Here is a 130857-nt window from a genome sequence, read left to right as displayed (position 1 = left end):
GCATTATTTAATTTTTCACGGGCAACATCGTGCAGGATCAGCTATAATTAATGGATTGTACTACTATATAAAATCAAATGTCTACAATTGATGGTCCTTATGCAAGTCTCCAGTTTTCAACCGATTTTCATATAGACTAACAATATAATTCGTAGCGCCATGTAGGCTACTATTTACTTTTCAAAACATTCATGTTGAATATTATTTAGAAAAACCATAATTTTTTTATTGTATACATGTGTAATATTGACTATTGTCGTTATGGTTGCAGACAATTAAATAGTTATTATAATTAAATATAATTTTAGACCTGTGCTTAATATTTAGTCAAAATAACCCATAATATAATATAACTATAGTGTGTTAAAAATCTGTACAATTTACATTTAACGGAGTTTAAACAGGGATAAATAAAATAATTATAATATATTATACAATGAAGAACATAGTAAATGGATTTACTGATTACTGATTAGTATAATTATTATTATACTAATTAAATTATTTATCAATAATATATTTAATAATATGCACATTATTTTTTATTGGATAATTTAATTCAATAGATAGGAGACAATAAACCGAAGTTCTAACGTTTCTATTTGTATTTAAATGAAAGGACAAATTTTAATTGTGTCAATTCAATTGAAAAAATAATTTTAGAAGTCTATAGTGAATATTGTATACAGAGTAGCTACCTCAAATTGTTTTCGACGGACTTAGATGGATATGAACACGTGTTTTGTATTTATATTTGAATTTCTAATTCGTACTTTTGAGTATTAGTTCACAAATTAAACTTGATTTTAAAAAAAGAAGGGGGACTCTGAGCTGCGTTGTAATGTACTTTTTTGGTGTAAATTACGTCCAGGATATTTTTCTTATATTAAAATTTAAAATATATGTTACAACTTTTCACGTTATGGATATGACTGATATGAGTAAAAATATAATTTTTAAATTTTTTATACATTTTATATTAATTATTTATATTATTACTTAAATTCCATGTTTCTATTAATTAAGTATTGATTTATTTATTATAACTTATAAGTACTATGAACCAGGTAAAAATTTAAACGTCAATTATTGTCTCACAAATTCATTTTGAATAATTATTTTAGTTTCTAATTTTTTGAGAATAACTTTAAATCCGATAACTCTAACACCAGCCGGAAATTACATTTTTACCTGAAATTGGTTGCAACTTTCGTATGTTGTTATCAGGACCTTTTTACCCGAATACAATTAACAATTACTAAAAAAGAAAAATGTGCATATTACCGATTAGTATAAATATTTGGTGCATTTTACTAGTTTTAACGGTTATTTGTTTCTGCATTACAAAAAAAAAAACAACAAAATATCAATTTAGTCGTCAAACCAAAACTGGTGTTACACGAATATTCCTAATTCCTGCTGTTTGTTATTGATTTGAATGTTTTCTGTAATTATTTTTAAGGAAATGACCGGTCCTTACCTTTTTCAATTTTCAAGATTCAATCATATGCTGATTAATTCCAAAAAGAATCTTTAGACACGAAAAAAAAAAATGAATTATCCTTCAATGTAATACCAACATGGGTAATATATTCATCGCTCTGTTATTAAGTCTTAAAATGTCAGTCACCGCTTTGAAATGTGATCAAATATTTGACTATTTACGAATAATAATCGTTTATATATATATATATAATATATACAATTATGTTTAATCTGTATGCAATAATTAATATAATATAAATAAATAAAACATGTAAAAGTAATAAAACACGAATGTATGATGTAACGCCTAGATGTGGGTTAGACGGCAGATTTAGTTAGTCATCTCAGTATCTAATCCATTGACACTTGAAAGATTTTTTAAGATCTCACTGGGCCATTTACACATAAGCCAACGAGTTGAATTCTCAGAGATAGAAATAGATAAAATAGTTTAATATGTAAGTGAGTTAAGATATTTATAACTTATTAGCATAGGCGTGCGTAGACCTAAATTTCGGGAGTGCTTACAATTTTTCGGACCATTTTCTTAATTTGGCCCCCTTTTAACAAAACATGTACATATTTTAATAAATTGTAATGCACGAATAAACATTACTTACATTATATCACATATTAATCAGTGGTATTAGTGGTATTACTATTACCAAATTATATAATATATTTTCAAGATAATTGCAATATTTATTTATTATTTTTTACTTTTGTAGTCAATAACATAATCTAGCTTTTATAATCATAGTAAGTTTTACCACGCAAATTTAAAATATTTTGCCTTGTATTATTATTTTTATCCCGAAACATAATTTTTTTTTACCAAATATTTTAGAAAAAATACCATTTTTATTCTAGTAGCATTAGTTAAAATACGGATCCATATATATGCTATGGGACTTAAATTTTAGTGCCCAAATTACATGTTGGGGGGGGGGGTGCCCAGGCACACCCGGAACCCCCCCGTGCGCACGCCTATGCTTATTAGTTTTTATTACATAATATATTATGAAATTGCCTGTAAAGCGCAGAAATTAATGGACTTTTTAGGTCTGTAGATAAAATGAAGTTGCTAAAGCGCCAAGAAGCATTAATAACAAGGCGAAGGCATATTGATTGGAAAAATTAAAATTTATTGACGTTTGATTCTTTACCTGCACCCCATAGCTAAATACTTGAATAATGTAGGGCATAAGGTCATCATTGTATGGATGATTATTCTATTGATATGGAAGAAGTTTGGTATTAAGTGGAATATTCGAATTCAGAGGCCATCGAAGTTTGTGAAGACATAGTCGTATACAAATAATTAAACATTTGGCCTGCCATCATGCTATTAATTATTGGCAGCATTCTATCTGTGCATTCATTTTAAATGTTCCTATTATAACTTAATACAATTATCGCACGGAGTTCGTAAGAAATTAGACAATATTATGTTTAATTGCGTAATTTGTATATGATTCAAAGAAAAATTGTTCGTTTATAGTTTTTTTTCTAATATTATATTCTATCTGTCTATCAAAATAAATATAGTCTACCATAAACAGTTAAAATATTATATAATTTATATAGAGTTATCCAACTTGTACAATTTTATTTCTATTTGTCTACTGAAAACTACATTGATGGATAAACTTAATAATAGATGAATCAATATATATATATAATCAGACGTGCTGTATAATATTGTATAATGTTAAGGTCAATTTTAAATAATTAGTATTATATTTATACGTTATCGGCTAAAATTATGTGATGAAATAATATGATTTTTTTGTTCTTAATATTTAATTAAAGTCTAATATTTATTTTTTATGCAGTTATTGGAATAGATAACCCTCAATGTTAACGAATTACTTAATATTATTTGTATTAAGATTTAATAATTTTAAACAATAGTTAGTGCATTTATAGAAACACTAATATAAAATTAATTTTTCATAAAACACTTTCAAACACTCTATACGTCATAAATATACACTAATAAGTTCTCATCTTCTGTGAATTTATTAAATTCTGTACAAAAATCAGACGAATTTGTTGAATAATTTTATTTAGACACCTAAATACAAATTTGAACGAGTATTTTCTAAGATGTTAAAAAAATATATAATAATTCTTAAAAATGCTGGTTATACACACAATATATTTAATATTTAATGAAGTGCTATTGTTATAACTGAAATTTTTTTACAAATTATAAAATCTTAATAAAATAATATTAATTACTAATTAGTAATTATTATAATTTTAAAATCGTTATGGTCCCCAGTTGTCCCAATCCTATTATCATGGACCTATATTTTTTAATACATATAAAGTTAAATACTCAAATCTAATCTTATCGTTATCGTTTTAATTGCGACTTAGATACTAAAAATCTAATAAATTTTAATAAATTAAAGGTATTATTATTTACCTATGTGATAAAAATATAAAATGGAGGTAGGCCATTGGTAAATCACCCTGAATATACATGTCTGTCATAATTTTATTTAAAATATTTATTGTAAAACACGCATAAGTACTTATTACTATTTGTTTATAATAATAAACACCCTTTGGGCGATAGTGCGAGTAATTAGATAAAAAAAAAAAGGCAATTATTATAATCGATCGATATATTATACCTATTAAATTAACTTGAGTACACTGTGTTTATGTAGGACGACATAGATAGTAGCAACCCTAGTCCCACCGGGACAATTCTAAAAAATAACTTTAAATTATAGGAAAAATAATAAGTTATAAAAGTAAATATCCACTCCATTGTCCTTCCTTTAATCATTGTCTTTCTTAAGTGTGTTATCAGTAGGACTGGGATTAATATGTAATAAAAAACCAAAAATATGTACATATATAAATTATGTAGTTAAGACTTAGAATGGCCAAAATATGTAGTATAAAATAAAAAATTTAAAATTATATTAACGTGTAAAATTAAAATAAAATTCTAAATAATTTTTGACAATTAATTGTTTTTAATTTCTAATCAATTTAATCTAAAAAATATAAAATATAAAGATATTTTCACGACCAAGTGAACGCAAGTACTGACACTATCAAAATGCGTAAATATATTTTGTCTAAGAACTGTTGAATACAAAGTATACAATAATGAATAAAAGATCATTAATGTATAGTTATCGAACAGAAACAAATAAGATAAACTATATTCAAGTTATTAATATTTAACTAATGCTTTCATAGTTTCATATAAGTAATTATTTCCCATATGCATTATACACTTACAATTTTTACGAGTACTATTATCGAAGTATAAATGTATAATACTACTAAACCACCGAAATTGTCAAAATTTACAAAATATGTAAAAAAAAAAAAAAAATGAAGACATTTTACAAATAATGTTAAAATATGTATTTATGACGAATTATGTAAAAACATGTAAAATAAAATACGTTTTATTTTATTGCAAATCAGGTGAAATGAATTTATCATTTGCAATACTTAATTTATCATGTTTTAGTAAAAATATGTATTTACTATTTACATATAAGCCCTAGTTATCAATATTTTCATACATACACATAACTACATAACACTAACATATTACATATAATAATGTTCTCTCAGGAGTCAACAGAGATATTTGTATGGTACATTATAACTCAAATCATTGCTCAATATTGGGAAATATTAAATTATGATTGCATGAAAATTAAGAATCTATGGCTGTTTTAGAAAATTAAATGGGTATTTGATTTTAATTTTATCTGTCATTATTATAATAATATTTATAATCAATAGATCAATAGATGGTAGTTCGCTTTATTGCTTTAATATTTTAAAAATATACCATTTTGTTTATAGACGTGTTATTAGTTAATAATAATAATAATTTACCATCATCTACAATGGTAGCAAAGTTTTAAGTCTTTACAGATAATATTTTTTGAATCACAACAAAATAATTAAAATTATTATTTTTCGTTCACATATTCAATTTCAAATTTCTGTAAAAATAGAATTGTACATAACATGTTTTTAATTATTTTTTTAATGGTAGTACGAAGTAGAAGTTGAAGTTTGAAAGACTTGTACTGCTTTGAAAAGTGTAGATAGACTGATGCAATAATTTAAATTAAATTAAAAAACAAAACACTGCATGCACAAAAATGTAACATTAAGTATCTATATACATTTTTATCGGTGCGCTAAGAATTTAAAATGTAGAAAGAGTAGTACCTATGACACTATAAGGAATAATCAAAAATGATTTATAAATTATTATAAAGTGTTATACAATTCACCATTTATTGATAAGTGCATGCAAATCAATAAAAGTAACTACATAATATTATTCGGGATTACAAACTAAAGGTCAGGGAGGGGTTGGGTGGGGATATACTACCCCACCAAAGATATGTGCATATCCCTCGCGAAGTGAGAGCACTCGTGATAGAGTGATATCGTAGTAGAGCCGTAGCACCTGTAGAGGCAAGTGATGCATAATACTCGTTGCATATTATTTTAATCAGCGGTAGAGGCAATACAATTGCCTGCTGGCGATACCAGTTGTTGAAAAACGTAAAAGCTTCGCGGAAAAGTCATTACGACAAGACTCGCTTTACTCGTTAGTGTACACGGCGTAATTAAAATGTAAAACCTGTACTTATACTATGTCTGATACGAGCTTATACCTATAGGTATACTACAGAGACGTCATTCAAAGTTTACCAAAGAAAACGACTGCCATCGTCGCACGTCGATACGTCGCGCGGTGTACTATATATAATATATTATATACTATTATACATTTTATACCTACATACAAGCCTGTACCCACGAGGGGCAAGGGGGCATTGCCTCTTCTAAAAATGTTTTTTTTTTTGATATAGTTTTTATATACAATGCCCCCTCCCAAAAAAAATTTGCTTTGCCCCACCTGAACATTTGGTCTGGCTACGGGCCTGTCTACATATTACAGTATAGTGGCGTGTAGGAATTAAATTCTAAATCGTGCGAGTTTACCTATACGCAGTGCATGACATCGTCGAATAGTAATAAATAATAATAGACGCGGGCGAACCGAAAAATTGTTTCCTTCCGCGTTGTTGAAGCTTTCGATTAAATGCTGCTGTTTTTTTTCTTTCAATTTTCTTTCGCTAATGCCGGTCGCTCGGTGGAAACGTACTCGTGCAGATGATACCTACATCACCGCGAATGTGTACCTATATATTATATATATATATGTATTTTTGGTGTATTGTACTGTAACAACGAGCCACTAAAATAAACGATGTAAAAAATTAAAACATCGTAACGAGCTGATGCGTTTAACCTAACGGCTAACACTGAAACAACAGATTTTTAATTATTTATTATCTTGAATTCTTGAAAAGGGCTATAACTGATCTCTACTAATCTCTATGTATAACTATATAACTTTTTTATATATATTATTATAATTCATTTTTTAAATCTGTGCATTTAATCATCAAATAAACTGAAAATAAAATTATATATTTTCTTGGCAAGCTTAAATTTTTAATGAGAAGAAAAATAGACCGATATAATGGTCAATAAATAACATCATAAGTTTAGTAATAATAATTATTTATTACAAATTATAATATTATAGTACAAAATAATATATAAATATTATAATTTTTAATTCGTATATTATGAATATATTTCACAATATTTTCTTCGTTAATGTATGTCTTTTGACTTGTCATATTCCCCAATTCAAAAGTAATTATATAAAATACGAGTATAATCTAAGGTCCCATTTATCAGAAATTCAGACCCCATATTTTAAATTTAATTTTTTGCCAAAAATGTGTTTAAATTTAGATAGGTACGCTTGTTTAACATTTGTTAATTATTAAATAATTTAAAAACAATTATCTCTGCCATTGTATTATAATTTATTTTTCTACCTTCAGCTTATAAATCACAATTAATTATAATTAAATATAACTACAAAAAATAAACAGCAAATAATTATGCTTATATAGGATATCTAAATTTAAGTGAATATATTAATCAATTGGCAGCTGCTAAAGTGTAGATTTAATATTCTTTGTCCTAGTAAATGACAATTACTCGGATTCACGATTTTAGGCTCTGTGCCACCATCTCATTGATTTCAAATTTAACACTTACACTCAGAATACTCGAATCCCACAGTACAGTAAAGTGGTTACCAATACAGTGCTTCTTTTTTTTTTTTTTTTTTTTTGTTAATAATTGGCTCATTTTTTACAGAAAAATTGTAGCTTTCCCTCCTTAAAATTTAATAAAATGTGTGTCAATGGGGATTAAAGGCAGATAGCACATTTGTGACAGTATTCTGTAACGTATTATATTTGGTATTTTTTTTTTTTTTACTATTATAAAATTATTATATTGGTTTTCACACGCTATTTTACATGATTATATATAACTAGATAAAAACAAAAGATAAACTTATAACTATTTGTATTGTATTAAATATTTTTATTTATTTCGATATTCCAGAGAATTGATATGAAATTTACTGATTGGAAATTGGGTTCAATAATTGCGTAGAGATTCTTTACCATATCTATTGATTTTTAATATCTGTTTACCATGTTGCAATATTATGTATAAACATTCAAAATCAGTTCATATTCTTTGTGAAAAATTCTAATGCGTTTGCAATAAACATTTGTTATAAAATAATGTATACATAAATATTACCATCGTGCAGAGCCGTAGAGGTCCAGAAGTACTCTCATGAATTCGGAAATACTTTGCGTGTGCGTGTGTAATGCAAAACAATTATACGGTCAGCTTAACCGTTTTCGGGCTAAGCCATAGGGAAATATTTGCTAAATAACTTATAATAATATATTATACTCGGGGCGGCGGCGGAAGACCATATACGGTACCCATTGTATTTAGTATTTACTCACATAATATTATGTATAATATGCACACACGCATGATGTAAAATATAAAAATCGGCCGCGTACGAGTTAATATGATGTACATTATAAAAATATTAATAACGGAAAAACGGTTATGTGTGTGTGTGTGTGTGCATAAACATTTATGTACACATATTTTTATGTTCATAAATATGTGTATTTAATAATACGAATAGTAATAATAATAATGATTATTATTATTATATTATACTCGGCAAAGAAACCGAAGAAGAAGTATGCGAATTATTCTGGAAAATCATCAGGAATGCGTCGCGGGTTTCCTGGCCGCCGGCTAAAATCTGGCCTTTTTCCTTTCGTCGGCTATAATAATAATATGTATATTATATCGTATCTTTCGTTCGCCACCGCTGGTGAAGAACATAATAAATAATAATAATATGAGAACAACAACAACAACAACAATAACAGCGCAACGGATACAACTATGTACTATATTACAATATAATAATAATAATAGTAATGTACACTATATATAGTATATACACTATAGCTAGATAAGATGAGGATTTAAAAACAACAAAATAAATTACTTCTAATCAAATATTTCTCCACCACTTGCTCTTTCCCTCCTCCCTCTCACCACTGACACTCGCTGTTTCTCGCCGTCGCTCCGTATTTTTCTTCACATCATTCGCCCTTGCCTTTTAAATTTCAAAATATGAGTTACGCTCATGGCCCATCGAAATTAAACTTTTGAATTATATAAAAACATCTGTTTGGCAACACAACTGCAGATACCATTGAGTTAACTGTAACATTGTTACATCTCTATATTCACTGTCATTTAAACGTTAATTTATTTATCGATCAGAAGTTTTGGCGTGTGCGAGTGAGAACCATCATCCCCCTCTTTGTCTCTGTCTCTCTCTTTCGGTGATATTGGCCTTAAAGTGTAATACTTTTAGTGAAAAAGGGAATTCCTTATCCGCATGCCGTTTATTATATCAAAAATAATTAATAAAGGTATCTTAGGTTAGGTGCAATTATAGGTTGTGGCTAGAGGATGAAGATGCTTACTGCTTACAACCTTCAGATAATTCATTAGCACCCCCAAATAACTTTATTAATTATATGCACTTGTGTCTTATATACTAATGTAGTGAGTTGTATAAATACGACGAGTACAAAATTGGCTATGGGCAGCATGACACGAGAACAATTTTCAAACCTATCGCTGTTAAATGTAGAAAAAAGTTTAACAAATCAATTAAATCTGAAAATATTATACCGATAAATTACCACTAAAGACGGCAGACGAATTACTTTGTTATAAAATAATTACTTATGATTATTTATTGATATTTATTTAAGTAATTGATAATTATTATTATTGTTAATATTCAATAAAGTAATGTATCGTAAGTCTACAATAATCTTAGTGCCCCAAAAACTTAAGATATCTATTACATATATAAGTTACTCCTACGGACACCAATTATATTTAACAAGCCTGGGCATTAACGTGTTATGAGTTAATTTTAACTTATTAGCTTAAATTAATAATTAACTGAAAATAAGAAGATATTGAAGATAGTTTTTCGTGAAGTTTGCTGCAGATTTGATTCCTTGTTACCAGCGCGCGTGGTAAGTATTAGGTGAATATGTATATAATATTCCGTGGTACAGTGTAAAGCGGTGACAAATTTCCTAATTTCCCGGTCCCCATTAAACACGATATTATATAAGTTATAATTCGCTGCGCACACCTTTACACGTACCTACTATACCTTTATATTATACACGTAGATATACTATGTTCCTCCACTACGACCCGCTCGGCTTTTACGGTGCAGTCGTTGGCCGGGTATCCAGACGAAGGCAGCGTGCGTGAACGGCGGCGGAGGGTCCGTTTTAATAATAATAATAATAATAAAGGGCGATACCCTGAATTCCTGGCGTGCTTTTACATTTACCTACCTTATATATACACATACACACACACACACACACACACACACTTCGTTATCGAGAATTGCGGCTTTTAATAAACACGACTAAAATATTCGCATTCTTTGTTGTACGCGCCTATATATTATGTACATATAATATCATACTGTAAATATATTTTATATTTTATACATTTATATATTATAATATTATGTAGTTAGTGTACATACAAATCCACGAAGGTAGATAGGTCGTAGGTGTATAATGTAATAACTTGACATTGTTTTATTTTTGATGTTTCAATAATATTAAAATTATAATTTATAGGGGATCAGCGACGGTTAGTGGTTATACGGCGAAACTCACGTGTTATTTTAAAAATAGGTAAGTAAATAATAACTAATTTAACTATAAAATAAAATATTTAAAAATGTCCGATGATAACCGACATTTTGTAAATTATATATTAATTATGTAATTTTTAGATTTAACGTGTACTTACATTTTTAGTTTTTACATAGGTATATAATGCTCAACTCTATTTACCACTGCTATCGTATTCTTATAATATTTTCCACGTTAATATTACTTCTATTTAAGTATACTTTAAAAGATCAATCAAGTAAGTAGATAATAAATACTTATATTTTAGATTCTGCAGATTCTATAGAGAGTATAGTTAAATGTAATATAATATTCTTCATACTGGAATATATTCATACTGGAACTAAAAAATCTAAAAAATATACGTATTTATACTGTTATCTTTTATAGACATTTGAAAGAGTTCAAACTTGTACAAAATTACATATTTTAATATTATGTAAATTGTATTATCTTGTTATAAATTGCCATTATGATAAAATTAAAATCAAGGACTTTAATAGCTATTAAATCAAAAAAACATATTATGAAATATACTTAGTGTTGTAGGATAACAGGCTGTCTCCACTTAGAATAATTTCTTTTCGTATGCGATGATATTTATTAATGAATTCAAATTTAAGATACTTATTAACAATGACCCATTTGACACTAATTCATAGCAAAGCGGTACCCATTTGCCTACCTTTTTATTACATTTAAATTTTAAATTAAATGTTGTATAATTTAAATTTAATTTCACTTTAAGCTTATAGTTTAACGTTGTTAAATATTGTCAAACTATTTCAGATAAGATAATTTTTGACTTTTCAAATATTTAGCAACAAAATAAGAAGTGAACTTTATTTCGCAGATTACAACATATATATTAGTATATAACTATATAAGTGTATAATTTATATCATTTAAATAAATGAAAAGTAAATAATATGATATTAATATATCAATACCTGATAATGCAGGCTCAAGTAAATAAAGCAAAATAAAATAATAACATACACAGTGTTCACGGGCCATTGCCACATATTATTTTATAGATCTAGGTACCTAGCTACTTATACTTAATATAGTTATATACTATATATAGACTATAGATACAAGGTACTTAACAAATATTTTGATACGAGTTTTCAACTAGGCATTTTATGTACATCATTCAAGTAATTATTATACATACTTAGAAAAATAATTTTTGTGAAAATTACAATTTTATATATTTCATGGAATACATGATACATTTTTCTCGTTCTCAAATATTTGATTGTACTTTTTGTAATACATACATTCGACCATTCATTGTGTATAAAATGTATTATAAAATCAATACTCCCATAAAGGTTACTCTTTGTATACACAAATGAATGTTATTTTATGAACACATTTGTTCTTTAACGTATCACCTGCAATGTTATATGGTAGACATTAATAAGACGTATGAATAGGCAGGTAGTTGAATGAGTATAAGTTTTAAAACCTTGTGTACAATACAAATAGTTTTATGAGAAACATCGCATATCTCTTCATAATTATACTTATCTCTCAACAAGTTTTAAATTTTGTTTTGTGTGTGTCTAAAATTAAATGGATGAATAAAGTTTCCTCTAGATTCGCGTTTGAATTTTAATGTCACAACATCGTCCTGCGAAGCAATCGCCTCTGTTAAAACAAAAATTGTCTTAAAGCTTTTTTAAACTTTTCATCGAATGCAGTTGTGGTTAACAGAATGAGATTGACATTTTAAATAAAATTTTCATTTATACTTTTTGAACATCATTTCAGTATATTTGCCGTTTCACTACTAAAACTACAATACAAGACTACTAAAAATAAAAACAATTATCGTTCAATAAATAATAAACATGTCAAATAATAAAAGAATAGTATGAAGAATTTTATAGGTATTTCATATTGGATAATCTCTAGTTGGGTTCTAAATTTCTAAAACAAAAAAATTAAAACATTAAGTACAAAAAAATAAATAAATTGGGTACCGATTATGTATTATAGGTGGTATTCGTGTAGTCGTATTTTATCGAGTACCTACGTGATTTGTGACTGCGCGTATATTTTATTGAGTAATATGATTTTGGTTGGTTCCCGGACTCCCAGTATGTTTATTCATTTTAGGAAAATTCAAGTTGAGTTAATCTCACCCATTAGCGTTACCACGTAACCTCTACGTTCGCTAGAAAGTTTCCCAAAAATTTGATTTTTTTGTTTGTTTATGTATAAAGTTATTAAAATAGTCAACTTATTATGACATTTTTTTTCATAAAATGTTCATTAATACTCATTGTCATTGCTTATTAATTTGTTCTTTCTGTTCATGGGCAGTTAAGATCTTTTAAATTGTTAATATAATATAGCTTAAATTAGTAAAAGAAATATAAAAGATCTTTTACAAAACTTAACTACCACGACAGTTATATTTTCCAGCGGAATGCGGTCGCGGTATCGAAAAATCGTCCGATTTCTTTGTTAAAATCGTAAAATATTATTATGAATCCAACTCCGGTTTTTCCTTCATATTGTATACTCAATATTTGTAAATAAAAAAAAAAACAATCTTCTAAGATATGTGTATATATAACAAAGCTAGATTAGGTTACCCGGTACCATTGATTATAAATATAATCAATGCCGGTACGTATTAATGCTCTGTATAGGTACCTAATGTATATTATTAACTATATTTATAATATATAAAAATTCATTTTCATGTATCTATTATTTTCAGACTTTTGTGGTCTGTAGTGTCGAATTCAATATATTTTATTGATCGTCACTCATCTGTATTACAATTTACAACTATAATATAGAATAAGAGTTAAGATTATTGCGAAATTCATTACTTTCATGTGTGTGAATATTATTATTTATGCGCAGAGATATGTACAATTTACGAAAAAAGTAATCGAAACATATTTAGTTTAACAACACATATTACTTTGCATAATTTTAACTCGCGAGTCTACAATTATTATTATTTATTATTTTTTTTTTGCCATCAAAGTCAGTCGTATATAAGACTTTTACAAAACATTCTCATATTAAATTATTACGTTCATATTGTGTATATTTGAACTGCTACCTTTATTAGAATATATTGATGTTTCAATTCGTTTTGACTGTATGATGTTAAACTAATTGCATGCGCGTATATATACTAGTAGACAGTAGTTATCATAACCACGCTTGACTTGTTTATTATAACACTATATATATATTATATACATTATATATGTCTTCATACGTACAGTGTATATACATTGTATACGCGTATTGTATAATGTTGATATTATTATATTCGTATTGTGTTCGAATACAATTGAATATATTCCGTAGGAGAATATAGATATTGGCTTATTGCTTATAATTATTGGTTAATTGTTTATTATAGGATTGGGATATAAATTAAATTGAGTGGACTATTATTATAATTTATAATGGTCTCGTATGCCAATATCCACTTATATAATATATTAAATACATTATATATATTATAACGTTAGACAAATGCATTATAGTTATACAATGCTGTACAATAAATGTAGTGTACTAGTGTATATAATATATATTTTTATGTTGCAGGTATTATCTGTGTTTACCATCATACTATATAATAGGTATCACAAACTGTTATATTCGTGTTAAGAGGACGCCGCCACACTAGCACGTATGTTGTATACCTCTTACAAACGTATAACATGGACAATTTTCACTTAAAAATTAAAATGTAGTCAAAAACCGACGAGAGAACTGAGATTATGTTCTCACCTTAAGGTTTGATTATAGGTCAATTCACACTAATATTTAAGGTAAACGCACACAAAATTGATCTTACTGAATGAAAATCTTCCATATTATATCGTTATATGTTTGTAAAACGGAGACAACACAATATGCGGGTGTGGCGTCCTCTAAGGAAAAAAAACCGTTTTGATATAATTGTATAATAATATTATAATTTATAGGTAGTAGTGGTGGTCACTGGTCGTCACTGCAGTCTGCAGGTGATAGGAAAATTTGATTTAGTTTCTATTTTTCAAAACCACCACAAAAACTTTAATAAAGTGTTAAAAAGTAATATACACGTGAAATTTAATTTTACCTATTTCTTTTAAAAGCACGCCAAATAAAACGAACAAATAAACCCAATTAATGAAATCGATGTTTTATAAGTATAAATTTAAATTGTATAAAATCGTTAAGTTTTATCATCCCCAGCAAATAAGTAATCTAATGATTTTTAACGGCTGTTGAACACTAATAAATTGTACTATAATAATAGTGTACTATAATTTTGATGTATACTATAGGTACGACCATTTTTCGTACATTTAGGATTTAATTTAAATTATTTAAAAAATGTTTTTCTTTTTATAGTAGATGGTAAAAAGTTATTATTAAACGAATTATGAAGAAAAAAATTATTAAATACCTTCCATTAAACGCTATAATAATCTGCAAACAAAATATGCATGATATCCAAATATAATTCTATTGAATTAGATTTAATTTTATTTCGTGCTAACAGTATAAATATTAAATAATATATATATACTTTATAGATATCGCATTCGTCCATTATTAGTTGTTATGCAAATCATATAAATATTTAAAAATATAAAATAATTTAATTAAATGCAAAATACTTGATTTTATGAAAATTAGTTATATCCATAATGTCTGCATGTATTTCAGTACTTAGTAGACAAATGCCGGGTCGTACAAAAAAATGAATTAGTCTAATGGTTAAATAAAATTTAATGAACTAAATTTCATAGGCCATTAAATTATGTTTAAAAGATCATTAGCTATTATTGATTCATTAAATGTTCAGTGATTGTTCAAGCAACCTGGCAGAAGTATTTTGATATATTTCTCGTTAGGATATGTTTTTTTAACAACATTTTTTTTTTTTATAGTTTAAAAGCAATTGGTAAATGCTTATAATTATTTAAACTTAATTATCATACCCAATTTTAAATTATCTAATACTACAATATAGGTACTTAACCAGTGGTTCCCAACCTTTTTCATTCTACGCCCCCCATGTAAATTTACTAAAATCTCATCCCCCTCTTTAAATTAGAGTTTAGGCGAATTTTTTTTTTTGTAAGTGGTACAAATAAATCATACAAAATAACTATAATATATTATATAGCTATAATACAATATACAACTATTTACTTTTATTATTTTCATCATTTTAAAAATGTGTTATAAATCAACTTGTGAAGTAATAATATTAAGTAAAAAAACCTATACTTTGAATTATGCAAAAAGTGCTTACTTAAAATACTACTTTTAAAAAGTTTCTGAGTAAATATTCAATAATTAATATAAAAGATTATTCCAAATACTATTTACATACCATATATTATTAAAGTGCACTTTGATAAAAGTATTTCATATTCTTTCAAACACTTAAAAAGTTATCGCTTAACTTGCAAATTTTATTTCAGTTTATTTGTTTGTTTATTTATTGTTTACATGTTATAAACATTTAATATAAATTTATAATAAATGCTTAATAAACAATATACACAGAAGGTAATAATTAGGTATCAATTACTCGGAAAGTCAATAGCCCTAATTAAAAATCTAGTACGAATATTTTAGTTGCAATTGTTTTAATATAAGTTATTATTAATGGCAACTCTTTTCCAATAATTAAGATTAAATTTAAAAAAAAGTTATTTTAAAAATTCGAAAATAGCCATTTTCTAGAACACTTATTATTGATAGTATTGTATAAAAAAAATAGAAATAATTTAGAAATCGTATTTATTGATTTGTGGATGAATGATAATAAGTAGTTCATAGTTTTAAAAATACAAAATAATTAAAATAATGACAAATGTTGTGGTTTTCACACTTTTTAGTAGATAACAACGGTATAGATAATAAAAATTCAATAACAAACACACTACTTATTGACATTTTTTTGTAATGTTGAATGTAAATGTGTGAAACAAATGTTTAATGTCATAATCATAGTAATCACTCTTAAATAATTATAGTAATTAAATTTTATATGTGGCTGTATAAATAATTTGTTAATAAATAATAAGTTACTTAAACCTATGTAAATGATCATTTCTGGATAGCGTTAACCAATAAAGTATAAACCAACATATTTCCAAGTTCTTAAGCAATCATTTAATTTACATAATTTGTTAAAAAAAAATTATTCAAAATATTCCAGATGACAATTTTATATTTATTAATATTTTTGATGTACGAGTATATATTACAATGAAACAATGAAAGAAATTATTTTTTATCAGTCTCTTGCAATATACAACTCGATGTTGCTAAAGACAGTCCTAACTGAATTAAACTGAAAGGTATGATTATGTATTTACATCTGACGCAATTAGCATAGTTATTTAAATTAATTTTGGAAACAATCGGTATAGTTAAGTATTAAATATTATCGGGATGCATTCGTATGGAAAAGGGATCTTAGGACACGAATTGCTATGATAAGTTCATATCTTCGGGGGACAATTTTAGCAATTAAAAAAACAAACACGAAATATAGCATAAAGTATCAAACATAGTTTGTTGATATTTTATTCAATTCGTTTGTCATTCGATTTTTATAAGCTATCTATTAAAAAGTGCAGTGAAAAACTGAAAACCATAACATTTTACAACCTTTATACTGTATTTTTAAAATTATAAATACTTTTCAGTCGTTTAAAATTGTCTTTCAATATTATCTATTATAGTAACTCAATAAAATGGGAACTTAAGAATTTTAATAAAGAGTTGTTTTTTTTATAAATCGTAGTGAAATGTTGGTCATTGATAATTTATTACATTAGAATATTTGCATACCTTTTGAATTATAACTAACAAAATTTCTAAAATAAACAAAGGTAATAGCCAATATACGAGTATAAGTATAATGTATAAACTATAGGTGTATTTATTTAATTATTATTACATTTAAGAAATCATTTTTTTTTTCAAAATATAGCAAATCCATAAATTGAGTTCTTTTTTTTGTCATATAATTAAGTATTTTCTTCCTCCTATCCACGACCTTAACTCTATCGTTCATTTTAATTTTTCTAGACGGATTGATAATATTATTATCAACACTTATACACAATTCATGTATATATTTTAAATATATATAAGACTTTACCTTTTAGGTATTATAAATAAAAAAAATTGATAGAAATTAAAGTATTTAAAAATTTAAAATACTTTATTAAATACTTGAACATAAAAATATTCATTTTCAATATCAACAGAATTATTTAAATACTAATATACTCAATAATACTTTACTAGAACGCCTGTTTTTTTCATCAATTATAGTTACTTGGTGTACAATATTATTACTTAAAATGTATGTACAAGTTTTACATAATGAATTAGACTATATATATATGTGTGTATTTTATAAAAAGCTTGTATTCCTATATGAATTTACGGATGAAATTAAAATCAAATCAAGTTCAACATGTATATTATTATTTATAATAATTTAATCGCGTAGCTACTGTGTACTGTTTAGTATTACACTTTATACACTTATAAGTTATAAATCATAATATGCTCTGTATACTATACATAATATATATATATATATATATAATACATGAAATTGAGTTTGTTACGGTGTATATGCATAAATTAATAAAAAAACAGGTAAAATACTAAAATGCGTTTATGCAGATAAATAAAAAATTTATATACATCTAAATCGGCATTCCTAATTATATATATAGTAGAGGTTAGACCTTTCAAATATTCAATATAACTTACATTTATGTATTATTATATATGTGTGTATATTGCACGTATAGAATGTTTTCTTTAAATAAATTTATGGAGATTTCATTACACGGAAAACAATGCACCTTGAGAATAATATGTTTTTCTCGGTGAAAAATAATTCTCGGAAATAATATCTTATAATATAATAAAGCATTCAATTCCAACTACTTTCGGTGTTCAAATTAAATATTCCAAACATCCGAGGGAAATATTTACTTTTATACAATTTAATAAAGTAGGTTTACGGTTTAAAAATCTACTTTTAAAATTTAATTAGGTACCTACTGTGATATTTCTTGTTAGTTGTGTATAACTACAACGTTTTGTTAATAGTTAAGCACAAAATAAATTTAAATACTTATAGCTATGGGTGGTATATTATGTTATATAATATACCTATATTGTTATACATAGATACTATATAGGTATAATTGAAGTTGTTAAACAAGTAAATAATGAATAATTTTAATAATGAATGTTAGAAATTAGAACTTTGTAAACGACTTACGAATTGTACGTTACACGTGTAATTTATACATAATATTATAACACTATAATATGTATTATACGATTTATATATAGATATACATATAAAAAATCCCGTTGGGAATTTAGTTTGGGAGTTGATGAATTTTATGCATGTAGGTACAATTCAAATTTTAGTCCATAATTTTAATAACAAAAATATATTATGTAAATAAAGAGGCTCTAAATCTAACGATAAAAAAATATATTTATAATATTCATCATAATACAGTATACAAATATATAGTTGTTCTACATTATTACATAACCGAAATTCCTTATAAGTAATATGCCTACAAGATAGATAACATGATAGAATAAAATAATAAAAGTACCTTACTATAAAATACATTACTTCATAATATTATAATGATCGTTGTTAATCGATAAATACATATTGTACAACCAGATAGCGCCATACTATTAAAACTAATACGAATCATTATTTGTTATTTTCATATTTTCAATATGTCCATACCTAATATTATATTATTATAATTTATAGTCATAATATGTATATTAGAGTTGTATAAACTGTAAATTAAAAATACCTATTATACATGGAAAAAATGGCAATATTTTTGTTCGAGCGATTTCACTGGCGGAACTAGTTTTGTTCGAATTTTGTTATTATACGATATATGATTCTCGTTTCACCTAGAAATTAGAATATATATTAAATCAATTTCAAATTAAGTTGGCAATGGTCGTTTCAATAAATGTATTCATTTTCACGTTTTTGGTGCAGTAGATATATATAGAACTATAGAAGTTATGGCTTATAAATTATATATAATATAATATATTTAAAGTTAAGGATCGCATTTAGTGTTCTCAGAGAACATCACAAGGAGGCGATACTCTTAGTTTTCCAACATTTTTTTGTTTAAGTTTAAATTGAGTTCACGTTAATGTACACTTAACAATATCCTCAACGAGGTTTTTCTCAATAATTTCACGTGATAACCCCATACCCATCACGTGATAATGACAATTATAATAATTTGACCCAGTAAACGGATTAAAATTTGGTTCCTCGTCTTCAGTGCTTGCTTTAAAAAAATTAAAATAAAACAATAAAGGTATAAGGACCAGTGCTACTGTTAAATTATTATTATGATTATAATATTATAACTTGTAATCCAATCAAGAATAATCTCGCATAGAAAAATCACTCAAAGATTCAATAAAATTGAATTATATGCAATGTCATATTCTCCCAGTTAGATACTTATACAAAAAAAAAATGCTTTACTGTTCATATTTTCATAGTAAAAAAATTCATTAATCTCAGTCAAAATGGAGTAGATTTTTCTCGAGTAAGATCATAATGTAGGGCGATAAACCAATACCAATGAAGTATAATAAAAAATCCTTTGGGAAGTTTATTATTAGCTTTTTTCAGAATTAACTATTTCCTAGTTTCCTACTAAGCTCTGCATTCTTAATGTGGTTAGTATTTAATTTATTTTATTTTGTTCATTGATAGTTTTAAATACTATTAAGTATTAATTAAAATAATTAAAAATATTAAAACTATGAATATAACTTAATCATCAGTCGATATTGTTATTTTGTAAGGATATATTATATATTCCGAATATGCTTATTGTTCTCTGTACCGTTAATCTAACTTATTGTAATGTAAATATATGTAACATTAGTTTTTAATAAGTTCTTTTTTTCTTTTATTTCTGTACAATAAATCAATATACAATACCAAGTATGAATATTAGCTCTCTACTCCATCACAAGCTTAGGCTTAAAGGAGTAGATATATTCTTTATCTATATGACGTAATGTATTTATAAATAAATATATGAATAAATAAATAATAATAATTAATTATAATACCGTGTACACAAACGATCGTCTGCGGGCGTTGTACGATGACAAATATCGAAAATAGTTTTTTTCCACCGTGTGTCTACAGCTATATACCTACCCATATTATGTCGAACAAGCTGCAAACTGAGGAATCTGCCGCGAAAATCGCAATATACATTTTAATCATAGGGGTGTAAACTATAATATGACGTGCGTATATACGCATGGTGGGTTTATATATATATATATATACATAAAACTATTAACTAGGGAGCAGATGTTTGAGTTTTTTTTATATACACAATGAATAAATATATATATATATATAAATAATATTATAATACCTACTCTAGCAATATACGTGCGCATCCAATTGGAGCATAATATTTCAATGGGTGAAAAACTATATGCATACCTATTATACACAGTACTTACTAAATAAATGATATATGTGCAATATGCGTAAAGTAAAGTGCGGTCATCGCGCGCGTATATAATTATTTAATATTTTGTTGAATTATGTTTTATGCGCTTGCCGCTTGCATCATATTATTTATAATAACTGAATGCCGAATGGCTATATATAGTTTTAGTACGACATAATAATACTGCAATATAACAATATATAATAATAAATTATATATCAATACATGTACATCGCCATATCGGTAATACCAATATATACTTATAGTCTATACTTAATATTAAACACAAATTCTAATAGGATTCAAACTCGATTCGTGTATGGATTATTTCGACTTCAAATCGTAACATTATTCAATATAAATATAAATAATTTAATATCATGAAGTAACAGTTATTTTTTAAACATTCGCTGTACTATAGATAATTTGGTAAACCAAGAAAACAATTTTTTAACATAAATTCTGATACTTAGTAGAGGGTGGCAGTCGTTAAACAGTTATTGAAATTAATACTTTTTAAAAAACAGATTAAAAAAAATAGATCCTTCAATTGTATTCGTTGCGAGGTCCGAGGATATAATAAAAATGTATTATAAGTTATATTTTTAATGTCGGTATCGACGGTATCAGTACTTCAATAATATCGGTTAAATATATTTTTGTATATTACTCGTATATTTTGTTAATTATTATATACAATAGAACCTCGATTATCCGTCTTTCTCGATTAACCGTCAGGCCACACTTGCACGGACTACTTACGCGTTGTAGTAAATAATAATATATTTAATCCGAAACTTTCCGGCAATATCTACTAGATATACGATAGGTACATATGTATATATATATATATTTTTATGGGTATAAGATAAAAACAGTTAATTGCGATAGTGATCGCATTTTGTTTTTGAAAAGTCAGTTATAGTTATATATATTACACGTGTGTTCGTTCGCTTGACCGTTCGCGTTTTTAGTCTCTTTGTGTGCAAATATTTTAAGTATATCATAATTACTAAAAAATAATAATAAATAATATGTATTTGTTTAAAAAAAATTTTGTTGCTCGCTTAACCGTCTTTTCGATTATCCGTCAAAGCTCTGGTCCCGAGACTGACGGTTAATCGAGGTTCTATTGTATATATATATGTTAATTAGTAATTTCCCAGTGATTTAATAAGATTGTTGTTTAAAATTAAAAGAAAGTAACAAATTCTCAAGATAGGGTAATGAAGGAAGGTAATCAAAAGAAGTTATGTCAGAAACTTATAGAACTAATTAATATTATTAAAATTTTTAAATAAATAATTATTAAAACATTTATATCACAGTCTCATTATAAAATAATAATTATTTTATTATATTTTAGTATGAAGGAAAGAAATAAAAAAATATCCAGGTGAATTATTAGTTCTTTAAAAAAATATAATTTTGTAATTTTTTTTAAATGTTGACAAATTATTGGTAGAATTTTTAACGTTTAGAGAAATCAGTAAGAAGATTTTAATTGAAAAATAAAGCACCTAACTTGCTTACGTCTTGGAGCACTGTCTTTACTAAAAAAAAAAAATAAAAAAAAATGATGAGAGCTAAATCTCATTATCATAAAACTAATATACATTTATCGCTTATAGTAGTAGTTAGCTCATAGGCTAACCAAGAAACACTGAGATTGACTTAAAAATACAAATTATCACGCATTACGGTTACGGGTCAAATATAATTTGTGTCAAATGTCGCTATGGACAAAATTAATTGGATAGTTTATTTGATTAAACACTAACGTTTTCATTTCGAGCGTGTTACGTTTGTCACCGCGAACGCAAATCGTGCGTACGATTTGCGTCTGTACGATTATACGTGTATGCTGAGTATAATATACGGACCGGATAAGGATTGGGTGCCAAAGTGGGCCTAAGCCCTAAAGTAATGAAAACAAGAACCGATTTGAATAAATAAAAACTTTTCATTTGAATACTTATAAAAAAATAAAATAATTTAATAAACATTTTTACTTTTTTACTAGAGTTTTTATTTTGTATGCGTAGGGAATTATAATTATAACAGATTAACAAACTAATAAAGTATTATACATAATATGAAAGCATAAAATAAAATCCCATGGAATTCGTTTTCTTCACTAATTAATTGCAGTTAAAGTTGAGAAGCTTTTATTATTTTACTTTTTTTGTGGTATATTAATAAGACAACTCTGTAGACGTTCTCGACTTTCAAAACTATGTAGCAACGATTAGCTTTTTTTAACATATTAAAATAAATTAATGAATTACTAAATTAGTGATTTTATGTAGGCATATTAATTTTTAATTGTAGGTATAGATTTAAGCATAATATCAAAATAAAACGTAAACATATTTTTTATTTAATAAAAATCTACGTGTTTACAAATATAATAATACAAATTTATAAATGTGGACCCAAAGATTTATATAAATATAGATTAAAACAATATATTATGGTTTAGTGCGCACCACGCTCTGAGCATATAGTTCACCAGTATAATATAACTACATTAACGCGCTTAATCCATCATGTTCTCGATTCGACCGGCAATAATAATAATTTACTAAGCAATACATAATATTATGATTATCTGTATATTATTTATATTTTGTCAGATTAAAATAACTTGTTATATGAACACTTACTAATGTACGTTATGTATGACTATAAATTAATATTGTCTTGAGGACGGATAGCGATTAAATAATAATAAATCATCTTTATTCCTGTAAATAAATTCCAATAAATAATTTGACTATGTGTTAGTATAGTTTAGTACAGCCTATTATGTAATAACTAAACTAGGTACATTTTTTCAAAATTAGTAATTGTACAATCTGTAGGCTAATTTTACAATAAGAATATGTGCTTTAATAAATAATAATACTTGACATGAGTTACTTGATAAAGGAGTAACCCAACGGCTACACTTAAATACTTAATATTAATTTAAATTTGTTATATGTAGTTTTTTATTTAAGATTAAGAGTTTAGATCACGACACCGACATCATCTTTTCTTAAGCCTCCTTTGGAGATTTCTATACTTTGATTAATAATCAAGTTCTGAGATTAGTGGTTTTGGGTGATTTTGTATAGACGTAAGCGATAATGTTTATATATGTATAATTGAGGACATATTTTCTGAAACAGTTTTGATGTGTAGGTGGTAGGTCTGTGTGAAGTGTGTGCTAAACTAGATATATATAACTACATAAGTATACAATAAATATATATAAGACAAAATTTATAAACACTATACATTTATGCATACAAATACAAAAATATAAAATATTATTTAGTGCATACTACTGAAATTAGTAAATTAGGTTAAGAGTAAAATGAAATAAAATAAATAAGTTGAAATAAAAATTATAGTAATAATATTAACTAGATTGTGTTAAATAAATCTATAATATTATTTGAATTTCCTGTAGACATAGAAGGATTTGCTGGAATGTACAGCATAAATTCAGTTTTAACAGACAGGATACAAATTAATTGGGCTATATTTAGATTTATCTTGAAATTAATGCGCCTGAAAAGTTCAGAAATATTATGTAATAGTAAAAATAACATATAACATTTTTTTTAACGACATTATTTTAAAGAAACTTCAAGTACGTATTATCCATACCCAGTATTTTAAATTATGTTGTTAGACTTAGATTTTTTATCTGTGTACTAAATTAAAAAAACACAATTAAGAGATTGAACTGTAATGCGAGAAATATAAGATGTAACATTTTAATAGATAACTCATCGTTAAATATTTACACGTTATATACGTTTTAATAATTATTATCTTTATTTAAATAAATTTTGAATCTAAAATAATTTCCAAGTCTTTGATAAATTGATTGCCGTGAGATATTTTTAAATCTCATCGGACTCCCTTTTAACAGTTTTTTTTAAACTTTCATAAAACAATAATAGGGAAGTTTTTTATTTTTGACTTTTAACTTGATATTTGCAATATTAACACTTATATGTACATATATCATTAGTTTTTGGATTTTTAAAACGTGTTAGGTCCCGTTTAGAGTTACATAGCACTGAAAATTAATTTTTTCATCGTTATATCAAAATATACCTTAAAAAGAGATACCATATGAAATCTCAAAAATATTCTTTATTTCAAATATTACTATTAATATATACATTAATACATTTATAAATTTAACATGGTACTACCATATTGGTATAGTCGTATATAATTTAAAAAAAGTATTAAAAGTTTCAAAATGATTTTAATGACTTTTATGATTTCGTTGGGAAGGCTAATTATAATTTATATATATATATATAAATGCGTATAAAGTAAGTAATACGCGTTATTGTAGATATAGGCGTCGTCGCGTCGAGTTGGTGCAGGGTTGAGGTGTACGATAAAGACTGTCCAGGAGGCGAAAACAAAAAATATGATGATTGTGATGTCGACTTTGGCCCTGAGCCATCGTCAACACGACCGAATCTCCCTGGCCGTGATACTGCAGGCATTCATCGATCGACTTCTACTCGTCATGGTAAATTACAAATTCGATGAACCAAAAATATTCACATAAAAAAGTTATGCAAAAAAATTGGTTTTTTAAGAACAGAATCTGAAAAAACGTTTATACAGTCCCTTACATTATTTTGCGAATTCCTTTGGAAATAAATTCGTAGAAATTTCATACGGAATTAATTTTTTTTTAAAAATCCATGTAATGGGAGCTTGGAAAACATGACAGAAGTAATACAATTGTTTGCACTTTGCACGTCTATCCCATCAATGGCAAGCCAAAGAAGATTTTTGAAGCAATTACCTATATAATTGAAAATAGGTATATGCCATATCGAAGATGTTTGATAAATATTAAAAATATGAAAAAATTAAAAATTATTTATTACAAATTAAATTACATCAATGTTGGTTTTTGCTCTAAAAAAAATGATGAACATGAAAATCTATATCTTGTGGTAGGTGCTGTACGTCACTATAATATTTTGTTTTGCCCCAACTCTGAAGTTTAAAAATTGTTCAGATTGCTAATTTTTATACCAATGGGAATGTCATCCTCTCGCAATCTCGCTTACTAACATTTTATCGAATATTTAAATTGATGGTTATAGTCTTATAGATAACATTTTCATGTGATAATACACTAATAGGTACGTCTAATGTCGATCGATGCGTTACGCGTACCATATTACTACGAGAATATTACCTATATTATACATTATAAAAATTCAGCCGTGTTTTTATCTTTTGAACCATATATTTTACACGGATTTATACATATTATACGATTGTGGGGAGAGAGAACGACGTTTCCGCTAACCATGGCGAATTTCACGCGTTATTATTCGTACAAATATTTGTACGCCGCGACGAAACGCAATACACTCTGTTTATATATTTGTGTTTCGAGCCCGACAATAACGTTTGCGACAATCTTAAATATTTTACTGCATATTCCGTTCGGATTATGTATATCACGAAAATAACTGTCAAACACGAATTTATTATTCACTGTAGGTATATACCGTCACTGTTGCAGTTGCAGTCTTTTGTTATTATTTTAATATAATTGTATTATTTATATTGGACATATTTTTACACCAATATGGCAATATGCCTATATATTATTATGTTGTGCGAGGTGTGACGTACATCGTTCCCGGCACTGAACTCGTTGTTGAGGCAGTAGAGCTAAGGCCGTTATTTATTAGTTTTTTTACCATTTAGTGCACGTAATTTGGATTAGGAAATTGTTTACGAAAATGCGCTTTGAGATATACAATTTCTATGGATGACTATTGTTCTCGGAATTCTAAATCCCGGACGCCACGACACGTATATATATAGTAAATATATGCGTTTGCTCTAGACTGATGCAAGGTATTTAAAAATTAAATCGCGACGTAGATACCAGAAGAGCTGTTGCAGCGATAAATGATGCAACAATAGTGTAACTGTTTTACAACAATATTGTGATATTATTATACTTAATTATCGTAAAACTTAGTTTTAACCTTTATAAGTACACAGGTATACAAATTAAAATTAGTGGAAAGATGATGGCAAATTTAAAAAAGTGGGCAAGTAGGCAACCGCAGTGCTATGTATAGTAATAACGTAGGCGTCATGAATACCTTGTCATTGATTGGTTAATGTTATTATTAGCCCTAGGAAAAAACTTCCTTCTGTTTAGAAACACTGATGTAATAGATGTGTTAAATTTTAAATTCAAGGACTCGCCTATCATTGTATACGTAAAACGAGTTTCAGCATAGACTATAATATCTCACTTTTTTGGTAACCATAATGGTTAGGTTAGATTATTTTTCTTTTTGCATAACCCAATTATTTTAAAACGTACTGAAAATTTCCTCTGACTCTTCTCAGTACAGACTAGCTCCAAATTATTACCAAAAACCTCCCCTCTGAGTATTTTTTCTATTAGAAAAAATACACATAATTGTAAGATCAATACATTTATCGCGGCTAGGAAGACAAACAAAATTTAACTGTTGATAGTTACGATTCAAATGCTTCACGTGATTTTTTAACAATGTTAAGTTTAAATAGTGTATTATTTGATTTATTTAATTAAATGCAGATAATATTATGTATATTTGAAGTTAAATTTGTATTATTTTATCATTGCACATATTAGATACATTTATTATGTACCTAATTTATGTACGTAATTAAAGTATAAACAGAATAATATGATAATCATCTTATAAATTCGAATTGCAAACACAATTTTGTAGGTACACAATCTATATTTTTGTAATAATTAAGATTTAAGACTAGTCTGTTCGTCCAGTTACAGTGTGTATATGAAATTGCCTAGACGTTTACTCCTTGTAATTATCTTACTGACGATGTAATCCAATGAAGGGTATAACAAAAACAATTATTTATGTTTATTATTAATTATTTTTTTGTTTCCGAGTATTTTTTGGTGAATAAAAATAATTTGAACTCAAAGATACAGAGCAAAATATTCTTTCGTGTTCTGTAAACGCTGTAAACGAAGATTCGCCGTCATAAACTAACTATTATTAGATAGATGTTTACACAATATGAGTGAAAAACCTTCGTTGTGGAGATAACTAGGAAAAATTCGTGAAATTGCCGTCGGCTAGCAGACTGTTTGAAAATGTGCATTCGGATGACGAGATGTGCACCAATAGGCAATAACATTACAGGTATTTTGGCGTTTCGCACCAGAGTTTGCGGCTCCGCCGCGTTTGTGGCGGGATAAGAACGACGGCGCGACGGCGGGAACGCCGCAGTGTTGCCAGTAGTTGGCCGCCGAAATACCGGCGGGCGGCCGTCCGCACTGGCCGATTCCAGGGGCAGGCACACAGTGTCGTCAGCGTGCGGTGGGGGTATATAACACTATAAGCTGCGGTGACCGTTGGACCCGCACTCCCACTGCTACCACCCCCACCACGGGCTTGATGCGTCACGCGATGCGCGCGCCGCTCCGGTACGTTGTCCGGATTCTTTTCGCCATTCTTGGCATTCCACAAACAGAGCGCGGCTTCGTGTTTACTAGTTGAATACTGTGCGTAAAAATTGGACGTCCGCACACACCAGGTCGGGGCCAACGACACACGCACGCACGCACCAACTTACGCACGCACGCACGCCATACGATCACACTCACGTACGGTTTTTTTTTTTTTTTTTGACGCGATTTAACGACGTATTTATTAATATTATTGTTAAAATCGTACAATAATTATTTATTTACAATTATAATATTATATTATAATTTAATACACGAGACGACAACCATCACGACTACTAGTACCATCATCACCACCATCACCGGTACGGGGTAAGTGTGTTGTTTTTTTTTTTTAAATCAATTTTTTTTTTTTAAATTTGCCGCCTTTTGGGATTTGTCATGTTGTTTTTAATGAAACACAGCCCCGGGATCGCGGAGCACCGCTATAACGGTGATTCGAGTGTAACCAGCGGTGGGCTTCACCCTGAACTAAAGCAGATAGGGATTGCGCTGAAACAGACCGACGACCGTGCCGAGAAATAATTGTTTTGATTGAGTACTTATCTTTTAAACGATTAAAGAAGTGCGTGCGCTATTGGTCGGAGTCTCTCAATTTTCGTATTTTTCATAACGGTCGCTCGGAGGACGTGTGCTATATTACAGTATTCATCGCGGCGCGTGTCGTAATAACAATAATAATAATTCTGCCGCCGCCGCCGGCACCCGTCGCCGCCTCCGTAACCGCCACCGCCGCCGCCGTCTCGGGAACAGCCGCGCGGCAGTCTCCGTCCGTTCGCCACCGTCTTATCATCATCGCTGTGCCCGCCTTTTCCGTAGTCGCCGCCGCCGCCGCCTCTTCCGTCTCGTCGACGACAAGTGTGTGTGTGTAGTACGCGTTTTTACGTTGCTTGCCGTGTGCGATTTTTTTCGCTGTCTCGTCGTCCGTCCCGACAAACAATATTTTCGCTATCCGTGTGTGATAAACCGTTGTCGAGGATATCCGTCTGTGGTGGCCTATCGGGAGAGCCGGAAAAAGAAGAAAGAATTCTAATTTTCCTGTGGTAAAGACTCACTTGCCCGCAAAGGACACGCATTGCCGTCGTCCAGGTAAGAGCTGGAAAGCGCCCTGTGATTTCATAAAATAACGGTCATTGCGCGCCAAAACAACGCCGCTACCACCCACCCACCCATCCGTTCGCCGACCCGCTAATTTGGTGTCGTGTGTATTCGCGTCGTCGTCAACGGTTTATTATTAATATTATTTTTATTGCTGTTGCAAGCCATGTGATAAGACATTTGAGTTTATTCGTCTTTCAAAGAGTCTTCGGAGGCCTTTGACGGGTCCGTCAATTGCCGACGAGTAGTTTTTTTATATATTTTTTTCGTAGGAAGAAATAGAGGAACGAAAAACGATTCGCTTTTATTATAACCGTCTCCTGTATGTTCGGTTATTAGACCGCCAGCATTTACCCGGAAAAAGCACGATCCTTAGCGATAGCGTTTACGCGCCTGAAAAAAAAATCTTATGGTTTTATACGTGTAAAACACGTCTCCTGCCTGTAGTATTTCGGTTGTGTAGTTGTGTTTTTGTTGTAGATAATAGCGAGGGATGTTTCAGAGTAGCATCGCGACCAGTGTCGTTGAATTTCAATAATGTCCTTCCCATTGACTATACGTCAAACGCATAGTGATATTATGAATGTAAATATATTATATATATTATATTATGGCATGGTAATCGCGCGTTCAAACAGTTCGATAAATAGTTTTAATCGTCAGCAAATTTCGTCGTGTTAGGAATTTATTCCAGTTTTTTATTCCTTTTTTAAGTAGAAAAAAAACTACCTATCAATAATATTGGACAACCATCGTCGAATACACTTTTTAATTTTTATACATCTCATAACTATTAATCAAACAGAATTTTTTATTTGCTTTTCCCTTTTAAATTTTCTGCATTTTACACTGTAGGATAGTAGGTTGCTGGTACCACCTATTGGTATTAAATACACATGCTCCATAAAATATATATTATAATAATATAATAGCGAGGATAATATAGTAATTATTGTGCGTTGCGGCGTTGGTAGTAGTTGCTGTTTGTCACGACAACCGTTCGCCGTTATTTTGTTTATTAACTTTTGACAATTTTTTTGTACACCTAGATAACTTAAATATAGATTTTATATTTACCTAATTATCATGTAATTCAATTATATACGATCCAGTACTTATGTTTTTAATTGATACTATGACGTTCTTATATATAGAGCTATAGTAAATGAATTATTATTATTTAAGTTTTAAATACATCGTTATATAAGTTTGATCAATTTTATACATTGTTAAGAAATCCATAATTTGTTAAGAATTACTTTTTAAATTTTTTGTTGAATTACCTACTGTTGAATAGTTTTATGCCTTATTCTATTCACTTTTAATTATTGTTGTTCTTTGCTTCTCGTTGCAACGTTAATTTTCAAATGCTGTTAAATTAGATATAAAATATCACTGCAAAACTATTTGAAAATTTTATTAATTTAGTATAATATTTATGATATATTTATAATACCTCTAATTTATTATTATTATACAATGAATGTTTTAATTTCAATAAATGTCCATAACCTAAACCATAATATATTGACTTAGCAGTTATAACGCTAGTATCTTTATTTTTTCATCATAAACTTACCAAAGACAGTTTTATATTTCTATTATACAAATATACTATAAATTAATACTTTTGTAAAAAATAAGTAAACAACGATAATTACAATAATTGTTGATAGTTTCGAAAACGATTTGTGAAAAGTAAACCAGAATTAAGTAGCAATCAATTGAACATTTTTTTTTTATTGATTATTTTACTCTAAGAATTTTATTTTATTTGATAAATAATTTCTATTTTTCGAATTATTTTATAATTATAATTATTTTTAAAAATGTACTTTCCGTGATATGGCACTAGTATATTTACTCTGAAGAAGTTTCATTGTGAACAGAAATTTAGTTAATGACTAATAAATCCAACTGTATACTAAACGACTGTTTTGACAGGCATAGTCATTAGTTGTGTTTGCTACACGCGTGTAAAAAGATTAAATTAAGTAAAGTTGATTAATTTCGCCCGTTTGTTAATTTCGGATTTGTTGAAAAACATCTGACAGTCACACCGAGTATAGGGATGACTGACTACTAGTTAAGCAACTACAATCTATTTGTTCATTTATTTATATGTTTTAACTATCCGACAAATTTAGACGAATTCAAAGTACGATATTTAATATTATTAATTTCGGAAAGATTAATTTCTTTACTTTTCATCGCCGAATCATCAATATATCAAAGATAATATCAATATTCGTTTGATTATTCTAATTCTAACTATTGGTTTTATGTTTTTGTTCTTAATTCTTATAACATATTATTGTTATTTAGAGATATGACTAAATAATTACCTCACTAATTACTGCAGTGCACTAGCTATCAGGCATAATGAAGTTGACAATTTTCAAAATAAAGTTTATTAAAAAATAATTATTGCAGGTAGGTTGTCTTAAATATTTGACTATTTATCAAATGATTATTATTCAGTGATACGGTTTTAATTATGAAAATTTTAATATTGAACTTTCGTTGATAATTGAATTAACATTTTTAACTTGATTACAGCCTTAAAATATGATGGATGAATAAAAAAAATGTTTACTCGATTGTTGGATTTATTTGTAATTATTTTCTTCCAACTTTTCAAGATATTTTAAAATCTGTAGTTTTAGTTACAAAATACACTTAAAATATCCGTATATTTTCTTCGGTTTTTAGGCTGATTAATAAAATAATTGTCTTCGAGCGTATCTCTTTTAAATTTTAATCATATGATTATAATAAAGATACCATATTATTTTACTATAATTATATTATTAATTTTCTTTTTCCAATAATAAAAATTAAAAGTATATCGACACTTGTATAAGAAACCTACAAATTCTATATCATATATCCTGTAAGAGATATTGTACAATGGGTTTAACAGGAAGTAGCTTTAAGTATATTGTATTCATGCAATCTCGAGTTATGGACGCGTAGTATTTCATTTTATCTTCACGTGATTAATTGTCTTTTTTTAATGTGTTTCGACCGAACCTTACTTTCGCATGACTACCATACGTACTAGACTTTTAAAATGGTTTATTAAGGGTGTGTTTTTATTCTCTTGATTATAACTCAGAAAACCTTGAGTTAAGTTAACTTTGAGTCAAATCGTTGTGGTTTAAAGTGAATTTTGTCATGTTTTTTTATATTTAAAGAAATTATACAGGTATACTTACCGGCTTATATTTATCAGAATGGTATAACAGTTAGATAAACACGTACTTATTATAGCATATATTTTCGACTGAATAATTATAAAATGTTGGGGGTTTTAATTGCAAATTTTTTTGTTACTATTTCCATTATTATTCTTATTTTTATTATTTTTCTCGTGGCGTATTGTTGTAATATTTTTTTAGATTGTATATTTTATCGCCACCAACGCATTATGGTTTATGATTATAAAATTGCAAAAAAGCTTTGTACAAATTAATTACATAATATTTGTTAGTTGTTGTTACTTTATAAAAGTGTGTAGGAAATCAGTTTTTGACATTGATTTTAAATTAAATATTTATATTATATAGTAGGTAAATGTCAAAAATCATTATAATATACATTTTTGTATAGTGTTTAGGGATTTTAGGTTTAAGAAAATTAATATTCCTGTAATATTGTACTTGAAATTGTATACAATGTAGTATATTTTAACTTAAGAGTTATAAATGTTTTGACCCAGGGTTTTTTTTTTTGTCGAACAATAGACAATCAACGAATTTAAATATATATATATATTTTTTTTTGAAATTGTGGTAACTTTTGACGAAAATTGTAGTCGACATTCAAACTTAATCATTTAAATTTTTTATTGTAGTGAACAATAATTGAAAGATTTAAAAGGAAGATTCAATTTGAAGTTAAATTATTATCTTATTTTATAAGTTTTTCGTTTTATCTTCAGGTTTTATCTCCCCTGTCGATTATATAATATATTCTAAATTTTTGACGAATCATTTTACTGAGAATATTTTTCACAACTTAAATCGCCTCGTTCTGCCTGCACACTAAAATCGCGAATCAATTATCACGCGTACCCTGTAGCCGCCGGTAACGTGTCGACCGAATCGTGCGGTGTTCGACGGCTGCTAGTTCTACTTTTTTTTTTAAACTTTTTGTTAGGTTTATTATTTCATATTTCGTATAATATATTGTATGCATAACTGTAAGTACAAATAAAACAGAATTGCTTACTAGTAGTATATTATAATATAATGTGTATAAAATAATATATTCCGAACACACACATAGGTGTAAATATATTATGGTTATGTCACAATAATTTACGAAAATTCGTTTGTACTCTTAAACGTGCCTATATACATAATAATATTATATTTTATATTGTATAATAATGAAGCTAAAACCCTACGGTGTTCCCATGCGTACAGTTTTCGACCGTATAGGTACGATGAGAACGCGCTTCGATGTGACGACTGACGAAGGTGCATGTCGGCGTCATCAGGTTTTTTTACTGTTATTATTATTATATTATTTTAATTAAAAACCCTATGGATATTTGCAAATGCGTCGAAATGTACGACAGTGGCATGCAATCTGGGTTGTTGTCGCGTTCGTCCTCCGCAAACTTGAGAGTATTTTTCCATATATATAGTTATTTTTTTAGTTAAGAAAATTTATTAACGTACGACATTGCAAATTTGATTTCTGCCGAATCTATTTTATGTTGTTAGTTTTAGAAAATTTACATATGTTATCAGATTTAAAGGTAAGAATACAATCTTAGTCATCATCTTGCATAGTTTTATTGATATTATAATCTTAATGTGAGATTATAATTTTAAAGTTATATTATTTTACTTAGTCATAGCTTAAAAATAATAATATCAATAAAAGTCTATGAGATATTCCAGATCGTGTATTTTTATCTTTAAATTTGATAATTGGTTAGATAATAATTCTCTTTTTAATATAAAAGTTTTTTTAATGAAGCAAAATTGATATATTGTACATTTTTAATACAGATAACACATGTGAGTATAGCATCCTTATTCTCTTAAAAAAACGAATCTTTATTTGTACCAAATAACTTTACAAGATACACAAATTGTACATTACGATGATACAGATTACAACGCGGGAATAAATTTATTAATGGATTCCTATATACGGATGTGTACGGAGGTAGGTTAGGTAGTCTTGAAAATATTTGGGTAGCCGAGATAACTCAGAAGTACCAAAAAAAATACCTAGGTACAATTAACGAATTTCAAAAGTTGCAAAATACAAATTACCTACATATTATGGATCTTAGATACAGTTCTTCCCTGTAATCTGTATGTACCTATATTTGCAGGCGTACAATATCCTTTTCTTGCTTTTTTACAGTTTTGTTATGCGTGCGCCAAATCTCTCTCAAGTCCGCCTGTTTTTATTTTACATAACCTAATTTATTACTGACATTCGGTCTAATTAACATAACACCTAGGACACCCAGTATGAAGTTGGCACTCTATTGATATCTATTTAGTTAGTGTTTGGTAAACGTAGTTTTTATGATTTAGTGTTTCCAATTCAATTACTCACATCGTAATTATCTATAACTATTGTATATAGTATTGTAATTAGATAACTATTATTTTAAATCGACGCCAAATTAATTTGGTAAAAAAATTTATCGATTATAATATTATAGTATTATTGGATATGACTAATAAGCAAACATAAAATTAAAACTCAATATCATGAATTTCTCAGAATACTATGTAAACACCAACCAAGTGTTCTAGACTAACGATGCGTGTTGATAAAATTAGTTTTACAAAGTACGGTCAATATAATACTATGTAATACGATTGTACGTGTGGTGTGCAAAAATAGCTGTTATTATTATTGTACATAGATACTTACTACCTCTATTCATCTATTATTTTCACCGCAATTTTATTCTTTTATTTACTGCTAAGTTCAAGATTCCTAACTGTGGAACATTATAATATATAATATGCATTATCAGCACAATATGCTCATACCCAAGATTTAGATAATAATAATTAAACGTGTTTGTTCAATATGTGTTATTACTTAATCACAAATATTACGATATCATTCAGTCGAAGCCTAATACATAGTAATATATAGATAAACAGTCACAATTTGGTTATCGTGCTTAAAAAAAAGTTATTTTTCGATAACCACCTATTATTGGTTATTTTACCTTTTTATTAATTTAATTTGGGCATCATATCAACAATAATATTTAATATGTATATATTATCTGTATCTATTTGTAAAAAAAATATTAATTTGATGATTTACTAAAACTTAATCGACCAATCATGGATAATTAAATCATGAGTCATGACCATATTTTGCTATTTTTAAATATTTCATTATTGATTCATTAAAATATGTTTATTGATTGTTTATTATTACCGTACATGTAATTTATTTTATTCAGTTCAAAAATGTGTATTCTTCAAGCTCACCTATTTAAATACGTAAATAAATACATAGGTTTATCCGTCGGTTTTTTCACTTGTAGATAATTTGAATCGCGACAATCGATACATACTTATTATTATACATTTATACTATCCAGTGCGCACTTTTTAAGTTTAACTGTGGTTTATAGAATATATTATTATGCGTAAAGTTCAGAGAGGAGAAAGAAAATATTTCCCTTTATACACGGAACATGGATTGTTTTTTCTATTTATTTACATTATTTAATTTAAAAATCGTTTAAAAAAAAGCCAAAGAAAAGCCATTCGGTGGGTATTTTTAATGCAACAGTATGGGCGCCTGGCAGGAAAACGAGGAAAAAACTCAAGTCTGTCGTTGTTGTTAAAAGGTTACAAAATACTCTCCGATAAACTTCGGAATTGTGTATAATAATATTGTGTGAATTGTGTATCGGAGTGTGTGCGCACACACTATATATGGGTATACTATTCCTCTGGTTTCAAATAACTTCCAATGACCCCGATAACCCAATTATTGCTCAATACGTAGTATTTTACTCGGATTCTATGTGCATTTGAATGTACCGAGTGGTGCTTCTAAACAGAACAATAAAACCTCGCCATTTTTCGTTCGATAGGCATTTCTTTTTTTCGGATCAATTAATCCGTACCATTTTATCTGCTGGCTGCGGATTCATATTTTTCTTCTATAGGCACGTATTTTTTTTATAATATAAAGCCGCAACATTTTTTGTACCGGAACACGATATTATTATTTTCGACAGCCGGATGTATGCACTCTAAAGTTGTTGCATATGCTTATTATTTATACGCATTTTTATCTTTTAAATACCTTACTTACCTACTTGTTACTTGTATAATTGAATCGTTCTTATTGCACTCGTTTTATTGACAGAAAAAAAACAAAACTCCACAAACGTAAAACAATATTCTATAATTATATTATTTCATACGCTATATACAGTGTTTATTATTTTTTTAATCTATACTCTGTCAAGCGATCTTGTGCATCCCCATGTTTCACCCTGCTATCGTGATCAATTTTACTTTATGGGAGGATGCGCAAAAAAACCATTTTATGTCGATCATGATGTTTTCTCTTGCTGGACAGACTCAAAATTTAAGATTATTAAATTTTTAATATTATTTTAACTATTCGTTTTTTTATAACTACGCTATTTATAAACGTAATATAATAATAGACTCAATATCATCTCAATGGACCCACAACTCACAAGTTGTTTTAAATTTCTCTTCTAGACCTGTTGTTATTAATATATATATTATAAAGTTTTTCGAATATACTAAATTCTTAATTTGATCTTAATGTAATTAGGTTTCAGTTGTATTTTTTATATACTTAAACTTGATTATTTGTAACGACGTTTTCTTTTTATTTATATATTATATAGTTGTAATTTGAGCCGTATTAATTTAGATATTGGAAGCTAATAAAATAATAATAATAATATTAGACATTAAAAACGCTAACCACAGACGAATATTTTCTTTTCTTATATATTTTTATGTAATTTTACTCTTGAATACGATAGTTTTACCGAACGGTTAAAAATATAATATTTTAAAAATCATGTAAAATAAAATATACTTTATAATGCCAATATTTAAATATTATTCATTACGTAAACTGGTTTTTCATCTAAATATAACCAATGATTGTTGGTAACACAGTTGTGTGTACTGTGTTAAAACTTCAAGTGTGTTGCAAAAGAAAGTCGCTCGTCGTACTGTGGAAGTCGTACAAAGTATAGGTTTTCTTACTCATTACTGTCTATACTTTATAGCATAGATTGGGGGTTGTGTAATTTCGCTATTTAAGAATAACTGCTGTAGGCTTGTGCCAGACGTGGTATATATCGTATCGATTACAATTAAGTATTAACTTATTTCTCATAAAAAAATTACATATTATAAACCTCGTACAATTAATATATTTTTTTTTCAAAAAATTATACATAAATTATTGGCGCTTTGACTTTGAACACTGCAGTATATTAGAACAATAGAACAATGTTTTTATGTCGGGAAAAAAAACAACATGACATGTCTTCGTTGTCGCAGATGACAAAACGAAAATATTCTTTTTATATATTTTTATACATTATACAATACGCGAGTATATCGACGCGAATAATTTGTTCTCACACTAGTATCTTGACTATGTTGGCAAAGTCTCACGGCGATGATAAAATAAAATGCACCGTGAGTTGTACACGTTGCATGCGTGGCGCATCGTCGTCGTGATCCATTGCGACGTCGGATTTAAAATTAACAACCTCTGCCGGGCGGTGATCATAATATTATAGTTCTGGTCGTATGTGATCATTTTAACTTATAGGGGGGGGAGGGAACCGCATAATATTAAGTAGGTATATACAATTATAGTATAATTGTTATTATATTATTGTGCATATGACGAATACTGCGAACAGGTGTCGGACGTACCACACATTCGTATTGTAATAATGAACATAATATAATTATGTTCTGCGATCCGTGATTAAAAAATCCATTTCCTCCGCAACCAAATATTATACATATAATAGCAAATGTATCGTAAACAGCGAACTTTAAGTATGCAATAACGACGATCAGTTTTACTAATTTGTGTATAACTGTAATACTATTCTTTTCAGTATTCGTCGTACCTTTATTATGTATTATTTTAATGTGAGATAATGTTGTTTTTTGTCCTTTTTCCGCATCGCCAAAAACCCTGACACATCTGTTTGATATTTTTTAATTTTTCTTTTATAATAATTTTGAATCGAATCGCTAATACATTACAATAATAATAAAAATAAAATATTAGCTAAGACAGCGAGAAATATTTATCACTTTAATTATATTGTATAGTATTTTATATCATAAAAAAATATATACAAATACATGTGTTCCGTACGTATTACTGCCACGTCGAAAATATTAATTATTTTGCGCCAAACGGAATAATAATTAATATCGTGTATATGCGAAATACAGATCGTCGATTAACATTTCCATTGCGTAGTGCGTGCGTTCCCTATGGTCGATTAATTTATTTTAAGTACGTTAACAATATAAAAAAATAGTCAGATTCCTTAAAATTCAAAACCACAATTTACAGTTTATATTTTTAATAAGTCTTAGTTAAGTATCAGTTAATCTAACACTTATTATTAGTCACCAGTCATCACTCATGATAATATATGTATTGTAATTTGTAATAATACTACAGCAGATGTTTAAATAAATACGTATCATGCTTTAAAACGCTTTACAGTTATAATAAAAGTATACAAGGTAGGTATAATATGGTAATAATAACTGTGCAAATATTATACGTGTAATCTACATCATAATATGGAAATACAACGAAGTAAAAGATGCCTATATTTCAATTTATTTTTTATTATCACTTAATAATAATAATAATAATAATATAGTTGCTAGCATAGATATACAATATTTTCTGATATATTTTTTTTTTCTAAAGAAGTATGATAGTATATAGTATCTAGTATCTACCTTATTGACAATGGGATGTTTCACGAAAGTGTTGGTTTTTCATCATATAAAATTTAACAATTTAATTTTCATAGTTGACACGCACCTATTTTTTGAATAATAAAAACGTCGTTATACTTGTGATCCTTTATATTTATTATGCAGCTCTATTTTAATATTATAATATTATTTAATAATGTGAGAACTTTAAAAATTATCCATGTATTACGTTTATATATTTTTGAAAACGTTAATTTATTTTGTATTTATGGTTTGTGTTGGAAGGTATACGGTGTAGTCTATACGGTATATAGTGGAAGCTTTTATACATACAATTTAATTAAATTCGTTCGGTAGTACTATAGGTACGCTAATACTTCTGGATTTCGGATGTTGGTAAAGTTTGGTTACGTTATATAGTTGAACATTCGGAAATGAATATAAAAATCAATTTTATATCAGGTTATTTTAATAATATACTTTTTGTATGCTATTTTTGGTTATTAAAAGTAATAATAACCTTCCATTTGTATTATTGCATATTAATAAATGTAAATTTTAATTTATTATCCTGTATTATAATAACCTACTTTAAGTCGGCATAAGTATAGTATTGTTGCCTTGATGGGTATGAACAATATTTTAATTGTTTTATTTTAATTTTATTTTGTGTTAAAAGTCCTATAGTAACAGTTAAAAATGTATTTAATAATAATACTGATTAGTGTTTTTATTCTCGCCGTCGTCTTAAACGTGTAAAGAAACTATAAAACCTATATATATAATACATGTGTATGTATAAATCAGTTGAAAACGTGTGTGCGACTGAGACAGATCCAAAAAGCCCTCTGATCATTAGCATTGCGTCTGCTAAAATGCGATTCGCTTACTAATAATATCTTTATGGTCGGTTGCCAACAATCGAGGCAACGATGATCTCCTTGCGGTCTAGCAGAACGACAGTTGAAAACGTTTCGTAAACATTTAATTTCGCGGGGTTTTTTCGTAAAATAATATAATAGGTGTCATAAAACTTCATTATTTAGAACTGACATTAAAATCTTAAAATCGAAGTGATTCACTCATTGTCCACCCATTATAACTGTATTATAAATTATTTTCAGTTATACGCCGTGTATAATAATATATTATATTTTATTGTATGTATTTTATACTTACCTAATATTGTGATTAATACGGTTGTAATTAATTTTACCATTTTTTATTTTGTTACTAGGTCTGATATTCAACTGTCGAAATTGCTCCTTACCATATGATGGGAGTAACTGAAGGTGAGTCTTTTTTTGAATATCCATTATTAGTTATTTACGATTACTACCAAGTACCAGTTAAAGTTGAAACAAAAAAACGAGCGAAACCCGTTACGATAAATAATAGTATAATATGATTTGTTTCATGTGATTAGAAAATAAAAAACTTAAACGTATATTAACAGTATTCAGAATGATATTAAAAATTATTACCTATAACGGCTATAAAACATTATAAATACATATATTATCATATTATGATGGTAATAGCTATATGTCTATATATTATTTATATACTGTAAACACAAGATTAATAATTAATAAGTTATATATTATAATTGTATTAAGAACTTTCATCTTGTGATAACTTGAACCTGATTGTTATTATTGCTTTGGTATAAAAAAATGTTTGAACGTCATAAAATATATGCGCGATAATTTTTTTTTGTATTAAAGTTCGTCGGTAAACGGTCAGTTGTTTGGTATAATAAATTAATAATTATTGTAGCATGGTTTCGATATACGCTTATTAGGTGTGTATATAAACGTACTGTATAGAGAGATTCGAAATAAAAATTAATAAAACGAAGGGCCTAATTCACTTTAAAACATTTAGCTCTTCGTCACATGCATTGTTTCCACCCCGTTTGTCGAACAATACATAAAAAAACGTTAAACTTTCCCCACGTCATGCTTATATATATATTTGATTGTTTTTTACCACCCTCTCAATGCCGAGTATATATTTCTCGCCCGAAATCTCATATCCTACGATCGATTGAGCAAAATATGTGTAGTGTGTGTGATTCGGGCGCCCACTACTACAAATAACTCTCTATATCCGTCGACCGTCCCTTCGTTTATGATAAATCGTTAATATATTTTAACAGCAATAGATTGTCTCGTCCCCTTTTCACAATAATGAGATTGGCAATTTGTCGTGGCTAAAAATTTGTTTTTCCACCCGACCTAACCAGAAATAGAAATCGTCCTACGTTCTTCAGTATACACTATATATATAATGCTATTATTATGTGTGTATGCATTAAACGTGACGTGTGACGTCATTAACCAAATCAATAACATCGTGAGCACTGCAATCGTAATGACAGCTATTAGCAATGTGTTATGATAATAATTACTATGAGAGTATTGAAAATTTGAAGTGTACGAGAAAATAATAAGGTGAAGGGCAAACAACAAATTGTGTTTAAATATTTATTTAGTCTTTTTATAGGATCAAAATTAAACAAAACGATAGTTCTGAGACTAAAATTATTTTTAATCATTCAATACTAGTATTTTTATGATAACTTATATTTTTCGATGTTTGATACAAAATAATTGGTACACGTTTTTAGGTATATTGGAACTATCCAGTAATGGTAGTTGGTATAGATGGTAAAAAAAAAATGATCGCGGTTTTAAAAAGTTTTTTTTTTATCTGTTAGTATGATTTTTAAATTGAATTCTAAGCTATCCGTTAAATACAATGATATGATTTTATTTTGTTAAATGATTCGCGTATACTAATTTCTTTTTCATGTAATAATTGTCTTCAATAATATATCTTTGCAGCAAGTTGTTGCTATATGGAAACGATTTTATTTTCTATGATGCAAAAACGAAAATGCGTTATAGTTTTGACCCTCTGCAAAAATCGCTGACTAGTGTTCGCGCTGTATGCGGCGGGTTTCGTTTATAGCCATCTGCCGCTTGGTACTTTGTTATTTTTATTACTGGTAAATTGCAAAACAAAAATCAGATTTATCATCTTATTAATGGATTGAAATTCTACAAACGTATAAAATGAAAGCTCTCTTTTTTATAGTCTCCCGGTGTATATGACTATATGAGTATGGTTTTTCATTTTTACAACCGGGTTTTTTTAGTTCTATGCTCGTATATATGTAGTATAATATTATGTACAAATATATACACATAAAATACTGAAAACAATTATATTCCAAATACCTATAACGACATTGCGTGGCTATATATATTATCATTAAGCATATTTTTATAAATATTTTCAATTTTAATTGCAATCTATAATATCGTTTCCAATCGCGGAATTCGCCATTAAAACGGACAGATTCGAGAACATGCCGAATGCCTTATGATATTATAAAACGCTTCTGAACTCTAGTTCTCACCTAATTATTCGGTTGTATGTACGGCCTAGAGATTTCTATGTACCTACATGAATAAATGTCAATTAATAATTAAATTATGAAATGGAATAATAATTGTAGTATTGTGCATTTTTGTATAATAAGTATTATATAGTGATTAGTACCTAATTATTATAGTAAATAATTAATATTCGAGTTGTATGGATAACATTTCCAACCGGAATCGTCTATATAATTGACAAAAAATAATTTCGAATTTTATGCTTTAGTACGCTAATCGTTGTTATTATCCACACATAATAACGGGTTATTCATTGTCGTTAATTAGGGCTTGGTGCTGTCAATTTTTTTTTTAATAGATTATAAATAATGGTTGTTTATATTGATTTTAATTGTTTTCACTACTCCTCCGCCACCGTCTCATATCTTCGTTGTCATGTGACCACATTAAATTAACTTGAGTTTAAAAAGTAAAAATGATAATTTTTTTACAAACGCACATAATCAGTTGAACATAAAAAGAATAAGTTGTTAGTATTACTTAAATAAAATATATATTAAATGCGTTGTGGAAAAGACGAGTTTTGCCCCCGACATTTGATTGTTACTAATTATTACACATACATATTGTGTAAAGTCGATTGATTATTTCTTGTACTAATATGGTAATCTTAAGTATTGTAATTTTTTATCTTTGTCTCCATACAATAAAATCGCGTTAAACGTCACTGTATAATATGCGTGGATTGAAACTCAATTACAATTTATAATTATTATAAATATATGATCAATAATCAGATGGTTGTATTTTTTGACCAGTTCGAATTTTATAACGAATAATAATATGATACATCTGACCACGCTGAGCAAAGCACATGCACTATACAATTACTGTGAATATAGTAGATTCGTTTATGATAGGTATTATATGTTATTTACGATTTTAAAAAACTCCTTATATTCACATTTTTGTGACTTGTTCGGGAACATACTTTTGTACTTATTTCATTACAAATTTTAATTATACGAATATTTTTTCCCACGTTTCGTTGTTGTTTTTCATTCATCGATGGTCCTTTAAAGAATTAGTCAAATATGTCGCCGTTGATGCTACTGTGTATCAATAAAAAAAACGACTTACTCTACTGACTAAAATACAGGTTAATGATCACAGGGGGATTTTTTTCAACTTGAAGGCGGGGCATTAATGAAGAAGTAACAAAAAATTAAAATAAAATTACAACAAAGACAATAGGAAACGTGAAGACAATGAACTTGGTGATTTGTTTAACAACTTCCGAACAACATCACATGATGTGAGGAGTGTACATAAATCCCATCGGCTTACGCACACGCGCACGATAAATATTGTGTATATTGTATAATATATATATATATATTATATTGTGCTGTCAATAATAATAGTAATAATAATAATAAACAAAACGTACTGGCTGTATACAGCAATAATAGTCGTCATAACGTATGATTATACGGAATTTGTCGCGTGGACATGTCGGGAATTAACAAATAATAACAAAGAACGGGTGGGGGACGTCGTGTTGGAGTCCATATTTCTAGTTCTACACATACGCACACGCGCGCGCTATTGTAATTTCAAATTATATCTCGTACCATCCGATCGGACGGGAATTTTAAATTTCATATTTCGGTTTGAACACATAGACAAACACACACGCGCACACGCATAGACTCGCGCGCACTCGTCGCATTATATAATAGTAATAAATAATAATATGAACGTATACCTACGTACATCATCGCCATCGAGTGAGAAGTACATACTTGTAGCTTTTACGGGGTTCGATAGTCGTATATATTCGGACCCTTCTCATCTAAATACCGTTCGAGTGCTACCCTGAATTTCCAAACTAAAACGTATTTATACCGCCTAAAACACTACGACGAGCGCGAGGGGCTCTTGAGTGTGTTCGAGTAGTACGCATGTATTGTATAATATATACTCGGTCTCTCCCGCATGAACAATCTGCAGTCCTTGTTTCCACCAATGTCCGTCGCTACGTTCTAGCAAATAACAATAAAAATAATCGTGTTATTATATAATACGATTTAAAAAAAAAAATGTATTCAATAAGATGTGATTGTATGTCAAAGAAACATAATCAGATTATATTTTCACTAAATTATTGAAATCTTATTATGATAATAATTTCCGTTATCTATTATTAATAATGTGATAATACGTGCGATATACAGGATGATTCTTTATAAAGTAAACACTTATGTTCTCGAAAAGCTTTAATGTTTTTGAAAATATTTTTATTTGATAACTTGAAACAATTGAAGCTATAATAAAATAAAATTTTAGGAAATAAATTATATTTTTAATAATTATAATTGTTATCATTTTTTAAGTATTACTTTGATGAATGACATCATAAATGTTTATTAAAAATTTTCAAAGAAGACTATTTTGTTGAGAATTTATATTCATTAATCGTATTGACTTTCGAGTACCTAAGACATGTAGTTAATCAATTATTGTAGGTATATAAGTTTAGGTTATCGGTGTTGAGTACTGGAGTAACACAGAGATACCCCACGAAATATTGATCCACCAGTTTATATCTGTATTTACACCTTATATTTTAAAAGGTAATATTTATAAATATTTACAACAGTTAAAAGTTATAATTATTAACCATTCGTTTGAAATTTTAAATTAAAATTCTCAGTTTATTTTAAAATTTTTGCCGTTATTCATCATTCATAATAGTTGAAACTTACAAATTTGTAACGATTTAAAATTTTTAAAAAAAATTGTTTGAAATAACTTCTAAGTTAAAATTATCAAAGACGTTTACATTTTTTGACGTAATGAGTGTTTACATTTACCAAAATCACATTATGATATACATATACACGCAAAAACAGTGATTTGTCGGCATCTAAATAAAATTATTTATCGATATAATAATATAGATCATGGGTCACCAAATGGCGGCCTGCGGGCCGCACACGGCCCCCGAATACATTTTATTCGGCCCGCAGATAAATAATAAATATCACATTATTACGACAACATTATATGTGTTATTATTGTAAATTATTATTTTTGTTAAATATTATTGGTTTTTAAAGAATGTAATTATGTACTTAGAATTTTGATGGCCCGTGAAAAATTTTCATATCCCTAATGTGGCTCTTCAAAAATATTAATTGGGGACCCCTGATATAGATTATATGTCTGTATTGTATAGCTACTACCGTGATAATGTGTTAAAAATTAATTTTATTCCTAACGATTCACTTGACACCAGTGTAGATATCAACAAGCGACGAGGGTTTTTATCGTTCTTATTTTCCGTTTAATCGTGTATCATAATAAAATTCTTTATTACTTTGATAAATTACCGATTAGTTTTTTTTTCTAATTTTGTTCAACAGTTTGGACAACCGTTTGTGTAACGTATAGTATGCGTAATCAGGTTATTATGAAATCTTTTTTTTTTAATGGGTTTATTAAGTAGCTGCTATTAATTATTATTTAAGTCTAATCCTGATTACTGATTAGAGAACATTATTACTTATTATTTAGAATTCGTATTATAATCTTTAATCAATAAAAGTATAACAATCATAATATGCCGGGATAAAAATCGACTGAACTGCTAATAATATTATAGTACGGTTTGTGTGCACTATAATAATCATTTTTTTTTTATTCATTAATAAAAGATTACAAGCACCTACATTATAGTTTTCGGCTTAACCCGTGACCATCGCATATATATATAAGATAATGAAAAAAAAACCGAATATAACGCGCCCGTATAAAGGAAATTTCTACCGTCTCCACTGAGTCCACCGCGGGTAAAGAGTGGCGAGGAACACGTAAAAAGTTTCCGAACTCAATCTTAAGTTTTCACGTATATATAATTCAATGAAAGTTTTAAGCGCAGGGTAGTTCGGCTGTTTAAAATATCGTTTTTTAATGGGCAAAAGTTTTTCCACGCGCGGATGATATCTGTTAGTTGTTTTTCGGATTTCGTATATAACCCATTAAGCGTCCCAGGGTCAACCCGGATGATTGATGCAGCCTACAATCGTAGTCGGTGACTGTCACTAATGTTTAGATACGGCGTGTAAAATAATAATAATAAAAAAAATATACATCCAATTTAAATCCGTTAAACTCTCGCCAGTTTGGTGTCGAATGACAGAAGCAGTTTTGATCGCTCTCAATTAGCTTAGGTATACATTCGATTATTATTATTATTATCATCATTATTATCATCTTTAATTCGATACTTTTTTTCGCGACCGCGTGTGACTGCTGTTTCGTTTCGCGTTTCCATAAAAACGGGTTTCCACGCGGATCAGTGCGAATAACCCGCGACATTTAGTTTTTGTCATTTTTTCCTCCCTTTTATTTATTTTTTATTTACGATCACTCGGGCTTAACGATCTGTAAACTCCGGTTTGTCGGGTACGATAATCTCTTCTCGTTTTTTCTCTCTCTCTTTACACACACACACAATCTAGTTCTCCTACCCGTTCGCCTCTTCCACTCGCTTTATTTTTTTCCCGGGAAATCGATGAACTTACGCGCCTTTATACGTATATAAAAAATAAATAAAATGGGAATTCATCCGACCGCGTTTTCCGGACGACAAAATTGCTTGTAATTGTTTACTATTGTAAACTTATTAGCAATGAATATATATATATATATATATTTATTTTATCCTTCTACGCGCGTTGTGTTTAGGCACTCCTGTTGTTAGGACTTCTAGTCACGATTTATTTTAATTGCATTATAAATCCGAGGACTTCTCGGCTCATGATTATTTATGTATAAATATATATATTTTTTCTTTTTTAAGATTTTGTGGTCTACCGGCTTTCCCGGTTCCTCGTTACCCGGCGTTTCGATATTACGGTACCTATTAATAAAAAGTTATCCAAGATGGTTTATCCGGATTTAGAGGCGTATATTCATACGTATACTAATATATACACTAATACATACTAATATGTTATATTATATAGACATCGAGTAAAAACGTTTACCTAGTATACGTGTAAAATGTTATATTTATATATAAGTAACAAAAATACAATCATTGAATTTTAAATCTTTAGGCGTTATGTAATGCGATTTTTCTGCCACCGGTCACGAATCTATTTTACGCAAATAATTCGTTAAAACTGAAACTTATTTATTATAGTGATGATGATGTCGGCATTTATTTTTATATTATCATTGCATTGTTTATTTCGTTATTCGGCGCGATTTTTAATGGTGGTTTAGCCACCCGATTATGATTTAAAAGTTAAATCTTTTTTGTGTATAAAAGAATCACTATATATAATATAATACGCTATATAGATTTATAGCGTAACAAGTTATTATTTTTATAGTGTGTTTGTGTGTGTATGTGTGTGTACAACAGGTGTAATTGACAAGGTGATACAAAGAATCACCAACCGTTATTAATCATTTCGATGAAGTCGTTGCTAAAAATGGTTATTTGTTATTTCTTCAACATCATTATGAAAGTGAATATTATTTTTTATGCCTGGCGATGACTTTATTTCTTTTTCTGTGGAAACATTTTCATTTTTCACTATCAGATTTCGTGAAATAATAACATTGTTTCAAACGAATAAGCGTAGGAAGAATTATTCGTGTAACAAACATTTACATACATTAATTACAGAGACTTTTGCTGTGTATACAATATATTGTAGTAGTGTAGTACCTATTCATGACAATATTAATATTATGATACCGTAACATAATATCTTGTATAAGTTGTATAATACAATATATTTTGCCTATGCTATAATAATATAATATTTACTAAAAACAACTCACTCGCAATTGAGTCATGCACGTAGAAAGGATTATACCGTCAATTACATATTTACATCTTAAAACTAAATGTTAAAAATTCGAAGACTCAAGAAATAAACAACATATTCGTACATCTAAACAATTAGAAGAGTATTAAAACCATGATATTCGATCAAATATTAATAGCATTAACTTCCTAAAGGAAACTGAATTATTTAACGTAACTTAATCTAAGCTAAATTTATTCTGTAAACATTATTTACATATAATTTAAATTAATAGCCTTAAAATCTTAGATTCAGATGTTATAAAAAAATCAATAATATATAAATTGATGCGTCTAGCCCGAATACACGTCGGTGGAGAACTTACTGCTATAAACATTATTGAATCATTAGGTAATTACGGAGCACGTTAAAAAAATGTTATTGTTATTTTCTTTCAATAACAATTAGAAAAACTAACTTGGCCGTCAGCCGGTATAATATTATAATCGTATGTGTGATACGCATGTGCTTTTTTTTTTCTTTTTTACTCGGTCCATCCGACCCGACCGGTTTGTCGTGAAGACTCGTTCCGGACTGGAACCGGCAATTAAATCCAAAGAGAGCACTGTTTGATTTTTTTTCTTCTCTTCGAGATGTAGATGGATGTTTTTCTACGCGTGCATTTATAGTGTGCGTTAGATCGCGTGACCCGCAGTCTACCAAAGAAATTGCCGTTTGACTCGAACTATGACTCATGTGGGTTACCATCAAGAGGCTACTATAAGGTCTGGCCCGAATTAACCTCAATTCTCGTTGATTGAATCCCATTATAAAAACGTACAGTAGAAATCGAAATATGCGCGCGGGACCGGCTATATCGTTTGTAAATTATTATAATATAATCTCCGAACGCGAGCAGCTGTTAATTTTTGGATGCTCGATCGATGTAATTTTAGCGCGCATTCATCGTAAACCGTACGTGATTTTAGAAAACAAAATCGTTTTGTCGCAAATATCAAATATAGTACAGCTCTGAAGAACAATATATGATTGCAATCTAAGAATTAAGCACGTTTTTCCGTTGCACTGGAAATAATTATTACAACACTGAAAGGAGATTGTTGTTTTATTATAGGTACGAAAAATGCATGCACAAATATTTTACAAGCGACTTTATAAGAAGCTTAACAATTCTTCGCAAAGTAAAGAACGTCTTTTTGTATTGGTGTATAAAGATGATATAGGTACTTGCGCAGTCTTCTGGCTCTCAATTACAACACCCACATACCTAATCATACTATCGTATTCTGTTTAGAATTTCTCAAATATACCATTGTCTGCAACGTTCAAAATATTCTAATATAATGACACGCAAGTGGTGTTAAAAATTCCAAAATTTTCTAAACGACTTGTCACTGTTGTCGCGTTAATTATATTTTCGGGGAAATGGAAATTGACGAAGTCAGATTAATTCCATCGCCCGACGATGACGAAACGACACTGCAGCTAGTGCAGGTAGTGAAATGATAAATGTATAATACACGCGTATATAAAACGACATATACAAAAACTGAGTTTATGTATTTAACATCATAGTATAATAATCATAATCAATGTATCACAAAAATAATGGACATTTACGGTCGTATCTTTGCTAGTCAGTAGTCACGAAAGACCAAATCGTCGTGGTCTGAAATTGTATATCATTCATAATCCGTATAATATGCTATAAAGAGGAAACGATTATTAATTCGACTACCATAATGACATGTGCACTCGTATAATAATAATTATAATAATAATTAATGTTAATATTATTTACGCACCCTCACCGACGCCCCGTGCGACAACGAAGATTACGGAGATAATCCTGCGATTCCTGCGCGCAAAGACGCAGCGACAGCGACGACAAGAAAGAGGAGCCACACCATTAATACCGCCGCCGCGTGTGTATTCATATAGAAGCCGTTTAAAGCCCCGTGCGGATCGATAGCGTTTTACAACAAAAGACCTCTTCCGCTCGCCGTCGTCGTCGTCCCGTCTCGCCCCGCCGTCGTCCGCGCTCTGCTGTGCGCGCCGCACCGCTTCTCGTGTGGTGGTCGGTGAGTGAGTCCCACGTACGGCGATCGGGGGGCGCGAGGGAGAGTGGTGTGAGGCGAACGGAATCCCGAGTAAACGGCGGACCCGGTGCCCGCCCGGGGGTAGTTGTTGATGGGCGGTAAGGTGGTCGCCTAAAGGGATTGCCCGTCCGTCCGACGATGCGGAAAAACGGGAACGCATCGGGTACGCAGGGAACTCTCTCGTTCTATCTCTCTCTTTTTCTCTGCGTGTGCGTACCCGCCTCTGTATTTCTCCGCCCGAAATCCCGTTTTCTCTTTTGCCGCTCTCTCGTCGTCTCTCTCTTATTCTCTTTCTCTCCGCCGTCTCGTCTCAAAGGGTATTTGCACGTAGTGCGTGTGTGTGTGTACAGTTTAAGAGTGTAAAGTTGGCTCGTCCCACCACCTGCGCCTCTTCCTCGTCGGCGTGGAAAGACTGTGCAATGTAGAAGGACTGTACGGCGGCGACACTTTTCCGACAGTAAAACCATCGGACCGTGTTTATCAAAGGCCATATAAGCGCTTTAATACCACCGTGCCTCCCGAGTTAAAGCGGACGGTCAGTGACAGCAGACAAAGCATATACGACGGCGGCGCGTTACCATGACGATAAAAGGACCCCGGAAATGTCCAGCGATTATTATTATTATTATTATTATAGTGAGAGAGAAATTGAGAGAGACAATTGGTGAGAGGGTGTTCTGACAGACGAGGAGGAAAGAGACCGTCGTCGTCGTCGTGTCCGAAATAGGACGAAAAAATATATAAATAACGTAAATACACCGTTTATGTGTGTGGGAAGTCGAATGTTTACAGCGGGGAATAACGCCAGCGCTCGCGTCCCTCCCAGGGCCATCGTCATACGGTGTGCGGAGAGTCGCGCATCGTCCGTTCCATTCTTCCTTGGGGGTTACATGCAGTCGACTGTTTGTTCTTATCCGACGAACGATATTATCAATAGTAGTACGACGACATCATTGGTGTCGTCCGTCTCGGTTCACATTTCTGTACGATTAATTATTATCGCGTCGTTGTATTAATTTTCGCCGCGGCTAACCGGCAGTTTTTCAATGATTATCGTCAATGTTTTTACACGAGAAATAATCATATAATGTCTACCGAGTGGGTGCTCCTTTATATTATACACATTGTACAAACATAATATTATATACAATAATAACGGATTCAACCGGGACTAGTTTCGATTTACAGAATCCTTTTACGGATTTATAAGTATGTTTAGTTGTAGTAATGTGGTGTATATATATATATATAGTATACACTTATCTTCAACGACTGAACATACGCTCGTGCCGTCGTAATATAATATTATCATGATTTTCGTTCATCAAAGATCGGCGAGAGTCACTCTTTATTGTTACCATTCAAAAGTCATTGTATGACAAACAAATTATAACTGTAATAACAGTGGTCGTCGAAAAGTTAATATTTTATTCGCGCGAGTGCTTTCTGTCCGATCGTCAATAATCACCCTTTTGAGATCAAAAAGATCCGTGTCGTTGTTTTTTTTATAATTTTTATTGCATTGTCGATCAAATAAAAAACACCTGTAAGGTAGATAGAGAAGTAATAATCATGTAATACACGTGGTGTCATGCCGTTTTTCTTCAGACCGTGGTGTGATCGTTATCATAATATTGTACACTTATAGCGTTGATTTTCCAAGTTGGCCACGAGTTATAATGGCGTGTGAAAATTGACCCTATAACGAAAAAACGGAAGACTTATTTATTATATTGGAACTTAAAAATTCGCAAAATGTATTTTTTAAATTATATTAATCTGGATATGATATGGATAATATTAATATCCTTGTAATATTGATATATATATATAGAAATATAGGTATTTCATCGGTATAGTATTTTACTAGGAAACGTATTTCGTTTGAAAAGTATTTAGTCAATTATGTATGCATTTGGAAATTAAATCGTTGGCAAATATTATTTTGGAATCGTATTTAATTGAAATGTATTTTGTCGAGATAGTATCTATAAACACATGCGAAATATTTTCCATGAATATAAGTTTCTGAGAAAATACAATTCTGGCAAAATATATTTCAGTATATTACAGTTCCAATAGGTAACATAATATATTTACAAACGAACTCATATTTTCAAAGTAAAGAATGATTCAATAAAAATATGGGTATGAACGAGTAATTCTCAAAATGTATGCGCACCCATCGATAATAGATTAAAATATTCAAACGCAACATAATTAGTAGTATACTTTAATAATATCGTGTTCACCATATTGTCTACTGTTTAATATGATTATAATACGTTAGAAAGTTTGATATAGTCGATATACACACATACGTACGCGCGTGCGCATAACATCAAGAGTAATTTCTGATCGGATCCATTAGCTGGTATAAATATCCTTATGACTTCGACATAATTTAATAATTTTTTTACTGGTGGTGTTTCCTCGAATACGATAATTTGGTCAGTAGTATGCACCATGTGCACAGTATTATCATAATAGATATACAAAATAATGTCACGCGGAAGCGGTGTTAAATGCAGGGTTAAAGCGTTAATAATGTAAATATCTGGAATATTTCCATGTAATATGGGCTATTGGTGGACCATAAAGAAAATAAATATGAAAAAAAAACAGCATCATAAATATAACTGCTTCTTTGGACCAAGGTCCTGGCGTGAAGCTCTCCTCTATACGGCGTGCAGTCTTCATCAAAACGCCTTCAAGTACATATATACACAATATATGTATTATACTACAGAAACTTAACTGCGGTTTTATATAGAACGTCCTTGAGTATTTTTTCTAATATATTTTTTATTGGCAAAGCGGTCAATTATTGTGCGTCGGACCGTGTAATTCTTTTCACTGTATGCGAAGGAATCGTGACTTGGCCACTTTGGGTGACTGTTTTTGTTTTACTGTTGGTAATTTAACGTGGTGTATATAATATGTATAAAACTATAAATACATAAGGAAACCAACGAGCAGATATTGTTTTAATATACACTACCGTTAATGTGATACTATAGTATATATATACACTAAATATATAGGTACCTCCTATTATCTAAAAAAAATTCATTAAAGTTGTAGATGTTAAAATAAATGTTGTCTTCTTCTCTCGCAATGTAACAACTTTGTATTTTATACACCATTGTATATCTATTAAAATTTCATTATGATATCCAACGCACTGAATAAAAACGAAAAGTCAAACGCTTAGTGTAGCCGAATGTCGACGGGCACGTATCTTCTCTGGCTCTCGGTATAGTACAATATAATTTATTATATATATATATAATCATTTTGTTCACAGCGTCGAGGGAGCGTTGTTTTAGAACTAATGGGACTTAAAATTTCGCACTCGACTATACGGTTTTCGTAATTATATAACATAATGCGTATGTTTATATATACCAGTAAAAACCCGTACATCCCTCGTATTATATATAATATTGCGTCTTCGCAGTCGAAAAGAATGATGACGTGCCGAATTTATGAATGGGCGTCGCCCGCACCCCAACAACCGTTTTGCTCTTTAAAACCACTCCTCACGTTTCGAGGTGTAAAACCACGATTTCTACCCTCCTTCTTTCTTTTTTTCTTTTCTTTGAAAGACCCGTATAATTTTTTAATATTTATGAAGTAAAGAGGAGCTCCTTGTGCATTGGTCTTTTTTTTCATATATTTTCGAGGAGGATAAACATAATTTTTATGCTGGAGCACAATGTAATAAAGTAATTATTATTACGTTGAAAATAACGTTCTGTTAAATGCGGTCCCTAATCAAATTATTTCATTTTTTATTTTTACCACACGAAACTTTAATAATATACATCAACATCAGTATTACTTGAAATTCCATTTATTTATTTCTCATTCTTATTATTTATAGGGTTGTCATAACGTCGTATTAAAAATATAAATGTTTATCAAGGACAAATAAAAAAATAACTTTTAACACGATAGCTACATAATATTATATAATTTAAAAAAAATGTAAAGTAATACAAACAATTTCAAATTGTACCTACACACGTTTTTATATTTTCACATAAAAATGTCCTTCGCTCAAATACGCGCGATAAAATCTATTAACTGCATTATTATTATTATTATTAATATTTGTGTGTGTTAGAAATGTTTGTTGCCGGTCGTTATTTGTATAATAAACATTGTTTTAACCTTACATTGATTAAAAGTCAACGCCCAACGCTATACGCTACCCGCAGCAGTTGCAATACTACCCGCGTGCTTGTGCGGCGGTCGTCGGTAATCGTACACATTATACACTATTATTATGTTCACACGTTATATTAATCCCATGAGATCTAATTGTATTATTTTCTACGGCTTTTATTTAGTTTTTGGTTGATTTTCGGTCCTCTTGCGATTTTCCAGCAACATAATATGATAAATATATACATATACAAAATTACGAACACAGTCATCGATATTAGACACTATATATAGCTATGTACTGCGTGTACATTGTACAACTCTGCACGAATCGTGTTTTAAAATTTAAAATACCTCAAATATATTATGTACGTGTAGTAATAAAAACTCGTACGATATAGTTTAATATTAATACCTATATATGCATATATACGTACGTATGTTATTAGTCTCGTATTATAATATAATGTGTTAGCAACGAATAACGAACGAAAATAAAATGCATTAAATATCACGTCGCTGCGTGTGTCGTATAATCGCAGTAGTAATACCGAAGACGTCATAATTCCTGCGTATAACCTATATATTATATTATTATTATGTGCAGATCGTGTGGGCTCCGCGCTCGGTATCCAATGACTGTTGTTCAGGTATTTGCCTCTTATCGGTGACATGTATTTTCGCGTTGTTTTATTACGTTATATATATATATATATATATACAATATATAATATAAAATATCATAGGCCTCTGTGTACCATAGCCGAGTGCTGTTATAACGATCGACACCATTCGTTTTCGTATCGCACTCGCCGCCGCAAGCAAAACTTCGTGTCGTGTTCCGTCGTGCGGCAGCGGGGATTTTTGGGAAGTCCATCGTCTGTCGTAGTTTTTCACGTGAAAGCTCGTTAAAATATAAATTATTATTTCTATAATTATGGTTATATTATTGTTGTGGTCCGAACAGTTTTTGTATACCTATAATATTATTTATTATTTATTTTTGTAAATCGACGTCAGCTCATACATAATAAGTGTTAAACACATTTTAAACGTCGATATTATATAGATATTTCATATCATACATGTTCATATAAAATGCGTCGTGTTCCAACGCTACCACAGAAATAATATTATCTTTATAACGACGTTTTCGTTCCGCTACAGTATTCGACTGTTTCTTATTCTATATACTTACTATTATACGTTGCTATCAAGTGCGGTAAATCGTTTATTGTTAAAAATTATAATGACTTTTTGCATTGGAATATGTTGTAAGAACGTTCGTTTTGAAATTAAATTTTAATTTGATCGTCGCCGTCGCCACTGATTTCATAATTTCCTTATACACTTGTCAAGAACTGTGTACAATATTGTAGTATTTACCGTTGTGATATGTGCGAGATCAAAACGACTCCATTGTTTAATCGTTTCAAAGAGTCGACTTATTATTCGAGGCCGGCCGTTCATTATTGGTGGATAAAATAGTGAAAATTTTTTTTTTTAATCATGTGCCCGCAAAACCGATTGAAGAGAAATCAATACAGAGGCGGCGACGGTTCATATATGCACTTATAATGGAGACAAGGAGAGACCATTATTACATTTTGTAAATCCCGTTCAAGGTCAAACCGATCCAGTTTTTTTTCGGCGCCACCATAGTATTATATAGTATTATGGACGTCGATGACGATGACATAGGATACGAATTACTGAGAACATTACAAGTAAAACACGCATTATTATTATTATTACTATTGCTTAACTGTTAAAACCAAAAGTACTCAAAACCTCAAAATAATATACTTATTTTAGTAGTAAATAATAATAGGTATTATATGGGTAATGATGATATTTCACTTAAAATACTGAATATTATATTATTAATATCGTCCTTTTTGATGAGAAAACGACTATCTTATTATTATTAATCGTAAGTCTGCAGTCGGCTGTGCGTACAAATATTTATTTTCCCACCGTGTAATATTACACTTGCGCATAGCAAGTAGAGCCGCAGCTAATATGTATTATAATAATATCACGCGTTCACCCATAATAAATATATAGCCATATAGGTGCGTAATGTACAGTGCATAATATAAGGTATACCCTATTATAATATGAAATATATATTATATTATGGTAATAATAAAATATGTACAATAGTATAATATTACGTTTGGCGCCTACATAATCGCGTTTTCCACAATCAATCTATGTTATAAATAATAATATTGTATATGATTTTGTTCTGTTTTTCAATTTCTTTTTTGCGTGTACATAATATAATATAAAACAATATCATTATAATAATATTATTATTATATAGACGGCTTGAACAGATAACGCGGTGTTATTCTTCGTTTTTTTATTTGGTCGAATTACAGCGCTATGAGAAGAGTTTGGTTAAACGGGATACGTCTATAAAGTTAATTTATATATTATACACTCGTCTACTTCTATAAAATGTACATTGAGTGTATTAGTTTGATTTTAAAAAGCTCTATGATAATCATAGGTATTATCTACATTATATTTGTGCAGCCGTACCGCGATTTTTTCTGCATCCTTTCCCACACCAGTGTTTGGAATTTCGTCGTCAGAAAGCAGAAATTATGAGGAGTCATTCATTGATTAATTGATTAATTAATCATTCGAACAAGATAAAACTCCAAAGGTAAATCGAACGTATTACATTTCTGTACCTTCATATATTATATTATATAGATAATACATTTACCCCTATAGGATACTTTTATTCTTTCCGATACGTCGAAACTTCTATGATTCTTTACAGCTACAGGTGACAGGTCGTCTAGTCTCTGTAGAGAAACATTTTCACTGAAGTGTACAATTTCGCAATCGTAAACGCTGATGCGGTATTGCAATTTGTTTCCTAAACAAATCGATTATCGTCAAATTACATACAGGTATATACTCAGATGCGTATGCCGTATATAATTACATTTTTATACGATAAAGTATATCATTATTTTGTATAGGTTTGCGATTTAAACCATTAAACTACATAATAATATTGTACAATCGACGCTACGGAGCTTCAGTAATATTATATATATACCTATATAAATATAATAATATAACTAAAGACTTGTGGTAAAGCCGTTATTTTTTTTCTTTAGTTGTTTAATGAAATCGTATTATTTAAGTCGAAGAAAAAAATGGATGTCACGTATAATCCTAATTGTTTTAACGAGCTGTATTAATGATCTTTTTTTCTCGACTAACCTAGGTCTTGATCACAGTTCGATTACATCGAACGGTAAATCGATGACAGTATTATACACTATTATCCGTGATATTGCTGCAGGGTCCAATACATGTAATATATATACATAGCGATATGCTGATATGACAATATGCCTATAATACTGATTATGGATAATCGACAATATGATATTAAGTGCTAATAAAAATAATATAAGCTTATATATTGCGAAAATGTTATTACCTCTATAGTAATATTATTATTTACCTATAAGCTATATGTTCACAATATGATATAGCCGCGATTGTGCTCTTTGTCGTATGAGGCAACGATGATTGCATATCAATTAAACTTCAATAGACTCGTTTGTGCTGTACAGTGTGTGTATAATTCACCATATATATGGGCTTACATATCAGTCATAATAATATCGCGATAATGTTAATAAATATTTTTTTTTTATAGTAAATATCTTCTCCGCTTACATATTATAATGTATGTGTAAAAAAAAAGTTAGTATAAGAAAAAAAATGATGACGTTGACTGTTGAATAAAGAAAATTATGTTAAAAATATTGTATCATAAATTCGTTTAAAAAATGAAATCCGATCAAATTCAAATGAAGACTATTAGCTCTTAAAATTTTAAACCATTCATACAGGTAATATAAAATATAAATAGATTAGTCAATTTAAGCAAAAAGTTCTAATAAAAAAACATTGTAAAAAGTAATATAGTTGGTATAATATACTTTATTAATTTATAGATAAACTCAATAGTATATGAAATTAAAATTAAATCAATTTAATCAATTATTTTTCTTCTATTATGATTAATGGATATTAAAAATCTAATACACCAAATTTGTCCTAGACTTTTTTTTTTGCTACTCGATTCTCTTACGACTTTCATAAAGCCAATTTTGCTTCATCCACAAGAATATTAATTTTTTAAATAAATTTTTAAATATTTGGATACTTATATGGACGAAATTCATAATAAATAATGTTAGTTGGGTATGACAGATTTACTTCATAAAAGTACGGGCTACCGGCATTTTACATTATATACTTACTTAACTAGTTTTATCGAATTACAAAAATAGTAAAATACAAAGTACAACTTAACCAAAATAAATATTTTGGTACCTTTTTTTTCCGTAAATCATATTAGGTCTATGACGTGTACATCATATATGTATCATTTATAAATACTATATATAATAAAACAATGGATCAAAATATTTATTTTTTAATTTCAAACCATGATTAAAGTTTAAAAAAATCCAGCGATAGTTATGTATGATATATATATATATATATATAATTATAGCCTTTGGCTTTTCGCTTTTCCCCCTTTATAATCACAGTAACTTTTAATAACGCGCGTGGTTGTTTATGATATATTTTTTTTATTTTGGCAAGTTTTTAATATTATTTAATAAAGTCATGTTTTTCTCGATGCTACAGCAACAACGATGAGATTTATTTTTTCTAATTAAAATTTATAATGCTTTTACGGGTATATTATAAATTATAATATTATTTATCGATTAATAAAAGGTAAAAGGGGATAAACGATAATTAAGGGCTAAATGGCAAGGGTAGTAAACAGGATGACCGACAGCTTAAGCTTTTGTACCCCTACACACATCAAGTGTCCCTCTGACCATTGTCCATTATTAAGAATGAAGTATTTAATTTTTTATTTTGGGGACAAGCAACGTATTTACCTACACACATTTTGATTTTATTTTTCTAAAAAGTAAAGAGAACTACCTCTTGGCACCTTTTGCCTTTTACCAGTCGATATATTATATGGTGGTGATAGCGTCATACAAATTTGTAATCTATTTAGTAAGACAGACAATATATTATATAAATGTGTGTTTATAATATATACCGAATAAACGGCTATAAATTTATAACGATAATTTAATAAAATGTGAAACCGGTTTTATACGAATAATGCGGTAAATACTTGCAGTGTAAGTATATAGTATACAGCTAAAAGTATTCGTAGTATTTTTGCCGTCGCCTCAATGGCGATCGGCAGAATGCAGTTTTTGTTTCATCCGATGACAATAATCTTGTTGTCGTTCCAGGGGAAAAGACTCAGAATGGAGGTTTTTTTCGTTTCATTATTATTATTTTTTTTTCTTCATTCGAGTAGATCGAGAAATGAAAATTATTGCGTCCTTATTATTTAACACACATCTAAGAATAGTTGTGCGTTTGAGCAATAGCAGCGGCAGAGTATAAAAAATATTTAAAAAAATGCCGTCTCGTCTGGAAGCTAATCGCCAGCTCGTTTCTATACGAGAACCGTGTGAACCCATAAATTTCACGTTGGCCGACAAATGTAATCCCATTGTTGTTTTGACCAGTTGAATATGTGAATTTGATTAAAAAAAAAATTCAGTGCTATATTATTATAATATCAACGATGTCGTTTATAGAGCCGCCAACAGTGTTTATTTTACGTGAATCGTTGAGTTCTTCAATAATTGTACATATCACAAGTGATTTTGTAATAACCCGTGACGACAGTGATAATAAATAAAATTATATTTTACCAAATAAAAATGTTGAATAGTAATACCTGACCTTTCTACATTTGAGTAGGTAGTTGCTTTGTTAGAAAACCAGAGAAAACATTGTTATTATTATTAAATATTAATTGTTAAGTAAATAATTTTTGAAGAAGAAAAAATTACGGTTTAATAAATACAAAATAAACCCTTTGTGTTCAAAGACACAAGAATAACGCGCAACAAAAAAAAAACGTTATAGAATAATGTTCTTTGTACAATTATTTTAATTTCTTTATAATTTTCGTGTCAGTCAAATCTTTTCTTTTTTTTCATTCTACTACTTAAAATATAATAAAGTAGTTTTCGTCTAAAAGCCGATTACTTTTTTAGTATAATATTATATTTTTAAGGTATTAGGTTTTCTTTTAAAGAGTATAGCGGGGCGCTTATTTTACGCAACACAAATACAACATAGCAATAATAATAATGCGATTTTCATTTTTCTATAATTCAATTTTGATATTTCGAGAATCGAGAGCAACATTTTGTTTTTATTAAGTTGCTGCGCACAGAGCCTCGGCAAAGATATTTCCACGGTTAAACTGTAGTCAAAAAAAAAAAACTATTATATAACACACAGGGTCTATTTTTTTTTATAGCCAATTTATCGTGTTACCTGCACATTTTTTTAGTAAATCTATTTTACAAATTATTCATTAAACATCTTTAATTTAATAATCGCCGTACCTGCACTCATAATAATTTTGTATTACACATAGCAATAGGCGTACGTAATCATTATTTTCTGAAACACTACATTACTTTACTTATTTATACCTGTTTAACTTAAATACCAAGACATTTAATTATGAAAGGTGGAATTCACAAATATTAATACAACAAACAGACCTTTTTGTGAAGTGCTTGTTGGACTTCATGATGTATACAATATACATATGTACCTATTTTAGTTTTTTTTTAGATAAAACTCGTGCGTTTTAGTTTTTCGATTATTTTTCTCTTCTCTTTGTTTTTATTTGTCATAAAACTTTCCTGTTCTACTTTTATTCACATTTTTGTTTTTGTTTTATTTTTCATTTTTTTTTTATTTTTTTTTTATGTTTTCGTTTGGCCTCATCTCAGCCCGTTCGTAGCATCCAGCTAAATCGTCACGCGTTTGCCAACGGCGTAATACAAGTACAAAAAGGGTTATATGTACATGAGCCAGCTTCTCAGATGTACCCGTTGTCGGAGGAAGATAGCATGACGTCCCCAGGTATGTTTTGAAACAGAAAAAAAAAAGAATATAGTCTTAGGAGATATAATATTTAGGAACTTGGTTTATACACGCGCTCTCATAACATGTATAATAATAATACATATTTATATATAATATTTTGTGCAGACAGCACATGATTGGACACGATGTAAGGTCAACACATTCGACTTCTTACGTCCAATGACCTCGTCCGCATCATCATCATCATCATTGACATTATTGTTACGAATATGACACAGGCTCGTTTTGCCGTGTAAAATATCGCATACGCGTATTATACGTTATGCAGTCAAATATTATGTCGTGCGTGTGACAATTCTCGTTATTTTCGGTTCGACGACGCAACAATATATAATATATATTATATTATTTTTATATATCTAATCCAACATATTATCTTAGAGGTATACATTTTGTGATTAGTTATATGTCTACTATCTGCGCGGTGTCTTATTGCAATTTTTGTATGTTACATAATAATATATTATAATAAGCGCCGTGGAATAATTGTGTTGGTGTTTGTATTTTTAACGCGATATGCATCATATTTTAACTTTGTCATTGTATTATGAGGTACCGCCCTATGTGTAAAGGTATATTGATTGCACTTACATCCATTCTTTTAGTTTGCATACAACCGCGAAATAGTCAAGTTTAAAATATATAATGATGTACATACTTTGGATCGTGGACCAGACTGCATTCTGCTGCGAACATAAAAACAGCTAGTATATACACGTATTATATCATACAATATTATAATATTGTGTATTTTAATGTTTACGTAAAACGCCAAATAAAAAAGATTTAATACGGTTTAAGATTTATCGAATCCCGCGATGATTCATTGCCCAACCTCCGTATTTGCATATTACACATATAATACAATTGTAAATTGCAAAATATAATATATTGTACTTATTGTTGGGTACGAACATTATATGTGTAGATACACTATTCATATGCCGGCACGGTGTTTGAATTTTTATTTGCTCTTAAAATTAAAAGTTATTTTTCAAATTTCAAACAATTTCGGATACATACGCATAACAACAACACAAATTTATTTTTTTTTTTAGAAAATAATGTTTAACGAAAAAAAACTACTGTTATGTTATAAATATTATCGCGATATAATATTATATTCGTCGTAGGTACAACAAACGAATTCAACTTTTGAATATTCGTTTTTTTATTTAGTCTCTGAGCGGAGCAATGAATGTATTTTATTTTGAAGTATGTATGCACATAGCACATACCTTTCTGTAATAAACATTTTCGTACAGTACAAGTACCTATATATTAATAATAAAAATAAAAAATTATTATTATAATATTCATCATTGATTCTTTCCACTTTTTGCCGAGAACGCGTTGTTTTCATCAAATAATAATTATTTTGTAGCGTTTACTGCAGTGCACATCAACGTGTCGTTACTATATTATGATGAGTATTTAAAATATTAATATTACTATATTAATGTACATTATGCCTATACAGAATATTTTTTCCGTCGGAATGCGGTCGAATATAATTTTTAAAGACATCGCATTTAATATGTTATACACCAACGGGGTGCAGGATTACATGCGTTTGTCCATGATGCTGTGTGAAGATGAAAACGTGTTATTAATTTTAAATCGAAAAAAACGATTATCGCATCACGGCGGGATAAAATTTTGTGACTACAAATAATTTTCTTTTTTTCCCGCACAAAAATGGAACTCCACCGTATAGTTGTAGCCGATCTGCTGTGCCTTTTAGATTACAACTATATGGTATTATTTTTATTATTGTATATAGTAGCAGTGTGCATCAGTTAACAATGATCGCCCATGTATTTCTGAAATACACGTACCTCCTATAGTGGCTATGTACAATATAATGTTATATTATTTATATTATTTTCGCTCTTTTAACAAACGGCGACCGTCTATAAACACGTACGTGTCTAGGTTCGGAGGAGCCCCGTCGAACCCGTCATCGTAAGGTTATGAGTTTATAATATATTACACGTTATAATATGATGACGATGGGTCCGTGGCACGGCCGGTAGAGGTGCAGGTGCGCACGATGAATCACACCGTATAGAGTCGCCCAGAACTGTATAGGTATATGATCGCGCTTGCAGCACGCACACTCATTTATACACAGAAAGACGTATTTCTCGGAACGGGCCGGGCGTGTTCAATGGGGGACCTTATAATATACTATAACGATACGATAAATGTATAATGCACACATATATAGACAAACACACATCTCGACGCGTTGTTGTCCATTGATATCGGCTTAGCGCCGTCCCTATTTTTATATTAAAAAGGTCTTCGGCACATGGGTAAACGAAAATTGTCTCGAAATCCGAAATCACGCTTTATGCAATAAAATAATATCTGCAGTATTGTATTCTGCCCATAATCGTTTTCCGTTTCGGCGTGCTCGACAATGCACTGCCACGGGCAACGCTGTGCAGGTCACTATATTATTATTATTATTCTATTCCGCTATTCGCGAGAGCGAAATAAGCAGACCCATAAATAATATTTAAGAAACACCTATACTAGATACAGGTGAGTGGGTAGATGGTGATGGTGTGTCTGGTATAGATTAGGTTAGTAAATTGTAACAAAAAAATGAGTTCAACATGACCAATATCGTTGTTGTCGAGAGGATTTCAGATGTGGTGAAACGACGACTCGTTTTAATCACGACATAATAGGTATTATTGGTCAGACGAAAAAAAAAATAATATACTAGAACGTATACATTTTTATGCACTGGATAATAAAATATAATGTACAGTGATATAAAAATATTACTTATTCGTGGTTGTGCAGTTCGAAATCTGTACAAAGAATGGTAACTAACCACTCTGAACCATATTGTTTTGGGCAATCGTCGAGTTTTCTGACTATATGTGTAATCGACAATCGTTACGAGCTCATTTCTTGTTAGAAATTTGTACTTACCAAATTGTCCAAACATATATAGTGAAACATGTAATATTTTCGTACAATACGAACTGCAGCGCTGCAATTATTATGCATACTGTCGATGCGTTCATATTTTTCGAATAGATAATAATAATATTTGATGTGAACAAACGTATTCAAATCATTGTGGATTGAATAATACGGTCACTGCAGTAGAAGTCTGATTATTGTTTCGCGGAACGCGTCCTTCCTCCGTGTTATGGGATTTGAAAGGTAACGTAATATAATACAACGTGAAACGCGATCGAATCTGGTAAATACATTATATAATATATATATTAAACGATGAGAGACATGCGCCACACGCTTCATTATCCGTATTCGTCATTTCCTGGAAAACGGTAACAAACAACCACCACCCCCGCACCAACAAGTCGATTTCGGTCCAATTTCGGGCATTTTAAAATATACATTATCATCGGAACGTCCTGTACTGCGTATCGCGGTTGTAGCGGAGTATATAGTGATGTAAATAATAGTATATTACACATATATAGGTCCGTGTACGACGTGTGTAGTGTGGTTAACATTTTCGGTGATACGCCGCCGCCACGCCTCGGCGTCCGTCCGATGAATGGATGGAGACGTTTTTACGACCGTGTAAACAAGAGACCGTTTTTCATGCAGTCCATTTGTCGCGCAGTTCTCGGGCAGGTAGGCATATGAAATGACGTGTCGAAGCGGATCTCGTATACGACGTGTACTATAACCATCACGATGATGACAATAATAATAATAATAATTATTATAATAATAAAAATAGTTATTATTACCATTTCACTATTATGGTTCGTCTGACCAAGGGACGAACCGACGTGGCTGTGGCAGCGACTGCGACCGGTACATGTGGCAACGTCGCGAGTTACAAGTTACCTGAAAAAAAAACACCGCCGATCCATTGTGGACGCCAAACCGGTTTTCGTTCCGGACGACACCTGTACACCGCCTACATTTCGTATTTTACACACACACACTCGAACTCGTACACACACTCACGCGCGCGACAACAAAACGTAAATTAAAATATTATATACGTATAGTATCCTTTTGCTTTCTCACGATCCCGGGACAACACACACGACGGTGAAGAGTTGACGACAGTCCGTACGAATACAGTCTCTACGAGTTCGGTACCCGCGGGGTTGTTAACATGTAGTATAATGTCGAGTGCGTCGTCGTGTGATTTTTATTACTCGTCGACGTCGATCGACCGAAAAATCATGTCGAGGAAATCTTAACTAATGTGATAGACCGTCGCGATTAGAATTATAGTGAGTGAGTTCGGCTATGCCGATGTCGTCATGAAAGCTCGCGGATTTGTTTAAATTATTTTCCAGTAACATTTCCGCCATTCTCGATTTCTGAACGTTTTTCCGTGCCCACCTCGCGAAGACGTAGGCGACACGTGCCTCGTACAGTCGTCGACTATATATGCGTGTACAATGTATCGAGACTATATAGGAAGAGAATATATTATTAATATTGTTATATTGTTGTTATTATTATTATAATCACTTTAGTCCGTCTCATCGTTGGCGGTTGTCTCTAGCTAGGGCACTACGGGGAAAGAATAATAAGCATACAATATTATTATCATCCCGAGAGAATAGTGGACAAACTGGTTTGACGAACAGCATCGTCAGCGGGACTGTAGCTTGTTTATCATTGTTGCCCGACGCATATATCGCGCACGCGTGGTGTGTGTGTGTGTGTGTGTGTGTGTGCAGACAGAGGGACGTTATCGAGAGGAAGCAATATTATTATTATTATTGTTATCATTTTGTTTTTTTAGCATTTCTAGGATTGAATATCTTGTTTAAGCGTCTTTGCAGCAGGTCGGCTAAAAGTACTGCAGGTTTCGCCGCCGTTCTGCATATGACCGTATTCAAATCTATGACCACCTCCCGTCGCCCCGCGCTTATTATGTATATATATATACAATAATAATAATATGAACGAAAGAAAGAATAGACGTACCGCATACAGAATGAATGGCTATTGTGTGTGTGTGTGTGTGTGTGTGTGTGTATACAAATCATGTAAATGTGCTATTGCCAGCGAAGTTAGGTTAATGTATGAGGCGTGGTTGTATTTAAACGTTGTATATACAGAGTGATTCATGACTGCTATTACGTTTAAGATAATATATGTGATGTACTTGTAATAAAAAAAATCTTTGTAAGATAAATACGAAAATATTGTCGACAACATTAAATAGATCCATAGTTATAATATGATGTAATGAGTTACATATTTATAAGTATTAATATTTATTTATTATACAGATCAAAAGTCAATACCAATTAAATTTAGATAAAAAATAGGTAAATTGGTGGATCTTACTATCACCCCGTTAATTATACGATATTAATAATTGATATCGTATTATTTTACTTTATTGCATTTTAATAATTAAAATGCAATAAATGAATAAAATAAAATAAATATAATATATGTGGGTTAATAAGTAGCAATTTATCACGTATAGTGTATTAAACTACATTGCATCGTAAAGTTTTCCTTTCTATTGCGCACGACGTGCTACTTGGACGTATTTCAGTAAACCGCTTTATTGCAGATAAAATAGCATAAAATATATATTATATAATAATTATTAGAATAAATAATTTTGATTTTATTGTAAACTGTAGGAATTATAGCCTGAGTATAAATTCGTCTCAAAACGCGTTCGCTCGTGAGTGTTTTGTATTTATATCAATTATCATATTATATACCTATGATCACACATGATATATAGGTACCTGTAGATACTACGGTGTTTTCTACTTTGGCAGGGGCTTTATTTCTCAATCTAATAATATGATACGATTAACGTGTGTCGTATTACAACAGTATATATAATAAATAATAATAGACGCGCTAGTAAAAAGATTATGAAATTAAGAATTTAATTCTCGACAATACGATAAACAGTCATTTCACTTCCGAATGCGATGGCAAAACATTATTTGTATATTGTTCCGGAAATTAAACTCGATAATACATACATTACACACAAACATATATATATATTATGTATCTCGATAGTATTTGCCCCTCGAGTACACATATACATAATATTATAATATAGTATATAATATTATGTTGAACTTGTTGCGAACGTCGTTTTATGTGTTTGTTTATTAAAACTGTGCCAGCGGTGGTCGGATTGCGGCGACACCGTACGTATAACGGTCTGCGAAGAGGAAGGCGGCCCGCACGAATTCAAGAGACCGTGTAGCTTTGGCTGGTTCTCCGCGGGGCGTAACCGTATATATGTATATTATATTGTAATATACATGTATACAACACACATTATGTAAATTTTACGCATTATATTCCGAAGCAGTGTCTTCGGCGTACGCACTGGTTTTGATAAATTCGAATTGAGGCAGAGCGGAGCGGTAGTAAAAGCTATAGGCATATATTATAATACAGTGGTGTTGTAATCGTATGCAAATCGGAATGCCAATTTAGGTATTAATAGCGATTATTATGTAGGTCGCGTTAATCGAGAGGGACTTGAGACCCATGAGTGATTATAATATGTAGACATTTCTTATTCTTATATAGGTACCTGCAGCTCACACTTTCAGCATCTTCCGCACGTGGTGAGATATTTACTACGGTTAAAAGCTTCCGTCGGCCGCCATCTTATTCTTCGTCGTATACATAATACACTATCATTATTATCATATTGTTACTGCGTTGTGGTCGTTATTTTAGGTCCTTGTTTGAAATGTATATACGTATACGTACTCTGATGGCGAAAGGTAGTGGTGATCCAGGCATTACACATAATTTTAAGATGCATAATAATATAATAATAATAATAATATTAATTTCAACTCGCGTACAATTATGTATATAATATTATATACTTTATTGGTAGTATTACATTTCTAACCAGTTCCCATTTCCTCTTCGACCCAAACCCTGGTTTCGACAATTTATTTTGATTATTATCGAGGGAACAACCAGTTCACGTATACGGTATTTACCCTTTATAATTTCAGATGTTTATCGCCTATACTATCCTTAACGACGATTTTCTGTTGGAAGGAGAATGCTTCGACCCTAAAACAGTATTATAATATTAATTTGAACCACGTTTGTTATATTTTTAATATTCTTATTTATCAAATTTGAAATAATGTGTCGATCTGTCGAAATTCGATTTTTATTTTTTATTATTAACGCGTCACTTAACTAATATAATATATACAAGTGTATATTTTTAGTTAATAAAAATTCTGATATTCGCATAATAAATGCGTATCACAATAATATTGTAATGTTAATGATAATAATGATATAATGATTGTGTCACTGAAATATACAACAGCTCACATATATATATATATATATATATATAAATATATAGTATTCAGTTTGATCACTTTGGTATATTGTAAATTTAATATTTGCATTTATTTTTTTACCCAAAACGTTAATCTTGCCGGACGCGTTGCGTTTCATATACGTATAAAACATTTTTTCAGCTCGGAAATAGGTTTTTCTTGTTGCGTTAACGTAAGCTTTTTTTTCTCGAGTGCCAAAAACAATGATTGTAATATTTTTGGTCTTCCCCGAGACTCTTGATACGTTTTAATGTTTTAATGTGTGCGTGTGTAATACATTGTGGGCCTGCTGCTTCGTCTTCCCGCTGGTCAAGTTAATTATACGATTTGGCACACGTTCTCCTCGTTGTTGGCTCCGATCCTCCCGGAGTGACGACTTTTTGCCGAAACTATTTTCATTCGCCGCCCTCGCCGTTCATTCATGGCGTCATCACGTATAGTCTCATCGTTTTTTCCTCGGTCATTTTTGGCTGAAACATTATAATATGTGTAATTTTTAAATTTTTATTATCATTTCGTTCGTGATTTTTATATTTTTCATTCAAGGCAAAGTACGCACGACACGCCTACTCTTGTATCCGAACGACTTTTATTTACACTTATTTTTATACTATTATAGTATCAGGCGTCAACATAAGATTTTGTATTCCGTATAATAGTTATTAATTTATTACTTATTATATATCTATTTTAAGTACAGAGCTTTACGAATTGTATTATTATTATATAAGTACTGTAACGTACGCTCAAAATATGATAACAATTTAAAAAATTAAAACAAATATTTACGCGCATGCGGCAATCATCTAACATTATTATTTATTATATTGAACATACATTTATCATTTATCAATATCCGTTCACGATATATTGTTCGTTTATATAGCCCTCGATTATATAGAGCGTCAATTATAAATCATAATGTTTTTTGTGTGCGTGTATATAATATAGATGTACGAAATCCAGCTATACCCTTTTTATTATTCTATGAAACGTAATTGTAATTTTCCAGTAATAATATCTATCTGTATGTACCTGTAATATAATATTATTAATCAATAAAATTTGTTCTGGTGTGCCTTGAAATAATTATTACAATGCACGTACGTGCACATTTTAGTTATAAACACGATTTAGAAGTATTACAATTTCAAAGTTTTATAATAGGTAGTAAAAGTTTAAAATTTACATCCAAGCTATCTTCAATAAATTTAAAATTATATTTAAACTTTATTGAATAACTTTTGTAAACATTATCGCGTTTATCTACCTTGATATTTTGTTTAAGGTTTCAAATATATTTCGCTCTATTATGTGCTTTCAATATTTTATTTTCAACAAATAGGTATACCTATACTATACCTATACTAATTATTAGGTCTTCAAATTTCTAATGAAAAACAATATGGAAAAATAGCTGATTAATTTTTTAAAGCATAATTCTATTATCGATCGTTGATCTGTTCATTTTAATATTATGCATACACAGTATTACAGTATATACAGTATACACATTTATTAATAATAAATGGTATAATAAATAATATGTACATATTTGTTGTAGGAGGTGAGTCGTCCTAGTACCCCCGTAAATCTTTTTAGATGACTCGCTCGTTTAATAATTTGTTATTGTGTTCTATGTTCATATTTCTTTGTAATATCAACCCCATATACGACACGACCTTATCAATACTAAATTTTTTTTATTATGTACTTAAGTAATATGTTTAATATAAGTATTTCGTACATTATATATGTATTTACCTAATATATTTTATAATTTTAATTTATTTATTATATGTGGTATATCGTGATTTTGGGTTAACAATTTAAGTGTTCTATTGGAAAAAGTTGCCTGGGTATGCACATATAATAATGAGTAGGTCGACATAATATTATATGTTATTATTTATTTATGTTTTTAATAACGTTAGAACAGTGGGCATAAAGATAATCATTATCTTCATAATCATCGTCATCCATTTAATATTGCTCATACGAGTACGACGGTTGACGCTCGCCGCTCGTCACGAATTTGTTTTGAATTAATTTAATTAAATTTAGCGCGTTTAATAAATTATATAATACTATCATCGTTTCAGACCGACCTCAAAACACGATTTCCTCGCTGGTTTTCGAAACTCGTGTCTAAACACGATATAATAATTAAATAATATTATATATATATACTATATACAGAGTGATTATTATCTGCAAGCATACTTAAAATTTAATGTTTACAATGGTTATATACAAATATAAAATAGATGTAATATTGAATATACAACTTCCAATTTTTATAAATTATAAAATACCTATTGATAGATAATTAATTTGAATACTCTATATAGACCCTGTTATCATGGTACTATTAGTACACAAAAATTACTTAATTAACGCATAAATCTTTCATTTGGATTTCAATTTGGATGCATTACTTTTTTTATACTTTGCTAAAGGTGTTAGAGAGAATTTAGAAAAAATTTAGTTGGTGCCATACTGACATAAATGGTATAAAAATATATAAGTATTTAAAAACCTAGTTTTTATAAGTATACCTATTTAAAATTTTTACAAATTATAATTTCAATGATTTCAATGTTAGAGAAAACAACGGTGGCGAGCATGCATGATGAATCGTCCTGTATAACATATTTTATTACTATACTCGTTCCTTAACATCGACACTCGTTTTAAAACTCATTGTTATAATTTCCTTAGGACATTTACGCATTTCTGTTTATTCGGATTAGTAATAACATGTGCAGGTCGTTAAGGCACGCCATATATAGCCGCCTGTTTTATATATTAAAGCGTGTTCAATTAAATGGAAATTATCATTAGCACAATTGGTCAGTATAAGTACATAATGTACTAGAGTCTAGAGTACCTAAATGTCCTGAATATAATATATACAGCCATTTATGCATAGGTAGGTCGCGTACGTGTCGTGCAGTGTGTTTGTCGAAAATCTCTTTTCTTCTCATCGTCTATAGTTTTCTAGACGCGCGGACAATGGGTGGATAGGTGCGCCCACAAAAAAAAAGGGTTCGCCTCCCTTAGAGAATATAATAATAATAATAATATAAATATAATGATAATAGTGGTTTTTTTGTGCTTGTTTGTTTGCCCCGATGTCGTCGTCGTTGTAGGCGTTGGACCTCGCGTGGGCCGCGACTACGGTGACGGACAAAAGAAAACAAAGTTAAATCGTTTGCTATGTATATAAATATAAAATATAATATAGTAAGTGTGTATATAATATTTTAACCCGTCTCCTCCGGTGCGCGCGCTGTACACTATATTCAAAGTTGCCGCTTTTATATAACCGCAGCACGTGCAAATGGGACGCCAGCCAAGTTTTGATCGAGTATTATTTTTAAACCGTCCGCGCGCGCGTCGGTTGGTTTCTCGTTGGGAGGCTGTGTAAGATCCACATGAAATTTCCAACGTACATCGTATATAATATCATACTATTTAGTATTTAATAATATATAGACATTATAGTATAATGCAAAATGACTGTGCACCAAGTCGTCATTTTATGTACGATTATTTTATTATTATTATCAATGAGGAATAATTCATGGTCTAATTTGTTCGTTGCGAAGTATATAATATACTTGGGTATATTTGTTTCGATTCAAAGTGTTCTTAGAATCCTATACGATCGCACTTAACGTCTTCAAGTTTTAAAACAGTGTAATCAGTAATCACCATAATAAAATGTGTATCAATATTGAGCAGTTTTATTTACTTTGTTGGTTCCATATTATATTTTATCTTTTCTTAAATATTTTGATACATTTTTTTGGTTATAATAAGAAGTTTATACAGTTAAACCTAAGTTTTATACATAGGTTACAATAAGTAACGAAAAAAATATAATTGTTTATATATATTATAAATTATACATACGTAATATAAAATTTATTGGCTATCTTATAGTATTTTAATTTTTTTTTATTTTCATAAGTTACTCTGTATAATTTTTATTGCAATTAAAATCATTATATATTTTTTGTTTTATGGTTTTATTTTTAAGCCCCGTTCAATAAAAATATAATTTTTTTCAAAATGATAAAACTGCGCTCATAAAAATCGTTATACTTTTTTGAATAAAAGTAGTGTGTAGATACTTGTACTTTTTTATTAAATAAAGTATTACTTTATTTATTTTTTATATCTTGTCGGAAAAAATATAGTAAAATATATTTATCAATTTCAAATTTTTAATTTTATTATTTCTGAGGTTGTGTGTATAAAATCAAATCAAAATGATGATATCTTAAAAGTACAGATCTTGTAATTTAACTTAATAACGGTAAATAATTTAAATGAATGAAAATAATTTTAAATTTACAGACTGCTGTATTCTTATAAGATAATGATAATTCATTTTAATATAATATACATTGTTAACAATATTGCATAGTTATAACTTAAAGTTTCTGAAATACAACACGATGCCATTCCACGAATTAACTTTTAGTTATAAAATAATTAAATTTGATATTGGTGTTTTCATTATTTGAAAACATATTTCTACGAATTGAACTCGATTTTAGTCTGGAGTTTATCGAAACTCGCGTTTATGTTTTGTATTTAATTTTACACCGTGCATAATTCTCTAAAAATAAAAATAAAATATAGTATATCTGTTCCTCTTCCGGGAATTATCTTCTGTTATTATTTTATGATCTAATGGATTTATTTTATGCTTTAAAAATACATTTTACCATTTTTTTAGCGGTAAAATAAAATGTATTATTCCTGTATTTTTTCAATAACGTTTTATATTTAAACTGTAAAAATCTTTTTAGGTATATTTAATATAATATTATTAATATGAGGAAGTCAGCTCTGTTTTATTCAATTCACTTCTATTGGACAGCGACTTTTTGCAAATTAATTTTAATACAACAACTATATTTGTGTATCATATTATTATGTTAATAATAATTATGCAATAATTGTTATAAATAATAGGTATGTAGTCAGATAGTCAGCGGTATTCTTTGTGACAAATAATAAATGGTATATACAACATAAGTGTTAGTATTATGTTATAGAATGCGTAATTTAATATTTTAAAATATTTAGTTTAATACATAAATATCATTATCCGAGTGTTTTATTGGGTACGGCATAAATTATTGAAAAAAAATTAAAATGCCAAGTAGTGCAAATATTGATAAACAAAGTGTATTCCGATTTATTATTTAACGTCAGTGAAATTTTTTTTTACACAAATAAATACCAGCTAAGTTGTAGTTTAAATTTGAAGGTTATACGTCATTGAATAATAATTTAATGTAATAGGTAAAAAAGCAAAAATTATAATAAAATAGCATCACCTTAAAGGAAAGAACGCGTGTACATTTTTAATAATACCAATAATAATATATTCCATTACACAAAACCACAACAAATTTATCCACGGCCGCTGCGGCTCGGCTCATTAAAATATTTTGTATACGACATATTCATATGTGAATATAATAATACGATTTGCTGTTGTAAATTTCTTCTATGTGTACGTAATTTGAGTATATATATAATCAAGTTAACTCACCAAGCATGTTCATTCTCTTCTATCCTTTAACAATGCATTAACTTAATTTTGATTTTGGAATTTGTATACCTAAGCATCATATTTTCTATTATTTAATTAATATAAAAATATTCGTGCATTTAAATTAAAATTTAACGATTAGTTTTAGCGTTATCTTTTTCTACTAAAAATAATAGGACCATGATAATATACGGGAAGGTACCTAATAATAATAATAATTACTAATTAATATAAATTATAATCTATTAACATTTTATAATTTACAATAATTGTCTGAGTATTTTCGAAATATATTTGATATTTTTGTTGACTCATTTTTAAGATATACTATTCTTAATATTATAATACAAATCTTAATCAAAAACTATTCGTTCAAAATTTGATTTCGATACATAAAAAATATTAGTATATGCTGGCATTCGTGCAATATGTGATTTACTGCACTAATAAACATTAAGTATAATTAACTTATGATTTACCATATAATATTATATTTTACTAACTATATATTTATTTTTTTATTTTATAAAGTGTTCCTGACAGAGTCATCTAACTTATTGATAATATTAATTAACATTTTAGCAGTTTAACAATTGATAATGCATAATTATTCAAAATCTAGACTTATAAAAATAACTTTATTATACGTTACAGACACGACGTATTTTAAATAATATATGAATTAACCAAGTCGTTAATGTAAAATGTTTACGCAGGTAAATTTGGCGCAACGGGCTGTCAAAATAAAGATACCTTTTTTATTTTGGAGCAAATGGGCTGTATCGGATACGATATATATTTTCGAAACAAATAATATACCTACTCACTATATGACTATACGTTCGGCATTGCAGCCTGAGGTAGGTTAGGAGGCGCAACCCCCGCCGACCCGGTATGCCCGCCGATGACGACGAGACAGAATTATGAACGGCGGGGATGGCGTGCTTTACGAAAGTCGTGTCGGAAAATGCGTGTGACGACAGCGTCGGATTGGGGGTGGTAAATCCGTCAGAATAAACCACTCACGCACACGCCGATGCGCGCGTATATTAAACGTAGGTATAATATTATTATATAAAAACTGTATTGCGTTAATTAACAGGAGTTTTTGTACACCGGCGGCGGTCCCTGCGCCCGGAAACAATAACCCGTGTAAATTATGGATTATTTGTATACCTACCCTTCGTCCTCACCCCTCGGCTGTGTATATACCTTTGGCGCGCCCGCGTGTGTGTGTTCGCTCGCGTGTCATTAAACCCCTTTGGAAACTGGTGAATTCCGCGAACCCAAATGCCCATAAATTCCACGGACCGGCGTCGACGGCGGTGGTGCGGTGGCGGCCGTTATGTACACGAGCGTTGCGATATTCAATTCATAACACACCCGTACCCGCACACGATATCCTTCTCCACCACACCACCACCGCTCATCACTATCGTGTACTTAACCGTTGTTGGGCTGTGTGTGTAGTTTATAACGTGATAATAATAATAATAATAATAATTATTATTATTATTAGTTATTACCATAGCCGCCGCCGTTCACATTGTTGCTAATAACACGGACGTGCTCGTGTGTGTGTGCGTACGGTATAGGGTAGGCGATCGGCGTCGGGTGTATACTGTATAATAGTGCCGTCACCGAAAAGTCTCCTCCTATCGCGCCGTGGCTTTAACTGCTTTGCAGCCTCCGCGCTGCGTCGTCGTCGTGTTTTTGTCTCTTCTCTTATTATTATATATATGTATATACGGGGGTCTCGACAACCCACCAATTCGGCCCGCTTATGTTATCGTTATTATAAACACATTGTGTTAAATTTGTGGGGATAGGTCCGTGCTGCCGATGCTTGTCTTCTCGTATAATATAATATATAATCATATAATATATTGTGTTAAGCGTATACGAACGACGAAATATTAATTATTATCATATTACATAATTGCGTGCCATTTCGATAATTCCAACGTCGGACCGTCCCTCCTGATGTGTTATATTAAATTGTATAGTGCTATTTGTGATATCTCGTCCCTGATTGCTTTGTTGATGGACTGAGGGCAAAAAGTTCGATCGGAGGTGGTTATCGTCGAAAATTAGGGTTTGATCGATCGCCATCGTCATCATCGAGTTTAGGCGACGTGCGTGCGAAAAAAAAACAAATCTCCGTAAAACTATATAATATTGCGTTTAATGGTTTTCTGGCTACCAGTGACGTGTGCAATATAGTAGCAATGAGAAATTTCATTTATAATATTATATACTTAATGTTGTGTATGCACTAGAATTGCGGTACACTAAAGAAGTGGTAGGGTGAATGGCGTCAGCAGTGCAGTACTGCAGTCTACGTTATATTATTATAATGGTTGTAATAATAATAATAATAACGAGTACTTACTACTTATGTATACGTATATAAATTTATAAAATATTATAACCGACGTGGTGGTCGCGGTAATGTACGTTGTACGGTTGCAGTGCTCTCTACGAGGACCTTGAAAACGCGTAGCGTGTAAGTGAAAGCAAAATGGGGCCGACGCCGACCTTGGATCTTTCTAGTCTACTTACGAAACTATCCCCGGCGTGTAATAATAATAATATAATACATTTGCGGCAGTGTATACATAACGAAAACCGATAGCCGTAATTTTAGTGTAAATTATTTTTTTCGTATTAATATTGTAATATTTTCGAGTTTGCCGTTTGGCGTGAACTAATAAAAAGCTAACTGATCGCGCCCTCGCGATTATAATAGTAGTATGTCGCTCCGCTGATTTCTCCCACGATAGGTATTATAATAATTTATTATTATATACTTAACGCATAATATCATAGTCGTAGTACGGGGACAGCATGCATGCGTATATAGATCGGTGGCAAGACGTTACAACATTATTTTTCCTATATTATGTTTTATTCAAGCGACAGCAGTATGCTGATGAAGAAAATAATAATAATATAATAGCAACATATGAGTAATAATACATTGTAATTTGATGGTGGCGCCTGGGCGTGGACTATGACAACGACAAAAAATTTAATAATAATAATAATAAGTGCGATAATAATTATATGTAGGTTAGAGGAACTTGAAACTCTTAAAATACACTAATATTGTGCACTAAAAATATTTATGTTGGTCTGAATTTTGTTACAGTAAATTTTGTTTTAAATTCTTTATCTTTAAATTTTATAATATTCCAAATGGGCTATCCCAAAAAAAACCTTAAATACTAAAATTGTCTCAAGCATTTAGGCGTGATTATGGAAGTAGCTGGGGTGTTCTTAGCAATTCTATAGTTTTGAAATTAACACCTTCAAAATATATTCAATTTGTATGTAAATAAAATTGCAAATATATGATATTAATATTATAATTTATAATATGACGTCACAAATACAGTACAAACTACAATACTATTAAGTAGTGGTCATGGGGTGGATGAATTTGTTTATTGTTTAGTCCACAATCCTTAGGACTATACAACTGAAAAATGGGCGGCTTTAGCAACTTCCAGTTATTTCATTAGAATTACGTGCACCCTGTCCAAAAGTCTGTGTATATTCGTGATTTCTGCAAGCGAAATATTTTTTTCCACGTCTACTCGTTGGTTGCTTATCAGGGCCTCATTTGCGTTTAGCGTATGTATGGCATACCTAAGCATCACGTCTTGCAGTTCATTACTATTTATTATTATCTCTTGGCGCACCGCACGAAAATAATATAATGATATCGTAACGTACCTGAATATTATTATTATTAGCGTTGATGTAACCACTGACTTAACCTATTCACCAATACCATGCGTATCCGACCGTACGTGGCGAGATATAACGCGGGCGTATGCGTGTTTTTTGAGGGTTTCCCTCTGATTCAGTCTACGTTCTTATGTCCCCCAGTCTTTTCTCTAATCTCTACGGTGTATTTCCCAAAGTACGTTATGTGACTCAACAATAATTCCCAGCCACTATCAATATTTGATAACGTTGCATATAAAGCACGCGCTCGCGCCTAATCCGTTATATATTTACATTTCATCGCCGCCGACGACGCATTCTCTGAAGTTTAAACGCTATATTTGTTTACTAAGTTTTATTTTTGGGGTGTAAATGACTTTTGACTACGACTTGCGCACAATTTACCTATTTTATGACAGTATCAGAAAGAAAAGAAACTATCATAATTTATGTTATTTCATACACATATCGCACATTACAATTGAATATGCATACTATATTATCGTATGATTTTGCGAATTGTTGTTATGTGAAATATTAGAATTTAGAAGTCCACCAACGTAGTAGGTATATATGCTTAAATTAGTTAAATTATATATATTAGGCATTTTAAAAGTAATTTATTTATCTTGATGATGTCGGAGCTGTAGTTAAATAAACTGACGAATCAAATTGTTTATATTATTATTATGAATAACGATTTTTGTTTATTAATTTACTGTCTTATTTCATCGGCGTTTAAAAATAATATTGTATATGGCATAGTATATTGTTTTGTTGTATACGTCGTTTAGGCTTGATTTGGTAGACGAATATAGCAATGTAAAGCGATCGTTGCTCGTATTTTAGAAAAAAAAATACAACTGTGAACAAAGAATTTTGTTCACAAACATTTAAACAGTCATTATTATTGAAACCACAGAAAAAGTTACTCTGCAGGAATTATATTATCCGTTTGAAGTGTAATATAATATATTATGTTATTTTCATTTTCATAAATTGTCAGGGCTGCACAACAACTATAATACTGTAGTAAGCGAATCCGTCATCAATAATTAGCCTGTTCTTCCTATTTTATGATGATCATTAAACAAAATCGTGTAAACGTTTTACGATTAGTACCTATACCTATATATGTATATTAGTAAACATTAAACAATTATTATTAGCTCCTTGAAGCCGTTAAGCGTACAATCGAACTTTCTTTTAATTACTGCTACGGTCGTATGAACAATTAATAATAATTAATGTAAGTTTCTACTGATAAAATTGTATTAAATTAATATTGATTTATGCTTAATTCTCCCTCTCTAATCAATGTTAAATTCGTATTGTTCACGAAAATATTGTTTTTTTTTTTTTAATCGTTTTACATCACGTTCGAGCCATAAAGTTATATGTATTAGCTATATCTTCGTTATTAACTGTATGCCGATTTATTTTTACTTATTTTAAATTTCTTCATCATACACAATATGTTACAAATTATTACATTTTTGTTTACGTCACACATGAATAGAACAAATAATATTAACGCTGTAATATCATTTACACGGTGATTCATCAATTAACCCTCATTTTCCCCTTCAATCATATATTTATTCAAATTTTAAATTTATACTAGAAAGCAATATTATTTTCATATGAAAATAATTTTTTTTTCTCTAAAATTGTTAAGCAAATGGTTTTTTTTTTTTTAATGCTAACTAATCTAAATCTTAATTTGAACGACTATAGTAATTAAACTTAATTTATCAAAAATAATATAATAGCATAATCTACGATAATATTATTTAATAAGCTTATAATATATGTACCTTTCTATGATTAGTTCTGTTAATTGTAATTAATTATTGTTATGAACAAATTAACATTTTATAGTGTAGAAATAAATATTACAAATCTATTTTATATATTTAATGTAAAATTCATCTGTATTTTGCGTTATAAATACAGTAGAAAAAAGGGTGGTTCTCACTAAAAAAAAAAAAGTTTGTATACTTAGAAACTACTAAAACCAGAATTTCTAAAAATGCATTATTTAAGGATAAATAAATAGCGATAAACACTGAGCACACTAGTGGCGGAAACCACTGTATAGTTTCAGAATAGTACGTTATATTGTAATTAAATCATAGATTCATAGCATATTATTGCATATTAATTATAAGAATTTACTTGAGAAACTGAAACTCAGTGGCGTATTTAGGGAGGAAGTTTATGGAGATATAACTCCACCTGACCCCCCCCCCCCCCGCACTTAGATATTTGTATATGGTTATAGTTTTGTTTTTTTCATTTATCAGTTAATCAATAGTTTATAAAATACTGAGACGTTTGGCATCGACAATTTTAGTTATATCTCTTCCCTTGAATAAATCCTAAATGCGTCACTGATGAAACTATATGAGGTCGTGTAACAAAATAATTACTTGCCAGTTGTGTAGTATTACAGCAAAACTCGCAGACTGCGTATATTTTTGCAAATTGCAAGTATTTAATAGAAATCATTGTTTTGACACGGATCATTAATTAGTCGTCTGTACGGTGTATTCAAACGTTTAGACAAGATAAAGTATACAGATACATCGCTTCGCTAATGACGATTTTTAACCGGTAATAAATGAATTAACAAATAACAATATGGTATTGCATGAACTGCAGCGGTTTATGACTGTACATTGAATCGAATCGCTGCCGCTGTCCGTTTTTAAGGGATTTTCAGATTCGTTTCAAGTTTGCAGTACGCGACGATTGTAGAGGACAGAGATGGACAATTATAGCGGCCCGCAGGCCGCATCCGGCCTGCATAGTATTTTTAAGCTTTAACTGGCCCAGTGGCCCCTGCTACATTTCAAATTACTTTATACAAATATAAAATATTAGGATTTTTTTTGTATTTTATTTTTTTATAATATTTATAAAGCCGACATGCTTATTACAAAACTTAGGTATGAATTCTTATCTAGTATTGAATTATAAATTATAATTTTTGCTTTCTGTGTTTTCTGTCCCGCTAGATTTTCAACTTCAAAAAATTGGCCCGCGAGATCTAGTAGCATTGATGAATTTCCCATCCCTGGTATAGGACAACAAACTAAGTGAATTTTTGCGAAGGCACCAATTAATACATATCGTCCACCTATGATATGGTATGGGTGATTATATAAACGTTTGAATCACTAAAACCAAAATATATTAAAAATATACCAGAAACACTTAAGTATGGAAAAAGCTGTTTAGTGTAAACATTTTAGTAAATCGTTTGCTGTATACCTCCGCAAAAATTCTCTTTTTTTTTTTTTTTTACTTCGGAGCTTTTCCCCCGGCTCGCTTTATGCATCAATCCCCTAAATCTCAAGGGTTGCACCTTTGCATCATGAAATTTAAAATATTTAAAAATTAAATATGTGAAAGATAAAATACAGACAATTTTTTTAATGATAGTTTTAAATACTAAACTAATAATAATTATTATTTATTTATATTTTGCTCGCGATGGCAATTACTTATATTATGGTTAAAGGTAAATAAACATTTTTTTTTATGTAATAAATATAAAGTGTGATTTGAATAAAAAAACAGTAACTTAATATAATTTATATTGTTAGAGTCTTCAATAAATACGTGGTAGGTTCATACTTTTACGTGTAATTATATTTCAGTAATTATTGTACACCATCGGACGTTTGGTGACTTGCTCTTATTTTTGTCACGACGACAATGATAATAATGTGTTTGTGCTTCATAAATTACATCGCTATTATAATGACGCGTTAATAAACTTTAACGAATCATTTCAAAACATTAAATATATTATATAATATATATACATACGTACGTGTCTGTGTAGTAAGTACCTACCTATACTCTGTCCAGCGTGAGAACGTGCCGCAAACCGACCAAAATCAGTTTTTCTGCACATTCCCCAATGATACCCAGCCATAAGCGAACTATAGTTTTGATATAGCATAGTAACGCGGGGGATGCGCAGAATCAGTTCGTTCTCTCGCTGGACACTGGACAGACTACGTATAGTATGCATAATATTGTGTTAATATATCGTCGACCAATATGATTTTAATTGATTAAGTTTGTCGTGTGTTGCATTAAGATGCGGTCTTTTATATTTAACGTAAAAACGTTTCATTATTATAATATTTTTATGACGTTTCAGACTAAATCCAAAATTAGTACATACATTATTTTAATATCTTTGCATAGTAAAATGTATGCAGAGTTTGTACAAGGTGAATCACCAATCATGTGTACACCGTTATTGTTTTATTGCAACTATTCAGATTTTGATTTCAAGAATCATATATTGAAATACTTGGTTACTACTACCGTGATAGTACTCATACTTTTTTCTTTCAGTTATGAAATAGCTAGGTGATTTTTCGATCAAAGGTTTTTAAATCATATAACTTTATGCACTAAGGGTAATATAGGATTATATGATATGTATAGTCTATGATGATTCGAAAATTATAGTTATATATTTATAAATTTATAAATTTATAATAACTATATATTTTAATTTTGTATAAATTGTTCAAGTGTTATAACGTATAATTAAGTAGTTACTACATAGAATTAAACAGTAAACACATAATGTATCTATTTTATATTGTTTATTTTGTATTTATAGTTTTATAATTAACTTACTTATTATAAATACATGAAGATTTTCAACAAAAATAATCTGTTTAATAATAATAAAAGAAAAAAATTATTCTCAATTTGTAACAAATACGTTTGTACTAATACAGGATATACACTCCTGGGGATTGTGAAGAATACAGGTGATAATGATTGGTAATTCACAACATATAAAATATATTGTTCGAGTTCATGTACTCGTACAGATTGTAAACGAAAATTACGATAGAAAACGTAGTTTTCGGTGTCCAATGTCTATACAAAGGATTTACTCTTTATTTAGCGCGCTGCAGTTAAGTAAGCTGCAATATATGTAATTATATGTACCTATATTATTATCATTTATCATTTATAATGTGCATCGATGTTGACACGCGTAATCGCTTATAAAGTTTGGGCATTATAATATCGTTGTATAACAATTAATAACAATATGTGTCCTAAAATGATATCATTTTCGATTATGAAACTTCGCACAAACGCGTATTAATCGGATTTGCGTTAATTTCACACACGCCGCATTCACGATCACGACACGGTAAATCGCTTGTAAGACATATTATTATATAGGGACAATACCGTTCTGTTACCGTTAGTGGGTATAAGTACCTACGTGATGTGTTTTACTTTGAAAACGTTATAATATACCTACGCTGGAGTAGATATAGTGTAAGCAGCCATCATCGCATGTGGGTCAAGTTGTTATTATTGTCATTACTGCGCCACTACCTATATAGTATACAGCAACCATATATTATATACCATTATAGTTATCATCGTGTAAGCCGGAATAGCGCTAACCGCGCGGCGGTGGCACATAACAATTAAAAACAATTGCTAATAACGAGCGAATGTGCGAAAACAAAAAACATTTCGTGCGTTCAATCAACACCATAATATAACTGCTATAGTCCATGAGTACACTCGAAATACTGCTGAAGAGTGAGTGGGTTTTTGTATCGTGTACGTAGTAATGTTATTACGATAGTTTTCAATCCATTATACACCAAATCGGGCAATGGGTTTCAATAAACACAGCCGTTAAATTTACGCTTATGGTTGCCCTGAAAAAAATTAATATTAAACATAAATCGTCACCTGTTTATAATATAATAAGTATACATATATAGTTCTGCGATGAGTGTATGTCTATTATCTTTATGTATAAAACAAACTTTTTAAAACAACGAAGTCGTGGTTCGCATCTCGTTTTGGACCGATAATAGTCGTAGTTCAGCAGCTCCATCCAAAATTCTTCCAATTAAACTCCTGTTATAAATATTATAATACAAAATATTATGTATAATATTACAGATTAAGTATTATACTATATTAGTATATTATATTATACAGTGTATCCACCTAACTCCCCTTCTCATCAGTATTCAAAATACTGTTTTTTTTTTAATTTTTGAGTGCATTTTTTTATAATTTAAATTGTTAAGAAAGTTATTGTTTTTGAAAATTTTATATTTTATATATTATTAATATTTATAAGATAATAAATAATAATTAATAGTCCTATATATATAGCATATACTATTTATTATAAAATGTTTATATTATTCATAGATAAAAACTAATTGTTTGAATATTCAATTAGATATATCAACATTATTTAAAGTTGTTTGATTAATAATTTACTAGAAAAAAGAACGATTTTTATTTGAAATAAATAAGTTGATGTCGCCATATAACACTTATTCTTTAGAGTTTAGTCCATTAAATGGTACATAAATTCTAAGTAATTGAGCATATGATGTCAAAGAATATATTAAAAATTTTAAAAATTTTAAATTTTTAACAAGCTTATTATTAATAGAAAAAATATGGATGAGCTTGATTGGCGAATCACTCTGTATATATGCTTAACGGTATTTTTAATTTCATTTTTTTTCCAAACGTTTCATCAATTATTATTTTAATAATTTACTCGCGTACATATCATGTACCAGTTATGCCTATATAATATAAAATACACTACGTCAATCGTTCGTTTCAACGCTATATAGCGTTTGTATAATATGTATATATTTAGTTACACCATTGCTGCGATCGTTAAAACAAGATCTCGTCGTAGTTTTTATAGTGTATTAAAATACAGAAATCCGGATTCAGGCGATTGTAAACGCTTAAAATCGATACACACCGTTTTTCTATCAGCCGTTACGTCGTCGGCTCGTATTATAATATCGCGTATAATAACACATGCTACGGGGACTAAACAAGCTATTCCAAGTAGTTATAATACATAGAATAATTTTATGAAAACATTTTAAATTTACACTTTGACGTGTCACGATAGCTCGGCTACTGAATGCACCTTTATAAAATTTAGATTCACAATATAAATAATATCCATGTATTCCGTTTCTACATAAACAGTGGCACAAATGGTCAAAATTCTCGTGGTGAGTGGATATTTTAGTTTAGTTTCGATTTTAAAAATATAATGCTGCAGGTGATTTTATTTAAAGACGATTTGATAGTTTCCCTAGTTATTAATGCGATTTCACAGTCATTATAAAGTGTTAGGATTGTTATAGGTATACATCATACAACTATAGTAAGTTTTATATAAGTATAAAGTAATATAGTAAAATATTACCTCCTAGGAGGAGACCTATAATATAACTCGTCGATTGTCTATTGTTAGTTTATTAAGATGTTTTTTTTTGTAGATTTTTCGACTTTCGTATCTCTCCTCCTCACATGTATAGGCATTACATCATTAGATACATTATTATACTATAAATATTAAGATAATATTAAAATAATAAGATAATAAACTTTATATTTTACCGGTTTCCTTTCAATTTTTTCCAGGTTTTGCGGTGGTGTCGAGTTGTAGTACGGTGTCGTCTCCTTGGACGCCGGGCGGGGGCACGGCCGGTGGTAACCCGGACGGACCGGACGGTGGCGGCAACGGTATGCGCAGCGCGGCAGGCGTGAACGCGGGCAGCAACCTTAGCCTAGACGTAGACGACTGTGATGACGACAAGGAACTGTCAGCGGCTGACGCAGAGGGCGTGTGGAGTCCGGACATTGAACAGAGCTTCCAAGAAGCACTGGCCATATACCCGCCGTGTGGACGCCGGAAGATCATTTTGTCCGACGAGGGTAAAATGTATGGTGAGTGAACGCAATAAGTCTATATTGATTCATTATTATTCATTTTCATCGTCATCGCTATAAGAGCATAAAGATACATTATATTATCACAGCAGTCATTTAGATAAAAAAAAAATATTTTACTTAAGTTTCATTTTGAAAACTGGAAGGGACTCAGAGGTTAAAATTGTTTAACTTTACTCCTAGCGGCCAAACACAGTAATATAAAAAAAATCATTGCAATAGGTATATCACATAAACAATAAAAATAATCTTTGATATATTATTTAAAAATTTTAGTTTTTCACAACTTTTATCAACTTTTTTCAAATTTAAAATATAAAAAAGACCTTCCAATAAATCACAGATAATGTTATTCTTAGTAATTTTTATTATATTTTGATTTCAACAATGTTATCATGGCAAGTGAAATATTTTAAACAATAAATGTATTGAAAACGGAGAAAAAATGATAAAATGTTTACCCTTAAAATCGTGTATACCTGCACCTAAAAAAAAGTTCATAGAATCGTTATAATAACGAAACCTACTCTGCTAGCGAAGCTACTAAAGCGAACGCTTCATCGTATGCATATATTTATGTAAAGATATTATCCATTCTATATTTATAATAGTTTTATAGTTTTTGGAAAATTAATTTTTCACCCCACGTCTTCCCTATTATTTACATAATCATAATATATATCATCAAATATAGGTAATATTGTAATAACATATTCCATACAAAGTTACAAAGTTGAATGTTGTTTATAAATTATAAGTATACAAAATATTATGTGATACTGCTTTTAGAATTTCTATCTAACGTTTTTATCGAAAAATATACGATAGTATAATAGTATAGTCATGAAATAAAATCAAAAGTAGTTGAAAAGTATATCCTGTTTCCGATTATGATGCAATATTATGCGTTGTGCAAAAATCACCATTATGATAAAAAAGATTACGGATTTAATTGTTAATATTTGGGTGTGAGTATTTTAGTATTTATGAAATGCGTTTAAAAAACATACTTTAAAAAAATACAATAACTCTCTTATAAAATTAGTTTACTTAGATATATTGCTAGTTAAATAGATCAGCATGTGTAATGTCAGTTTTGTCGATTTAGCACAATATAGCTAATTTATATGCATGTACATACCTTTATATATTATTATGTGTTATGTATCGGCGTGTTGGTCAAGAATATTGTAATTTAACGATTTCGCTCAGAGTTTTTCTCGGTCGGTTTACCACTAAACTTTACGCAGATCCACTACAGAAATGTCGCGAAACTTGGAAACACTGCGCTATTATGAAAAATCATGTTTTTTTATAGCAACAACAGCGTTTAATATATTATTTAATATATAATATAAACTCTGCCTTATAGTGTTTGTTATTTATATACAAATTACGTATTCAATATAGATTTTTATCACGACTTGACATAAATTTATTTTGTAGCGCTATAAAATAAAACTTATATATTATTGTATATACATATATATAGACGATATTTTTTTATTTTCCACCAAAATATCTATACAGGTAAAATAAGAAAACGTATATCTATGTTTTACATACAATAATAAGAATGAACACTTTTTTAGCGTACAATATATATATATATGTAATAAAATTTTAAATGTTTAAAAGACAAAGTTGCCAAACATTTTTATAGCCCATGCCATTGTGCAGCAGCACACCTGTTATTATTAATTCCTCTCTCTTCTTATAACTTTTCCTTGTGTCGGACCCTTATGAATTTATTGCCGTTTCGCGCGCTCTCGCACACGCATTATATATGTTAGTGTGCAGTGTATGTGTTTGTGCGATGTATATATTATTTGTCCGCTCTAAACCGACTTTTGAAAGCTTTTGTCTTCCGTCGTCTCGCCACTGAAAGTGACCCTTTTTGTCTTCCGACCGCATTTTACTCAAAAACTTATCTCGCCGAAAACTTGGGGTCGTAAATACTTTTGCGATTCAAGGCAACTATAAAAGGCGAAGTTTTTATTGTTTTCCATCCTATCCGCTGCTGTTGCTGTTGACTGCAGCACCCTCATTCTCGTCTACAACAATCTTTACGTGAGTGATATTAGACTGCAGTGTTAGTAGCGTTCGATGAGAGCGATTCGCCACCAGGGGTTGAACGTGGAATCTTACCTATGGCTTTATAGTATAGGTTTATAATGTATGATTATATTGGATAAAAAACGAATTATAAAAATTATATTAATATAAGTAATGTAATAGGTAATGGCATAACACAGTTATAGAAGGGACGAGCAGATGTTTGTATAGAAAATAAAAGGGTCGCATGTACGATGGGGAGTGAATAAAAGTTTAGCTTAGATATTTATTAAAAATGAATTGTCTCTTACAACAGTGGAAAAGGGGTGGCTTTATAATAGTTTTATCCTTTTCCAGTGGTGGTAAAATTGTCGTAGAAAGAAATTGCTAAACATTGAATGCGTTGATAGAAAAATAGTTAAAGTAGTAAGGTTGTATATGGTACATTATACATATATAATATATACATACAAGTATATAATTATTAAATACATAAAAAAAATTGCAATGCATTAAAATTTCGCAAATTGTTGTAAACATTAAAAAGATCGTCGATTATTTTTATTCGATGGTTATGTAACTACGAATATAATTGATACATTATTTGCCTTTTATATACATTTATTTATTGCAGTATTCTTAATTTAAAATTAGATCAGGTTATTTATGAACGTGTTATAGTTGATTAACAACTCATTAAATGCAATGGAGATATATATATCAAAAAGTGCATACATTTACGTTATTTATATTAAAAAAATTGTTTTCGTTAATTAAAATTGCATAAAAAATGTTTCTAGCACAATTATTAAAATATAAGTAAAAACATTTAAATCTAGACGCGAATTTATGCACATTTAATTTAAACGTATTATATTTTTATATTTAAGACTGTATAGTGTATTAATGTATATTATATTATTATATGGGTAATACCTAAGGTAGATAATTCTCAAAACCGGTCGCATGCGTGATTCATTTCGTAAAAACCAGCAAACGCTGACAGTGAAAGCTTAAAACTACTGTAAAATGCGCTTGGTAAAAAAAAAAATTGAACAATTTGATAGCGACACGGCGGTTTAGTGTGTAATAAACACGTATTTCTATAAATTTAATTTTATGATATTATGCCGGTGGCGGCATGAGGTTTCGCAGCGAAAATATAGTATAATATATACATAAAGGTCAAACCCGGTTTTCAGTGCAGCGCGTTTAAGTAGTGGCGGGTAGGTGCAGTATATAGTTTTCATCATCCCCCGTGCTGCAATAGAGTGGGAGGGTTCCGATTTGTGTGGGCAAATGACCGTAGGGGTGGTAGTGGGGTAGTTTGGATGCGGGTCAAAGGGGTTGTTTTGCGGCAGTCGGAGTGGCGACGAACGGATGAGGTGGTATACGCGTTTCGGCCTCGGAGCTGGGGGTGGTGGTAGTGGCTATGGTTCCATGATAGAGGGTTGTGAAAGGGTGGCGAGAGGATAGTGGACGGATCTATGTATATATATATATATATGTGAACTTGCAAACGCGTGTGTGTAGAGAAAGAGAAAAGGGTACGTAGCAGAGAGTAAGGGATAGTGGGACAGGGAGACGGCGGACGAACTATTCCAAGAATGTGCAATTAGTGTATATACACACTCGTCGGGGGTGCTGCTATAATTCACCCTTGACTCTGGCGGCGCGCGCTGCGCTGCTTGTAGAGTGTAATAAGGGAGGAAAGAAAGACATAAGAGGCCATCTCGGTTGAGACCACCCCACTCTCTTCACCACCACTCCGCCACCGTGCCATTAACACGTAATCTTCCTCCGCCTCTTTTTCCGGCTACCTATATATATGACGTGCCGAGAGAGCACAGCCAGCACAGTTCCAGCGATTTTCTGCTCTCTTTACCGCCGCCACACCCATGCATCTTTAACCCTAAGCACTATATATCGCCTTCAACCACCACCGCCTCTTCACTTCTTTCTCATCCTCTTGACCTTTTATATGTACCTCCAAATAAAAGCCTATAATAGGTATATCGACTTTATGTGTGTGTGTGTGTGTGACCTGATTGGCGATTGCTGCTATTGCTCTTCTTCCCCACCGTGTTTGTCCGTTGTGTGTGTGTGTGAATAACGAGGGGTTTTCACTATCGATTTGGTCAAACGGCCATAGAGGATCACTTGGTCTACAAAGCTCTTTTATTTTTTTTTCTAAAGGAATTCGTCATCGTCGCCATTGTTGACTGTATGTCCAGTGTATCCCTTATTATTTTTGTAATTTTAAAAAATTAATTTCTACTTATGACTTCACTCAAACTTTTAGTGTATACGCGCTATACATTTTACGTATTATATGTAATGCGTGCTTATATATAGATACCACAGAGAATTACTGTATTTTTGTATTGGTAAATATTATTGAATTTTATCTGACATGTTTAGAGAGAAAGAAAATAGGTAGATAGAGTAAACATATCGGCTGTTCATTTTCAATCGAACTCGTAAGTGCGTTGCAAACAATTTTATTATCCTAACTTAGTGGTGAAGCGGTAGGTTACGCGACAAGACTAACGCAATTTATGTAGAACATATATTGTATTCAACACAAATGTCTCTGGGTGCCCGTTTCTAATCGATGACGTTCGCACAATCTCGTTACGACAACAATAATGTTATTACATATTATATATCTCTGACGATGCAAAACTTAGTAATACAATTAGAGGAATATATTATTAAATAAATATATGTATACTATAATATAGGTTCGAGTAAATAATGTTTCTATCGGAATTTTCGGGTGAATTTATAATATAATTTTTGGAATTACTATGAACTGCAGGTACATTAATTTTAATTTTTTAGTAATCGCGTCGTTCTTTACAGAAAATAAGAATATGAATTTCTTTTGTCGATATTGTCAAAAACACACGTCGGTTATTGCTATACAACCTATACCTATATAGATATGATCGAGCTGAATAAATGCGCGTTGAATGCGGTTTAACTGTTGTGTTATTTATTAGACATTAGTGAACATTAATCATTGTTAAAACGTTTTCGTATTTACGGTTAGTGATTAATAACAATATGTTTATTGAGTTTATTCATTATATTATTCCGTACGATTTCATGTATCTTTATTGCATTAATAAACTAATAAATGCGCGTAGTCATGTTACTTTTGTTTTATAAAGACAATCGATTATTTAATATTTTACGTAATTAAATTGTTTCGCTGAGTCAATTTCAAAAATTAACCCAAACTATTTTTATATTGTGTATTTCAGAATGTAATCCAATAATTTACCCTTTTTAATCGCGTTATAATATATAATTTTTAATAGATCGTGGTCCTATATAGTCGATAAATCCTCATCGCCTCCGGTGCACTTTGCTTACCGACTTTTAAATTATTTAAACTTTTTCTATTATTGATGACAAGCTTACAGGACACATTTGCGAAAAATAATTTAAAGGCAAAATATAAAACATCAGCTAAGAATTAAAAATATACAAACCATTTTATTTTTCAAAGGATTAATAATTGTGACACATTTATCGTGATAACATTTCTTTTTATAAAATATTATACCTTCTGTTAATCAAAACATCTCTACCGATTTAGTTGAACAAACGTGATTTCTTATGTACCATATTATTTATATATATATATATTAAATAAGATCTTCATATAGCCCCTTCGGCCTTAAGTTTTTCATTTTAAGTTTCTTCGTATTCTACAAATATTTTGCAATATAAACGCTCCGGATGTATTTTAATTTTAATTTTATATATTATTATATACAGTGCCATTACTTTAATAAATAATATTTTGGCGTCTCCAATATACAAACTGTGCCGTGTACAACTCGAATGTAAACAAAAATAACAACCCCCAACGGTGAAGATTTACGTAGATTACACCCTTCGGCGATTGCATTGCCGTTCTGACATCACCGCCGTTATTCGTATTTTCCGGCATGTAAACACGGTACGCGAGTTTTTAATTTATTGAAACGCTTTTAATGAAGTGTCTTTCAAATTCTATTTTTTTCTCGTTCTTTTATTCGGTTCAAGTGCGTTTCGAGAACTTTTGATGTTATAAGTACTCTCAGGGAAAAAAAAACTTTAAACTTCCATTCCGCACGTACTGTACACAAGGCACATAAAAAAAAATATCGGTTAAATTATCATATTATTTTATTATGTTATCATGGTTACGCGACTAACCGACCCAATATACAAATCATCGCCTTCGGGGTTAGTATTAATAACAAACAATAGCAGTATAGGATTTTCGTTAACCCGAAAACGCGTACGAGTGCGCTAAATGTATATTTTATAGTATTTAGATCTAAACTGCAGTATTAATATTATACTGCGCGCGGCGGTTGTTGTAATGAATGTATTCGTTCCGTTGTTTGAAATCCTTTAATTAAAAACGTGAATAAAAGTCGACGTTTCAAATAGTTACATGGGTTTCGTCCCAGCCCCCCCCCCCATCTCCTAGGTATCTCTCTCTCTTTTCCATGTATATATTATGCATAGCGAGTGCGCGCACAATCAGCCTTTGAAGTGTATTAAACAATTTCGGCTGAATTATAAAAGTAAAAAATCGAATCGTCTAAAGACGAAAGTACGGGTTAGTAACCCTCTGATATAAAATATCGTGATTATGATATGAACAGCACCAGGCGGTACACATATTTTGCAGCAATATTTTTTTATTTATATTTTTTTTTATTTTAATGTTTTATTTTTTGATTAACTGATTATCAACGTTTATTAAGATTATAACTATTATTTAAAAGTTTATAAATTAAATTTAATATAACCATCGAATTTTTACTACATATGTATGTATATATAGTATATACATATGGTAAATATAATAATAATTATAAATATACCTATTTATATAAATGTTCTTTTACTAATAAAAATAAAGCTAAACAAAATTAATCATGGAGTTTTATTAATTTCACTAATTAGTTTTGTCATGATAAAATTATATTTAATTATTGATGAATATCAATTTTTAATTATAAACATCATCATCATTATAAACTTAAATAATCGCTGTTAATAATTTTTTTTATTCAATGTTGGTACCATAACCTTCAGTAATCATTTGAATCCCGGAAACTAATGATTGTTTCAATACGTGTAGAGCCCAAAGTAGACAGTTTATTTAAAGATATTTCTTTTAGATTAGGTTTTAAAATATTATCACAGTTTTTTGTACTTAATAGGTTTGTTCTCTTTTGGTTTTTGGTTATTTGTTTTGTTATGTGGTTTATTGTGCCTTATGCACTGATAATATTACATTATATAATCTTTTGGCTGCGCATAATATATAAGAAATAGTTCTTGGACGCTTCTTCGTCATTGTCGTCGAGACGAGAAGAAGACTTCTACAATAAGACGTGATGATTCGGTTCGGTCATCGGCTCGTCTTCGCTATCTATATATATATATATGGAAGTAACGATGCACGCACACACGCTCGGTTTTAACATATAATAATAGGCTTGGTGTTTTATGTAGTATATATACAACACATATACGTTATAGCATTATATACTATATACTTTGTATATTATAAACATTTTGGTGCAGTGCGGTGGCGGGCATGAGTACGGGTGCGAGATGAAGCGTTAAAAAAAGGGACCAGGTGCGGCTCAGCTAGTCGCGGTCCGTCGAAGGGGGAAAATATTATCGTTATTATTGTCGTGTGTACTGTGTAGTAGTAACAACGCGCTTGTATTATATCAGCTGAAGTGACGGGGGAGAGCCTGCAGTGTACTGTATATTATATATATAGGTATCTACCTATTAGGTTTATGCACAAAGCGAGTGTAGTGAAAACGAGCGCGCGCGCAGAGAACGTTCACCTCGTCCGAACGACGATTATTATTATTATTATTATTATTATTATTATTACTATTATTATTATTATTATTATTATATATGACTAAGACTACTACTATACGGTGATGCTGTTGATGACGATGATGACGATCGTGTACCACGCGGCCACTCGAATGCGGAGCGCTCTCCTCGCATAATATACGCACTCGCTCTCACGACCGCGTTTTTTCCATCTAAACTGCCGTCGACGACGTTACACAATAATGCTTATATATACAATGTATCGTATGCGTGTGGTGTACAGGTATAGGTAGGTACCTACACAGCGTATCAACTTTTCTATATTACGATATTATGTAGAAGATGGCGACCGTGACTGCATGGTGTGTATAATATAATATGCGTATCTATAATAGATACCCGGATAAATACGCTTAGATGACGTTTGTATGTGTGTGTCCCACGCACACGAGATTATAAGATGATGTATATATTATATATTATTAACACTTTCGATATCACGAAACGTTTTGTCGCTTGAAGGTACAATATCGCATAAGCTCCTGAGCGATAACTTTATTACAATATCACGTATACATAGAGGTGTTACGAGTAAACGAATTTTTGACCCAATTCGTAATTTTTTACACTAGTATCCCTCCCTTCACGTGCACGCATTATATTATTCTCTTTATATACATTTCTTTCATATACATGCACCGACTGTCTATTTAATAAGCGAACGTTCCTATATCGAGTGTAATCGCCAATTGACCGCAGTGTCTTGAGTGTTGCACCCATGCACACGCGGCATATACGTGATTTTGTTTTTTTCGTAACCCATCGACTGACATTTGATATTATATTGAAATCTTGCGCAGTTTTTAATAAAAAACAAAAACTCTTCGTTTGCTCGACTATAATTGGGTTATAACCGCGTCGTCGCCATATGTGTGTGTGAGCGTTCAATTTTTATTAGCGCTGCACAGATGAAGATGACACGTGGTCGATCTTAAAAATGCCGGAATAGAAGATCTTCATCACGTTCATCTCCTGCGAGACAATGTTCTTTCGATACATCTATTATTGTTTCGGACACACCAACTTAACATTTTTGCGCTCGTACCCATACGCATTATTATATTATTAAATAAGCGATTTAAAACAGTTTTTTTTCCGCTAATGTTCCAGATGAGTATGGGTAAAATTAATTTGAAATAAAATATCAAAATATATCAATGTTCGTGTACCTCTAAATATGAGAACGAGATTTTTTAAATGATTAGTATTTATTTATTTATTTATTTAACTTAGTGTAATTACTAGTTATTATGTATATATAGGTATACCTTCTTAAAATCGTATGCCATTTTCTAACTATTTTAGACACTGTTAATCTGCAACTAAGAGTAATATGAAACTAATTTAAAAATGTATTTAAATAAACCATTTAATTTATTCTTGTTTAATTTCTAAAAAAGAAGTTATCTTCATTTGTATCACTATCTTTACGCTACAAAAAAATAAAAATACAATTTACAAAATGTATTTAACATACTATACTATTCCTTAACTATTTAGGTACCGTAAAAATAATAGTATCTAATAGTTGTCATAAATTATTATTCAAATTCCGAATCATAATTAAACGTATCTAATCGTTTGTTGTTTCAACTCTCATCCCAATCCAAGCCCTGTTTTGACGTTTTATGATAGATTTAATGTCATACTCGAGAGCTCATAATTTGTATAATTGTATACGATATAATTTTATATGAATCTCGATAGTTATCCGTTCTGTATAATTTATAAAAAATTGTACGAATTTTAAAACGCATAAAGTCGTTAGTGGTAAACAGATGAAATTATATTACTTATTATTATACCTAGTTATTAGTCGTACAATAATAGTGATCGTTCATCGTTTAGGTCACCTTTCCGCTAGAGTAGATTTTAGAGTTGTTGTGAAAAGAATACCGTATATATACATATAAATCATAAAATATTCACAATGTTTGTTGTTTGTAAGCAAGAGACTCAGGGAAGGACAAGACATACTTTTTCCCTCGGCATTGATAAACGAACAAATATATGTTCATGTGTGTGCGCGCTGCTGCCTGCAACCCCTATATATACATATGCTACCACTGCGGCTCTCCTATTTTCGCTCCCACCGACCACCTAGTCGCCAAATCTATCACATAAATTATTATGGCTGACCATTTCAGTCGATGTATATAATGTATCTCTGACTTTATATAATGTAATATGTGTAGAAGGCTATCAATAATGCATACCTACTTCTATATATATATAAATGCCTTGTATAGGTCACCTCTCTACTGTGGCTAAATAATAGTTTCTTTTCGGACATGGATTTTATTTATTTTTCTACGGCCTTATTTGTACATGTATGTGTGCGTGTGTGCGTGCGTGCTTGTGTAAGATTTTTTTTTTATCGCAATATTGTTTTTGCCATAGCTTGCCAAGACGGTGAAGTGTGCTGATATATAGGAACCGAGTAGAAGAGTTTCTACGGAGGAAATTCCCCGTGAGATATTATTATTTTTAACCCTCTTGTCGAGGCGTTACGGCGTTCGTTGTAATACCGTTTTATGGTGTTTTTCTCAAACAGAAATAATAATAATAAAAACAATGTACCTTCGACTGTTGTTGTAGTTTCCGTTTATTTTACTTATTTAATTTTCTGCATGTAACACGCATGCACATCACATTTATAATATGTACTGAGTCTATTTCAGATTAAAATTAAGTACATACCATAGCAACCACACTTTATTATTATGGTTTCTTATTAACCACGAGTGGAGAGCGCCTCAATCATATATTTATTTTAATATTTTATACTATATAATTAATCTTGTTATCTATCGGTTCACTATTGTATAAATGTATGCATATTACGTATATAGAATTATATATGTATATATATTCGTTGATGGCGATGGGTAAGACGAAAAATGTTCAACGTCGTCGTCGGTAATTGGAAAATTATACAAAATCTTATGCCTACTATTTGATAATACCATAGGTGTAGTCAGTGGTGTATTGTGTATCCAATGTGGGTTAATAAATAGTTATAATCCCTCCCGCAAGTTGTTTAATAATAATAAAAAAAAAAATTCTATCAATATCTTACAAATCCCAATTGTAATGTCAGTTGTAGTTTTGTGATTTTAATTAACATTTTATTATTTATTTAATACCTTCAGTAAAATGATTAAAGAATTAAAGAACAATATTTTAGATAGATGAACTTGCCAAAATATTAAAATTAATTTATACATTTATTTTATAGTTTAAAAAAAACAAATAGTGTTCAGAATTATTTTGTTATTCACTAAAAACTTAAATTTAATTGTAATGGTATTAATTGATTTCACTATACATCGAATTCACAACTGCATTGTCTATCGTTCCATCACGTGCCTTTTATCATATTCTAATAGTAATCATGGTATAATATAATTCGCAAACCACGATTTCCCGGAAATTTTCCAGAATTGGACAAAGTTCAACATTAGGACACGATACGATTGATGACGCAATTGTGAACCCGGCTTTTTAGTTATTTAAACCACACAGTAAGGTAGTTGAATATTCTTGTCTACTATTTGATATATTATGGTAATGTGTTAGTTTACAAGGAACACTGTGGTAATAGTTATAGTAACTTAGAGACCTTTGTGTAGGTATTGCATTAATAATAAGATAACTGAGGTCTGAGGAGAATATAATTGAATAATTATTAACTAAACTATTCTATGGTCACCATATACCATGATAAATGATTATTCGCCTCATTTTCTAATATGTCCTATACTATTCCTTTATTATCTTTATCTATATTTAGGTATATGAAGTCATCGTTTGGTTCTAATTTAAATATTATTTTCTAGTCTGGTTTAAGTAAGGCTGGGTTTAAGGTTAAAATCTAGGCTAAGGTTTAATTAGTCTGGTTAGTAACGAAAGGTATAATGTGTATGTTGCCAATAATTTGTTACTACAACGCGAAGCCACCTTCCTTTAGGTACCTACCGTCTTGATATAATATATTGTGCATTCCCGCGGTATAATGTTATTGTTTCTCATTTCTCGGTATTAATTAGGCGAGCTATTAAATGTTCGTTTACGCTTATTATTCTTTTTCACACGCTACATCAATGCAACCTTGCGGACATGACGCATTAGCGAAAAAAATGCGATTAAAAACCACATAAATGACGATTGGATTGAATACCTATTATTATGGATTTCGGACGTTTGCCTTAAAGGAGTTCGATCGTTAGTAATTAGTTTTATATATTATTTTCTTAACGATCGATTTCCATCAGCAAACGATTTCAGCCATTCAACGCTCGTATATAATACTTCTATACCGACTTGCAACCATGAAAATTAAATAAAGGTTTAATAAAATGTAGATGAGAATGTTATTATTGTATTACTGCAGCTAAGAAAACGAGACACGTGTATGTGATTTGTAAATTTTATTCTGTCTATTTACACGGTATGGAGGTCGGACGTATAATATAATAATATGTTGGACATTACTCACGCATATACGATTATAATATTATTATTATTATTATTATTATTATACGTACGCGACACATCGGTATATAATACACCATGATGATTTAATTATACTAATAATGATAACATATTATATAATCAACTTTATTGCCATTCGAATACCGTCGGCGCGATTGTCGATATATGATATATGGACACGGTACGTCACTAACACCTCCCCCGGCATGCACAGTCGAGCACCTGCTCGATTAGCGCTATTAAAATTTGGGTAATTAATCGTCGTAGTTTGTAATTTATATTATTATGAACGACCACGTTCTTGTCATCGCTAAAACGCTGATGTTCAAAATTTCAAATATCATTTTGGAGCAACACAACCGATTTTGGCGGCGTTTGTTCCTTAATAATGAACCTATGATCCGCGGTGTTCGTTTTCTTCGATCTTTTAAAAACATAAAAATATTAATTATTACGGTATAGATATGAAAATTTTCTCCCGTAAAATGATAAATTAATATTAGAAAAATTTATGAACATTTTAATGCAGAAAATTATTAGTATAGAACTTTCTTTCAACTGAAAATAGATATACAAAATAATGGTTATAATGAATATGACAATTTTCAAAATTTAGGGAGAACATTTTCCAATACTCAAGTAGGAAATATAAAAATTACGATAGTATAATAACACAAAAATATCGTATGGCCGTTTGACTGTTTATTGTATATAAACAATAAAATAAACACTTCGATAAATTATAAAGCATATCATAATAAATTAATGAGTCACTTATTTGTGTCAGAATAACTTCTATCGTTTCCAAAATAGGGTGCTGGAAAATAATTATACTGCACGCCATCAAAAAACTATATACAGAAGTTTTTTGATATTTTTTTTTTTTGCATTTGAAACATATATTTTGCAATATCATTTTATCAAGTGCGTAAAGATGACATTACATATATGAACAATCTTACTAAAACCATTTAATGATGTGCATATGGAGTCGTTGGAAAGTTTTATAAGGATTCAAGTTTCGGTGCAATTGAAATCATTAGTAATAAACATGACATTTGACTTTGAACATACAAATTTCTATGTTCAATAAACAAAAAGTGAGGCTCTTTAAAAATCGCTAACATGTATCAAACAATGTTGAACAATTCAATGCGCACAAATATTATGTTGTATGGCTTTTTGTAAGATTTTGCTACTTATTAGTTATTATAAACCACACATATGTAATGCCAACTTTACGTATTTACCTAATTTTATAGGTATCTTAATGTATGGTAAAACTATATAAAAGTTTAATTTAATCGTATATATTGTACCTAATAGTTATATGTAATTTTCTATTAAATATAAAATCTCGTTTTTCTTATTTCCTTGAGGTATGATGGTTATGTCTTTTATATCATTTAATAGATTTTATGTATACTGCAGGTACCTAAAGTCTATACGTATAATAATAATATTTACTATCGTTTCAGTACTTGCCCTCTACACAAAGTATATAAAATAACGTATTGAATATCGGATATGTATATGTCGTGGGTATCAGGTAATAATAATAAAAACATGCGATGTGCACTGCCAGAGTGGTATATATACAGTTACAATTTTATAGGTAGGTGTCGAGATAATAAATATTGTATATTATAACGTCGGGGGATTATAAAAGTCTAAAACCGGATGAGGTCTGCGACAAAAAAAAATTTTCTATGGCGAGAAAATAATAACACAACAATTATTATTGTTAACTTATAATACCTATAATAACTGTGAAACAGCGCGGCCCACCCGTACTCTATACAAATATAAACTGTTCCCGAAGAGACTCGTGTATGGTTGCGTACCTTTATTTTTTTATTTTTTATGTGTAAATTCGTCAAAACTATGGTTTTTTTTTGCTCTGACAATCGCAAACCCATTACCAACGACGCGTTACCTACCTACCCTACCGGCTACCACTATACCTATGATATTGAATGGGTATACTTTGTTAAAAGGGACACAAGTCACGTATTCAAGTAAAATTATTACTTAAGTTAGGATATTCCATAATAATATGATTATCTCGATTTCGTATGTTGTTTGTTTTTTATAAAAAAAAAAGCTATACTTTTATTAATTATTGTTTGCGTACAATTATTATTTATTTTGAAATATTCATGACATGATGTATTATATAAATGTGTAAGAATGTAAGATACCCATTTGTCATGTCAATTATAAATGAATACTTGTTAAGATGTACATTTTTAAATTTTCAGGAGAAATACTATCTTGACTTTTTGAATTTATATTTTATTTATTTAATTAGATATAATACATGTAAAATATTAAAATTCGTTAATAGAGCCTTGTATATAATATATCATTAATGGTTTTTTTGGCGATTTTTTCGAAATTAAAACGACAGGTCTTTAAAAACAAATTAATAATATCACTGTTTTGTTTCTCGTGAAAAATGTTTTAAAAATATTTCCGTGGTTCTTCTGTGGATATAAACCTAGTGGTTGAATTTTAAAACTCGAGCGCATAGTGATAAACTAATTACACAAAATATAACTAATTATATTGAATTGAGAAAACGGAGGATAACTGGCGATGGCGGTAGTCTCGAAGCACTTCTTATCAATATTAGCCACTGTTATCAGTAGAAATGAATGCAAAATCGCTTTTGTTGTTATGTTTTTGCCATTTTATTTGCGTCCTAATGTTTTGTGCTTGTGTTTGTTATGAGTATTATGACAATATTATTCACCACCAACTAATGGCATTATTTACGTGTTTACAGGACGTAATGAATTGATTGCCAGGTATATAAAACTGCGTACCGGCAAGACACGGACGCGGAAACAAGTCAGTTCTCACATCCAAGTGTTAGCGCGCCGCAAGCTGCGTGAAATCCAAGCCAAACTCAAAGTGGTGAGTAACAAAATCTTACCGTGGTGTACGATGCACCTCTACTTCAGATTTTATATATTTCTTATTGTCATTCGCCAAATAGTCGAGTAATATTTTTTAATTATTATCATCATCGCCGTCGTTGATAAATTGTTATGTAGACACCTATGATGGTTTTTTTTTAAATTTTTCTCATTAGTGGATTAGTCATGTAATTAAGTGTGTTAGAGGTAGAGTGTAACGTGTGTTGTGGGGCTATAGGTGGTACCCACAGAGCATGCGGCCAAGGAGAAGGCGTTACAGACCATGTCGGCAATGTCCAGTGCGCAGATTGTGTCAGCGTCAGCAACGGTCGCAGCTATACACTCCAAAGGATTGGCCAGCCTGGCATCTTTTCCACCTGGCGCGCCGCCCCCGCCGGTGAGTACACAATGCTCCCAACGCACGCTACCTCTTGTATACGTTTGCTTCTCTCGTAGCTTATATTGCCATCCGTAGCTTGTTTTTTTACTTGTGATTTACCGATAGCATTAACTAATATTTATTTTGTAATTTGTTACAGTTTTGGCAACCAGGATTACAGCCAGGCACATCCCAAGAGTAAGTATATTCTAGTAGTCGAGTTTAGTTTATTGAAAAATGTAATCTAATTTTTATATAATTGTTATAGTGTTAAGCCATTTGCCCAAGGGTATCCTAGCGGTGGATCAACAGGTCTTAAACCTCCATCAACTGCTGTATCGTCTGAAATCCAACCACCAAGCGTCCCACCTTGGGATGGCAGAGCAATTGCCACACACAAACTGCGTTTAGTTGAGTTCTCAGCATTTATGGAACACCAACGAGAACCAGAAATAGTGAGTTTCTTATACAACTAAGCATAATGTACAGTGGTTAAAATGTAATTTTTGTCAATAGTATCAAAAACATCTTTTTGTGCATATTGGAGGACCAGTGAGTTATTCGGATCCTTTATTGGAAGTGAGTGTGCTTGATATTATATTATGTACTTTAAAAATATTTTATATAATTTTTTTTTTCTTTGTAGTCTGTGGATGTGCGACAGATTTATGATAAGTTCCCAGAAAAAAAAGGAGGCCTTAAAGAATTATATGACAAAGGTCCTCAAAATGCATTTTTCCTTGTCAAGTTCTGGGCAGATCTCAATTCTAACATTCATGATGAAGCTGGTGCTTTCTATGGCGTCACTAGCCAGTAAGTATCTACACAACTAAGCATACTTGAGATTGATTTGGTTTTCAATAAGTGTTTTTTTCTCTTTCTTTAAAGATATGAAAGCTCTGAAAACATGAGTATAACGTGTTCAACTAAAGTTTGCTCATTTGGCAAACAAGTGGTAGAAAAAGTAGAGACAGAATATGCCCGATTCGAAAACGGTCGGTTCATCTACCGCATACATAGGTCACCTATGTGTGAATACATGATCAATTTCATTCACAAGCTCAAACATTTGCCCGAAAAATACATGATGAACTCTGTGCTGGAAAATTTTACTATACTACAGGTAATATTGTGTTAATATTTGGTTCAAGGTAATACTTGACACAATGTCTTAATAATTTTTTTTATCTCCTGTCCTACTAGGTGGTTACCAACCGAGAGACCCAAGAGACTTTACTTTGTACCGCTTACGTCTTCGAAGTATCTACATCTGAACATGGCGCACAACACCATATGTACAGGCTGGTCAAAGACTAAGAGTATGTTATACATTTATAATGAACTATCTAAAGAAAGTCGATTGGTGCTGTTTGGTTTCAGTCGTATCTTTATTTATTTGAGAGACCTTCCAAATGATTAACGTATCCCAATCGATAATTTTATTTTGTTTGTAACTACCCATACCAAAATACTCTCTTTATGAAGGTAATATTTACCTAATCAGATTATTATTATTAATTTTTAATATTATTATTGTTCTTAATGACTTGTATAACCAAGGGGGTTTGTCTATTTGACATTATTCTGAAATTATTGTGTACTTTTTTTTTATCCCTTTGATTTTTACCAATTCTTTTCCCCACTAATTTATTATTAGGATTTGTGTTATTATTGTAAAATGGAAACACCATATAATTTATTGATGTACAGATAATCATCTTACAGCTCGCTACCTAAAACTGGTGACTGTTATCATTGAGTATGAAATTATGACCGAGGTTTTAAGGGTTTAAAATAAATTTGAAATTATTACGTTTTTGTACTTAAAAGTTAGGTCGACTGAATCCTGTTGCAATTCTTATTGGATGTTGTAAAAACGATGTAATTTTGTAGATTAATTTGTATATACATAGAAATATATTATAATATATTATATTATTTTTAAAAATAAACAAAACAAACTTGACAAAAAAAAAAAAATTTAAAAAATGAAACGTTTTTAACATTTAAATACTTAGGGAATAATGTGTTTTATATTATTATTATTATTATTATTTTTTTTTGTTCCCAAGATTTTTAGTTTTTACATTGTAAAATTATACTTAGAAATGATTTCATTTGATCTCTGGGTTTTTCCTCAAACAGTGTTTGAAAATTAAGAAACAATAATAATATATATAATATTACACGTTTTATTTATATTTTATTGAAATTTTATTTGGAAAAAATGTTCAAGATATTTTTATTATTTTATTTGATTTTATACTTTTATTTTTTTTTCACACACATATATATATATACTATTATTGTAAAACATACTCTTGGACATTGTAAAGTGAATTAAACGTTTTTCATCAATATATTTATTAAAATAAATAATAACAATAATTATTAATCAAATGTTACCAAAACTAAAAACATTGAGCCGTGTTTTGACAAAAAGAAAACACGATTCATTGAGTCCAGCGAGTTGAAAAACCGAAATGAAATTCTACTTAAGGAACGTGTATATGATAATTATGTGAAATCAATGATAGATATTTGATAAATATATTAATATATATATTTATGTATTGTGTATTATGAAATTATTATACTGGTTAACTGTTGACAGCTATTATCAGTATTTTTTGATGATGTATGTAAGCATATTATTTTATATTAATGTGCAATGTTATAAAAGTTTAATAATTATTTTGTATATTTTATATTTTATTTATACATATTTTAACATTTAAGTTGAACTCTATTTTTTTTTTTTAATTATAATTTCTTTTTCTTTTTGAAAAAAAAAAATTAAAAACTAATGATTTTTTTTTTGTGTCTATTAGTCCAAAATGTGTGCAGGTGTACAAATGCTTCCTGAAATTGCCTTTGTACACTTTTTTTTGAAATGAATAAAAAAATTATTTATTTTTTTGATAAAAATTTTATTTGTCTGATTTATTCCACATTGAACAGAATTTGTAGTTATCTATTTCAATTTGCAGGTACATCCATGGGCTTGTACATAGAAAAATATATTTAAGAGCCAACAACAACTGTGTTATCTAGGGGTTGCTATTTAAAAAGTATGAGCATTAACGATGAATTATACCTATTGACTATTGTAATAATACCATCATGTATCATATAGTAAAATTAATTGTCAACATTTTAGGAGAATGCTAACTATAATTATATTGTCTTATCAACATAGAAACTTTTTGAAGTTAAATTAAACCAAAAGAGAAAATTATCTATTTAGCTATCGATAAAAAATTTACTGGGCATAGAAGAAAAATAAACAGCATTGTTCATTTGACAGGTTTTTGAATAGTCAAAATTAAAATGGAAATAATTTTTTCCAATTAATACTTAACATATTGTTGGGTTACTACTTAGATGTAAATAAAGCTAATCAATTGATTGTTTCATTAACTTTCTATTTCATAATATTGTCAATTTGATCCATTAAAATTATGTGGATGTTAGCTAATTTTAAACTTATTTATCTTTATCATAATTATTAACATTTATAGAAAACAAATAATTATAATTTTTGTTGCAATTTAACAGTTTCTGATATTTTTTCCCAAAAATGCACTCTAGAACTATTCAATAATTCATTGACCATGCATGTATTGTCTCCATCTAATGACAAGTATTTTGGTTCTTCTGCACTTGTATTGCTCCATTCGAAACTTAAATCTTGTGAATTGGGATTTCTAAAATTTAAATAACAATTAATTCTAAACTTAATGAAAAATGGAGAAAAAATATAAATCAATATTTTGATCATTTTAAAAACACACCCAGTTTTGGCAAAATTGGTCCACAGTTTACTTAATATTTTACACATTTTTAACTCCGGTGAATTAGGTTTAGGTGCAAATCCAAATAGTCGTCCATAAAACAGATAACTCAATTCGTCTGCATGACATGCGCCTATGAAATATATTTTCACATTAATTCAGTATTCCATAGAATAAATAATAATATTATATTTAATTTTTTCAATAGAACTTCACATGAATTGTTACCTTTTAACAATTGAAAAGTTGGCCTCAGAGAAAAGAGAATATTTTTGCAAGCATTGATTTCTCCATCAAATTTAAACTCATAACAGAAAACTGGAGAGATGTTTTGTATGATAGAATGATTATAACTACGGTGAAAATCTTTAGAAAAATATAAATCACTGTACAACTGAAAAAAAAATTCAATAATTGGTAAAGGAAAAAAATAGAATAAAAGTTAGTTTAGGATTTTGGTACACTTACATGACATATATTTTCCAATCTAGTAGTTCCGCATTCAAGGTTACACTCATTAAAGTAAAAGTTCTTTACTTTGTTTATAATTTCTTTAGTATAGTGACTTTTTAATAATTCATTAATTTCTTCAGTGTCATTTATAATTTTTCTCATTCTATATTCTAAAAAATTAAAACATATTAATCACAACCTTTTTTTTTTTTTAATAGTCACATAAAATGGTAAAAGTAACCATAAAGTATACTTTACCACAGACCCGGGATGGACAACTTAAAGTTACTCAAGGGCTAATTTATCATTGGACCAGTTGCCCATCCCTGCCATAGAAGAAAATGTACAAATACCTATAACAGTTATCACAAAATAATAAAAGATAATTTTCCTTTTGTTACTATACATAAACTCATAAAATGGATTGGTTTTTCAAATATTTATAACATAAGTACCATTTATAAAAGATTCAATTTAAATAAATTCAGAATTTTTTAAAAAAATGTGCTAATTAAAAATTATTAAGTTAGTAAAATAATTTGCCTCCAAAAGCTATCAATCCTTCCATGTTGTTGATTCCAGTTATCACAGGTACTGTTGGTGCAATTTTCACTAAAATTTCAGGATGAGCAGGTAAAAATTTGTCACCAACCGCTTCACTTTCAACAGATGGAATAAACTCATAGTTAGTAAAATCCGTTTTGCCCTTTTAAAATAAAATAATTTTTTGTTTATCAAAATAAACTTTTAGTTATTTGTTTAATAGTAAAATATTTTTAAATTGATCACGTAAATATATTTTACAAACATTTTACTTATATCAACATTTTCTCCCATGTTTAATATATGAATAATTAAATAAATAAATATACATTTACTCTCATACCAGGAATTAAAAATGTCTTTTGAATTATCAATTTTGGCACAACAACATAATTTTAGTTATGGTTAATTTTTTAATTAATATTAAGTCATTGCTTGAAAATAATTACTTACAACATTTATATTTTAATTTTAGTTTAAAAAAAGTATTTCAGTTTTTAATGTGTTTAAGTTATAAATAGTAGATACTTGTATCTACTATGTACTTTGAAGTACATGCTAATAATAATAGATGTTAAATTAAATTAATTTATATATTAGAGGAGAGAAAAAAATAAAATGTTACACACTAATAGTTAATAAATAGAAAGCTTTTTTAAAAATAGTTACTCTTTATGTCTTTATAGACGCATTAGTAAAATATATTCAAAAATTCAAAATACTTATTTATGATGAAAAAATTGAAAAATGTTGTTCATTCAGGGTTTCAAATTCTGATTTTTTTTTTTTAATAGATTTAAGTTTATAATTTTATTTTAAAGTTTATCAAATTGTTTATTGTACTTCAAAATCATTTTTATTTCCTGCTTTATACATCATAAATTCATAAGTAATAATTCATTACTATCATTACCTTGATTTTAGTAAAATTGACAATGTCAATAGCTGGGATATTGAGCAAGTATTGCACAACTTCTTTAGGGTCATCCTTTTCACATCCCAAATGTTTTGCCAACTTAAAAGCTGATTCTCTGTGGTTTTCATTAAAAGCCCACAAATTAAATATACATCCACTTTGCATAATAGCCTTTTGGAATAATCCTAGTTTAAAAATAAAAAATAAATATTTTTAAATAATTTAAATTATATTTAGTATCATAAATGTACGAAAAAATATAAATTGTGTATGCTATTTGTAATAATATATATAAAAAATAATATAAACATCAACCTGTAGATTGTGGAGACAGAGTGTGACAATGAACAGATGCTGATCCTGCGCTTTCTCCAAAAATAGTAATGTTTTGATTATCCCCTCCAAATGAAGAAATATTAGCTTTTACCCATTTAATTGCAAACAGTTGATCTTTTAAGCCCATATTGCCAGGACATTCATCAATATCAAAGTTCAGAAATCCTAAAAACAATATACAGGTTATTTATTTTATTATAAATTAATGACATATATTTTATAGATAATTAAGTAATATAAAAAAAAAATTATATTAATTTTTGAATATTTGTAAAATCACCAAGAGCATTCAATCGATAGTTAATTGTTACTATGATTACATTTTCATCAATCAAATAATCAGGAGAATAAAAATCTGACGATGCAGATCCATTATTAAATGCTCCACCATGTATAAACACCATAACAGCCTTTTTTTCTTCTAGTTCTTCCTAGTAAGACAGTAAGTCGCAATAAAAAAAAATGCAATTGTTAACATTATAGTAAAACAGCATTATTAAGGTAATATTTTTCTAATTGGTACTTGAGGCACAAATATGTTTAAATATAAACAATCTTCACTTCCAACAATTTTGTTATTTAAAAAAGAATATTGCATGCACATGTTTCCCACTGAAAATGCTTTTAATATACCAGACCACCCTGGATGTTTGACAGGAGGCTGTAAAATACAAAATATTAACAACCTAAATCAAGTAAATAATTTATTATAATTTTATTAAACATAAGATATAATCCTAATGTTATTTTATTGCTTTAAATTGTATTATATAAATAACCAAAAAACGTCTCACCTTGAATCTCAAGTCTCCAACAGGTGGTTTAGCATAGGGTATACCTAGAAAACTGACATAAGGTTTATTTGATGCTTGTGTTTTGTAGTGAATTCCTTGTAAGGTACCTTGCTCTATAATAACAGTCATTTTCTTTCGTGGCTAGAAAAAAAATTATTATTATTTTTATACATATTAACACATTTTATTATTATACGTTTTCTCATAACAGTAAAAACTCTATAAAAAAGTCGATGTGTATAAGCTATCTGTTTTATTATTTAAAATATAAATAACATTTTTTAATTTCTCAAATTGCCTACTACTTAAAAATTCAATAAATGTTATACTTAAAGGTACTTGTAAAATATTTCGCATGGTACTTAAAAACCCCAAGTTTAATAGAGATTAGACAAGTTGATTCAAAAATTTTTTATTTAGGACTTAGGTAAATGCTGTAATATACAATGCTGTTGAAATTTTTGAGTCCATTGTAGTTTGCATCTTTAAGAGCAGCCATACCAACCTGAGTATGTGCGTTCAAAAAAACTTAAATTCAAAATAAAAAAATCACATTAACTTAAAAATTTGTATCTAATTATTATGTATCAAAAACATTAGATTAAAAAAAAAATTCAATGTTTGAGAGTAGTTGCACATGCTTAGCAATAAAAAAGTAGAGTATGACTGCTGTAGAATCAATAATACAACTAGTGAATTTTAAATGTTTGACATGGTCATCAGAGGATGATCTATACTAAACCGTGCCATAACTGTCAGGTATCTTACGATAGTGCTGAATAAAAATCCCTTGAACTTGTTGAACATGACTTTGGCAAGGAAGCGCCATTTGATGAATGACCGCCACAAGTTCGACATAATTGAACAAAGTTGTTAGAAATGAGTTCTTGTTCGTAGTAGAACAGTATCCGGTCAAATATTTAATACTTAGTTTAAGTGAACAGAACAACATCCAATATGGGCGCGCACCAAAATTATCAAGAATACATTATATGGGTAACACAACTAACACATATAACTCTTAATCATAATATAATCGGAATTTTAGCTTAGAACTCAAAAGTTAAGAATTGGCAATCACGACCTGACAAAATCACACTAAGAAGTATTTTACAGTTAAAACTTAAATTTAAATATATTATCTGTTAAGAGGATTGGAAGCGGTGATTTTCTGTCTTTGTTTAACATACACGCAACATAGGATTATAGATGTTTCGTTTTCTATTTCCAACATACCGATTGATATAATGAAGCGATAAGAATACTGAATACGAGTTTGAATTAGTCGTCTTTTAAATTTATCGACTTTCCTACATTTTTTATTTTATCTCCCTAAAATCCTAAAAAAGTTATATTAAAAAAGAGTACCTAATTAAAAAAAAACATGTTTCAATTTTTTAATATTAATTAATTTTAAAATATTAATTATTTTTATATTAATTAATTTTTATTATATTAATTATACCTATTTTTTGTAACACACGTTTACACGTTAGCCATGAGTCATGACGACTATCCATATCTAATTATGATGGTCAATACTATGATTTACATAGGTAGGTATACGAATATAGTACCTATCATACTGCTTTTATATTTTTTATTCTGTTACACCTTACACATTCAGAATGTAACATTCTGACCATTCTGTGTTCTCATAACTGATATTCTATTTTTTTTAAAGAAATAGGAGTTATTATCTATTTTTAACCTATCTATACAAACCTACTTGAAAGTTCAAAGTCGAAACATTTGATCAAATTATTAGTTGTTCGGTATAATTTTTCTAGATATCGAGATACCTACCAAGTAATTAATTTATGTAATGCTTTGAACATTTTGAACAAACGGGTTTTTATAAATTTATATTTTTAAACCATAAAAAAATTACTTTTAACTTCTATTGTAACGTAAGTTAGGTATACTATTTTCACCAAACTAACTTCTAAGTTAGATATTTGGAAAATTTCAGAAACTTACTTATATTCTAAGATAGTCAGTTTTTGTAATAAAGTAACTTAACTTTAACTAGTTTAAAAAATGATTAACTTGCCCAGCTTTGGAATATTGTAGTCATAATCATATCCAGTTCTGGAATTAGAAATATGAAGTCTCTTGGCTCAATATTTTGGCTGATATTGAATTGAGTCCCACAAATACATTTGGGTTATCGGAGTTGAGTCCGACCAATATTGTTAGGTTGTTTGAGTTGAGTCCCTTCAGCCTATTATTGATATATATTGATTGCTTACATTGTTTTTTTTAATAATAATAATAATGTTTTTAAAATAATAATTATGTGTAATATAATAATGTTAATAATTAAATAGTGACTGGTAAAAACTTAAATGATACAGATTTTAAAAAGTTAAATCTCCAAATTTGCTTATTTATATAATTGTTTGTCTGCTCCCGTAAATTTTTTTCTTTTTCTAATGTTTCTTTACAATACATGATCTTTTTGCTTTGCTTCTTAATTTAATATATGTATAAAAGTGTATTCCTAGAAGAGTGTCCATAAGAATAAAAATATTTGGATGTCCCAAATGAAAAAAACTAAAAAACATTTAATTTCCAGTGAATTTTATTGTGTAGGTAGTTATGACATTTTATCTACAGGGACTCAATTCAATATCACCGAATATTTTAACTACCTACTTTACTTATGTACCTATATCGGCTAAATATCTAATAAATTACCTAAGTAAGTAATATTTTGTATGTTTAAAGTGCTTGGACCCTCACTCAAATAACCAACCCCGAATTACGCAATATTATGCGTATTTACATGCAACAATCTGAATAAACATTTGGAGAAGTCGTCGGATAGTGATAAAAATCATCACTGATTAATATTGATCTATATATTCTATACGAAACCGTTCTATTACTGCTATTATAGGTATATCTTACAACAGAGCTGGACAAGAATCCCTTGAATTTGTTGAACACGATATTGGCGATGAAACGCCATTTGACGAACGTCCGCCACAGTTTAGACATAATCAAAAGACAGACGAACGTCCAACCCGACACCGACAATATCACTAACACAAATCGTACTTACCGGCTGTTACCACTCCTATAAATGTATAATCTGAATAACCTTTTCTTAACCTTTTAAGCTCAAAAGTCCATAACCATGACCCGGCAATATGTTACCATTTGTATGTTCTTATTTTCTTAAAATTATGTAAAAGTTTCGAGTCAAGACAGTCATCAAGTGTCCAGACATAAACACAAAAATAATTACATATTTATAATAACCGACAAGAGAATGCACGACGATGGCGGCAAAGATTAAACGCGTTTATAAAATGAAATATTTCGTATTTTAATTTGCGATCGTGATCAGCACTTGCATTATGTTGCACATGTAGGTATACATCGTCGGTTGTCGACACGTCGCTGTCGTGAAACTTGATATACCTCAACACAATATTAATATGGCCGTATTCGTCGTTGGACATAACAGTCATCAGCATTCACTGCTACACACTGGCCGGGATTAAGGAGCCCGCGTAGTTAAATTTTAGGGATGCATTTTTTTTCGATTGATGGTTCTATATTTTAAATGTATGTTATTGTGGTATGGAGTTAGCAACGAATATATGTATATATAATAGTGACATAGTGTATTCATGTATTATATAAAATATATAGTCGTATTGTGTACTGAGGCCGGCAGCACTCATGAACACGCGCATTAATGTTCGAGTCCACTTTGGCAATTTAAAAAAATTGAATCAAATTTAACCAATAAATATAATTATATCAATTATGATCACATTACATGAAGTAATCAATGTATTTGTTAATAAAATAAAGTCGGCGTAATAGACTCTCATTCAAGAATATACCTATTTATATTTTTTTATAATTTCATTTATTTTATATATTACTCTAAATTATAGTTATAGGCGCAACTAGACCAATATTTTTGAGGGTGAAAAAAAAGTAAAGACCTCATAGATAGCTGCTAGGTGTAGGAACACAATAGATAGGTACTTGTTTTTCTTAACATAATACATATAGTATAAAATATTTTAATTAATAATAATATTTACTACAGAATAGTCAAATTTTAATAGAAAAATATTTTTATTTTAGGTGTGCACAGTGTCCAGTAGGAATATGTTACGTCAATGATTACCTATTTATTTTATGAATTTGCTGTTATTGATTGTTTTTTTCTAATTATAGATAGGTAACTATAACTTCATTTTCAAATAGAGGGGTGGAATAGTTAAAATTAATAATAATAATAATAATAATTTATTATGATATAGGACGCCAAATTTATTATTAAAAAATCAGTATAGTATAAAAAATAATATAAGTTATCAAAATATTACAATTGGAATTTGGTCCTGGGAAATAAAAAGACATGTGTATGACGCAATTGCACAGGTGGCTTTTCGGGCCGAGAAAGGTTGATAAGGGCACAAAGCTAGTCACTACTCACTAGGTAAGTATAAAAAAAAATTTTGCTGAGCGGTGGCCTATTAAATCGATATTTTTATCTATGATTTGTTCATTTTTGAACATAACGAAAATCTGATTAATTTTTCAAATGACACTAAAAATAATTTAAATTTTGTTTTTTTTTAAATGAAGTCTACAATCTACACCACTTGGGCACAATAAGTAAATGTGATACAAGTATAATTACATAGAAAATATTAGAAATAACAGTACATAATATGTGACGTTTTTAAGAAAAGCAGCCACCCATTAGTGACACTCACAATATCACAATTTAAATAATTTTTAGGTTAATACTTATTATAGTTATTAATTAATATTTTTAATACCTAATAAAATTAATAATAATAATTGTTTTTCGATCAGTATTTACTATTAGTAATTAGTATTTATTTTATATTATTTTTGTAATTATTATGTCCAAGTTATGTTGTTACCTATACTGTAAAATTTCTATTTGAAATTTTGAAATTAATAAAAGCAAGATGCAATTAAGTTTCTAATCCACTTGTTTAGGTAAAAATTATAGATAATAATATATTCTATATTGGAAATGTTAAACTACTCAACGTATAAACTAATAAACTAATTAGTAATTAAGTAATATTAGTATTTATCATTTAATTATATTCATATTTAATTACTATCAATGTTATTTTGAAGCAGATGATGATCTTTATAAATGTTAATATTAAATTTTAAGATCATCTAAATAATAAATATTTTATTTGTTATATAAAAATACATTCATTTACAAGAGATATAAATAAATAGGCAGGAACGCTGGAAGATGACTATCCTATGGCTACATAACTCTAAATAGAACTGAGGAATAATAGCTGATATATATTACTATAGACTATATAATGATTATAATGCATAAATAAAATACCACAGTTTTATTTTCATCTATCTATAACTACATATGTTTAAATGTCTTAAATATAATAAATTATTAACAAATAGTTTAAATATACAGTTAAATCGTTATTTACAATAAATAAAATAAATTTACATTTAGATGTCTTCCCCTTGGTTGATAGTTGAATGACCAGCAACTTCTAAACAAAAATAAAAATATATCTGTGAAAATTATACTTTTATGTTATAAAAGTTTTGAGTTATTGTTGAGTTACATGATTAATACAGTATTAGTTTAACCAAAAAAAAGTATAAGTTGTTCATGTAACTCACCCTCGACTTCTTGTCCTTCGAGAATACCCAAGATAATTTCATCATATGTGTTTCCATAGTAATCATCTTCATCACTATTGATACTGGGACAGGACGAATCTGAATCTAGGATAGTGCTTAGTTTTGGCAATGGTGAAGAGGTATCCTGTACTTCTTCTTTTTTGATATGCTTTTCTATATTTAAAAACATTGTAGTTTATTATTAATTATGCATTTATGTACCATTATTTAACAAAAAAAAAAACATTTAAAAATATTATTACTCATTTGCTTTCTGGACAGCTTTAATCTCTTTTTATGATGACAGTTATTGGTATTTTTTTCAGGGATTGGTGGTTCTGAAAATTCAACCATATCCTCTAAAATATCTTCATTTTTACCTGGAAATGCCCTGAAATTAGTATTCTTATAACGGGGTTTTTTCTGACAATCGATGTCATCGTTTTGTTGATTGGCTTTAGGAATAGTTTTAGCAGCGTTTATCTCTACAATTACTCTAGAGAGTTCTGGCTTATAATCTGGAGCAGCATCACGACTCAAAGACATATTACTCAATTTGTTTATGTATGCTAATTCATTACGCATCTGATACTCCATAAGTTCTAGTTTATTGAATAGATCTAAATTTGTTCGTTCCTCGTATTGAGTTTTAAAACACTTGTCAGCGACACGACCCATAAATTTGCGGACCTCGGCTCTTGGATAGTTAGCCTAAAAAAAAATTGAATTAGATAAATTGAGATTTTGTCAATTCAAATACAGTCGAGGGTATTCAGTAAACTCACTTCTAAGCAAGGGTTGATAGCAGTAGCTGTAATTGTTATTTTTCTTTTAATATCCAGTTGGTAAAAACAATAGGATGGGTCAATTAGACCTTCATTAAGATAATTGTTCACCAATTCTTTAGTATTAAAATAGTCTTTGGGTACCATTTTTATATTGATCAGATACTGTTTAAATGGCTGAGTCTTATAGATGGTATACAATAAGTAAACGGCACCTATTCGTGCTTCTTTCGATTTAGATCTCAAAAATTTACTGGCTACTGCAAGACAATCCTGTGTGGTTGTGATGTAATGGTGTGGGGATACATATGTGTGCTTTCCTTCTCTATTGGGTTTAGCATATATTTCGTGAAATTTTGTAGAACTAAAACTTTCTAAAAACGAACTATACTTTAATGTTTTACTTTTGATAAACAAATCAATTAAACTAAAAGAATCGATGAATAAATTTGAATAATGGGTACGCAGTTCTTTCGTAACTTTGATATTATTCAAGGTACTTTTCTTCTGTCTGGATGAAACTGGGAAAACAAACTCTTCTTCATCACTGTACTCTTCATTACTACTTGTACTGGTGTACTCAAATTCTGACATTTTTTAATTACCTAGAAAAATAGTAAAATTAATTGCTTTTGAGTAATGAGTATCAATACAAGTGTTGTTTAAATTTAATTTATTTTCAACTTTACAACATGTGTGTAATGACTACTTAAAGTTAATACCATTGTAGTACTATGGTTATCTAGCAAACAACAGTTTATAATAGCAGTAATATTATATTTGTAATAAATTGATTTATCTATTTGGTATTATAATACAATTTTTTTTTTTAATAATTTCACTATCTAATTATTTGTGAATTAGGAAATACTTTTTTTACTTATGTATCAGGGTATTTGGACAAAAGTAAATGTTTAGAAGACGTTGTACTCACATGCTTTGTCTCTATCTTAGTAAAACACACCATACAAAAATATATGTTCAAAAATTAAAATTTTGTATTTGTGCAATTGTACGTGTTAATTTAAATTTTTTAGTGAATTATGAGTATTTTTAAATATGAATATTTTACATACTCATAACTCGCTTAAATATTAATATACCGTAAAAACCGACAAGAGAACACACATAATGTTCTTACCTTTAAGTTTAATTATAATTATTTAACCTTAATATTAAGCCAAACACAAAATTTAAACTACTGAATGTTTAATTTGGTAGGATACACGTTAGTGAGACCTACATACGGGGTCCTCTTAAATAATATTTTTTCCAGCAAGATTTAGACCTATAACCCGATGTAACATTATTTTTGTCGTTGTACTTACTTTGTACTTTACAATTCTGATGAGCGATGACCCAAACGTGTTCGGAGATTGATCAAATTTTTAATTTTAAGGAGTCTTAACTGTTCCAGTAATAATTAGATAAATTAATATTAATATAGATTTTATATTTAAGCACAGAACCGCTGAGAGAACCGTTTAAATTTTTAATTCGAGTTCCAATACTTTTGTCTACCGTAATTGATAAGAATTGATAAGAATGTTATCAAAAGAACGCGTATCAGTTGTGTTGTCCACTCGCACAACTTTAAGGGGCAACTAGGTAATGATTTAAATCAGGAAACGCGAAACAGCATCACGAGAAACGGACACGCAGACTTGCCTGGTGTACATGCACGGCACTAGAATTTTTTTCCAGGGGGGGGGGGCAGAGTGGGGCAAATATTTTTTTTACATAGGCTAAGTTTTTTTAACAATCATTGAAGTTATTTAAATAAAATATAAATATTTTCGTATCATATGACATAACATAACATAGCTATTAGCTATATAGTACAAACTTTTGAATAGTTAAAAATATTTTAAGAATTATATCCAATATTTTTTATGTACCTTATGTAAGAAAATTTTTAATCACAGACCTTCAACAACTATATTAATAACGATGTACAAAAATGATAATTTCTTTATTACTTTAATATTACACACCTTAATTTGTGAATGAATTTATGCTTTTTTAATTACATTTCATTAAAGTAATTGTGTTTAGTAATGAATAGATGATTTTGTTTGACTCAAATTTAATGCTATGATTTGGGATACATTGTTTGTTTATTTTCATCCAGTAATTAGTACTCAATAAATATAATAATAAATAAATAAAATATTTTTTCTTATTTTACAAATTTCAAAACATATTTTATTGAAATTGTAATACATTTTTTCCTTATTAGACAATACTAGTATAGGTTAATACATAATAAAAAAAACCAAAGATGTTATTTTTTCAAACTTTATTAATTCAATTATTACAATTTATAATAAATTCAATTGATAATGTTTTATGACCTTATTATATCGTACATATTTTTCAGTGGGGGGGGGGCTGGCGAGGAGGCTGAACTGTTTTCTGGGGGTGCTAGAGCCCCATCTTACCCCCCCCCTGGCGCCGTGCCTACTGGTGTACAGCGTGGTAAAACGGATGCCCGTGGGACCAAGCAACGACCAATGTCGTCTGAGGGCTGAGAGTAGACTGAGTAGAGTAGTGACGGTAATGTGGTGTGCGTCCCGAATGCGTAAGCACCAGTGCTGCTAAGCGACGTGCGCCGAATTTGGTATTCCATTTATATTCTATTAGGTATTTGTCGATAATGAGATATTGTTTTATTTAAATAAATATATGGCATAATTGAATTTTAGCAGTTTAGCTACTACGTGTCAAAAACCGATTTTGCGCAAATCATTATTTTGGAAGTTAGTGATTTTATGTTTTTACGTATATGTGCAAAAGTACAAGACTCTGTACTTTAGTGCCACGCGCCGCGTCTATAACTAATTTTTCAATTTATTTTACATATATTATTTTAATAGATTATGAATGATAATGAAATCATAACATCATCGACTGACCAGGTTTATAGCTGTGACCAGAGCTAGTAGTCATAGGAGCTGACTATTTTTTTTATTTCACTGGTAGGTTAGGATTGTCTGTTAGGTTACTGCGATTGCCCGAAGAGAAGGTATGCTGGTCCCCCTAGGACCCCGAAGAGGTCTCTAACCACCTTCCTCTGATTGTTTATTTTAGAGGTCCGGAGGACCGAGTCGGGCAACTGGAGCCGGTAGTCGAAGGAAGCCACTACACTTGTTATTTAACTGTTAGTAGGTTTTTTTACTTTGAAACTTAATAAGTAAAATCATTTGAACGCGAGAGTATACTGGAGATATACATAATTACAGAATGTTGAGAATTACGATAATTACGATTTAATTTATAATTTCTCTATCCGATATTTTCGGTTCGATAATAACCTATTCACCTCATCATTTAATATAATATTATAAGTTTAACGTTATTACTCATTATTCACAGAATACGTTATCTAGTGTTTATACTTACCTGTATAATATATAATGTACATTTTTAGTTGACTTTCGATTTATTTAAAAAAAAAAAAAAAAATTGAAAAAATTCGTTATAGAGCGACGTGTGACATTAAAGTACAACGTTGTGCACATACGTAAAAACTTAAAATCGCAAACTTTGGAAGGATATAGGTAACTTCCAAAATATTGATTTGGATAAATTCGTTTTTGCACCATTTTAAAAAAAAACATTAAATTGGGCACTAATGCAGTACTATAGTCTATAATAACTAACAATTGATAAAATATTGTGTAATTTAGGTATCCCGAACAGCTTTCAGTGAAACAAAATCACATAATATTGTCTGCTTGACATGTACGACTGTTTGTATTCATATATTAATATTTATTGCGCATTTATATAATTGTAAATAGATATACGTTCAATGTACGGCTTATTTCTTGGAAACAAATTTTTAATGTTCTAAGTTTTTTATAGACCTTAATTTTTTTTTTATGATTTTTATATAATATACAAAGAAAATAGTTAAATAGTAACGTACTTAAACTATTCAACTAAAGGCCAGAAAAATAGTCAAAAATTAAGTGTTATAACTTATAAATAATATGTCGATTTATGTAAAAAAAAAAAATATTAAAAAAGTGAAAATCACTTATCGACAGGGATAACAAATAGTAGTCACTTAAAAAAAAAAAATAATAAACTATAATCACAATTCAAAGAACCGGTGTCGTAGCAAAAATGCTATTTTTGAGTTTTTTACAGAAGTTTTCCATCGAATTTGAATTTTTGATTGTAAATTGACGTAATGTCTTGTCACAGATGATCAAAGTAGTGATCAATTTGCAAATTCTTTGGATATTGATATACCACTGTGCAGTTGTATACAAATTGAAGTCAAAATTAAAGTTATACATACATAATATTATAAAAAAAATTTAATTTATCTGAAATTGGTAAGATACAAGATTTATTAAGATAAATATCTTTTAAAATACAAAAATAAACTAATAACGTTATTTTTCGTTTAAATATACAAATTCGATGTAATGTAAACTTAAAAAAGTCTAAAAAAAAATTGTTTTCAATCAATGTTATGTGGGTTTATATATTATATAACAATAATTAAATACGAATAATACGATTGAGGGTTTTAATTAAACAATGGATTCTTTTATTAAGTCTTTCCAAAAACGTGATCTATTGTTGTTTATCATCCCTTGGGTCATTTGTGTTCTGTCTCCATCTATTGACAGATACTTAGTGTCACTTGCACTTGCATAATTCCATTTGAAACTTAAATCCAGCGAATTGGGATCACTAAAATTAAACAAAATCGAACGTAACAATTCACTATTTGCTATACACATCCAGTTGGCAGTCGCACAGTGACGGAATCATAATATTGATATACTATACAAATTGAAAAGATTTATCAACACACCCTGTTTTTGCGAAGTTGGACCACATCTTACCCATCGCTTTACACATTTCGAGTTCTGGAGAGTTGGGTTTTGGTACGACTCCAGACAGATTATTACGGAACAAATAATAAATTTCGTCCGCGTGGCATGCACCTATATGAAAAATCGAAAATATTTTTATTTATTATTTTAGAAAATATTGTTTTGTTTCAATAAAATCAAACAAGTGTCGATATAATATTTTAATATAGATATAAATGGTATTTAAAATAATACATTGTCAGTGGCGGTCCTACGAGTGAGGCGATGGGTGGATCGCCCCCCCCCTGGTCTATATTATAACAAAAACCTAATAATATATTTATGTTTTACATTTTTATTTTTATGACTTCTATTTTTGAGTATTGTATTTAATGTTAAAAATATCCCCCCCTCTAGAATTTGTCAAGGACTGCCACAGTCTTTTAATCACAAGTTACAACATAATTAATAATATTATAAAAACCTTTTAAAGCGTGTCGAAGAACTGGTCTCGTAGCAAATATCCAGTTTTTTATAGCATTAAGTTCTCCGTCGAATTTAAATTCGTATATGTAAACCGGCGTGACGTTTTGTTTCAGAAAATGATCGAAGCCACGATAAAAGTCTTTGACAAAAAATACATCACTGTGCAACTGTGTAAAATATAAAGTCAAAACTAAAGTTATGTTTATACGATTCTATAGAATATTGTAGATTTTTTGAAAAACATCAAAATAAATTTAAATATAAATTTATTCAATGACCTATTATTTATAAATAAAGTAATTATTTTATTTATACGTTATACCTAGGTACGTGGCTATGTATAACCATCAATGCTTATTAATGATTATAATATTATTACCAATGAACTGTGCTTACGTGACATATATTTTCCAACTTTGCTATTTCACAATTATTATTACATTTATTGAAATAAAAATCTTTTATTTTACTTATGACTTCAGTACTGTACTGATTGTTAAATAGTTTTGAGATTTCATCTGTTATTTGAAGATCGGAAAATTTACTTAATCTGTACTCTACAAGTAAAAACATAACAGTTGTATTACTTTAAAATAACTAAAAATGTTCACATAAATATATTAGTTTTATTATAATTGAAATAATTAAATTAAAAATATAGTCACCACTTAATGCTATAATTCCTTCCATACTGTTAAGTCCAACGATTACGGGTACTGGAGATGCAATGGTGGCTAAAGTTTTAGGATGAGCCGGTAAAAATCGATCACTGACCATATCACTTTCAATAGATGGGACGAACTTGTAATCCAGAAAACCATTGTCGTCCTTTATGAATAAATCGTAATTAATATTTATAATTATCTCACATATACAATGAAGTATTTATCTTCCAATACGAATAAGTATAAAATTATTTATTTTACTAACAAGATCAAACCATTTAAAAAATACACATAATATAATATATAAATGGCCACGTGTAAGACTGCGAAATATTTTTCTTACTTTTGGGCAGAACAGTAATATTAGTGTTAGTTTTAATTTGATTAAAATTCCGAGTTTCTAGTTCTTTAATTTAATCTTTTAGTCTCATTTCGGTTATCTATAAATTATAATTATTGTATTTGTAATATTTATCAAACTCTCATGATAACTAATAAACGTAAACTTTCTTTATTACTAGTTAATATATAAAATACCGATTGGGTTTTCGCAAATATATGAAATTGTTATAATTAGGTAGATGACCGGGACTTAATCCAGTCTATCTTATCTAATCCGATAAAATACAAGATTTCTTATGTGCAGTAAAACGATTATTAATAAAAATATTAAGATAAAATAATATTGAACCATACCATTCGGCATAGACTAGACTTCAAGGGTTTTTAAAATGCACATGCCAACAAAAGTGCACCACAAAACGGTGCATATGTTTAAAAAATAATTTACTTTGTAACTCTAAATGCCATCCAAAAAGTTTCTGTATTAATAAATAAATTGTAAATTGTAAAAAAAATAATAATTTAATAATTATAACTATAATAGATTTTTTATTTTATTTTGTAATTTGTTTAAGATTTTAATAATTATTCTAATAAATTGACGTGAAATAAATTAATATTAATATTTTATATAATAATGTAAGGCGTTTGACTTAATACTAACATATGATTTTTTTTTTGTAATTTGTAATTTGATTAAAATGTTTATTCAATAATAGTTTTAAATACATTAACTAAACCCTTATTGTTAGTTTATAAAATATCTAGTTAGTGTGTGGAATAACTAGTTATTTTATAGAATTACAGAATTTCATACATTAACGCTAACATAAACACACATAAATAAAAGTTATTTTAATTGTCCCCATGATCAAATATTTCAGAATGAAAAACTACAGAATAGCAGATATTCGTCAAAGTTTGAAAATTAGTAATTTTAAGTTCAAATGATTAAACAAAGCCACTGTGTTATCTATAAATGTCATACATATTAATTTACTCAACACCAAAATTTAGGTTGTAAATACTAATTATTAATTAATTATTATTATTATAGTTTTCGTATATTGCTATGATACATGCAGATTAATTAATTTTATCAATTTATTGCGATTAATGTTCTTCACTCGAACGTACCTTTACAAAGATACGTTACGTTACTTACAAGACGTAATTCTTATAATAACTCCCTTCATGCTTTTATTATTGTAAGTAGGTAATCTAACTGTGAAGAAATTTGTTAAAATACAATATTACAAACCTTGAATTTAGTTTCTTTCACTAAATCAATAGCTGATACGTTTCTTAAATATTTTACTATTTCGTTGGGATCACTACTTAGACACCCTAAATTTTTGGCCAATTTAAAGGCTGCGACTCTGTGATTTTCATTTAATGCCCACGGATTAAAAGCACATCCACTTTGCATGATTGCCTTTTGGAATAAACCTAAAATTAAATTTTTTTAAATATTGATGATTATAATTTTTTACTGTAGTCTAATGGTGATAACAATAATATTATGTCGATCAAGATTTGTTCGAGTTATTTGCAATAATTGACAATCGATAAAATTGTTTATAAATAGACATTAACACGAAAATACTATTGTCGCTATCTCTTGGAACGAGTTTGTTTTAAAATACATACAGCCGTACAAGTGAATATTTTTGTTCGATATTCCGATATTCGACTAACGAAACACTCGCATATTACTGTGGGACGTATAATGATATTATGTTTTATTTTGTATTAAGTTGCAGTAGATAAGTGCAACATTTAAATACTTAAATTTAATTTGAGATTTATAAAATTTAACGACATTAACAACATCATAATTTTCTCTGTATTTTTATCGTAGTTACCTAACTTATAAAATAGCTTAAGCAAAAACGCTTGATATTTAACCTGTGGATTGTGGTGACATCGTGTGATAATGAACAGACACCGATCCAGCACTTTCACCGAAAATAGTGATATTGTTTACGTCACCTCCAAACGCAGCTATATTCGCTTTTATCCATTTAATAGCAAATAGTTGATCTTTCAAGCCCATGTTACCAGGACACTCGTCAATATCCAAGTTCAAAAATCCTGAACACAAAACGAATTTCATTTGTAATATTTTTAAATTGCAATCATAGGTGTGTGCAGGGGGTATGCAAGATATGCAGCTGCATATCCTGAAGCTCTTTAAGGGGGGGGGGGGGAAATCGGCTCTGGAAAATAACCATTTTTACGCAACAAAAATAATTAGAGGGGGAGGGGCGACAGTGGCCTTCTGAATACCCTGAAAAAGAGGCCTGCGCGCGCCTATGATTGTAATGCTGTAACTGTAGAGCAACCTCGGACGCAGTTCCGTAACAAAAAATTAATTTATAAATTTTATTTTAAATTATGTATTGTAATTAAAAATATTTATTTGATTGGTGAAAAGAATAATTCTTCTCTAGATATTTTTAATGTACTTATATAAATTATATTTAAAGGTCTATATCAATGTATCTTTGTTTATTTTACATAGATGTAATAATAAAGAAATAATATGAAAAAATTCATACACTAGTCCAAACCCTATCTAGTGTGCATTATTTAAAATGTGTTAATATTATTAAAAATAATAATTAAAAAAAAAATATATTTTTGTAATATTTATGATTTTTTAAGTAAATGAGTTAAATGACTGTTAAAAAAACCCTCTGTTTATTTTATACATGAATTATAATATACCTAACAATAATAGTATTTATTAATTGGATATCTATAAATGATCACCTAGGGCGTTCAAACGATAATTCAACGTGATGACAATCACGTTTTCGTCGAGCAAGTAATCGGGGGATTGTTCATTTACTGACCCACAGCCATAGTTGAAGGCGCCTCCGTGTATGAATATCATAACAGCAAGTTTTTCATTCAGTCCATTCTGTTAAAAACAGTGTGTTACGACGATATTGTACACGAATAAGTCGACAAATTATACGTTTACATCAGAATTTACAAAATGTTTTTACGACCTGTGGCACCAATACGTTCAAGTACAAACAATCTTCGCTTCCAATGATATCATTCGCCACGAATGCGTATTGCATGCATCTGTCCCTTTCCGAAATAGCTTTTAAAATGCCGGACCATCCGGGATGTTTGACGGGAGGCTATAAAAACAAATCTTCAAGTATGGTTTTAAATATTTTCCGCAATATTATGGCATTCTACAACCATAATGAAAGCATTTATAAAATATAATTAAAGTCGAATCACATTCATTTCTTTTTATATTATCGTATTATTCATATTTTACTAGAGCATTTAAGACACGAGTAGTGAGTACACAATATATTCCATTATAATGGAATATAGAATTTTTCCATGAAACAAAATATGAAAGCGAGACGGTTGGAAGTTTCACCGATTCCGGTAACTAACCAAACAGGGAAATAATATTAGTCTTTCCGTCCAACATTAATAGTTGAGATAGTTTATAGATTTTATTTATAAATTATGCTAAACATACTAGTTTAACTTGAAATATCTGTATAAAAATATTATTACATGGCGTTTTTTTCTCTAAAATATTGGTTTGTTATTGTCAAATGCCAATTGATGATAATTTAACGTAAACAACGACGCGTAAGAAGACAAATATTAGTTACATATAATAAAGTAAAATTTTAATTTATTTTTTAATACATTTAAGAAGGTAATATAGAATGTCTATAGATAAAAATCGATTGATGGTAGAATTATAACCAATGGGTAAACTAATTTATGCGCATATATGTATTTTTAATTTTTATAGTTTATTAATTGCGCTGTTAGTAGGTAAAAGTATGGGGCATACACTTGAGTACAGTTTTTTTATAATGTAATATATTATGAAATATTATTATTAATGCCTTTGTAATACGGGGGAGGCCTTTGTCTTAGATAATAATATAATATTACATTGAAAAAACTGCATTAACGTATTTATAGTACGTATTAGTGTATTACCAGTACAAATTATCCAGTTAACGTAAATATTATATCGTATAAAATATTGTGTAGTGTTGTATTCGAAGTAAGTAATAATAATACACACAAATGTATGATAGGTACGAAATTGTTCACCTTGAATCTTAAGTCGTTAACCGGTGGTTTAGCGTAGGGTATGCCGAGAAAACTGACGTAAGGTTTGTTGGACAATAGCGTTTTGTTTTGAACTCCTTTTAGAACACCTTGTTCGATGACCACTTCCATTTTCTCCGTTGAGTTGTTATGATCTGAAAAATAGATGTATTTTTGTACAGTTTGTTGAAGTTTTAATTCTACGTCCGTTGACCAACCATAGGCAGAACTTTGAAGCCGCATTTGCGCGTAAAAAAAAACACTAATGATTTGTAGGAATATTTTTGTGAAAAGCATCTTATCATTAATTTAAATTTTTTTTAATTTTTGTGCACAATATTACATAGATATTTATAATAATAAAAATAGTTGAACGGTCTATGTAGTCATATTGTAAGCTCATAACGACGATATATGGTCATCGATTCAGCGAGACGACTGTTCGACTGCAGTTTCAATCGTTACATTATTGTTGTTGTAATAAGCTAGCTAATACCTACTTATTACCAACGTATAAATAAACACCATATTCTTACCTTTAGGTTTGATGATATCACACTTTATTTCATTCTAATTCTATAAAATCTAACACCACATGTTTACATAGTTTTGCTGATATGAGAATACTTTTTCAGATGGCTTGCACGCGTAAAATTGTTGCAGAAGATTACGGCCCAGGACGCACTGATATAATAGACAAATGCGCACTGATATACAATACTTATTTACTCTATTATAGCTTATATTATATAATACGTACAACTATACTGGACCGCGGTGGCACGTGTATGGTACTGCGACTACTGATGCAGTGATGCCGCATTATATATTTAATGTATTATTATAATAGCTATGTAACACATGTACATAGCGCGTAATAACCTTACACCTTATTCGTGCTTTACGTATATATTATTATACTGGGTGATTGTTTTATCATTTTAAGTGCGCGTAATACATTCATATTGTGTTCGGTTGTCGTTTGCGCATCACTATATTGTTAATTTTGACCTTTTTTTGTAAGACAGTTGCGCATCGTTCGATTTTTGGGTTATATGCATCAATTGCGTATCAGCCGTTTGAAAGGTCTTATATCATTTGCGCATCAATATTATTACACATTTTTATAGAAAAGAACTAAAAAAAGGTGTATACACAAAAGTGCTAGTTATTTTCTAACTTTGATATTAAAATTCGCATATCTCCAAATTTACTCTCGTAACATCCTATTTTCAAATATCGTACAGATATTTCGGTTTTAAAATGTATAATAATATCAGGATAAATAGTATTGTGAAAATGTTGTGTAGGTAATCAGTTAGCAATAGTTGTGTAGGTACGTTTGACTAATCGATTTGTACCACATAAGTATATCAAACGAGATAGTATAGATTATTAGATAGTAAAATGCGTGAGATACTGTCCAGATGGACGGCTTTACGAGATACACGAGACGTGAACATTATATATTATTATTAAACTGTAATTTTGACTTTTGAGTACATTTAAGAATGAGTCAACTAAAATTTGTTAATTCAAATCGCGGAAAAGTCGGAATCATTTATTATACATATGATTTATGAAAATCATTAAATTTTCAATCGAAAATTATTTTTATACAATTCTATTGTTCAGCATGTTGATGTATGATAATTCGGTGCTGGTAAAACGGACAATGCGCAAATTACGTACGACATTTTGGCACAGGTAAACAGACGATGCGAAAGTGATAAACGGCCGTTTCAATAAAAGGTAACGCGTGTGAATATATTTTATTTTTTAAATAATTTCGTGTATTTTAAGTGACAGATGACAGATAGTTTTTGAAATAAACAGTGTACTTCAATAAAAAAAAAAACCACTCGGCATATCCAGTGTTAATGGATGATATTGTATTATGTATATTATAATTTATAGATTATAGATAATTGATATGTAATGTATGATATATACGATTGTATTATCATAGAAGTATATTGTATAGATAACTAATATTTGTTATCGTCCACCGCATAACGTTGCAACGGCCGTTGCTATAACAGGCGTCAGTCATCAACAATTTTAAACCATTTCAAGTCGATGTGAATACCTATATAGGATATATTATATTGTCAATTTTAAAGTTCACTTTAAGAAATTTTTGAATTTATCTAAAAATATATATTTTATATTTATTATAGTCAAATTATAAATAATTAAATTTAGTATTCACATTTTGTATTTAATATATTTCTTTTACATTATATATTCATATAGATACATCCATACTACGATAGTTAATAGGTTGATAACTAGTTTTTACTTTTACAATGAAATATATTAGTGTTATGTTTTTTACTTGATTTTAATTTAATTATATAATTATTGATTGTTATTCTTAATGTATTTCTTAATATATTTCTTTATGTAATTCTTTGTTATTTCTTTACTGGCAGAACAACCATAGCTTATAACAAAAGACGCAATTAATGTTATTAAAACTTTATAAGTAATCATAGTTATTACTTAATGATTATCTAAACTAAAAAGAACGAGCATAAATTTTGATTTCTAATGAATATAGTTATTGATTATTTTCTGAATTCACATAATAGAATTATACATGGTTGTTGAGCAATTAACAACTAAACAAACATTTAAAATATGTATGTTATAAAAATAATATTCTACTAAATATTAATGTTAGTTTTATATTTTTTAATATGTATTAAAAAATAATGTACACTTTACACATATGGCAAAGTAGAATTAATAAAGGATTTAGGCTAACAAAAATACCATATTTTTAAGTTATTTTGGATTTTGTGCATACCGATATATTGGTTTTTCACTGATGTATGTGAGCGTGTATTATGTGTGTATTGTAGCACATTTTTGTACACCGAAAAAATTCTCAATTTCAAAAATTTTTATTACTAATTCATGATAAATGTTAAAAAATTCTGAGTACATATATACATGCATTCATTTTAAAATTATTTGTTATTTTCTAATTTAAGTCTTAAATTTATGGAACAGTAAAAAAGATAGTGTTGTATGGTTTCTAGTATGAAATTGAGTTTATTTATTAACTTGTCCCATATGGTGGGAGGGGGGAGAGTAACTTAAGAGTACTTGTAATTTTTAATAGAAAACCGATATATTATTTTTATTACAAAAAAAAATACATTAATTTTTTTTATAACACAGAAATTAATGTTGATAATATAACGATGGACTATTAGATACTTATATTTTTATAATTTTTATATTTGAACTATAGACGATTGCCAATGTGGGGGGTTTACCCTGTTTACAGTATACAATGTATAATGTTTATGTATATAAATGTACAGTCGTACAGTATACGTAATGGTATACCTATTAACATAATATTTTCGGTTGTGGCTTTTATTCAAAGCTGGACATTTTTGGGTTCTGCGAGGACGTCAGGACACAACACTCGATAGCAGGACGTATTATGGTCTATGAAATAATTTATAATAATATTTATATTTAATGCACAATGACGGTTCGTGTAATATATTCCTGTTATTTATATACTGAAATCGGTAAAGTATGAATAGCTAAATAGGAATCACTGTTAATGAATGGGTTTTCACAATCACATTGTAACTTAAAAAGTTAGCAATAGTTTTCAAAAGCGTCGGGAAAAACCTTGAAAAAATTACGGAAAAATGGAAATTTTTACGCATAAACACTTTTCGACAAAATCGATATTTTGATTTTGCTGCAACTCAAAAACAAATCATTGTAAATACTTGAAATTTTCACCAAATGTTTATATTAGCGTTATCTATTTACGATTAAATTTTCAAAAATTTAGAATTTTTTTAAGCTACTTATAAACAATTGATATTTTTGACTTTTTTAAGTTTTTTTTCTTAAAATACCGATAAAAAAAATTTGGCTATCCAAAAAATCTTTAAAATTTAATACAAAGTTTATTAACAATTTAAAATTTTCAAATTATTCATAAACAAACCATTTGTAATGTTTAATGTATAAAAAATTTAAACTGCAGTCAATGGTCAAAAAACAGGTAAATAGAACAGATAATAAGTTATAATTTTAAAATATATTTTCGTTTATTTGTAATGAAAAGCTATAAGACCAAATATAATTTTTTTGAATCATTACAAAAAAATGACAAACATCAAACTTTTCAAAATCCCCTAGAATTATAAAAAGAAAATTAAATTTTGAGAGGAGCGATATTGACGTATTAATTGACAATTGTATACTGTTGTGTTTTCCCAAGCGGTCACCCATCCAAGTACTAACTACGCCCGACGTTGCTTAACTTCAGTGATCGGACGAGAACTTGGTATAAGACGAAAACTGAATTCAGTTAATTTTTAATATTTTTAAAAAACACTAAAAATC

General features: G+C 29.5%; 4 protein-coding genes across 12 annotated transcripts; 1 reads left to right on the top strand and 3 right to left on the bottom strand.

The window, feature by feature from the left end:
* Nucleotides 1-28822: 28822 nt before the first annotated feature.
* Nucleotides 28823-105664, top strand: LOC132918569 (transcriptional enhancer factor TEF-1). 6 transcript variants are annotated; one of them, XM_060979873.1, is made up of 12 exons: nt 28823-29150; nt 41166-41220; nt 62359-62491; nt 86645-86950; nt 102225-102355; nt 102596-102754; nt 102897-102934; nt 103005-103191; nt 103253-103315; nt 103383-103549; nt 103625-103859; nt 103940-105664. In XM_060979873.1, the coding sequence occupies exons 3-12, from the start codon at nt 62452-62454 to the stop codon at nt 104051-104053; spliced, it is 1440 nt and encodes a 479-aa protein (XP_060835856.1). In that variant the 5' UTR covers nt 28823-29150; nt 41166-41220; nt 62359-62451; the 3' UTR covers nt 104054-105664. The 6 variants fall into 6 exon arrangements, with proteins under 6 accessions (XP_060835856.1, XP_060835859.1, XP_060835858.1 ...); XM_060979872.1 differs by lacking the exon at nt 28823-29150 and adding an exon at nt 29412-29927; XM_060979876.1 differs by lacking the exon at nt 62359-62491.
* A 476-nt stretch (nt 105665-106140) lies between these two features.
* On the bottom strand, nt 106141-112639 carry LOC132918568 (juvenile hormone esterase-like). 2 transcript variants are annotated; one of them, XM_060979868.1, is made up of 11 exons: nt 112486-112639; nt 109573-109713; nt 109302-109439; nt 109059-109209; nt 108758-108943; nt 108440-108627; nt 107527-107689; nt 106999-107153; nt 106759-106924; nt 106531-106663; nt 106141-106443 (listed from the first exon to the last, which is right to left on the bottom strand). In XM_060979868.1, the coding sequence occupies exons 1-11, from the start codon at nt 112573-112575 to the stop codon at nt 106269-106271; spliced, it is 1686 nt and encodes a 561-aa protein (XP_060835851.1). In that variant the 5' UTR covers nt 112576-112639; the 3' UTR covers nt 106141-106268. The 2 variants fall into 2 exon arrangements, with proteins under 2 accessions (XP_060835851.1, XP_060835852.1); XM_060979869.1 differs by lacking the exon at nt 112486-112639 and adding an exon at nt 110341-110785.
* Nucleotides 112640-114941: 2302 nt separating this feature from the next.
* LOC132917903 (uncharacterized) lies at nt 114942-117558 on the bottom strand. The gene is made up of 5 exons (XM_060978892.1): nt 117365-117558; nt 116037-116641; nt 115515-115962; nt 115252-115425; nt 114942-115118 (listed from the first exon to the last, which is right to left on the bottom strand). Exons 2-5 carry the CDS (start codon nt 116628-116630, stop codon nt 115075-115077), a joined length of 1260 nt encoding a protein of 419 aa, XP_060834875.1. The 5' UTR covers nt 116631-116641; nt 117365-117558; the 3' UTR covers nt 114942-115074.
* Nucleotides 117559-118320: 762 nt separating this feature from the next.
* On the bottom strand, nt 118321-127295 carry LOC132917157 (esterase FE4-like). 3 transcript variants are annotated; one of them, XM_060977759.1, is made up of 12 exons: nt 127232-127295; nt 127008-127155; nt 126475-126626; nt 125382-125519; nt 125140-125290; nt 124273-124458; nt 123626-123813; nt 122023-122185; nt 121754-121914; nt 121356-121524; nt 120871-121003; nt 118321-120746 (listed from the first exon to the last, which is right to left on the bottom strand). In XM_060977759.1, exons 3-12 carry the CDS (start codon nt 126601-126603, stop codon nt 120584-120586), a joined length of 1581 nt encoding a protein of 526 aa, XP_060833742.1. In that variant the 5' UTR covers nt 126604-126626; nt 127008-127155; nt 127232-127295; the 3' UTR covers nt 118321-120583. The 3 variants fall into 3 exon arrangements, with proteins under 3 accessions (XP_060833742.1, XP_060833741.1, XP_060833740.1); XM_060977758.1 differs by having other exon boundaries at nt 127008-127272; XM_060977757.1 differs by lacking the exons at nt 127008-127155; nt 127232-127295 and adding an exon at nt 126690-126935.
* Between the last annotated feature and the right edge of the window lie 3562 nt (nt 127296-130857).

This window comes from Rhopalosiphum padi, chromosome 1, assembly GCF_020882245.1.
Source record: "Rhopalosiphum padi isolate XX-2018 chromosome 1, ASM2088224v1, whole genome shotgun sequence".
Classification (NCBI taxonomy): domain Eukaryota; kingdom Metazoa; phylum Arthropoda; class Insecta; order Hemiptera; family Aphididae; genus Rhopalosiphum; species Rhopalosiphum padi.
This window is presented reverse-complemented; position numbering and strand designations above follow the sequence as displayed.

Coding starts and splice junctions, on each gene's coding strand:
- LOC132917157 (XM_060977757.1), bottom strand. CDS start 126,768: ATGCTTTTCACAAAAATATTCCTACAAATCATTAGTGTTTTTTTTTAC. Junction 121,525..121,753: donor AGTTGGAAAATATATGTCAC/GTAAGCACAGTT, acceptor TATTTTACACAG/TTGCACAGTGATGTATTTTT. Junction 120,747..120,870: donor TCCAACTTCGCAAAAACAGG/GTGTGTTGATAA, acceptor GTTTAATTTTAG/TGATCCCAATTCGCTGGATT.
- LOC132918569 (XM_060979871.1), top strand. CDS start 57,130: ATGGACGTCGATGACGATGACATAGGATACGAATTACTGAGAACATTA. Junction 102,755..102,896: donor CTGGCGCGCCGCCCCCGCCG/GTGAGTACACAA, acceptor AATTTGTTACAG/TTTTGGCAACCAGGATTACA. Junction 102,935..103,004: donor CAGCCAGGCACATCCCAAGA/GTAAGTATATTC, acceptor TAATTGTTATAG/TGTTAAGCCATTTGCCCAAG.
- LOC132917903 (XM_060978892.1), bottom strand. CDS start 116,630: ATGTCAGAATTTGAGTACACCAGTACAAGTAGTAATGAAGAGTACAGT. Junction 115,963..116,036: donor CTATCAACCCTTGCTTAGAA/GTGAGTTTACTG, acceptor ATTTTTTTTTAG/GCTAACTATCCAAGAGCCGA. Junction 115,426..115,514: donor GCTGTCCAGAAAGCAAATGA/GTAATAATATTT, acceptor TTTTAAATATAG/AAAAGCATATCAAAAAAGAA.
- LOC132918568 (XM_060979868.1), bottom strand. CDS start 112,575: ATGTCTAAACTGTGGCGGACGTTCGTCAAATGGCGTTTCATCGCCAAT. Junction 109,440..109,572: donor TTGGAGACTTGAGATTCAAG/GTGAGACGTTTT, acceptor TGTATTTTACAG/CCTCCTGTCAAACATCCAGG. Junction 106,925..106,998: donor GATTGGAAAATATATGTCAT/GTAAGTGTACCA, acceptor TTTTTTTTTCAG/TTGTACAGTGATTTATATTT.